General features: G+C 50.1%; 10 protein-coding genes and 1 long non-coding RNA gene across 23 annotated transcripts; 8 read left to right on the plus strand and 3 right to left on the minus strand.

Annotated features, from left to right (window-relative positions):
* Positions 1 to 2,488: 2,488 nt before the first annotated feature.
* CDK3 (cyclin dependent kinase 3) lies at positions 2,489 to 6,647 on the minus strand. Its single transcript, XM_072351625.1, has 7 exons — positions 6,404 to 6,647; positions 5,757 to 5,834; positions 5,279 to 5,399; positions 4,589 to 4,759; positions 4,143 to 4,244; positions 3,123 to 3,326; positions 2,489 to 2,614 (listed from the first exon to the last, which is right to left on the minus strand). The coding sequence occupies exons 1-7, from the start codon at positions 6,529 to 6,531 to the stop codon at positions 2,489 to 2,491; spliced, it is 930 nt and encodes a 309-aa protein (XP_072207726.1). The 5' UTR covers positions 6,532 to 6,647.
* LOC140259891 (uncharacterized) lies at positions 5,194 to 8,551 on the plus strand. Of its 2 annotated transcripts, none has more exons than XR_011905471.1 (3): positions 5,194 to 5,406; positions 5,671 to 5,730; positions 8,425 to 8,551. It is a non-coding gene; the product is annotated as an uncharacterized lncRNA (long non-coding RNA). The 2 variants fall into 2 exon arrangements; XR_011905472.1 differs by lacking the exon at positions 8,425 to 8,551 and adding an exon at positions 6,292 to 6,532.
* Positions 7,930 to 11,388, minus strand: TEN1 (TEN1 subunit of CST complex). Its single transcript, XM_072351626.1, has 4 exons — positions 11,352 to 11,388; positions 10,327 to 10,433; positions 10,063 to 10,220; positions 7,930 to 8,776 (listed from the first exon to the last, which is right to left on the minus strand). Exons 2-4 carry the CDS (start codon positions 10,410 to 10,412, stop codon positions 8,640 to 8,642), a joined length of 381 nt encoding a protein of 126 aa, XP_072207727.1. The 5' UTR covers positions 10,413 to 10,433; positions 11,352 to 11,388; the 3' UTR covers positions 7,930 to 8,639.
* A 22-nt stretch (positions 11,389 to 11,410) lies between these two features.
* On the plus strand, positions 11,411 to 29,068 carry ACOX1 (acyl-CoA oxidase 1). 2 transcript variants are annotated; one of them, XM_072351629.1, is made up of 14 exons: positions 11,411 to 11,615; positions 12,892 to 13,051; positions 16,778 to 16,938; positions 21,710 to 21,817; positions 22,299 to 22,418; positions 22,944 to 23,059; positions 23,267 to 23,436; positions 23,719 to 23,881; positions 24,597 to 24,787; positions 25,006 to 25,185; positions 25,774 to 25,879; positions 25,966 to 26,109; positions 26,524 to 26,730; positions 27,681 to 29,068. In XM_072351629.1, exons 1-14 carry the CDS (start codon positions 11,504 to 11,506, stop codon positions 27,729 to 27,731), a joined length of 1,989 nt encoding a protein of 662 aa, XP_072207730.1. In that variant the 5' UTR covers positions 11,411 to 11,503; the 3' UTR covers positions 27,732 to 29,068. The 2 variants fall into 2 exon arrangements, with proteins under 2 accessions (XP_072207730.1, XP_072207728.1); XM_072351627.1 differs by lacking the exon at positions 16,778 to 16,938 and adding an exon at positions 19,839 to 19,999 and having other exon boundaries at positions 27,681 to 29,067.
* A 421-nt stretch (positions 29,069 to 29,489) lies between these two features.
* FBF1 (Fas binding factor 1) lies at positions 29,490 to 41,865 on the plus strand. Of its 5 annotated transcripts, none has more exons than XM_072352313.1 (31): positions 29,490 to 29,519; positions 29,969 to 30,082; positions 30,220 to 30,247; positions 30,641 to 30,682; positions 30,980 to 31,061; positions 31,239 to 31,299; positions 31,550 to 31,600; positions 32,009 to 32,144; positions 32,453 to 32,533; positions 32,742 to 32,861; positions 33,668 to 33,821; positions 34,025 to 34,161; positions 34,584 to 34,686; positions 34,785 to 35,144; positions 35,793 to 35,870; positions 36,091 to 36,185; positions 36,385 to 36,443; positions 36,547 to 36,591; positions 36,680 to 36,814; positions 37,015 to 37,115; positions 37,561 to 37,767; positions 38,189 to 38,296; positions 38,434 to 38,573; positions 38,916 to 39,034; positions 39,153 to 39,275; positions 39,678 to 39,863; positions 40,444 to 40,620; positions 40,810 to 40,947; positions 41,046 to 41,178; positions 41,514 to 41,620; positions 41,693 to 41,865. In XM_072352313.1, exons 2-31 carry the CDS (start codon positions 30,080 to 30,082, stop codon positions 41,774 to 41,776), a joined length of 3,393 nt encoding a protein of 1,130 aa, XP_072208414.1. In that variant the 5' UTR covers positions 29,490 to 29,519; positions 29,969 to 30,079; the 3' UTR covers positions 41,777 to 41,865. The 5 variants fall into 5 exon arrangements, with proteins under 5 accessions (XP_072208414.1, XP_072208416.1, XP_072208413.1 ...); XM_072352315.1 differs by having other exon boundaries at positions 34,788 to 35,144; positions 41,693 to 41,864; XM_072352312.1 differs by lacking the exon at positions 29,490 to 29,519 and adding an exon at positions 29,520 to 29,553.
* Positions 41,866 to 42,168: 303 nt separating this feature from the next.
* On the plus strand, positions 42,169 to 46,111 carry MRPL38 (mitochondrial ribosomal protein L38). Of its 2 annotated transcripts, none has more exons than XM_072352320.1 (9): positions 42,169 to 42,309; positions 42,475 to 42,654; positions 43,023 to 43,151; positions 43,229 to 43,437; positions 43,750 to 43,822; positions 44,035 to 44,080; positions 44,421 to 44,579; positions 44,959 to 45,095; positions 45,449 to 46,111. In XM_072352320.1, the coding sequence occupies exons 1-9, from the start codon at positions 42,243 to 42,245 to the stop codon at positions 45,583 to 45,585; spliced, it is 1,137 nt and encodes a 378-aa protein (XP_072208421.1). In that variant the 5' UTR covers positions 42,169 to 42,242; the 3' UTR covers positions 45,586 to 46,111. The 2 variants fall into 2 exon arrangements, with proteins under 2 accessions (XP_072208421.1, XP_072208422.1); XM_072352321.1 differs by having other exon boundaries at positions 42,260 to 42,392.
* Positions 46,112 to 47,264: 1,153 nt separating this feature from the next.
* On the plus strand, positions 47,265 to 50,534 carry TRIM65 (tripartite motif containing 65). The gene is made up of 6 exons (XM_072352319.1): positions 47,265 to 47,774; positions 48,001 to 48,096; positions 48,169 to 48,402; positions 48,520 to 48,700; positions 48,926 to 49,009; positions 49,647 to 50,534. The coding sequence occupies exons 1-6, from the start codon at positions 47,337 to 47,339 to the stop codon at positions 50,207 to 50,209; spliced, it is 1,596 nt and encodes a 531-aa protein (XP_072208420.1). The 5' UTR covers positions 47,265 to 47,336; the 3' UTR covers positions 50,210 to 50,534.
* Positions 50,535 to 51,062: 528 nt separating this feature from the next.
* TRIM47 (tripartite motif containing 47) lies at positions 51,063 to 58,948 on the plus strand. Its single transcript, XM_072352318.1, has 6 exons — positions 51,063 to 51,933; positions 53,388 to 53,483; positions 53,598 to 53,828; positions 54,316 to 54,511; positions 55,004 to 55,078; positions 55,929 to 58,948. The coding sequence occupies exons 1-6, from the start codon at positions 51,115 to 51,117 to the stop codon at positions 56,552 to 56,554; spliced, it is 2,043 nt and encodes a 680-aa protein (XP_072208419.1). The 5' UTR covers positions 51,063 to 51,114; the 3' UTR covers positions 56,555 to 58,948.
* A 1,697-nt stretch (positions 58,949 to 60,645) lies between these two features.
* On the plus strand, positions 60,646 to 67,337 carry WBP2 (WW domain binding protein 2). Its single transcript, XM_072352091.1, has 8 exons — positions 60,646 to 60,782; positions 61,766 to 61,874; positions 62,412 to 62,547; positions 64,111 to 64,203; positions 64,533 to 64,649; positions 64,880 to 65,002; positions 65,488 to 65,564; positions 65,771 to 67,337. Exons 1-8 carry the CDS (start codon positions 60,724 to 60,726, stop codon positions 65,822 to 65,824), a joined length of 768 nt encoding a protein of 255 aa, XP_072208192.1. The 5' UTR covers positions 60,646 to 60,723; the 3' UTR covers positions 65,825 to 67,337.
* Positions 67,338 to 70,580: 3,243 nt separating this feature from the next.
* UNC13D (unc-13 homolog D) lies at positions 70,581 to 80,595 on the plus strand. The gene is made up of 32 exons (XM_072351865.1): positions 70,581 to 70,649; positions 71,425 to 71,457; positions 71,779 to 71,886; positions 72,100 to 72,159; positions 72,394 to 72,460; positions 72,542 to 72,719; positions 72,974 to 73,018; positions 73,191 to 73,259; positions 73,440 to 73,509; positions 73,632 to 73,736; positions 73,856 to 73,948; positions 74,104 to 74,207; positions 74,309 to 74,426; positions 74,932 to 75,056; positions 75,163 to 75,253; positions 75,357 to 75,413; positions 75,602 to 75,699; positions 75,905 to 75,956; positions 76,268 to 76,398; positions 76,755 to 76,875; positions 76,957 to 77,100; positions 77,250 to 77,348; positions 77,711 to 77,917; positions 78,025 to 78,093; positions 78,177 to 78,256; positions 78,365 to 78,470; positions 78,573 to 78,644; positions 78,745 to 78,828; positions 78,981 to 79,101; positions 79,274 to 79,397; positions 79,601 to 79,806; positions 79,888 to 80,595. The coding sequence occupies exons 1-32, from the start codon at positions 70,590 to 70,592 to the stop codon at positions 79,992 to 79,994; spliced, it is 3,204 nt and encodes a 1,067-aa protein (XP_072207966.1). The 5' UTR covers positions 70,581 to 70,589; the 3' UTR covers positions 79,995 to 80,595.
* Positions 80,596 to 81,336: 741 nt separating this feature from the next.
* On the minus strand, positions 81,337 to 120,583 carry UNK (unk zinc finger). 6 transcript variants are annotated; one of them, XM_072351992.1, is made up of 17 exons: positions 120,385 to 120,583; positions 106,126 to 106,335; positions 104,653 to 104,829; positions 104,113 to 104,243; positions 103,840 to 103,975; positions 102,191 to 102,308; positions 101,180 to 101,264; positions 99,491 to 99,633; positions 98,152 to 98,199; positions 97,160 to 97,360; positions 92,915 to 92,983; positions 92,083 to 92,257; positions 90,862 to 90,963; positions 89,220 to 89,408; positions 87,145 to 87,242; positions 86,537 to 86,794; positions 81,337 to 81,975 (listed from the first exon to the last, which is right to left on the minus strand). In XM_072351992.1, the coding sequence occupies exons 1-17, from the start codon at positions 120,480 to 120,482 to the stop codon at positions 81,808 to 81,810; spliced, it is 2,406 nt and encodes an 801-aa protein (XP_072208093.1). In that variant the 5' UTR covers positions 120,483 to 120,583; the 3' UTR covers positions 81,337 to 81,807. The 6 variants fall into 6 exon arrangements, with proteins under 6 accessions (XP_072208093.1, XP_072208088.1, XP_072208089.1 ...); XM_072351987.1 differs by having other exon boundaries at positions 87,145 to 87,326; XM_072351988.1 differs by having other exon boundaries at positions 81,337 to 86,157; positions 87,145 to 87,326.
* Positions 120,584 to 123,175: the final 2,592 nt, after the last annotated feature.

Consider the following 123,175-nt stretch of genomic DNA (forward strand, 5'->3'; position numbering starts at 1 on the left):
TGTGAAACTGCTTTCTACAGCCCTTGGCTGTGGGATCCACCCAGAAGTACCTGAAAATCTGCACTTGCTTTATTTTGTTTAAGCTGAGCTTTCCTTCTGTCACTGCCAGAGTTCTGTTGTCGCTGAAATAAGCAGGTCCCATCTCATGCGTGTCCCCATTGAGATCAGAGGCGAAATGTTCTTCCTTTACCCCATTATGGAGAGTCCTCTGACTTGTGGGATGAAAAAAAAGACTTCTTACTGATATGAGCTGCTCTCCCACCTCCAACAAGGGTCCTTTTAGCTGATGCTGCTGGGAAAATCCAATGCAGCCAAAGCAATCCATATCAGTAGACATATTCTTCACATTCTTCCCCCATCAGAGCAGCAGCATAGCCTGGATTTCCATATCACCTACCTGGGATTTGGTGTCTGGGCTCCAAGAAGAAACCCTGCTCCCTGCTATTCCCCTTGTTAATGAGATGCTGCACATTATGAAAGCAGTAGGATGGTCACATGGTGACTCTTTCCTGAAGTGCTGCTTTAAAAGTTTTAAGGAATGCTACGTAAGGAAGGGATTTGGAGGTCTGGTAATTAGGCAGTTGGTTAATCACACTGTATAATGTGCCCCATGACTGTATGACAGGGATAATGGGTATTTATCCAGGGCTGGGTGAAGATGTTGAGAGACAATTAGCTGGTGAGCGGTCTGCCTGGCTGAGCAGTCTCCCTTGGATCTGCCTCTTGTTCAATAGGCTTGGGTGGTAAATGCCTGAAATCCGATCTGTTGCTCCATTTTACCGTGCTAGATGAGCCATACTATTTTGATTTATGGTTCCGGACTCCATGAATGCCCTTGATATTTATTTCTTAGTGTAGATCCTGAAGAAACAACCCCACTCCTCTGCCAACAGTTTATTAGGTGCAATGCGATCATTTGTTTGCAGAGCAAACAATGGAGCATTGTCTGTACAAAGTGATTTGACTTTAAAACATGCATGCAAAGGCAAGGCACTTATTCCCACAGCAGAATTCAACCAGGTCTCTCCAAAGTGCCCCTGCAAGCTGCTTGTTACCATATGGAGGACATGAGATATACAGCAGCCCTGTTTTCCAGCCACATGGCTCTGTAGGCTGCCTCCCTTGCACAAGCAGCACAGCTCCTTCCAGGTAAGGCACTCCAGCTTGACTCCTACCAACAGCTTCAAAAGCAAAGCAGCCTTCCCCAAAACCTAATTTGTGCAAATTGCAGAGGCAAGCAAGCTACCCAGGTCCTGACGGCTTCTAGAGCTGCAGGGGGAATGCAGCCAGGTGGTGGGGCAAGGCCCAGAGGGAGGTGAGCAACAGGTCCCAGGGTGTTGTTGTTGGGGGGGGGGCTGCTATAGTAGGGATGACAAAGGTCTTTTTGATGTTGGGAATGAAGCAGAGCCACCTGCTGCCTCTCCTCATGCGGAGAGAAGGAACAAAATAAGGGGTAAAAGTGCTCGGTTGAGGCAGGGGGGTCATTCGCCCTTCATTCCACAGCAGAATTAAGAGCACATCTCTGCTCCTGCCAAGGACTTGGGCTGCAAAGAATAAAGGAAGAGTGCAGGAGATGATGAAGGAAGGTCTATGGTAAAAAAAAAAGGCCAGTCAGCTTGCCCTGTATCACTATCCCAATGGGCAGCGCCAAGTAATAAACACAGATGTTTCTGAACAAAGGACAAGCCTTTATTTTTTTCTATACTGAAAAACAAAACACCCAAACCCACACATGTCAAAACCACACTAAAAGTTAATGATAATTCTCCAAACACCTGAAGAGCAAAAACATTTCCAAGCCAGTAAAGCAAAGGAGCTGGCATTACATCTGGGCTGATGATGGAAAGCTGGTGTTTCAGATGTCAGTTTCCAGTATATGCAGAAGTGCTTTATTCTAGCTGGACCTTCTGGTTTCTCACAGGTAAGGCATAAATTAAGATACTTTACAGCACTCCTCAGCTTTCAAAACAGCAGAACGTCACCTCTGTTAAACAGCTCAACTTAAACAACATATCCAACACTGACAAATCTGGTTCTTGTTAACAGTGAATGGGTGAGCAGAGCAGTGCTGTCCTACCCAAAGCAGAGCTCCAGCACGCCCTGGTGTCAGGAACTGCACCATCAGACCTGCAGTGAGACCTGGGTGTGCTACACTGCTGGAGAGAGAGAGAAATCACCGTGTGAAAGTCACCTTAGCTTGCTGGCTAATGCAAGGACAAGCCTCTGAAGCGTGCTCTCTCTTTAACATGTCAGTGTTTTATGCTGACAGTAACCTCACCTTTGCATATGGCCTCTGCAAAACATCTCTATTGGATGTCACTTAAGCAAACCTTCCCCCAGCAACAGGCTGAGAGACTCTAAACGTAAGAACACAGACTTCTGGACTTCTCAGGAGAAATAAGGCCCTGGGATGGGGCTAGCCCCTGGCTAAGTGCACTGAAACAGATCTGCACTGCTCTCCAGAGGTGTATGGAGAGAGCTGCGCATCTCATCTGCAGTGTCTCTGCTGCACGTGTTGCTCTTCAGTGCCCTGGGGGCTCTTCTGAAAGAAGTATTGGTGACTGAGAGCTGCCTTGGCTGAGATGCGTTTGCTGGGGTCGTAGAGGAGCAATTGCTGCCAAGAGAAAACAAACATCAGGTTCAGGATTTTACAAGCCAGATGATCAATTGTACCTGGACGTGGCTGGGCCCAGATGGAGTTGTTGTTCCTGCCTTTTCTCTGGGTGTCAGGAGTAGCCCCAGCTGAAGTGCTCAGCAGCACCCCAGGGGAACTTACACTGACAGCCAGGATTAAGTACAGTGTATTAGGAAGGTTGCATAGATTGCAAGTGGTTTTTTTCCCAGTGATTCAATGAATACGTTTAATAAAGACACGACTGCATGTACTTGAAAATGTTATAAATTTTGTGCCACGAATATTGTGTAAGTGAATATAGTGTTTCTCAAACAAATACACCTGTTCAATGAGTTGATGCTTCTACAATGGAAAATATAAACGTTACATTACGTTAATATATTTCAAGGTGGATCAGCCCTGATTATTTCTCTCTTTTTTGGCCCAGTTTGGAAAGGACCTCATCCACAGACCATGTCCACAGGCCTTGTGCTGAACCCACACTCACCGCCAGTAGGTCTCTGCCATGTCGATCTAAGTTGGGAACAATTTCCTTCATCTCTTTCCTTGCCCACTGAGGAAAGTCCCCCTTGTAGTCAGGCAGCTGTGACACCCCAGGCCAGGTTGCTTCAGTGGGGGTGCCCAGGACACGAAAGATCCGGAAAAGCTGATCGATCTCAGAATCCCCTTGAAACAGAGCCTTCCTGGTCACCTGCAGCAACAAACAAACAAACTGTACAGTGATGTACAGTGACCATAATGCAAAGAGGGTACAAGAGAGGTGGTGATAAGTATCCAAAAGGTTATTTAAAGGAAAGACTCATTCAGTAGAGGACTTCAGTCTGCTGGAAAACGCTGAGGCAATCTCCATCAAGGAGCGATTCCAGCAGTAGCTGGAAAACTGAAGGGTGGATGTCGTCCCCTGCTCCTCCCATGGGCTGGTGCTCCCCTGAGGCTGTCCCACTTTCAGTCAGTCCTTTAGCCCTCTTTGTCTCAAGCTTCCTACCACCCTCTTTTATAGATCAGTTACTTGCTCAGGTTCTGCTTATCTGCAGCTCGAGGCTTTGGGAGCTAAGGATGGTGCTGTCTTGCTGCAGGGTTACTGAGCTCTTTGAAGTGGACTATAATCCCTAGGAGACCCAAACAGGGCAACGCTTCGGCATGTTTTTAAGTGCTACTTCTCTGCAACCTGCTGGGAGACATGTGCAAGAGTGTCTGCTCCTCCCAGGATCAAAATGCTGCTGCAGTAAGACTGAAGTATGACTCTGTCACATACTGACAATGCAGCCAGACTACAGAGCCTGCTTTGCCCTCTGGCAGACACCTTCCTGCTCGCAGATCTCTTTCTGACCGCAGAGCTAAGGATCGGCTAACCCTCAGGGTGGGGTTTCCGTAACACACACCCCAGGACTGGGTGGGAGCACAGATCAGTATCACAGATACTCTGCATCCTGCCCCTCCTTCTCCGCTTCTCATTGCAGCTGGGCCCTCCCCACCTGTTCAGAGACTGCATTAAAACCCCTACTACCATTTCGGCGAAGATGCAGCCGATACTCCACATATCCACAGCTGTCGAATAGTACTTGCATCCCAGGAGTATTTCAGGAGCTCGATACCACAAAGTCACCACCTGGTAAGGAACCAATAACAAGCTCTGTTTAGTTTTCCTGTGTGAAACTAGAGGCATGGGATCCTTTTTTCCTCTGTTGTAACAGTGACTGTGTTTAATTACTGACAGCACGTTTGGGATTAACAGATCATTTTTAATAGGGTGCTGGAATAAATATACCCTATGAAGAGAGTGAGGAACCAGTTTGCAGGCAGGTTGGGTTAGAAGGGGTCAACATGCTTTGTGGGGACACAAGATGCCCCTTTAGCTGCAGGTCAGCTATGAATACGTCACTTGTGATGCTGTCATGCATCCACTATAGTTTGTGTACCTCCCTCTCAGATGGCAGGGAGTCTTAGCAGTACCTCATGAGTGTATGTGCGCAGGGGAACTCCAAAAGCTCTTGCCAGCCCAAAATCAGCCAGCTTGATTGCTCCTGCTTCATTAATGAGCAAGTTCTGTGGCTTCAAGTCCCTGTGGATGACTCTGTGGGAGTGGCAGAAGCTCACACCCTGCAGCAGCTGGAAAAGGTAATTCTAAGGAAAGAGATTTTAGACAACACCACAGTGGAAACATGTTAAAAGTTTGATTACATGAACCAGCACATTTCATTTATAGACCTTAATGAGGAATTTGACTTTGCAACAATGCAACACCAGGCCTGCAGGTCACTACCTGGAGATCCACGCAGACTGCTCCTGCTGTATGGAGACAGAGACACTCCAGTCCAAGCAGGGGCAGTCACTTCCACCCATCCACTACTCTACAAGAGCAATTAGCAGTAAATCCCTCTACTGTCCTATCAGCAGTTTGTTTAGAATGAGATGGGCTGGAAAGCCTGGAAACAGCTGGGGGACAAATGCACTAAACAATGGCACCAGGGGGCTTTCGCAGCTGAGAAGTTTTAGATCAGAAAGGCTAAACGAGTGCAGCTGGGGATAAATCTCTCCCCAGTGCAGCCTGGCTAAGAGCAGCTCAGTGCTGGCTCTGACCAGCAGAAGGCAGCAAGGACTTGCTCTCTTGCAGGCCTATTAGGTCTCCTTCTAGCACTGTACCTTGACCAAGCTTAAAGGAAACTCTCCAGTTTGGGAAGAGTCTAGGTATTTCTTCAGGTCCTGATTGAGATACTCAAATACGAGATACAGCTTCTTCTGGCTGTGCACAACATCCAGGAGCCTGCAAGGTAAGTGTAAGCACACCCTTCAATGGCTTTGTGTGGGAATTCATGCTACACAGGGATGTTACAGCACCTGGGATGACCTACTCCAGACCTTTGCCAACACCCAAACACATTACATCCCTCCCTAATTGCTTCTGCTTTGGAAGTCTTCTAAGGTAGAGCAGAGGGACAGGTATAAAGGCATCCAGTATGGGGGGGCGGGCAACAGCATTTTTAATCAGCCTGATTTTGTTTGTTTTCATGTGTTTTTGCTTTTTTTACCAACAGTGAAAGACTGGAAGGCCTCTCTTTGGAGCTGACTATAGTGATGAGCAGGATGTGGAGCAGGTGAGGAGGGTTCACATGGCTCTTACCTGACTATGTTGGGATGCTTCAGCTCCTTCAGCAGTGAGATTTCTCGGATGGCAGTGCTGGGGACGCCCTCTGTTTCCCTGTGGCAGAGGTGGGCTGTAGAGCACCCCATCCCATAGCCAGACCATACAGCCTGGCATTATCCCATTTCCCTTTTTCCTATCACTGTACACCATTCTAGACCTAGGGGAGGGTCTCGCGCTTGGTACCACAGGCTTGGGTTGAACATGGGGGCATGGAGCCATGGGGAAGGGGTGGGGGGGACAGTACCACCTCTATGGGCATTAGTCTGCACCATCACCCCTCTGGACAGCCCAGAGGAGCAGGATTAGCCTTGTACACATTCAGTCCCTGTTCTGGAGGGGCTGAAGTCAGTGCAGGGCCTCACCAGGCCCCATTGCTGCACTCCTGAGGGAGAGCTGGCATCTCAAAATGGCAGCATCTCAAAATGGCGGCTTCCTCCCCTGCACTGAGCCACAGTGCCAAGGCTGGGTTCTAACCACTCCCATCAGCTACACTTCTCCCACCCCATGTCAGGCTTTTTAGAGCCTCTGAAGCCATTTTGGACGCTGTGCTCAGAGCCCTTCTCACACACACTGGACTGAGCTAGGCCATGGTGTCCCCATGGGGAGGATATGGCCCCACTCACGCGTCCAAGCGGATCTTCTTGAGGGCCACCAGCTGCCCCGTGCGCTTGTTGCGAGCCTTGTACACCACACCATAGGTGCCCTCCCCAATCTTCTCCACCTTCTGGAACACCTGCTGGAAGGCCTCCATGTTCTCGGCCTTGTGGCTGCTGACACGGGAGCAGGATGCACCCAAAGAGCAGCTTGGGGACTGTGGGAAAGGTTACGCCAGGCTGAGGGAAGCTCTTGGGTTTGTGCCCGGTGTGAAGGGGATGTGGTGTGTAATTTGTCTTGTGCAATCGTCCCTTGGACCTCCCCACTAAAGGCTGTGCTGCTTGGTCAGCCCTTTGGAAGATGTCCTTGGTGAGGGAATTAATAATTGACCTGCTAGCTGGCAGATTAAAGGGTTATTATACGTGGTGGCACAACAAAAGGTAGAGCTACAGAGACCTGTGGGGTGGGCACAGGACATGGCAGCCCACTGAATGTGTGGTTCCATGGCACTTCTGTATGATCTCAGCAGGACATCCCAGTTTTAGGACATCCCTGAGCCACCAGCTCAAACTGTTCTACAGTATATCCTGATGTTGATGGTACAGAAGAATCGAAGTAGGTGGCAGAGCTGGGACTCTGATAATACAGATTTGTGTGTCCAAGGCAAGATCCTGTATTGGGTTGGGAAGGTTGAGTTTGTGTTTGGATCTCCATTTGGAAGCACTGCCAAATTTGCTCTCCCTTCCCCCCCCCCCCCTTTATTCCCCCTTCCTTAGTACTTGCAGGAATGTGATAACTTGGATACTCTCAATTATCTGGTAAACATGGCCATTTAAGCCCAGGGGGAAAGGCAGGAAAATAAACAGATGAGGTATAAATACAAACACATCATGACATGCTAACTGTTGACTTTTATACAACCAGGGCAAAATCTTGTCTCTTGAGATAATGGTTTTGGACTTGGTCTGAACAGCCTGTGTGTGCAGAGATAGGGCTTTCAGAGCTTGGCAACTGTGTGAACAAAACACAGATCTCAACTATGATCCAAGATTATCACAAATACTGTCATTACTGAGCAACCTCAGGATCGTGAATCAAGTATTTGGTGATATCTATTGCCATTTTGCTCTGTTTCTGTTCACTCTATGGCTTCAGCCCACATTTTCTGAACATTGCAGCAGAGAATTCAAGCAAAAAACCAGAAAAGGTTGCAGTGGCTGAGTTACAGAGAACCACAGAGAAATCTCACCACAGGGCCCTCTATTTGTTGCACTAAAATTAGATTCTCATCTCACGTTAGCCATTTTGTCATTTTATGGACAGTTTAATCCTGCTGGGCCTGGCACCATATTCTTAAGCCAGGGTGGTTCTGATGTAATTTCATCTCTTCTTGCAACTTTATCAAAGTCAAGCACTTCCTTACACACCCACTCCTTAGGAGGAGAAGGAAAAGTGTAGTTTGCTATGTCTTTTTACATCATCCATAGGGCCTAATGCATGTGCCTTACCAAGGAAGGTTTTTAATCAATAAAAGACGAACCACGTTCTCTTTTTGTCTTTATTTAAGAAAATATCAATCAAAATGCTTCTAAAAATAATGATTTAAGGTCTCCTAAACTTAGATGTGTCAAGGAAGAAAGTCGAGTGGCGGTTCTCAGGGCAGTGCAAACATTCAATGCCATGCATCTTGGATGCAGGCTCTTGAACCCTCTAAGAGGCAGTTCTAGTGAAGGAGAGGCTCCTTGCTCTTGTTGTTCCTTTGTTGTTCAGTTCAAACCTGAGTGTTTTTCCAGGAATGCTGCTGTGTGGCAGCTGAGTCACCACAACCCAATACGTGCACTTGTGGACCCACAGCTACGCAGGGTTAACAAACTTTGCACCGCTGCCCTTTACCTCCCATTTGCTGTGCGTTGGCAGCATATGCGGATGTGTGCAGTTGTTTAACTACAGGTTCAGAGACTTTGCCTTCTACTGACCTCTCCAAGCCCTGCATTACAAAAGGACTGCTGTAACCCATGCACTCTCTTTCCTTATCCTCTCTCTTAAACAGCAAACTTCCTTCCCAGAGTCTGTTCACAACTGGCAGCTCCACACTGGTTCAGTCTTCATGTACTTCCCCATTCAGTGACTTCTCTCTCCGCCATGGCAAAAAGCAGCAATGTTTCAAACCCACCTTCTAAATACACTTCCCAAATGTTTGCTACAGATGGAAGCAGCCAGACGGCTGTGGTGGGGACCAGCACAGGGCTATGGTCAGAGCTGCTGTCAGGATGTGCCAGATTCCATCTGCTGCTGCCTCTCCTGGAAGTACTTCCTCTGCTCCTGGATGGCCCGTTCCAGCAAAGGCACGTTCATCCCTTCCACACAGGTCAATATTCGGGCTTTTATCACAGGACTCTCACCTGGAAATACAGAGGAAGCTTCTGTAGGAAGAGAAAGAGAAGTAGAAGCACGAAGAAAGCTCCTTTCTGGCAGCGTACACTTCCAGGTGGCTAAATAACCATAGCCTGAGACCTTGCAGGAGACTGCTCTGGCTGCATGCCTCCACAAGCAGCAGGTTAATTCATGACATGCTTCCTTCCCTCTGCTTTGTCAGCTGCCAAATGCCAACGGTTAGCACTGAGTTCCCTTTGCCAAGGTGAAAGCAGGGCCCAGGATACCTCAATGCCAGTGCTACACAGCATCCATCCACCTCATGGCTGCACTGGGCAGATTCAACTTTTCATATCTGAAAAGCATCAGGGCTGGGTTTAAGCCAACCTCTGCAGGCAAGGAGGGGGGACAACAAAGCTGGGCATAGAAGAGGCTCAACGCTGTCTGTAAGCAGCAGTTCATTGGGGCCAAGCCTTGTGGACACAGCCAGCCTCTCAGCCTCCTGCCCTTCCACACCTACAGAACGGGGTCAACTTGCTCCTAGGCAGTGACAACCAAAATAACATGCCTTTCTAAAGGAGCTTTGCAGCAGAGGCTTAGTAGGTGACTCACAAGATGCCACATGCAGTCTGGCTTTCCACCTATCACTGAGGGTTGAAAGGGCACAAATGTGAGTGTTCATTATCAGGTGTGGCCAGGACAACATTTGGGATTTGCTTCACAGCCCAACAAATTCCAGGCAAAGCTGCACTGTGCAACTGAAGTAACACTCAGGGCACCCTGGGGAAGGCCAGCAGGAAGACAACAGGGTGCCCTGCATGACAAAGCCTGCCCATTTCCCTCATGCCCCATCTCTGAGGGCAGGGTGTAATTAAAGCCATTCAAAGATGGCAAAGACCAACCCAGCCAGCTCCTAACAAGGTGTTGCTGCAGTCAGCCGCACTCAGAGCAAAGGCAGTTGACCCTTGGTTTCATAAGCTGTGCTGCTCAGGCACTTCTGGCTTCTGAAGAAATCTGTGCCAGAGCACTAGGTTCCCATCAAGATAAAGGCATTGGTTCCTCAAGCAGAGGGCACTCAAACAGCATTGTGCATTTTCTAGCACTTTGATAAGAGCTGTAGCCATGGTATGGAGATGGATGCTGGAGCAGGAGTAGCAAAATTGCTTCCAAGGCTCCAAAGGTTTATTAGGCTCTCAGCACCAAGTGCCTGAACCCACTGGACAGAAATGGTGACTGTGCAGCAGCATTTCTGGTTAAAGCCAACCTTCCTTTACTCAGTAACTTGTGTAACCAGCCAAACGGAGACTGTATTTACCTTCCCTGTGTTCAGCCTCTCCCAGGACAACGTAGAGTGATCCCAGCTGGGCTTCAAATGGTTCCACCAGCGTGGTGTCGATGTGGACGTGGTGCTGGGCTGAGCCATGCTGAGTGCTGAGAATGGCTTCGGATCGGGCCAGGTCATAGCAGCTTAGCCTGGGAGTGATGGATTTGGGAGGTGCACAACTGAGATTGCAAACAAAGCCAGGGGGTCAGCTGGGGAGCAACCCGGCCTGCAACAAGCCCATGATATCCTCCTCACCTGCCAAATGTCCTCAATGCTTCCCCTTCTGGCATGGAGCTGTTGATCTCCCATGGGAAGTAGTACACCCCAGCGCTTGGCAGCATCTCACGCAACCACCACTGGCTCTGCAAAAGCAGATGAGCTCCTGCCACACAGTTCTTGAACCAGAACCAGGTAACAGCATCCCCAAACTCCTCCTGTGCCCAGGTCCCCCATGCAGAAGGCTGGAGGAGCTCACTAGGTTCCCTGCTGAGCTCTGTGTGCGCACATCGAGCCCTGAGCATCCTCCACTGCAAGCAGAGTGGGCTGGCAAGGGGATGCAAAGCAGCTTCAGCACAGCGTTAGTTCTGCCCAGACAAAGCTGCAGCCAGGCAGGTGGCTGTGTCCTGCAGTGGTTCCTTTTGGCATTGAGTTCTCTCCTGTTTTCTTTCTAGGGTCCCTGGGTTCAGCATGCCATGCATCTATTTAATGCAGTGCTTAATGCATGCACAACATCAAGTGCAGCATACTGCAAGTACAGCTAGTGCACTACCTCATGCACTATTTAATGCCTGCCCAGGTCCACATACAATATGCCACACAGAGATTTAACCAATTATTAAGCAGAGTATTTATGCCTACTTGCACATGCAGTGTGTAATGTGCACACTCAGTGTGCTACTTAATGCACCACTCTGCTGCACAACTGCATGCATAGCTTAATGCACTCCTAGCATGTATGTTGCATGCACATTTAGAGCACGAAGCAATGCACGCCCAGCCCGTTATAGCATGCAGTACATCTATCCAAAGCATGATTTAATGCACGCCCAGCCCCAGATGCAACACGCTGTTTGCACACCGAACACGTACGCATCGCACACCCAGCTGCAGCTGCACACGTTGTACGCAACCGGACGCGCTCCCAGCTGCAGCACGATTTAGAGCAGCGTGCAATGCACGCCTAGCTGCACACTGCATGCACGATGTGATGCATGCAATGCATGCAATGCATGCAATGCAGCCCGCAATGCAACCCCACGCGCCCTGCACCGCACACTTACCGCGCGGCCGCTCCCGCCCCGCCCGGGAGGGGGGCGTGGTCACGTCGCGGGCGGTGACGTCAGGGGGCGGGGCGACGCTCGGGGTCGGCGGGCGGTGGCGGCGGAGCCGGGTTAGAGGTCGGGGCCGGACGAGGCCGAGCGGAGCTGCCGTGATGATGAACGCGGATCTGCGGAGGGAACGGGCCGCCGCCACTTTCCAGCCTGAGCTGCTCACGCACATCCTGGATGGAGGCGCCGAGCGCACCCGGCGCCGAAAGGAGATCGGTGAGGGGCGACCCGAGTGCGGGAAAGGGGGTCCGGCCCGGCTCTGAGAGGAGAGGGGTGCGGAGTGCGGCTGTGGAGAGGGGGAGAGTCAGAGAGGAGGAGGAATCGAGAGGGGCTCGCAGGGAAGGGCTCGGGCTGCCGGCAGGGATTGGCAGGCCCAGCGTGTCCCTGGGGGAGGGTTCACCGTCAGGAGTGGGGGGGAGCGGTGCTGCTGCCTGGAGAACCTGCTCGGATTATTGGGGTCAGCCTGGGACAGGACCTGGTTCACCCTCAGTTCCCCTTCGGACGGGGTGTGAGCTGGCTTCTCACGGGCTGCGTTGGGCCTTCTTGTCCTATTGAACGCTGTTCATAGCATCACTGAATGGCCTGGGTTGAAAAGGCCCACAGTGCTCACCCAGTCCCAACCCCTGCCGTGTGCAGGGTTGCCAACCGCCAACCCAGGCTGCCCAGAGCCACATCCATCCTGGCCTTGAATGCCTGCAGGGATGGGGCATCCACAGCCTCCTTGGGCAACCTGTTCCAGTGTGTCACCACCCTCTGGGTGAAAAACTTCCTCCTGATATCCAACCTAAACCTCCCCTGTCTCAGTTTAAAACCGTTCCCCCTTGTCCTGTCATTATCAGTTCATGTAAGCAGCCGTTCCCCCTCCTGTTTATATGCTCCCTTCAAGTACTGGAAGGCCGCAATGAGGTCACCCCAGAGCTGTTACCCAACAGCACGGTGTAACCCGCTGCTCTCCCCTCATTCTCATGGTGTATGGCACTCATGAAATGTCCCCGTTTCCTTCTCTGCCTCTGCCAGGGTGGGACTGTCACAGGCTGTGGTTGCACAATTTCTGTGCCAAAGGGGATGGCAAAAATCTGTAGCCTCTGGGTAGCTCCATTCCCAGTCAGCACAGGGGGAACAGGAGCAGTGCCTTCCTTCAAAGAGCCCGTGGTGATCAGATGTGTGTGAGGCAATCTGATCCTGCAGTGACAGGGCTGTGGGAGGGTGGCCTGCTGGTCTTACATCAGTGAATGAATCTCCCGTTGCATTCAGAATGTGCCCAGTTTAAAATGTAGCTTATGGGAGCACCGTACTCTTAAGTGTCCTGCTGCCCCAAATGCTCTGAGAGCTTTGTGACTTCTTTCCAATTTCATTACCTTTTAACAGAGGCTTTTAAGTATTTCATTATCTGCAGCCTGAGGTACAACAAGTGAAAAGCTGAACCATTCCATGTGCAGTTTATTGAGGACTGTGATAACTGAGTTTGTTTTCCTCATCTGTCCATCCCCAGAGGCCTTAGTGATTAATGACCCTGACTTCCAGCACGAGGATTTGAACTTCCTCTCCCGCAGCCAACGCTATGAGCAAGCCATCAGGAAGAGCTCTCTGATGGTGATGAAGTTAAGAGAATATGGAATTGCAGACCCGGAAGAAATCTACTGGTTTAAAAGGTACTTAGCTGTAGAATGTGCTTTGTGTCCTTGATGATGGTATAATCCCATACCATTAGGGCTGCACTTTAGTTTTCTATATAGAAAAAAAGACCTACATTAAAGCCTGTTGAATTCTGACTTCTATTGATACCAAATGAATACGTGTTGATTAGAATGTTGCCTTTTCCTAGATGTTTGGCTAGAAATACATCACTAAAAATTGCACTCCTTTTACTACTGTCATAGTGCAGAAGGTCAAAATTAGGGCTTGCAGCCTGAATTGCCAAAAGGCATAAAGAATACACTGAAATATTTCAACTTTGAATGGATTTGGTGGGGCTGGAGCTTCTGAGGGAATCTCTTAAAGCTATTTACTTCACTTTGCACTTAGACCTAATAAAGCTGCATTACAGACATACTTGAAAATATTCCAGGACAGCTTGTATGTTCTTGTGCCTTTTCTGTCCTGTCTCTCTTTAAGCTCCTGGTGCTGTAGTGGCTCCCTTTGACCCAGAGGCTATTTATTGTATCTGACTTTTGTTTATCTGATAGCATTAGCCTTGGGTAAAGTTGATAAAAAGAAAACTACCTTTACATCTGAGTTTCATTGCTTCCAGCTTGCAGGGAACTTGGTTCTGACTCTGACGTGGTTCTGCCCTTAACTCTATTAAGCTTTTTCTGTTATAATCAAATGAACTGCTTAACAGAGAGATTGCACAGCTCTACAACTCCGCACGTGAGACCGTGGCTGTATCCCCTGACACATTTCATAGCCAGTGTACGTTAAGTAACATACCTGTAGGATCTCAAGCCCTTTTGACTGGCTTTGTAGAAAAGCTGTCACTGGCCTCAGGATGTGAATACTGGGACTGGTTAATTGAGAGCACCTTTCCTGCTGTGGTTTTAGTTTCAAAACATTTAATCTGCACTGACCTCAGTTATGAAAGGTTTGGCTGGAGAACCTTGTAAGCTTTCCTTTGAAAACTGGTGTTAGCTGAAAATGATAGCAAGGAACTTCAGTGATTGTATTCCATTACAGATGGTGAAAGTTAATGATTCATTTTCTCGTAGACAGGAGTTTTCCTTTGGGAGGCAATAGGGAAGTTATTGGATTATTTTTATGGGGAAATTTTAGGTAATTACGTCCAGCATACCAGCTGATAATCTCTGTGAAGCATACAGGGTAAATACTGTCTTTTCTAAAAGATGTGTAGCATTAGCACGTAGCTGACAGCATTTTGCATTCAGCTTTGAAGCAGCCAAATAATAGATTTCAGTGAGTTTCTTAAAAGCTGACGTGGAGAAATGGTTTGGATTTATTTAAACAGGAAAACAGAGTGGTTCTGGTGTTGCAACATGCCTTCAGTGAAGTTTATGAAACAGATTGAAGCCCTCGATTCAGTTATCAAGTTGAATTTATTGTGATGGCCAATTAGATTCCTCCATATGGAAGTTTAGGGTGTTTTGCAGTAATCTCTCTTGCCTTGTGATCATCCCCAAAGGTGGCAGGGACAGATTTACTTGTACAGGCAGTGACTGTTAGTGAGCATTTTGGGGAATTCAGGATTAGATGAGGTTTCTTTTATGGTGTAACAGCAGCAAAATGTAAGTAACTGTAGTAGTTAACTGTAGCCCAGTTAATGTGGGTCAGACAGGCCTACTCCTGCTCCTCGCCCACTGTGAAGGTCTTTTCAAGCTCTTCCTCGAGAGTTACCTGAAGAGCTACAAAAGCCAGAAAACTTTGCTTGCAGGTGTTGCTCTGAAGCAAATGATCCTATTCTGTACCCCCGTTCTGCACTCTGAAAATGTCTGGAATTGTTAATTTTGCTTTGGAGTCACAGGAAAACAGACTTGGCTTGTACTGTACTCTGTCTGTCTGTAGGTAGATACTCCACTCCATCAGACTAATCTGTCAAATCTGAGTGCCTTTTACTGTGTGGGTGGCATTTGTTGCTGTGGAATTTGGCAAGACCTACATTGCCAAAGTAGGGTGTTACTACACATCCTCTTGTGAGTGGGTTTGGAACTGCAGTCTGCTTATTGACTCAGTGATGTAGCAAATCTGACTTCAGACCAGTGAGGAGACCTTTGCTCACCGATCACATTGCTTGTGCTAGGTGTAGCTATCCATATTCAGTATTGATGTAGCAAAGTAATTGAGTAGTTGCGCAGTTCAGCCCTTAGAGAACAAGCTTTATAGGCAGTGGTGAGTGCTAAGTGGGAATGTAGAAACCAAGGGAGGAAGCAGTAAAAAAATCCAAACAAAAAGAGAATCTGTCTGTCTTCCTTTTGCAGCCAGTACTCTTCAATTTATCCTGTGCCTTGCAGAAAACAGGATTCTCTCTTGTCATTTTGTCCATTAAAAGGCACATGAAGCAAATCCTAGCAGTTCACTCTGGACTAGCAAAGTGAGAAGTTTCTGCTGTAAATTAGATAGCTTTGAGTTCTTGCAGCTTTGCTAATATAAGAAGCTGTTAAAGTTCTAAAGGTTTGGTCAAAGAAATACCATGACTTCCCAACATCAGGATGTTATGAGGTATCAGCTTGCAAAACACCTTTCTTTTTCTTCAGTCTGAGTAGGTGTTAGGTAAGCACAAGGCATCTGGCAATTGTGATTAAGTGTACTGATAAGCAATGGAAGTTGCTGCTGTCAATTCTAAGAAGATTTTTCTGGAGCGTTGCCTTCAAAGAAGCTGTGTCTGACCTGATTTTCATGACCACAAAGCACATGCTGCACCTTTGCACAAGTTCTGTCAATGGTTTCTGAAAACATGCAAAGAACTCCTTCCCAGGTTACTCTAAAACAGTGTATTTCAAAGTCAGCACATTTTCTCCCTCTTGTCCTTTTGGGCCTAAAGAATGGACAGTTGGTAAGCGTGTTGTAGGCAGTGAGGAACAGTGCTGCTGTTGTTATACAGGTCCTGCAACAGAAGAAAAACTCACTGAGGAAGCAACAACAGCGCTGAGAATTATTCTTTCTGCTTGTTCTTGCAGCATCTGTAAGCCCTTGATCAACGTGGTAATCTCTGCTTTGTAAACAGATGCTCCTGCTGTAGACATCAATGTTTTCTGGTAGGAAAAGTGTCTGCAATGATCCTAAGGATGCTGTACCTGCATTCACACCACCTGAAAGTGCAGTCAGTACATTAATAGCCAGTGACAGATTATGTGATGACACTGAAGCGTATCTAGAATGTCTGATTTCCCTTACATTCCTTCCAGCATTAGCTTGTAGCAGTAATTTTAATTGAAGGGGTGAGGTCAGGCACTCACAGCTGATAGAAGCAGATACAGATAATAGAGAGCTCTTCAGAAAAGCACTTGGTTACCTAGGAAGCTTTCTTCCTTTTCACTACGTGGTGCTTCTGTGTGTTGAAATACAAACAGTGGCCTAGTTCTAGACCACTGACAGTTGTGGGGTTGATTACCACCAAATCTGAGGGGGTGGGAGAGAAAATTTGGTTTTCCTGCCCTGAATTTTAAGTTCCCAGTGCTTCTTTGAAGAGTAAAACTGTTAGTTACACAGCAACAGCAGGAATCACAGGGTGAATGAAATGCCTGAGATAAACATTTGTTTCCCATTAGCGCTGCTTCCAATGCCTTCATGTTTGGAGGCTGGTTGTGGAATAAGGAGAAGTGGAAATAGCAAACGTAACCTGTCTGATGCTGCAGCTGGAGAAAAGCCATTCAGGATGGCGTTCTTGGTGAGACTGAGATCCAGATCCCTCTATTTCTCTCCTGTAGAACATGCTTGGGCAATTTCATTGAACCTCTCGGTCTGCACTTCAGCATGTTTCATAAAACCATAGAGACCCAAACGACTGATGCTCAGAAGAAGAAATGGCTGCCTCTGGTCCGTGGAGTCAAGATAATTGGCACCTACGCCCAAACCGAATTGGGACATGGTTAGTTCCTTCAGGGATCAGTGGGTAACCTCTTTTTGGTAACTCCGGTTTGTAAATTTATGATGCTCCCTAGGTAAATCTGAAAGGGGAAAGGTGAAGTCGTTCGGTTAACCATTGTTTTCTGCCTGACAGCAGGACGGCTGTTTCATTTCTCATCGTAACAATCACAGGATTCGTTTTGGTCTTTTCCAGAAAGCACCTCTTAGCTGATCACTTACTTCATAGCTGTTTGCCTTTGCTTTAATGTGAGGAGGTTGTACAAAGTCCTGGGAGACTGCATTTTAGTTGAACTAGTTGGAACATATCAGTCAGCAGTACCGTGGGGTTTTTTGCCCAAGTTCAAGGCATGTACGTTGCAGAGCTCTTCATGCATGCTCAGCCTGCATGAACAAGTCAGACACAGACCTTCAGGTGCAGTGTAACGTGATGAGGATTGCATTTGGTGTCTTTAAAAGTAAGGTATGCTTTGCCCCACGCACTCTTCCAGATGCTACTCTGTTGCAGCTGCATAGTTTCATGGAAAGATTTGGTTCCAAAGAAGAGTAACATCTTATTCCTACTATTGAGCAAAACTGCCTTCACTTCTTCAAATGGAAGAACGCTTAATGGATAAGAACATGTTTTAGGCCAGAACGTGGAATTATGGACATGAAATGGCAACAAGAATAGTTTCACAAACCAGTATTGGTTCCTATGCTGGCATCTGAACCTGGAAAGCACGATATATACAAGTCTGGACAACTGCTGGAGCCAGATGATCTGTTTGTTGGGTTGCAGCCATTCATGCCAATGGAAATCTTCATAGAAGATGCAATGGAGAAAACCCTTAACTCTGTTCTGCTCCAGAGAGGGAGTACAAAACTGAACTCAGCACAGGAAGCTGAGTCAAAAGGATGACAAAAAAAAAAGCCCACTAATTTTATTTGCTTTTTCACACAACCTGCTTTGATTCAGACACACGTCTATGCTGAAGTGATTGGGTTTACTTGCTGTTTCACATTAGATCATTGCACTCTCTTGCCTGGTGATGGTTCGATTTGCTTGCAGTTCTCGTGTTTGGTGGTGAAATGTCTCTTTTGACACTTAATTGAACTAACCTGGTGACAGTATGGTGAAGTGAACACTTTCCATACTGAATAATGAAAATACATTATGTTTGGCATTCTTGCTGTGAATGCTGGAGATCTATTTTCATCAGCAAAGCTTCTGCAGTAATTGTCACTAAGCTCTACTTGATTTAAACTTGATGTTTAGGAACTGGTGGTGGGGAGACAAGCCTCTGGGTTACTGAATCAAATCCCAGCCTGGATGGGTAGTTTGAACCTAGCGTGTGCCTTCTTGGTAGCCTGCGTTGGTTTTAACTTATTTCATAGTGAATAATTAATTTAAACAAAGTAAAACAGGAACACAAAGCACAGAGCTGAAAGGGAAACAACAGAGTAATCCAAGTACCGTATTGTGTTTACCTGCCTTATATCGATCATTAGTAAATAAGGATGGTTTTTTTTCAGTCTTTGAGTGTCAGCTGTGTACCTCCCACCAGCACTGCGCTCACTTAAAATCTGATATTGCAGATTAAAACAGCCATTAGTCCTCAGTTGAGCTTGATCACCCATTCGGTCAAAAAGGGTATGAAATGTTGCTACTGAGCTTATTAGGTTGGATATTGTCAGATACCTACAGTTGTTAAAAAGCTCTGTGGACATAACAACTTCATGTTCATGTGTGTTTGGAGATGGCACGAGTACACAGGTACTGATCCTGAATCTACAGCCCAGCTGTTCTAATGGTTTGCATTCTCTAGCATGCAGTATTGTCAGCCTTGCGCATCAGGGACTAATGCTATTTAGTTTATTTCCTTTATATTTATAAGTTAGAAAGTAACTTTGAAAACAGTTGAATTTTGGGAGACTTCTCATGAATGAATGTAAATGAAATAATCTCCAGACAAATGGTTTGTTGTGGATTGGAGGAGACAAGAAGGAAGAGAGCTCCAAGTACTCAAAGCAAATAATGCTTAAAAGATTCTATGAAGCTCTTGCTATTTTTTTTTTTATATCCAAAGGCCTAATGGACCATGTAACCAATGGACCATGTAAGTGATGGCTGATGGAACTTGGAGGAAGAGTAGTTCTAGTAAGCCATGTTTACATGGGAAGATGTTGAACTGTTGATTTCCAAGTTGAAAAACATTGGCTTTCTTGCCAAATTATGTTCACAACTTTGACTTGCACGTGCAGAGCACTGTTTTTTTAAGAAAGCTGTTAAAAACTGTGAGAATTGAGGAGAGATCATAGCTGGGATTTTAGGAGGTTAACACAGCATGTACTGTGTGTATCTAATCTCTACTAAAAGGAGTTGGTACAGACTTTTAAGACTTCTTTTTGTCCCAGTAAAATCCTGGCTAATTGAACCAGCTGAAGTGGGACTTTGAACACTTTGTGCCCTCAAACCATGAAAAAACTGGACTTTTCAGACAGATTTACTGCATCCAATCCGACCACATCTTCAGCATCTGATGTTCTGACTCAGCCCAGTTTTTAACTGAGTGTGCTCTGCTTTCCAAGCCATGCTGAGGATCTGGTCTTCCTTTATTGATTTGGATTAGTAGCTTTCTCAATTGTACCGAGCGTGAAATTATGTGCATACTACAAATGCATTTTATATAAGATTAGAAAGAAATGAATTGCATCATGCTTACCTCAAAGTAAGCATGTCTTGTATCACTCAGATGTGAGGAAAGGACAGTGCTCTGGCTTTCTAAAATACACTTGCTGAATTCTGATTTTACACTGTTTTTTTCTTTTTGTCTTTTCCTCAATCTCCACCACCAATCTTCTCGCTTGCTTCCCTCCCATAACACTGCCTTCACACTCCCATCCCATGGCACCTTTTCACAGCTTTGTTCATCGTGGACGGCCTGAGCCTCTGGATCTTCATCTGGGCATGTTCCTCCCCACCCTTCTCACCCAGGCAACCCCAGAGCAGCAGGATCGCTTCTTCATGCCTGCCTGGAACCTGGAGATCATTGGCACTTATGCCCAGACTGAGATGGGCCATGGTACAGTACATTCAATACATGCTATTTTTAAGAATGGCTTTGTGTACAAAGCATTCCCCTGACTGGGAAGAATTGTGTGTGTTTATCCCATGGTCTGTACACGTGTGGTTGTGGCTATGAGAAGTGGACGGCTTGTGAACTTTCTAGTGGTCCATAATAGCACACACTGCTTGACCTTTTATCCCCTGTGATGGGAGAGATTGTAGTTGTAAGTAAAAGCATACAGAGTGCTCCTCTTGTGCCATTCAAACCAATAGAGACGATTTGTTAGAGCACCTTGTGCTATGGTGTGACAGTGGTGATGTCAGTTTGATGACATCTGTGCATTTCTAGGCTTACCATTCTTTCCAGTGTGATTTCTGCATTGCCCTAATTAACAGTCAGTGTGAAGAACAAAGGAACAAAGCTTTCAGACACTGAACAAGATGCCAAAAGAGTAAGAGCTGTTTGCCACCTTGGGACTGACCTTGGATCAGAGAATATGTGGATGACTTGGTTCCAATGCTGATGTTTTGTGGGGTCCCCATTTTTTTTTAGCTCATTCTCATGTGTTGTTTTTTTTTTTAATTGGACCACAGAATCTTTTTATGTATCCATATTAAATAGGTTTGTTCTTTATTGCTATTTGTTTCCTTTCAAGCTTTGAAATGGACTGTGACAACTCCAGCAGTATTGTGATTGCAGTACTGTTAATACAGGTTTTAAAGGGAGAACGTAATCCCTTGGGGAACCTTTAATTTTGACACCTGAAAGTTGCAGATAGGAATTACCCATGAAAAATGAGCAGGGTTCACCTTTGTGCTGAAGGGCAGTGTAGAGGTGAAGCACAAGACAGCTGCAAATCTATGGAGAATCTCTTGCATCTAGCAAGGTTTGGAGACTCTTTACCAGCAGAGGAAGTGTTAAGCTGCCCATGGAAGTCTACCATTGAGCTCTGTGCTTTGGAAACACGCAGATGCATCAAGGTGATGTCCTTTTTCTTCTTGAAATTCTGGTGTCAAGTCGCTGGCTCTGTTGTGCTTTGTCAGTCCAGACTGTCATGAGTTTTGTTCAGTTTAAAATGTAGTCACAGTGATTTTCCATTGATGCAGAGACTGCTGTTTCTGAGGCAGGATTGTGGAGTAAAGGGTTGAAGGCAGAAGACAGTCAGTCTGTACAAGGAGTTGTGGAGTTATTTTGCAGTCTCTTTATCTAATTGCATCAGTAGCAAATGCATGTCGTTACTTGTCTTGGAGCTATGAATGATCTCATTTGGGACATATTGCTCCATCAGGTGAGGAGGATGTAGGCCTGAGATGATGGGTGCTACTTATTTCATCTTGTGGCTGAGAAGTGTATTTGTTCATTTTGCACTTAATCAGCCTGCAGTTTTAGTGAAAGCCAGGTGTAGTAGTGATGTGATGTGGACCTTGTTAATGACAACGGGCTTCAGATATGTAATAGGAAGAAGGTGTCAGATTGGAGGTGCTTGGAAACCAATCTCAGACCAATGAAACAATAATATGTTTTCAGAGAATTGGCTTCAGATCCCAGAATATGGTCTGAATCTCATTTATTCTTCAATTACTTCATATTTAATCCTTCAGAATGCCTAAATGCAAAGCTAAAATTTGTCCATTGCTACTGGAGTTCAACTTTCCATTGTTTGGTTCAGTCCTTATTTGTTTTCTGACCCGACTTTCTGCCAAAATAACGTTTGCTTGTTTTCAGGAACTCACCTTCGGGGTCTAGAAACTACAGCTACTTATGACCCAGCTACCCAGGAATTCATTCTCAACAGCCCCACTGTGACCTCCATTAAGTGGTGGCCAGGTGGACGTAAGTGTTTCTGTGTAAATCTTAAGGATATGTGGAGAACGTAGGGAGGTGATGACATATGTAGTATATCTACAGAATGGTGGTTGAAGCTTGGTCCAAGGAGTTGCCCTTTGCACTGGTAACAGACTTACCAGAGCTTACATAAACTTGTGATGATCTCTGTGCTCTGGATTATTGCTCTGAATCAGTCACTCTGTGTAGATTTGGTATATTTTTCTCCTCAGTATTAAATCTGTATTGAAGCATCTGAGGTAGTCTATGGTTAGAACTTCCTTGGCTTTACTGCCAGGTGTGCTGTGGTCTTGGTGTTGTATAGCCTAAAGAATAATAATTTGCAGCTTCCATTGGCATAGGCAACCTTGTTCATCTAGCTGTAGAATCTGGATGTTAATCAGTGTTATTAATCTAATCTTATGTGAAAAATGTTAATTTTGCTTCCTGCTTTAAAGGAAATAAAACTTTTTTATTCCCACTCCTGTAGTTGGAAAGACTTCAAACCACGCCATTGTTCTGGCTCAGCTCTACACTCAAGGCCAATGCAAGGGACTGCATGCCTTCATTGTTCCTATACGGCAGCTGGGCACCCACGAACCTTTGCCAGGTAAAAAATTACCTTAAGGATTTAGTGCTCATGGAATAACTTCATTCCTGTTTCTCTTTGGCTACGTACAGCTGTATGTGTGTTGTTAATGAACACAGCTTATTTCACTAGCTGGTTTTATCGAGTGGTAGATTGTAGGCCACAGGACTTGAAACATCAGGAGTTTTACTTGCATTGGAGCTGCCATTAACTTCCATGTCATGTTTAGTGTGAGGGTTAGTCTGGGATTTGATTCTGTCCCCATGTTTGCTAGGTAGGCATTCTGTCAGGCAGCACGTGCTTCTACTTCCTGGAAAGGGAAAAATATTAGTTGGAATTGAGATGGATTATCTTTAGTGATAACAACCCCCAGTCACTATATAGTAGGAATGCCCTTTGTTTTAATGCTCTTTTTTTTCCATAGAAGAAGAGATAAAAGTCCTATTTAGCTATTAATCCTTACAGCATCAGGGCTGTCTTGAAGGTGTCTTAAACCTCCCATGTAGCGTTCCTCTTTTGTAATGCAAATGGCTTTGTCTGTGGCAGGTATTACAGTGGGTGACATTGGGCCCAAGTTTGGTTATGATGAAATGGATAATGGCTACTTGAAAATGGACAACTTCAGAATTCCTCGGGAAAACATGCTGATGAAATATGCTCAGGTAAAGCAGTGAGTTTCAGCAGATGCCATGAAGTGATACTTGAAATGCTGTTGTGGAGTTGTACAGTGCCTTAAAGCACTGCATGTTCTTAACATTTTGTTTAGGTGGGTTGCATGTAAAGTACTATTAGAGCTTAGAGCTTGAGATAAGAATGTGTAAAAGGGAGGAAGCTTTAAAAATCAACAGGCTGTATTTGTTTTTTGGTAGGTTGAACCAGATGGCACCTATGTGAAACCAGTCAGTGATAAGCTGACCTATGGGACCATGGTGTTCATCCGCTCTCTGATTGTAGGAGATTCAGCTCGCTCCCTGTCCCGGGCTTGTACCATTGCCATACGCTATAGTGCAGTGAGGCACCAGTCTGAGCTAAAGCCTGGGTAAGTGCAGTGAAATAAAAGAGCAGTTTGAATGCTGACAGACAATTCCTGAATGCTGGAGGAAAAAGGGACTGACGTTGACATTGTTTGCTTTGGCATCTGGTAGTTTTCAAAAGGTTTGCCTTACGTGGTGAGTAATCTGTACTTGACTGCTCTACCAGAGACTTTTGTTGCACGGTCTGGGATACTCTGATGTGAGATGGATGCAGCTTTTTCTGTTGAAGTGGAGTTGAGTAGGATTTACACTGGCATGCTTGCTAACTTATTGATGTTTTGCTCCAGGGCACCAGAACCCCAGATTTTGGATTATCAGACCCAACAATACAAACTGTTTCCGCTTCTGGCAACAGCGTATGCTTTTCACTTTGTGGGAGCCTACATAAAAGACACGTATCATCGTATTAGTGGAGACATCCATGAAGGAGATCTGAGTGAGCTGCCAGAGGTACTGCATTCCTTGGAAATCAGGGGGGTTCTGATTTTATGTGAGAATTACTTACAACACGGAGGAAAGGCATCAAGCCTTTCTGGTACTCACTCTTGAGATGTCTTGTACTTTGGATCCAGTGAACACAGGCCTAGTATGTGCATGTGAATTGCATTGTCTTGTTTGCACCATCCATTTAGCAGTGCTTCACAAAAAAAAAACCAACAGAATGATGCAAAGAAAGCAAATGTGTATATTTATGTGTATATAATGTAAATATATAAATACCATACATAAAAATTCACTTTCCAGGAGTGACAGCTTGTCACTTGAAAGTGAAGTTGAGACCAGGCTTGGGTCTGTGCTGTAGCTTGATTGTTCTTCCAAACGAGCAGAGTAGAACTGGTGTATTATCAAAGGTATTGAGGGATTAGTGTTGTAAAATGTTCAGTTTTCAGTTAGGGATTCTGCTTGAGACACTGGTGTGACAAAAGGCAATGGAAAACAGTTTTCTGTCTCTGTGCGTGATGTAGAATGGATGGGCTGCTCAAAAGTCTTTACTTGTGTGTAGGCTTTCATATAAATAGTTCAGCTCAGGAAAGAAACAAAACAAGACCTTACATATAAAACAAGGTGGTGTTTTTCTTTCTTTTTCTGCAGTGCTTAGTAGGAACGTGTGCAAGCTAAGAATGGAACATTAAAGTAACTAACTTGCTTTCCTTTTGTCCATCAGCTCCATGCACTGACAGCAGGGTTGAAGGCATTCACTTCCTGGACTGCCAATGCTGGTATTGAGGAATGTCGAATGGCATGTGGTGGGCATGGCTACTCTCGTTGCAGTGGCATTCCTGACATCTATGTCACGTTCACCCCATCCTGCACCTACGAAGGAGAAAACACAGTCATGATGCTGCAGACAGCCAGGTATGGTAGCTTTCATGCCGTGACTTTCTGGCCTTGGCATTAGGATATTTGCAGCTGAAGTGGCGAACAAAAAGAACACTCTGTATTACTATGGAACAGGACTCTATTTTTGACTAATGCAGGTACCTGCAACTGTTCTCTGCTAGTCTGACCCCAGGTAAAATGATTTCTCTCTATTCAGTCAACTGAGAGTTGCTATTTGTTGTCTTTATTTTCAGATTCCTTGTCAAAAGTTACAACCAGGTTAGTTCTGGTCAGCGTGTTACTGGCATGGTCTCCTACCTTAATGATCTCTCCAGGCAACGCGTTCAGCCACAACACGTAGCTGCTAGGACTGAAACTGTGCGCATTAATGATCCAGTCAGCTTGGTAGAGGCCTACAAAGCACGTGCAGCCCGGTGAGTTCATGCTTGTTAGACTGAGCAAGGCCGTAATAAATTTGGGTGTGTTGGCAGATGGTGGTATTGTGCTGCCTTGTTAATGTGGGATTCTCAAGGTACGATTTGTAAGGCTTTGCTTTGTGTGTCACTTTACTAGGCTGGGACAGAGTGAAGTGCTCAGAGGTTACAGGAGGCTAAATGCAGCCTGGTTACTCTGAAATATCTTTCTCATTTAAATATAAAGTATATTCAAGCATACAAATAGTAGCGTTGTTTAAACTGCTCAGTGATCTATCTGGAGAGAAACAATCCTGATGCTAGAGCCAGCTGTGAAGGAAGAGTGAGAGCAGAATAGATTACCTACACGTGAGTAGGTATTTGAATGCCAGCATTTTGTGGTGAAGTGTCTTTTATCCCTACACAGCTGTGCTCTGACTGCACTGATGATAGGTGTTTTAGAACTACTGCTTGCTCTAGGCCGTGTATTCTGGTTTCAAGCACAACTTCTGAGTTCTTATGTGTTAGATTAAATCTGCATGGATTTGGTGTATGTAATCTTGTTAAAGTGGTGTTATTGTATAACCCCTTTTTGTCTTCCTGGAATAGGCTTGTGGAAGCTGCAGCAAAGAATCTGCAAGCTGAACTGAACCACAGGAAGAGCAAAGAGGACGCCTGGAACAAAACTTCTGTTGACCTTGTGCGAGCATCTGAGGTGTGTGATGTGCTTGATTAATAGGGCTGTGACAGGACTGCTCATCCCTTCATGAACCTAACTCACCTTCCTCTCGTCTCTTGTAGGCACACTGTCACTACGTAATAGTGAAGCTTTTCACAGCAAAGCTGTCTGAAGTCAGTAATGCAGATGTCTGTGCTGTCCTGACTGAGCTGTGCCTCTTGTATGCGCTGTATGGCATCAGTAAGAATGCAGGGGACTTTTTGCAGGTGAGTGTCTTTCTCCAGTACTTTAAGTCTCTAGAGCCAGAGTTCTTGTTCACAAAGATGCTTTAAATGCAGAGATGCACAAATGTGTAGGCCTAAGGTCTTGACTGTTCATTTCAATAAGGTCAGTAGCAATGCAGTTCTGATAGAAGGCTCTTATTAGGTTTCCCTTGTTTTCCACCAGAAGTAGAGTTGGATGATAAACGATAGCTGTGTCAGGCAACTTCCCATGCTTGTACCCTGTGACAAATTGCCACTTGGATCAGTGAGCACTTGGGCGAGGGGAAATCTTGCATCTTAAGAATCACTGGATCTTTGGGTGGGGGAAAGCTAACTTAGGTCCTGAGGGGGGAAGGTTCCTGTGACTTGCATACCGATGTGATAATCTGGTTGGTTGGTCTGTTTGCTTTTTCCAAGGCGTGTATTTTGACAGATGCCCAAGTCACTCAGGTGAACCAGCGTGTGAAGGAGCTCCTGGCTGTAATTCGCCCCAATGCAGTAGCACTGGTAGACTCCTTCGACTTCCATGATGTTCATCTTGGATCTGTGCTCGGCCGGTATGATGGCAACGTGTATGAGAACATGTTTGAATGGGCAAAGAAATCTCCACTGAACAAAACAGAGGTAAGGAAACCTTATTGATTCTTAAGTCACGAGTGTCCGGAGAAATAACTCAATTTAGTGTTATTAATTTTGATCTAGTTATTCATCTCAAGGTGGGGAGGTGCTGAAATCACTAGTGGTAGTGGACAAAAAGTAGTTACCTGCTTCAGGTCCTCTGCTTTCAGCATGCTTTGTTGTGGCTGCACTCCCACGTGTGCCTCTCATGCAGTCCCATAGGACAGTTTTGAGTTCCTCAGGTGTGTGTGGGAATCACACTCTGCCTAAATGGATAATGTAGTTGAATTTAAGGACAGTTGTCCTTTGCTCTCAGTTCTGTTTAGTGACAGTAACTGTGGAAGGCTGCCTCTTCTCTGGTAAATCTTCCAGTGCCTTGAGGCAGCAGCAGTGGTTGTAGAAGGAAATTTGCACCCTTGTAGTGCTTTGAAGATGTCAGGTGCTAAGGCTATAGCCACAGCTGAGCTAATAAAAGAAACTAAACTGGTAAAGAGCCAGCATCCCTTTGCAACAGCCAAAACAGAACTGTAAATCCTGTCATAGTGGTCTTTACTGACTCTGTTTGGCTTGGACAGGCTGCCTTCTAACAGAGGCTGCAATTATAGTTAAATCCCACCAGAGCCTGCTCAGTTTTCTTGACAGACTTAGGATCTTCCTTATGGTTTGCTTAGGAGATATCTGCCAATTTTCTTGTGATTAGAAATGCTAAAGAGTTGTCTGTGTGGATAGAAAATAGCTTGCATTCCTTCTTTCAAACAAGGCAGTGGAGAAACACTTGTTTGGAGCTTATATTCTCATCAATTGCCATTCAGGCACCCAAAGGGCTCCGGTGGCTGTTCTGAAGTCCTCAAAGCGCCTCTGATTCAGGATTAGCTTTTCACATCTTGAATCAGAGCCTTTCAAAGCGTGGTCCTGATCCTGCCGTGACCCCTCTCTCTCTTTTGCCTTCTTTACAGGTTCACGAGTCCTTCCACAAACACCTGAAGCCGATGCAGTCCAAGCTGTGAAGCCCACCGTTTAAAATGCACACTTTTCTTGCCCTGAAAACTGGATGTTTGCATCCTTTCTTCAGGCACCTGAATCAAACCTTTCAAATCCTGGTAGCTGTAGGACAGTGAATCATTATAGCCTTTCTTTCCACTTTTATAAACGGAGGAAGTGTTTGGGGAGAGTGCCTAGGGATCGATGCCTGTTTTTAAAGTGCAATTATCATGGTACAATTAACCTTTTAAACTCTTGGGAAAGCTTTATGAAGTCATGAAGAGTCGCTTTTGTGAAGCCGATGGGTAGAGCAGTTACTGTCAACTGGAAGAGCAGCAGGATTTTACTACTGGGTAGTTAATGGCCCTCAGGCAATAGCTCAGAACCAGCAGTTGTTTTTCCCTACCCCTAAAAGCATCCACGTCCTGGTGCTTTTTTCCCCCCCAAGGTTAACACCAACTCTCCTTGTTTTCACAATGGTTTCTGCTACCTAAAGCCTCCTACATAGTTTTGTGCACAGGAATTCTGCCCGTAGCATTACTTCCCTAATGGAGCTGGGAGGTAATAGACGTTCTTGTCAGTTCTGCTTCAGTCTTCCTTCCAGAAAACACCTTTGTTTTCCAGCACATCCTCCTTCCACTGCCCTGCAGATGTTCCAGCACTGTCACCTTATGCTTTGGTAGCAGGAAGTAGAAGGAGAGGGACAGCGATGCTGCTCTGAGGACAAAACAAGCAGTAGTAACCAGCTAGGAGCTGATGATAGATTTCCTGCCCTTTGCACTGTTAATATTGTCATAACACCATCTCAAAGCACTTTACCAATGTTAATTATGCTGATTGATGATGGGGGGGGGAAACCATGTGTGGTGGTAGGAACTGCCAGTTTGAGATGGAACAAGGAAGAACAAGGAAGTCAGTATTGGGAGGGCAGAAACTGGTTGACCAGAGTTTCTTTGGGTCTTCAGATTGTCCTGGGATGTTCTGCTTTTTCAAGGCGTTCCTCAAGATAACATCAATCCCAGCTGCTGTGTCCAGAGCTTTTCCCCTTCTTGTGCATTTCCAAGATGCTGTCTGTGATTTGCTTTATTTTTTAAACACGAAATGGAAATATCCCAGACCTGCACGGCACTGTTTGAATTAACGGAGTGTTTCGCTCTCCTGATGCCCAATGGGATCGAGATCACCGCTGTTCAGTGCTGTTCTGGTTACCAAATGGGTTTTGCCTTCTGCTTATCGAGCAGGTTGGGTTGGGGTGGGGGGGGATGATGGAGGGGCAGGGAAAGGTTGGAAATGTGTTAATGAGAACAGTGCTGGCTAACGCTGTACAGCTAGAATAAATGATGACAACAAGGTGTTCTCGGACAGCAAGTCTTTTTCTTTTGACTTTCACACATTGCAGTCGGTGGATCATCTTTCATAAAGCAATGAAGTTGGATGAGGTGCTCCAAAGACTTTCTGCTGTTTTCTGCTGATCAGGAGTAGGGCTGCAAAGAGCAGCTGCAGCAGCAGGAGCGCTACTAAGTGAGCTCATCCTTCAAGGTTTGGGAGCCCAACCTTTACGTCCTTCAAAGCCTGAATGCTGCGGCTGCTGCCATCGGGTGCTGCGCTGCTATGGAACAAAGCACAACAGCAGCAGCCCTGCAGGGCTCCGTGTGTTCTGTGGCTGTTGGCTGGGCGCTGCCAGTGGAGCTGCCGGGAGCTGCAGTCGGGTCCTGGCAGGGAGGACTACACTTCCCAGCGGGCTGCGAGGGAGCAGGAACGGAACGGGAAGGGTGGGCTTTCCTGGGCTGGGGGAGGGGGAAGAGCCGGGGCCGGTGGGTGTCCGGGGTGATGCGGGCGGCCGTTACGGTGCTGAGGGGTGGGATGCGGTGGGCGGGAGGTTGGGATGTGGGAGAGGAGCAACGTGGGCACAGCCGGGGAAGCCGGGGGTTTCCCTTCGTGCTGCTCGCACAGAGGGTGGCTGCTTTGCTTTCTGCTTGGGCCGAGTGGGACAGGCTGTGCCTCTTGTTTGGGATCCCCCGGAGCTGCGGATCCGGAGCATGGGGGGTTATTGTACAGAGCAGCTAGTGGGGCATTAACCACACAAACGGCTGCAGGAGCTCAGCACCATCTGGAGTTTGTTTTTATTGCTTTTAAACTCCGATTGAGGCTTTTCGGAGTGGCTCAGAGCAGCGCGGAGACAAGCCTGCAAAGCTGCACGGGGAGATCCTTTTAACAGAGGTACGACGTTAAGGCAGCTCCGTGCATCTCCCTATCCCTGCAGGTAGGAGGTTGGTGTGGATGTAAGCAATGCTGTCAGACCCCCTGAGAGGTGAAGGTGCAGCTCAGGTGAACCTATAAACAAACCTGCCCTGAGCAAAGGAGGCTTCCTGCAATGGTGAGTGTGATACAACACAGTGCAGGCCTGAGGAGCCCCATTGCATGGCTCAGGCACATCGTTAGTGCTCAGTGTGTGTGGGGAAAGCCCGGGGTGGATGTTCATTTTGTAACAAGGAAATTTGCCTTTCTTCTTAGGCTGCAAAATCCAAGACAAGTCTGAGAGGTGCGTTCAACTACCTGCTTTCCTTCCACCACCCACAGGTGCTTTGGTTTGTTAGGACTATAGCAGTGCTTATGGGGTTGCCCAAGGGCCTTGAGGTACTGTGGGGTGAGAGCTGACAGGTTAAGGGCTGCTTGTGGCCAGTGACCGAGTGGAAAGAAGAAATATCTTGTCTGGCTAAAGGAAGTTAAACTGTACATCCATCAAACACCAAATCAAGTGCTGGTCCCAGCAGTTCTCTCTAGGCTGGCAAAGGAGGGCTGTGTGCTGATGATGAATGAGACCAAACCTTTCTTCTGGGGGATTTCAAAACAGCGAGCCCTACTGAAATAGGCTTTTTTACATCGGCTTTGGTGATCTCAGCTGCCTCAGCTCCTCTCATATGTCTTGTTCTAGGCTCCATCGATGACGTGCTGGGTGACCTGCTGGGATACGATGGTAAGGAAGGGCAGCATCCTCACACTGTTACTGGGAGCAGGAGGAGCTGGTGTAAGAACCATTGCTCTCCAGGAGGGCTCCAGCTGTGAGAGGGGATGAAGCAGGGAGCAGAGCTGGGAACATGGATTCTGAGTGCATTGAACAGGGCCGGACATTGACTTGGGGAGGCAGAACCAAGTTCATCTCCAGTTAAAACCTTTTTGGCCCAGAAGGAGACAACAGATTCCCCCTTGGCATTCCTAGGTCAGGAAATACACCTGTGTCTATCATCCTAATTTACCTCTGCCTTGTTTCCAGATGAAGGCCCTGCTAAATCTTCCCAACCAGCTGGTGTCAGCAGTGGGAGAGCCCGGGGCAGCAGCTTGCAGGCCAGCAAGAAGTGAGTTCCATTGGCGTGCAGCCTCTCTATGCCCCCCGTGTCCTTCTGACATTTTATAACAGCTCCTTGCTTAAATACAGCCATCCCAGCACTGATGTCTTAATTGCTATTATTCATTTTAGCCTCGTTTTCCCCAGCTCATGTGTGGTGCTGCTAAACCCAAGGCTTGTGTTACAGGTCATTGCTGGAGGACGATTTCTTTAGCAAGCTCCCTGCAGAGGATGTGGAAGCTGCAGAGGTGAGCCCAGTGTTTCAAGAGAGAAAGCTGGGGTGTCCTGAGGGCTGGGGCTGAGTGGGGCCAAGTTCAGCCCTGGCATCACTCCATCCAGGACTGCAGTGAGCTCTGAGTGCTGGAGCAGTTTACTCAGGGCTGTAGTAGATGCAGATGGCCAACATTTAGATCCGGGTTTGGAACTCCAGGCGACTACTTCTGGGATGAGGAGCTCGCAAAGGTTGTCTGTCTGATCTCTCCTCTCTTTGGCACGCAGGAATCTAGTAGCTCTGATGCAGACCCACAAGCTGTGCTGCAAACCTTGAAGGTAAGTTCACAAGTGCTCACAGTCACAGCCTCGTATATCACAGCCTCCAGCCCCAGCCTTCCTGCCCATCTCACCAAGACATGCCCCTCGCTGTTATCCGGCAAGGGATCTGACTGGGGAAACAGAGAGAACAACACATCATCTCCACGGGAGCAGAGCTCTGCAAACACATCCCTGCAGGCATTCAAGGCCAGGCTGGATGTGGCTCTGGGCAGCCTGGGCTGCTGGTTGGCGACCCTGCACACAGCAGGGGGTTGAAACCAGATGATCCTCGTGGTCCTTTTCAACCCAGGCCATGCTATGATTCTATGACATGAAACAGCCCTTTTTGATGGGCAGTGCTGTACCAAGGGAACAGCAGCACTGGGGCATCCGTCACTCACTGCTCCTCATCCTGTTGCTTTCCAGGAAATGGATGACATGGAAGCTGATCTTCTGGGAATGTCAAAACCCAGTTCTGGGCTGGGAAAGGCAGCCACAGGGAAATGTAACACCTCAGAAGGAACAGCGAAATCTTCAGGGAAGGTGCCAGCTCCTGAGAAAGGTAAAAAGGAAATCCTCTATTCACAGCTGGATGGTGAACAAGCACGGGGTATTTGTACACCTGATTCCTTTTCCTGGTCACTTCTGTATGGAAGGAAAGCCAGAGGGGTTACAATAAAACGGCTCCCAGTATGTCCTGCTCTTCTCAAGGCACTTCTCCCCTTTCCTGCTTGCGAGGCGGCTCCTCCATGGAGATTCCCACTCCATAGAGGTGCTTCATGGGGAACAAGAAAAGCATCCTTCAGCTGTAGCAGGACTGGGGCACCTCTGTCTGCTGTTCCCTAAGTGAGCTGTGGCTTCTGTTTCTAGGAGCATCTGCTCCTGAGATGGATAAGAAACCGCTCTCGTCCCCACCTGCTTCCCGACAGTACAAGAAGTTTCACTTTGAAGGTGGGTTCTCCCTGCTCATCCACATGTAGATGCCTGGCAGCAGCTGAGGGCTGTCTTTGCTCTTTGCACAGAGTTTGCCTCTTAGCTGAGGGCTATGGGGTACTTGGCTTAGCGCAGAGTTGTTCTAAATGATGTTGGGTTTATTGGTTTTCAGTCATTGACATTATTATTATCATCCTTTGCTGCCCCTGTGGGGTAAAATTCCTAGATGTAAACGATCCTTTGGCTGGGCTTTTGTCTGACGAGGAGCAGGATGTTCCCAAGAAGCCACCTCCAAAAGGCAGGGAAAGAAGCACAGAGAAGAAAACAGATCTGGGCAAAGAGAAAGGTAAGCAGGGATGCTCAGTGCACCCCTTTCATACTGAACCATTTGGCAACTTGGATTAGTTGGTGTGGGTTCCAGATGGAGAAATTGCAAGCCAGCTGGTTCCATCTCATGTGAATCGTTGTGGTCATTTATAGAGCAGCTTCGTCATGGGGTTAATGGTAACACAGCTCACTGAGTGCCTGATATTTCCAGTGTGCCACAGGTTACAGCACTGACCCTTACTGGGAGCGGAAGCTCAGCTCTTACCTTTGACCTCATCCAGCCTGTTTCATGCCTTGCCAGATGACAGCAAGTTTACAGGCTGGGGGTTGGGGTGGCTGAAAGCGCCATCAATCAGCTCAGGCTAAAGCTCAGTCAGGGCACCTCCAGGTTGAACCCAGCTCTATAGGGGCTGGGTTTATGCACTGAACCTCTTCCTGCAGTAGGAACGTTAAAGGACTGTGTAGTCCCTTCATCCCACTAAATCTGCTCTGCTGCAGAGACAGGCACAGCAGCCGATGGGTTAAGGCAAGGCCTGAGGGTGCAGTGGGGAATATTTTACAGGGGGCAGGAACTACCTGATATGAAATGTGTATAAAAAGCCCAAAATCTGGTGTTAAACAGCCAGAAACACCATGTTACCAATCTCAGCAGTGTCCTATCAGTCACTCTGTCACTTGCTGTGGGGTTTGGTTGCTGAGATGTGCTATTTCAAAGTGACTTTGAGAAGAAAGGACACTCGGGGCTGTTCTGATCTTCATTGCTGGGATGCAAATTAAACAACAAAGCCCTGATCAAATCTTCTGCTGCTGTGCTCCTATCCACAGAGCTGCTCCCACCCCAGGCAGCCCTACACACTGCAGCCCCAGCCCGGCGAAAGGAGGAGCTGACATTTGATGATGATGATGATGACCTGATGGATGTGCTGGGATTTGGTGATGGCCAAAAAGGAGACCAGAAGCAGGGAAAGAAGGTGGAAGAGTAAGGCATTCCTGGGCAAGGAAAGAGGGATGGGAGTAAAGCAGTAAAGATTGTCTGTGTATAAGGTTATGTCCCCACACTGGGGGTTGCTTGGATCCCAGAGCAGCCTCACTTGCAGAGAAGAGACAGAACACACTGACAGGGCAATGTGTCTGGGAATGGCTCTGCCTCTTGGAGAAACCCATCTCCTGCTCTGTCCCCAGCAGAGAGGAGGTGCGTCCGGCCCGCTCCAAGCTGGATGAGTTACTGGGACGAGGTTCTGCAGCCAAAATCCTGGAACGACCGGTTGCAGGAGAGCACAGAGAGTTCAAACTGGATAAGAAGTACCAAAAACAGCCAGGTGAGTGCAGCCAGGGATGCTGGGAAGGTCTGCAGAGATGATGCTGTTGGCTCATGAGAGCGAGATGGATATCTAAAGGCTCTTACAGGGGAAATACCCTTTTTGCAATGGTGAGCAGGGTTGCTAATGAGCTCCCCAGCAGCCCCACGGGGAAGGCAGCCAAAGCAAGATGTTATACTGTGGCTTGGGGGTAAGCTGGGAGCGTTTGCACAACTCAGTTGCCTTGGAATACGGGCTGGTTTCCAGCAGAGATGCTTTTCCCAGCCGCAATGAGGAGTCACGTTGCTCACAGGTTTCCGATGGAGGTGTTTCCAGCTGTGATTTCCCAGTGGGAATTGCAGGGGAGGAGGAGGAGGAGGAGGGCTGGTGTGTTAGCCAGGCTGCTGCTCTGGGTGCTGACTCAAAGCTGCTTGTCTGAACAGAGAAGGAAGAGGGTTGGGACGAGGAGGATTTTGTCTTTGGAGCTTACCAGCCCACGGTGGCCACCACGCCTGAGAGCCGCCCCTCCAGGAGGCAGTCTGTAAGGTACCGTGCTGTGACCGTGGCTCCATGCACTGACCACATTGGCAGAGGTCACTCTAGTCACCCTCGCAGGCAGCCATTGCAACTCCCTCTCCTTGCAGCAGGTTTTCAGCTGAGAACAGCGGTGAACCAAAACCAGACCCACCCTCCAAACCTCCTCCTGCAGCCAGCCAGAGCCCTGCACGGGGCAGCAGGGCTGGGGGGGACTGGCTGGGCCTGAAAGATGAGGATTTTTTGGATTCGGAGCCTCCATCTCCAGCTAAAACCAGCCCCGTGCTGAGCTCCCAGCAGCTCCTGGCTACAGGAGAAGCAACGTCCAAACCCAACCAACTGGAAGAGGATAACTGGCTGAGTGCTGCCTTGTCTCGCAAGAAGGCCCAAGCTCAGGCAAAGGCTCAGCAGGGAAGTGCTTTGCCCCCGGAGACCCCAGGCAAAGGGCTGGATCCCTGCCCTCCTGTCAGGTAGGGGCATGACTGATGGTCCCTGTTTGCTCTGCATGTAGCAGCTCCAGGGTGGCCTCTCAGAAAGCCTCGGCTCAGCTTTTAGGAATCCATTTTAAGCACCATCTTTCTCATCTCAGATTGGGGTACCGGTGCAACAGGACTTTCTCCTACTGATCCAGCCCACGGTCCCTCACATCTCTAGGCCTTTTTCCAGTTGTGTCCAAGATTTCACACATTACCCTGGATAATCAAAGCTGTCCTGAATCAGTACATCCCCCGGGGCTCTCCCTTTTTCATGCCCAAACGTCCCCTTCCTTTTCCTTCCTCTTAATTTCAGGCAAACCTCCTCCAGTTTGTGTTTGCATGGACACAGACTCAGACTTGTGCCTTTCAAGTGGGACTGTGAGGCAATGTGCTGACAAACAAATGTGTTTTGGACAGGGATGCATTAATTGCAGCTGATGCTGCCCAGGAGAAGTGATGGATGCAGTGAGGTGGGATACAGATGGTAAAGCTTTGGGATTCCTTTGCAGCCAGAAGGCTGAATCCTGCCACAGCTCGGAGGCTCAGGGGTTCAGAGGCTTTCACCCATGTGGTATTGAGGGAAAGGATCTTGTCTTTCATTGTCCCCTTGGCTTTACCACATGTGATGCTCTTTGCTTGCAGCCAGCCAGCCACCTCCACGGGAGCAGCACCACAGGCAGCTGCCCTGCAGGACAAGGCAGCGAGTGCAGACAGCTCTGGGTAAGGCTTCCTTCTCATTTCAGACGTCCTCTGTGGGAGAGCCAGTAGCCAACGCTGGTCAGTTTGGTGTGGGACTCTGTAACAGAGGCAAGGCAGCTCTGTAGGAGCACCTTTAAACTTAAGATGTGCCAGGCAGGGTGATGTCCTTGCATCTCACCGTGAGCTGTGATACTGCTGCGTGTCAGCATGCTTTGCCTCATGTGTGTCTCTGCCCACACAGGCAGGCAGTCCCCTGGCTCAGCACTGTGCCACAAGCTTCAGCTCACCCAGCAGAGCCTGCAAAGAGGGATCCCCTGAGAGATGCCGGCCACGTCGGTGCGTTTCACATGATGGGTCGGTCTGGGGAGCAGCATGGCCCACATTGGGCAGCCTGGCTGTCTCTGTGTTCCCATGGTCAGCTGCTGGAGCAGAGCAGGAGCCTTTCTGCTCTGTCTGGGAGACCTGGACCTTCATCCTTCTGGAAGGGGATGATTCCCACTGCTATGTCTGAATGACACATTCGTTGAACTTTCAGGCCCTGCAGCACCATCCCCAGCAGAGCAAGAGATGCAAAGCCCTGCCCGACTTGCTCAGGTATGTCTGCTGGGACCATGCCTAGAGGTGCAGGACCAGAGGGATCATTGGGCCCTGCCCAGTGTCAAGCTTTACCTCCCTGAGAGCATCCATGTCTCTGCAGGTTGCCATGCCCAGCGCACCCCTCCAGACTGCCTCACAGCTGCAGGTGAAGCCCCTGATGTCGCTCAGAAGCTGCTGGCCGTGCCACAAAGACACTGATGCCAACTAAATCTTCATCCTTTCATCTCCCGCAGGCTGAATCCCCACCTCTGGGCTCCGTGCATGAGAGGAGGCCAGGAGCTCCCACAGCCCAGCCCTATGAGGATCCAACAGGCTGTCGGGCAGCACTGCTCAGTGCCCAGACCCGTGTGGCAGAGCTGGAGAGCCAAGTAAGCCCCATTTCTGCCTGCTGGATGGGGAACCATAAGTTACTCAGTGGGAGGAGAGGAACCAAATCTTCTCCACATAGCATCAGGGTAACAGGGGAGAGGAGAAGCCTCCCAGTCTAGGAATGCCTGCTGCCACCAGGTGCTGCTATGGGAGTTCTGTCCTGAGGGCAGCACAGAGACGTGCTTTGCATGCCCAATAGGTCCGCATGCTGGAGCTGGAGCGGACGCAGCACAAGTTGTTGCTGGAGAGCCTTCAGCAGAGGCACCAGGAGGACCTGGATCTTCTCGAGAGCGCACACAGGTACAGGGCTCTCACCCACCCTCCTTCTGTGTCACATTCTTGCCTGCAGCCCTTTTCTCCCTCCATTGGTGGGACTGCAAGAAAGCTTTCCAAATCCATCCCCAGGGTGGGTAGGCACAAAGCCATGTTGATGCTGACCTGCTGGGAATTCATGGGTGAGCCAACATGGGAATCTACTCTCACCAGCACTGTCCCACTGTTGATAGGAGAGGGACCAGTCCCGATGCTGGCATGTCCTCAGCTAGAACACCTTACTGGGCAGCAGTGGGACAGTTCAGGGCTCAGTCTGCAGAAGGTGCCTCGTGCCTCAGTTTCCCCATGCACACCGTAACGCTGATCTCCTTGCTAGGTCCCCATGTGCACTTTGGATGGAGAGTGCCAGGTAATGCCACGAAAGCAGCACTTATTCTTTGCCCTCACACCTTTGGGGGCTGTTTCTGATCAGGAGCCGAGTGAAGGTGGTGGAAGAGACTTACGGGCAGCGGGAGGAGAGGCTGCGGAGGGAGAAGGAGCAGCTGGAGGTTCAGCTGCTGTCACAGAGGCAGGATGCAGAGCGGGCACGGGCAGATCTGGTGGCACAGCATAAGCAGCGAGTGGCCACACTGGAGCAGCAGAGTGCCCAGGAGCTGGAGCGGCTGCGAGAGCTGCAGAGGTGAGCACAGCATAATGCATGTGGTGCTGGTCTTGTCTCCTCCATCTTGGGAAAGGAACCAGGAAATGTTTTGGGGAGATAGAAAAGGGAAAGATCAGGCTCCAGAAGCACTGGGTTGTGGTGGATTTTGGAGTGAGATTGGCTTTGCAGGTCGGCAGAGCAAGATCTGGCTGTAGACATCATTTCACAGTGAACGCACTGTATTTTGAAAGAAGAGCCAAATGTTTTATTGTCCCCCCATATATCTTTTATTCAGGTCCCCATGTCACTGTTATCTACATAGCCATAGCCAACGAGAAATGACAGCTTTTGGCAAAGAAACCCATCACCCTCAAATGTAGCCCATCCCAGATGTGAACGCTGTCAATGGGACGCCATCCCAAACCATCCCCTGTTGGGTTCCTTCCTCTGTGTCCTGCAGGTTGTCTGTTCAGGAGATGCTCAAAGACCACGAAGAGCAGCTCCAGAGGCTGAAGAGACTGAAAGACCAGGAGATCGATGCAGTGACCAGCGCCACTTCACACACCAGGTACTGATGGACAGTGGTACCAGCCCACTGTGTTCCCTGTCCTGCAGGAACCAGCCACAGATGCCCCTCTCTACCTCTCTATGGTGATACGAAGCACGTCCCACAGAGGTGACCCATCCCCTCGCTCTTCTCCGCAGGTCTCTGAATGGTGTCATTGAGCAGATGGAAAGGTTCTCCAGTGATCTGCACAACCTCTCACACAAGGTGGAGGCTGCACACCACACCACCTCGCAGGAGCTGGCCATGGGAGCCCGGCAGCGGGATGAGCAGCTCAAAGGTACGTCTGCCCTTCACCTGCTGACAGGGCAGCCCTGCAACCAGACAATAAGGAGATCCAGCCAAAGGCCAGGAGCCCAGGCTGACAAAGATCTGTCTACTGTGGTCGTTGGATTCCTCAGCGTTATAAATCAATGTCCTGGCGACATGCAGAAGATGATGAGCACAAAATCACACTGTTTGTTTGGGGTTTTACTTCTTGTTAATGTCATGAATATAGAGGGAGCTTCCAACCCCAGCATGATGAAGGATGTTGGAGAAGGTGGTGGTGGTGCACTCAGGGTGGTGTGGGTTGAGTGTGCAGAACCCTGGGGTTCACAGCCCTGCTGCTGCCTCTCCGCAGTGCTCCAGGACAGGCTGTCACAGCAGCAGAGGGACATGGAAGAGGAGAGGAACCGACTCCAGGAGGTGATTGCCAAAATGGAGGCCAGGCTAAGTGAGCAGACTCGGCTGCTGGAGCAGGTGGGTGCACAGTCTGTCCTCAGCCCTCTGGGTATGAGGAAGGTAATGTCTCCCCATTGGAGATCCCTGATTTGGAGCTTGTGAATGCTATTTGTTTCTCCTCTGTGTCCTGGGCCAGGAGCGGTGGAGGGCGACGGCAGAGCAATCCAAAGTGGAGTCTCTGCAGCGCTCCCTGGAGGAGCAGCGACGAGTCATGACCCAGCAGCTCTCCATGGAGCGGGCAGAACTGGAGAGGGCAAAGGTGAGATGGGACAGACATCTCCAGCTGCTCTTCATATCTCATGAGTCTGTCTAGGGCTACACTGCAACGTATGGTAGGTGACAAGCTGAATTCTGGGCTACAGCGTCCCTCATCTCCCCTCTGTCCTCTGCCTGCTCAATCCCATGCCTTGTTGTGCAGTGAGTCATGGTCACACCAACTATCTGGCACCAGAGTGCAAGAGGCTGGTGTGTGCATGCATGAGGGAGTCTGTTCCCAAGAAGCATGGAGCCACAGCTCTCTACGCAGGATTCACACTAGGCAACCGACTTGGCCAGTCTTATAGATGTCTGGTGGGGTTTAGTGGCAGAGATGGGTTAAAGGAGAAAATCCCATGGCTGGAATACTTAACGCTGTCTATCTCCCTTTTGTGTTGTTCTCCAGAGTGCTTTGCTGGAGGAGCAGAAGTCAGTGATGCAGAAGTGCTCGGAGGAACGCCGTAAGCTGGCTGTTGAGTGGGCTGAATTTCACACCCAGCAGCAGCTTAGCAAGGAACGGATGGAGCGCGACATAGACCGAGCCCTGCAGTTGGACTCCCAAAGGGAGGGCACCATCATGAGCCTGGCCAAGGTATGGCAGCAGAACCCCTTCCTGTAGCATCCAGCACTGCCTGGCAGGCAGCAGGAATCCCCATCCTACCTGCAGGAACATGGGGAGAAGTTCAAAGCTGGCTTTGGGTGTTTAGGATGGAGTCATTGCACTGTGTCTGGTGATGGGAAATGGATTCTTCCCAGGGCAGCTCCTGCTGGCTGGTTTTAGGTGCTGACTTGGATTGACATCAGTCACATCTGTCCTCTCCCCTTTGCCCATGAGGAGTTTGAGCAGCACAGCCTCCTCTGTTAAAAGCATCCAAAGTCAGGTGAAAGGAAACACCCGTGATATGTTAAATAAAGCCTCAACATGACACGAGGATTTATCTTGAGTCAGTTCTGCTCCCTCCTGGGGCAGTTCAGAAGGGATGTGGCACAGACAGTGCAGCAAGAGCAATGCTGTTAAGGTCTCACAGAGTGTGTGTGCCTGTACAATGTGCACAAACCTGGTGCACAGCAGGAGTTCAGTGGGGCAGATGACCCCCATCACTTGGGAAGGCAGGAGATAAGAGTCCAGGACAGGGTTGGTAACACATCCATTGCACCCATGTCCATCCTAGGAGCAAGCAGAGCTGAAGATACGGAGCCGAGAGCTGAAGGTCAAAGAGGAGCAACTGGTGAGGGACAGAGAGCTGCTGGATGAGGCCCGGCATGAGCTGAGGCTGGAGAAGGAGAAGGTGAAAGGGGCTGCACTGCGTATCCGGCAGCAGGAGGAGGAGATCAAGAACATGAGCAAGGTAGGTGGAGCATCTGTGCTGCAGTTCACAGCTGCACACAGACTGGAAGCAAAGCTGGGGTGTCACATCCCTCCTGAGGCCATGCATCCTGGTCCTGTCCTGGAGGGGAGACGAGGGGATGCACAAAGGCATTCTGTCCCAGGGCAGTGAGGGTCCCTGTCCCCCTTCTCCCCATCCTCTGCCTTGCAGCTCTCAGCACAGAAGTATGAGGAAGGGGAGCGAGCCCTGCAGGATGCGTGTAGGATAGAGTCTGAGCACCAGGCCAGGCTGCAGGTCATGCAGCAACACCTGGAGCAGCTCAAGCAGCAAGAACAGCACCTGCAACAGGTAATGTCCCCTCAGCTTCCCTTCTTAGCCTGGGGCCACCATGCCAAGGATCTGAACCTTTGCTGATCACCTCTCCCTTTCTCCTCGGGTTGGGGCAGGAGAGGTTGAGTGTGGCTCAGCAGAGGAGACAGCTTGAACAACTGCACAAGAAGCTGCCCAACAACCCCGCACTGCTGCTGAGCACAGACCAGAACCTGAGTGCTTCCACCAAGGGCCTCTCCAGCACGCTGAGTAAGGCCTTCTGCACACTGCTGGTGGGAAGGGGCATGCTGGGGAACTGCTGCACTTTCAATTCACTTCTCAGAGGTACTGGGATATTACTGGGGCCTGTTTTAGCTATTTATATACAGTATAAACATCAGATCTGAGTTGGTGTTGGCTGCTCCATGCTCTGTTCTGTTGAGCTCTGTGAGCCAGTGCAATGCCAAGAAGGGGAGTAGAGGGAGAGATATAGGGTGGGCTAAAGGGAAGCTGGGGAGGACCCCACTCAGAAAGCAAAGCAGGGATGCTCTTTTTCCCCCATCTGCCTTCCTCTAATCAGACTGCACATTGTGCTCTCACTGTAGGTTTTCCACCTCCCATCAAGACATTGCCTGGGCACAGGAGTGTGGGCACAACTGCCTCCATGGAGCTCTATGCCAAACTGCTGGTGTTGAAACACCGGGCGCAGCAGGTGAGTGGGGCTGGGACGGGCTTTGAGCTGGGAGCAGGGCAGGGTGCAGCTCCCAGCATCCTCTCTTCTCAGGACCGCAGTTTCCTGGAGGACGAGCAGCTCTTCCTGGAGACCCTGAAGAAGGCGTCCTACAACACGTCGCCCCTGTCAGTGTGAGGAGCCATCTCCATCCTCGCCTTGTGTGTGCACTGAGTGCTGGGCTGTGAGACTGGGGGAAACAAGTAAAAAATGATGTTTGTTTAAAGAAGCTGGCCTTCTTTTCTTGAAGAACTCTCGAGTGTTCGCAGTGTGAAGTCCTTCCCCTTGGCTCTGAAGTGCGTCAGGTCTCCATTGCTCAGAGGCACTGCTGATGTCTTCTTTATTGGCTTTATTTTTGGCAACGAGGTCACTTAAGTAATCTAAATGGGGAAAGAGGGATGGAAATGTCATTGGGGACGAGGAGAGCTTGGCCCTATGGGGACGAGGGGGCAGCCCCACCGGCATGGCGACGGGGCCTTTCTAGGCAGGCGCCGCTCCGGACGGCCCTGTTGCTATGGCAGCGGGGGCCTTTCAAGCCAGGCCCTGAGCTGCGCAGCTCCGTTGCTGTGGCAACGGGGGCCTTCAGCTCGGGGTGGCGCGCATCATGGCGGCGCCCTTGCTGAGCGCGGCGCTGCGCGGCGCCTGGAGCGGGCGGGCCTTCGGTACCGCGGGTGAGATGGGCCGGGGCTGGGCACGGGATCCCCGCGGGAGCTTCGGGTCGGGGCAGCTCTCGGGAAGGACCGATGCGAGGCAGGTCCGGGAGGCGGTGGAGCCTGCGGCCTTTCTGCTCCTCGTAGCTCATTCCGTCCCATAACGAAAGCTCTCTGCGTCTCCAGCTGCGCTCCGCAAACGGGCGGCCCCGCTGGGCCCGATGCCGAACGAGGACATCGATGTGAGCGATTTGGAAGCGCTGGAGAAATACCGCAGTTTTACTCGGTACTTCAGACTGGCCGAGAAGGAGAGCAGGAAGCCGCGCTGGTGGAAGACATACCGGCAGTACAGCGACACACAGCCAGGTACTGCGGGACGGGACGGGCCTCTGAGGTCGGAGCTGCTGGCTGACGTGGGGGTGGCTTCACTTCATCCTGCTGTTGGCTGGGTGCTCCCCATTGACACCCATCCACGGCCTCAAGCACCTCCAGGCATGGAGCGCACACAGCTCTGGGCAGTAACACGGCCAGACCTGCTTGCCAGCTGGTAGACTTGTAGAGCTGAGGATGCAGCTTGGGGAGGAGGGAGCAGAAGTGTGGAGGTGGTGGAATGGAGAAGCTGATGGCTGGAGGCCTGCTTCTCTTTCCCACACTCTAAACCTATTGCAGCTGATGTTTTGGGTGGGGGGAGCTTTCAGACTTGACATGTGTGATGTTATTACCCCTCACTAAAGAGCCGAAGATCGACATTGGGCTGCCGCGTGATAAGGTGCTGCGGGCGGGAGAACTCAAGGAAAGAAAAAGAATCCTGAAGCAGAACCACCAGAACGCCGAGATGGAGAGAGCAGCACGGCTCCGGACTGGTGTGTGCCCCCACCGGCCCCCATCACAGCCATTCCCTCCCCCCAGCAGCTCCTGCAGTGTCTCTCTGTCTCCACAGCACTGATCCCTCTCGATGAGGTCAGGGCAGAATGGGAGAAGACCAGCGGCCCTTTCCACAAGCAGCGCCTGGCAGAGCACTATGGGATATTTCGTGACTTGTTCCAGGGAGCCACCTTCACCCCCTGGGTTAGCTTGAGGGTGGGATACAACCAGGAAGATGAGGATGTGGTGCCAGTCTACTACGGGAACATGGTGACTCCATCAGAGGTGTGTGAGGGGCGTCGGGAGCTTCCCGTGGGAAGGCTCTGCCTTTTTGTCAGACTCATCTGGTTGGTGTTGTCTGCTCTGGGAGCTTCCTCTTACAGAAGTATTTCCTCTGTGGAGAAAGAGGGATGTTTCTTGGATGCGATAAGGACAGAAGTTTGCAACAGGAGCGTTGCCTGTTTTCAGGCTCTTATCCCTTTTGGGGTTCTCTGGATTGGAACTGTTACTGTGTCATGCCCATGACAGTCACGTTCTATGCATTACAGTTATACTCAATGGAAGATGTTCATGTGGTTTCTGTTGTCTTTTATTTAGGCTTCCAATCCCCCTGAAGTGTCATATGAGGCAGACAAAGGCTCTCTCTGGACTTTGTTGCTCACAAATCCAGGTGAGTTCCTAGAAGCATCTTTAACTACGTCGTTTCATTCTGCTTTTTCTTTTGGCTGCATCAGATGATCACATCATCATGCATCACATGATACTTGCTAAGCAGGGACTGTCCCTTAAGCCCCACCCTTGGAATAGGTTCTGGTCATTCTCATTTGGTGGTAAACATCAAGTTGTCACTAAGGCCTGTTTCTCCTTTGTGTGCATTTACAGATGGACATTTAAGAGAGACTGATTCAGAGTACCTCCACTGGCTGGTGTGAGTATTGCACCTTATTGCTACGGGGTTCAGGTTGGGAGTAAGCTTTTGTTAAGACAGTTCCATGGCTTTCCCTGCTTTTCTTGCCATTGGCTTCTTCCCCCCCTTGGTTTTAGTCCTGTTGAAGATACAGTAGCTCCAAATGCTGCTGCTTGGTATTCGAATCACTGAGTTTGGTTGTTCTTCCAGTGAAATCAACTTCTATTTGTTGGCATGTCAAACAACACATAAAGTCAAATCCAAGTATAGTTCAGAGTGAGCCACAGTTCTGTATGGAACTATTGGTCATAATGGAAGGAAATGAATGGCTATCCAGTGAAATAAATTAATTTGTGTCCAGGACAAACATCCCAGGCAATGACATCAAGTCGGGTAAGGAGACGTGCCATTACTTGCCCCCCTTCCCTGCCATGGGAACTGGCTACCATCGCTTTATCTTCCTGCTCTTCAAGCAAGACCGCCCCATAGATTTCAGTGAGGATGTCCGGCCGATGCCATGGTAAGTCAGGCTTTCTCTAGGCAGTTTCATGCTTCCTTTGGCTTAGCAGCTGTTGCTTGCTATTGGAACAAGCCCAGTACTGCTGTAGCAGAGTAATTCTTTCCAGTTTGTGTGGGTGTTCTGGGTTGCTTTGAGTTTGTGTGTTGCCTGAAGCCACGACCCCAGCCTTGCACTGTTGAGTCCTGTTACTGTGAAGCAGGATGTTAGGAGACTGATTTGCCCTGCCTAAATAAAAGCTATGTGCACAGCTGGAGAAGCTGGGAGATGTCCTTTTGGCGACTGCCTTTTGCACTTCTGTGCTATGGGATGACATGGGGAAGCTGTTGCTTAGCCAGGTGCTGTGTTCACCTCAGTTCTTGTGCTCGTGTCTTGTTTCCAGCTACAGCCTCAAGATGCGAACCTTTAGCACGTTTGACTTCTACAGGAAGCACGAGGATGACATGACCCCAGCAGGGCTGGCGTTCTTCCAGTGCCAGTGGGACAGCTCTGTTACTTGGATCTTCCACCAGCTGCTCAGTAAGACCCGCACTGTGGGCCCACTTGCGGGTTGGGATGTGTCCCTGTGTGTCGCACACAGCCTCAGTGTGTGAGCTGTGGCTGTAAGCTATTGCTTGGTCCTGGCTGTCATAGAGGCACTTGTTTAAGATCTCTTACAGCATAAACCTGGTGCTTACTGAGCTGTCTTCCACCAGACTGACAGCAATCTGAGGAAACAACCTCCAAAAAGCCATTTTGAATAAGCTTTTTAAAATAACATCAAGAAGAGTTTCACCAGAGTGTGCTTAGCAGCTCTGCTCTTGCTCACGTGGGGGGAGGATGGAGTTTAGATCTGAGCAGTCTTGTTAACGTTCTCCATTGTCTCTTTGCAGATATGAGAGAGCCCGTGTTTGAATTCGTGCGGCCACCCGTTTACCATCCTCCACAGTTAAAATTCCCACGTGACCAGCCTCTGAGATACCTGGACAGATACCGAGACAGCGAGGAGCCCACCTATGGCATTTATTAGGGCCCTGGTGTTTTCCTTTTGCTCTGGTGTCCGCTGCAGTGCAGGTCCAGCAGATGGAGCTGCCGGCTTCCCTGCCTTCACCCAGCTGGGCAGTCGGGAGCGTTCAGCGCCTCTAGAGGGAGAGAGAACAAAACCTCAGCCTCTTGGCTCTGAGTTCCACTTTGCTGGCTCGGCTGGAAGGCATGCAGCTGAGGGCAACAGGCATTCGGTGTTGGCAGCTGTGTGGGGAAAAAGGCTGTTTCAAAGCACGTTCATGGATGAAAACTAATCCACATCCAGGCTGAAATCCCGCTACTGGTTCTGTAGCAGAGCTGATGAGTAGCAGCAGCGGGACAGAGTCCACCAGAGATGCCCTGCCTTGCTTCTCTGGAAGGGAGACTGTTCTCCTTTCACCTGCCCATGAAACACACAATCCGGGCCAGCCCACATCTCCTTTCCCTTTCTGTGCTGCAGTTCATGGCTATGCCAACTTTCATTTCTGTGATCAGATTAATGAATCAGATTAAATACTCTGAGTGATGTTGGTGATGCTGGCCTGTCTTTATTGGGAAGGGCTTGGCGTACCAGCCAGACAGTACAGAGCTGGGGGAGTTCTGTGGAGAAGCACAGCTCTTCTGGTCTGGATCTTCTTCCCTTCTTGGGCTTTGTAAGGAGGGAGGAGCACAACTACACAGGTGATGAAGGCGTACAAGGTCAGTATTTGTGAGGCTGGGTTCTCCTAATGGCTGCTGAAGAACATTAACATTGATCTTCCCCTCGCTCCCTGCACAGCCTGTGCCTGATGTGGATGGATGGACCACAGACAGAGCTGGCAGGGCTGGAGCAGACACTGGCACTGCTGCAGCCCACACTTTCTGCTCTTCTTTGCAGCAATCTCAGTGCAATCCCTCACTTTCGTGTTCTAAATAACTCCCCAGACGCATCCTAAGACCCTCCAGCCAGCAAAAGAGCTTGCATGGAAGTGCCCACCTGCTGCCATTGCTCAGCACCATTATCTGCAGGGTGCTCTGCTGCTGTCCTGAGGAGTGAGCACAAAGCTACAGCATGCAAGGAGGTTTGCAGAGCTGTTACAGCTTAACTCCAGTAATGTGTGTGCAGCAATAAGGGGCCTGCAAGGGCAAGCAGATAAGGAGTGCACTGAGAGGTTGGGAGCTTTAACCTCAGCAAGTGAGCGATGTGAAGACAAGCAGAGGGGGCTTGGTGCAGGGCAGTGCAGTCCTTTTAGGCTGCAGGCTCCAGCTGCTGAGTGAGGGCTGATTGCCTTGATGCCTGCGTTGTGTTTCAGTGCTCAGCCCTGCTGATGTGCACTGAAAATTGGAAGTGCCCACCTTGCTCTGCAAGCAGCCATGCCTGAGCACATGAGAGCAGCATGAGCTGCATAAAAAGGGCAGATGTGAGGTTGGACCGGCTGTGTCACAGCCCTCATCGCTGCAGAGAGGGAGGGAAAAGCAGCTGCTCTGAGCACACAACAATTAACAAGTGAAAGAGTGAAATCGAATGGCACAGAACAGCGTATCCATGGATACAATGGCAGCCTTGCTCTGAGCCCTGTTAGCCTCTTGCATCGTGCTGTCAGTGCAGCACTTCCTGCACCCTGCTGTGCTGTGTCTGGGCTGCAGCTGCACCCACTGGGTGTCGCTTTAAGGGCACTGCTGGCCCAGAGCCTTGATCCGCCCCTGTGCTCAGCGTCACACATCTCTTCCTGCTCCACAGGCCGCTTCCAACCCTCCTGCTCCTTTCCCCAGCCCAGCATGGCCTCTCCCACCTCAGAGAAGCTGGAGGACAAACTGCAGTGCTCCATCTGCCTGGAGCTCTTCATGGTGCCCGTCACCTTACCCTGCGGGCACAACTTCTGCGAGCGCTGCATCGACAACCACAGGAACAAACAGGAGCATGTTGCCAACGGGACCAAGCAGGGCTACACGTGCCCTACGTGCCGCTACAGCTGCGAGCAGCACCTGGAGCTGAAGAAGAACGTGACGCTGAGCGACGTGGTGGAGCTGGCACGGACGGGCAGGGTGCAGGCAGGGGGCTGCGAGGTGCCCCACGTTGGGCTGTGCTCACTGCACGGCCGCCCGCTGGAGCTGTACTGTGAGGACGAGCAGCGCTGCATCTGCTGTGTGTGCAGCGTGCGGCGGTGCCAGCAGCACAGCACGGCTCTGTTTGAAGACGTGCGCTCCAGGAAGCAGGTGGGGAAGAGGAGGGGGGAGTTGTGTGCTGAGCTGTGTGGCTGTCAGGCATGGAGGGCACCCCAAAAGGCAGTACAGGGGGAGCCCCGTTGTGTCACGTTTGTGATCCCTTTGGTTTAGAGGAAAGGGTTGTAAAGGCACGAAGCAGCAAAGGGATGCAGCCTCTCTGCTCCCGACCTGGTCCTTGGGGTCATGGGGCTGCAGTATGGGCTGCCTCCCTCCGCAGGCTCTGCTGGAAAGGTCCCTGGAAGAAGCCCAGAGAGAAGCAGAGAGGATGGAGCAGGCGCTGCGGGAGCTGGAGGAGCGGGCACAGAGCATCGAGGTGAGGCCACAGCCACCCCAGGGCTGGGCTGGGTGGGAGCACTCCACACCTCACAGCCTTCCCTCCATGCAGGACTCTTCCCAGAGGCTCCAAGCTGTGATCTTACGCAAATTTAAACACCTGGAGGAAGCGCTGGCCAAGTTCCGGGAGCAGATGGTGGCCAAGGTGAAGCAGGAGGAGTCAGTGGTTATGGGACACATAGAAAAGGACCGGAATGCATTGAAGGATCATCTGGAGGCTCTTGGGCAGCACCAGAACCAGGCACAGAACCTGCTGGACTGCACTGACCACCAGGCCTTCCTCAAGGTACCATCGGTCCACCCCAAATCCCACCCGTAAGGATGGAGAATGGGCATTTTGGGGCTGCCTATGCAGGTTTGGGGGCTGCCACGTCTCCCCTGATATCTGTGTGTCCATCTGCAGGGGTTCCTGCAGCTCCTGACCCCGCAGAGCATGGAGGTGCCACCGCTGGTGGAGTTCAATGTGGCTGTTGTGATGGAACCCATGAATGAGATCCTCACTGCTACCTCCAAGCTGCTGCTGGAGGAGCTGCCTGCCTCGCTGAGCCCCAGTGCCCCTGAAGCACCTGACCCCATTGCCCCAGGTGAGCTTCAGGCTGCCCTAAAGGTCTCCACGTCACCCTGGCCATTGAGACTGTGCTGGGACACATGGGATGGGGGCAGATATTTGGGTACAGGAGGGACTGGGTGGCTCCTGCATGTCCCCTCCTTGCTGCTGGCTCCCAAATGTGCACCCAGTGGGTTCTTTCCTCCTCTGCCCTCAGCAGCTGGGTGACATCAGCCTCCATGTCTGTCCTTGTCACCCACAGGCCCGGTGCAGCCCGAGGAGACAGCAATGAAGGTGGTGTCCACCCCTGTCCCCAAGTGCCAGCTGCGTGCCGAGCTGCTGAAGGGTGAGGAGCAGGAGGGGGGGATGCTGCAGGGCTGGGGCAGCGCTGTGGGGTTGGGGAGAGGCTCTTTAATAGGGGGCAGCAGCAGCAGGGATGGCCTCCCCACAGTGCCCGCTATGGGGTCAGCCCCTGCAGATCTCACCCCATTTCCACCCTTCCTGATGCCCCACATTTGGATGCAGCACTTTCCCAGTGCCAGCACCCGGAGGGATGCGCAGGGCTGATCCAGAGCCCACCCCTCACTCAGCCCTCGGTGCCCCTTCTCATTCTTTAGGGACCGTTTCCTAAATGCTTCCTTTCCCATCTCCTCCCTGCTGGAAAAACACACCAAATACTTGTAATATTTAGGGTGCTTTGGTCAGGTCGCTTTTCCCAGCAAGGCAATCAGGACCTATAAGGGTTTCTTCCACTGAGTCGTATGAGCTGTTCTCAGTGTTATTAATAGAAAAACCAACAACATTTATTAGCAGCAGACAGGAGCCCAGAATAGCCAGTGGGACCAGGTCAGTAAATCCCACAACCCCATATTTCCTCCTCAAACCCATCTGTTTTGGGGCCAAGCGTGCTGCTGCCGGGGGGCTGCCGTGAACCTGTGGCTTCGGGTTGGGCTGAAGCATCCCCTTCTCATTGCTGTCCCCAGATCACCGAAACCTCACCTTCGATCCCGACACGGCCAACAAGTACCTGGAGCTGTCGTGGGCTCAGCGCAGAGCCAAGCACGGCCCCAGCGCCGCTGTTGGTTGGCAGGAGCGCAGCCGTCGCTTCGAGCCCTGGCAGGTGCAGTGTGTGCAGAGCTACGGGCAGGGCCGCCATTACTGGGAGGTGACCATCTCCAGCCATTCCGTCGTGCTGGGGGTGACCTACGCTGGGCTCTCCCGGCACAAAGTGAAGGGCTACAATTTCAACATTGGGCTGGATGGCGGCTCGTGGGGGCTGCAGGTGAGGGAGGACAGCTACCTCGCCCGGCACAAGGGGCAGGAGGAGAAAATCCAGCTGCGGCCCTACACCCAGCTGGGGGTCTGCCTGGATTATGAGTGCGGGCTGCTCTCCTTCTACGGCCTCGGGGAGGAGGTGCAGCTCATCCATTCCTTCCACACCGTCTTCATGGAGCCATTGTTCCCCGTCTTCTGGCTGTGCGAGGGCCGCACTGTCACGTTGTGCCACAGGGACTGCGGGGGCTCTGATGGAGAGCTGGAGCTGTGACACGTTGGGTAGGGAATCGGACACGCAGGTAATGGTGATGCTCTTGCAGCAGGGATGAAGACCCCAGTCGCTGTCCATGGGGACTTTATGGGGCTGCGCTCCCATGCAGATGGGATGAGGAGATGGGATTCCCTTTTTCCTTTTGCCCTGGAGAAAAATGAGGCTTGAAGAGCCCAGGGGAAGGTGTGGGGGCTGCAGGCAGGTCCTGTGCTCCCAGCCATCCCCTCACACTGCTTTGGAGGTGGCAGAGCTGCCTTTTGGGGTGCCACGTTTCTCACTGGAAGAAGCTGTTTTCCCCAATAAAGTTCTGATTTCCTGCTGGTGTGACCCCAGTGCCGGTGGGGCTGAGCTGGGTGCCCCTGTTCCTGCATCCCTGCACGTCCAGCAGCAGAAATAGCCAGGGCTCTGTTTACAGCAGCACAGAGAAAAGGGAAACGTGGTTTCCGATGTCTCTGCCCCAAGGTTGATCTGACCCAGAATAAAACCCTCGAAGCTTTGAAGCTTCTCATCCCCGGGGATGCTGGTGAGGAGTAAGTGGGTGAAACCGGCCACTGGGCTCAAAGGTGCAGGAGTTGTGCAGGGGAGAGAATCAGTTCCGCTTGTTCCCTTTGGGGAAAAGAAGGCTTAGAAGGAGAAAGCTCGTTTTTGGTGGGTGCGTCCCAAGGATGGACGGGGTGGATGGACGGGGCGCTTTTGGTCCACGAGCACGGTGACACAGACACGGGGCACCACACTCGCAAGGGGTGAGCGCAGCCCCATCCTCACGGCTCCCGGCTCCCAGCAGGGACGGCAGACGGCCCCGACCCTTCCCACCCCGAGGCGGCAGAGGGCGGAGCGGGCGGGCGGAGCGCGGTGTCCGACCGCCCCATAGCGCCGGTGGGGCCGCTGGGTCGGGGCGCGCAGGGATGGAGGGTGCGCCCGGGAGAGCCCCGGTGCCTTCCGCCGCCACCGCCGCGGCTCTGCGCTTGGCGTTGGCCGTGCCGGGTTTGCCCGACGGTCCTTTCGGTTGCCCCATCTGCTTGGATCTGCTGAAGGACCCGGTGACGGTGCCGTGCGGCCATAACTTCTGCCAGGGCTGCCTGGGGAAGCTCCGCGGGAGGACGGGCCCCCCCGACGGGGCGGCGGGCGGGGCGGCACGCTGCCCGCTCTGCCAGGAGCCCTTCCCGGCGGCTCTGAGGCTCAGCAAGAACCGCGCCCTGTGCGAGGTGCTGCCGCTGCTGGGGGCCGCCGGGGCCGGGACGTCCCCCGACGGAGCGCGGACCCCCCCGGCCATCCCATCCCCGCAGTCCGGGCCCGGATCCCCCCCCGGTAGCGCCGGGTTCAGCGGAACGGGACCCACCGGAGCCGGGTCCTCGCCCACCCAGATGGCGCCGGGGGCCGAAGAGGAGCCGGAGGGAGAAGCGGAGTTGGAAGAGGGGGCTGCGGCGGTGCTGTGCGATGTGTGCCCCGAAGGGGGTCGGGCGGCGGCCGCCCGCTCGTGCCTGGTGTGCCTGGCGTCCTTCTGCGGCGCCCACCTGGAGCCCCACCGGCGCTCCCCCGCGTTCCGCTCGCACCGCCTCGTAGCCCCGTTACGGCGCTTGGAAGAAGGGCTGTGCCCGCGGCACCTGCAGCCCCTCGACGGCTTCTGCCGGGCCGAGCAGACCTGCGTGTGCGACCGATGCCGCAGCCACGAGCACCGCGGCCACGACGTGGTGCCCCTCGAGAAGGAGCGGGAGCTCAAGGAGGTGCGTGGGGGGGCAAAGGGTGGGCGGCAGAGAAGGGTCGAGGGGTTAATTGTGGTGCTGAGCGGGAGCCCTGATGCTGCGGAGGAGCTCAGCCCGGCACAGGGGTGGCACGGTGCCCCGTGCGTGCGGTAGGGAAGGAGAATAGGGAGGACGGACCAGCCTTGCAGTCCCAATGGGTTTGGGGCTGGGGGTGAGAGCACCTGGGGCCTCCCCACACCCTGATGCTGCACCGTGGTGCAGGGTGCTGTGTTATGGGGGGGAGTGCTACATGCAGCTCCCCATGTGGGGTCTCATCCCGGCACGTGGATGAATGGGATGCCCTGGATGGGGTGGGCAACCCATCCCATCCTCACACGGGACCTCAGCAGGTGGGCTGCTTGCATGGGGCGCTGCAGCAGTGGGACCCCACACCCCATTGCTGGGGCACTACAGTCAGTCCTGCCCTGTCTGTGGGTTTAGGGCTGCAGCCATCAAGGGACCCCCACCCACCCCCAGCCACCCCCACAGGGTGCCTGCCTTCCCCGTCTGGTTCCCACAGCTCCATCAAGGCAGTTTTTCTCCTCTCCCTGGCTGGCTGCCCGCCCGCCTCTCCCGCTCCATGAGCCCTTTGTGTTGCTCCTTTTGGCAGCGGGGATTTTTTCCGTCACTCCCATTCCCAGATGTGGCTGAGTCACCTCCCAAGTTCGCACCCACGAAACCTCCCTGTGGTTCCGAGTGTGGGGAGATGGAGCTGCCAGGTTGGGCATCCCTGTCTCAGTGTGGGGCCATCGGGGACCACAGCAGTGACCCCCTTCCCTGGGTGCCATGCAGACACCCAGCAGCAGCCCCGGGTTGGCTGCTTCTCCTTCGTGGGCTCTTGGGGCTATGGGGAAACCCTTCTATTAGTCATAGGACCCTTGAAATAGAAAGCTATTTCCTCAACAGGCACTGCTGAGCGTCACTGCTGTCTGCGGGGTGGGAAGGAAGGACTGGGGAAGCTCCTCTCCCACCTCCCCATGCTGAGCACTGGAGGAAGTCAGCCCAGTAACACACGTGATGCACCCAAAAGGCTCCCAAGGGGCCTGTCCCCATGGTGGGCAGCAGGCTGGGGCTAACAATAGCCATCAGGAAGCGCTGTGCTTCCTTTGCAGCACCTCATGCTCCTGAGCAGTTTTGCTTTGCTCTTACAAGAAATGTCCCAGGAATGCAGTGCTGAGTTCCTGCACTGGTCCCTGTTAGCTTTTTCCAGCTGTGAGCATCGTGCTGAGCATGCAGAGGAAGGGATGTTTGCAGCTTGGGTTGGTGGATATAGAGGGTTGCACAGGGAGGAAATAGGGAAAGTTACTGGTCATTCCTCCATACCCAATAACAAAACTGTGGGTGGGGGGAGGAGGGGGCTGCAGCTGGGCTGGGTTTATCGTTGTACTCTGCTTCCTATGGATATGGAGCTCAGTGCTCGTCCTTTGTGTCTGCAGGCCCAGCAAGCCAAACTCCTCAGCAGTGTGGACAACGAGCTGGAAGAGCTGGCTGTCACCATCGCACAGAGCAGGAAGATGGTGGAGCTCATTAAGGTGCCTTAAGGGATGGCCCTGCTCCATTAATGGGGCACTGCTGGGAGCTGGGAGGGTCCTGGGTGCCCCCTCCCTTGCTTCCAGTGATGCCGACCCCTCTGTCCTCGCACTCAGGGTGTTGCCAGCAAGGAGAAGGATCGGGTGGAGAAGCTCTTTGCAGAAGCCTCCGAGCTGCTGGCCACCTTTCAAAAGGAGGTGGCTGCTTACATTGAGGACAGCGAGCGCTCCATGCTGGGGGAGGCCGAGGCTGACCTCCGCTGGAAGGAGGAGAGGCGAACCAAGCTGGCCCAGGGCAAGCAGAACCTGGAGAACGTCCCCAGCACCGACACCATCTACTTCCTTCAGGTGCGTGGTGGGCACGGAGGTGGGGAGGAGGAGCAGGTGCTATCTGCTGGGTTCGGTCCCCAGTCACACAGAGCTGGGGGATGTGAGGCTGTGGGGTCTCCCACCTGTTTGCAGCAGCCTCTGCTTGCTGCTGGGCTGGGCTGCTGTATCTTTGTCCTCCATCACCTACACCTTCACTGCAGCCAGGACTGCAGCCCAGGCTCGGTGCATAGGCTCGGGGATGGGGTGCCCTGCTGCCCCTCGCGGTATTCCTCGATGTTTTGCAGAGGAGATGCTGCTGTTCAGATGGGCATGGCCTGGGTTTGAAAGAGAGCGAGGAGAAGGAGCCAGGGACACGTGGCCGCCCTCCTCCCTTCTGCAAGGCTGCTCTGGGGCCAAGTCCTGCAGGCTGCCAGTTCCCAAATCCTCCGGGGCTGGGTGGGGTTGCGGAACAAGAGGCAGCTTCGGCTTGTTTGAAACCTCCTGAAACTCTGTGTTTTTGGCTCAGGAGTTTCAAGCCTTAAAAATAGCCATGGAAGACAACCTCTCTTCAGCTCCGAGCTTCCAGAACGAGCTCAACTTCACCAAGTGCTCCCAAGCCGTCTGCGCTGTCAAGGATGCTCTGTCAGCTGCCCGCAAAAGCCAGTGGGACTGTTTGCAAGGGAAAGGAGTGGATGGGATGAGCTTCCCGAAGGCAGAGGAAGGTCTGTGCCCACCTGGCCCCATGCCCACGTGGGGAGCCCAAGGGTGCATCCTCCTGTTGGGGTTGGGAAGATGCCTGCGGGCTCTGTGGCTCCTGGAAGCGCTGGCCCATCTCCCAGGCATTGGTTGCACAACCACTGTCTGGGCGAACGCCTCCTCCTTGAGGTTTTATGAAGTTTTCCACGGAGACCAAAGGCTTGAGAGGCAACAAACAGCCTGAGAGCTGGGCACGGCCCTGTGGGAGGGGGCAAGTGGCCAAAGAGCTGTGAAAGGGGACTGTTCCTTCCCAGGGCAGGCAGCTCCCTTCACTGGGCAGGCTGTGGAGGGCTGGGATGCTCATTTCTTCTCTCTCACTTCGGCTGAGCTCCCTCCTGTCCCTCATTTTACTGGATGCTAATGGGGGGGGCTGCAGGGGGTGATGCTTCAGGAGCGCCCCGGTTGATGGCAGCAGTTTTGCTGGGACAAACCTTTCTGTCTCTGTTTCTTTTTCTCAGCAATGTCCAAGTCTTCATTTCCAGACAAGTCAAACAATCCCGCCTGCCTGGAGAACCGCGATTACTTCCTGAAATGTAAGTGATGGGGTTTTGCTTTGACAGTTGTTGCTATGGTCCATCCTCCATCCCACAGGCCCTGTCCCCACTGCTGTGTGCCAGAGGAAATATTGCTCAGCTAACGAGGAAGTCTCCTCGCTTTCCTGACAACGGCCATAATCTATTTAGGTGATATTTTTTTTCCCCAGCCTGTGGTTCTGCCAGAGCAGCTGCCACGGGGCTGTGAGCACACCGTATAATTCCTGCTGCCTTCCAGAATTGGATCCTGTGTTAAATTAGATCAGGGTTGGTGCATCTGCTTTGGGCCGGACACTGGTCAGCATCAACTGCGGGATGCAGAGGGGGAACCTGGGGGGCTGTGCAGGGAGCGCTGCGGTGGTAAGGAAGGAGAGGAGAAGAAGGTCTAAAATGAGGCAGGAGATGAGAGAGAGGCTCTCTGGGGCTGGCGAGGAAGGGAGGCAAAGCTCTCCTGTCTTCTTGGGCTCTCTGGTTTTGTACAGCCAGCTTTCACATGGTATGTTCCTACATGCTGGGCTGTGGCGCTGTGCAGAGCTGTGGTGCCCCATCCCTGCAGGTGCCCAAGGCTGTGGATGGGCCCTGGGCAGCCCGAGCTGGGGGGCACCCAGCCCACTGCAAGGGGTGGAACTGGACGAACCAGATGGCCTTTAGGGCCCCTCCAACCTGAGCCATTCTGTGATTCTGCAGCTCTGTGATTTAAAGAGGACAGGGTGATGGCTTAAGGATGCTGCAGGAACAGAGCCGACGGCAGCCAGAAAAACAGCATGGCAATTGCTGAGTGCTGGAGCAGGGTGGGCTGGGGGGCATTCCCTCTCTCCTCACCCTCCTGTCTTCTCCCCTCCTCACGCAGTTGCCTTCATCATTGACCTGGACAGCGATACGGCCGACAAGTTCATCCAGCTCTTCGGCACCAAGGGAGCCAAGCGGGTGCTCTGCCCCATCCCTTACCCGGAGAGCCCGACCCGTTTCATCAACTGCGAGCAAGTGCTGGGTGTGAACCTCATGAACCGGGGCAACTACTACTGGGAGGTGGAGCTCATCGACGGCTGGGTCAGCATCGGCGTCATCGCCGAGGTCTTCAATCCACAGGACTCCTACGACCACAGCCGCCTGGGCCGCAACACGTGGTCCTGCTGCCTGCAGTGGAACGGGCAGAACTACGCCGCCTGGTTCGGTGGCTTAGAGTCTGTCATCCAGCAGCCATTTTTCCACACGATCGGGGTCTTCTTGGAGTATTCAGAGAAGGCTTTGACCTTCTATGGAGTCAAGGACTCCAAGATGACGTGCCTGAAGCAGCTCAAGGCCGGCTCCTTTGGGAAGGCCCAATCGGACCCTTTCCAGCACAAGATCAACCAGCAGTTTGCAGCTCTGTTCTCCTTCAAGCTGAAACCGGCCTTCTTCCTGGAGAGCGTGGATGCCCACCTGCAGATCGGGCCGCTGAAGAAGGATTGTGTTTCAGTGCTGAAGCGCAGGTAAGTGCCCATGGAGGAGGCCCAGAGGAGCCATTCCTGCAGCGCACATCGTGGCTTCCCTGCGTACATCGGGGCAGCCCCACTTGGCAAAGCACCTTCCAGAACTGCAGCATGGAATCATCTGGGTTGGAAGAGACCTTCAAGACCACCAAGTGTCATCCTGACTGACTGCCAACTGGAGTCCCACTGCCGACCCACGTCACAACACCGACCCACATCCAAAAGCCTCTCGATGCCCATCAGAGCCATAAACAAGAAGTGAGGATCTCTGCATCCCTCGTGTTTGGCACGCTGTGGAAAAGCCGTGGTCCTTTCTAGGTGTGCTGGAGCCCTGGGCTGTTCTACACCGCGTCCAAACATCGCTGCTGGGAGAAGGAAGGGACTTGCTGGGAAACTCCCAGTTCTTCAAGCACCCAGGGCACATCTGAGCTGTAAATGCACCCCATAGCTGAGAGGAGCCTTTCAAACAACCAAGAGCTGCTATGAGTACAACCCCGGGTAAGCGGTGTTACTTAGGCACATTGATAAAAGCCATTACTTAAACCCTTTAAGACACCAGGAGCAAGTAACAATTAACAACAACTGCTCTCAAGCCAGCGTCCCATCTGGGAAAGGTGGAGGCTTTAGGCACAGTGCCCATTCATGTGTCCTAAAGGAGCTTTGCCAGCACTGCCCCAATGATGCTGCAAAGGCAGCACAGTGCGGCTCCTGTCTCAGCCCTCCCTGCCTTCCTCTGGGTTTATTTTTCCTGGGCTTAGTTTGCTACCTACCTCCTGAAGCTCACTTTACAGAATCGTAATGCTGGGTAATAAAAAGAGAAAGAATAAATGGGGCCGGATTCTTTGCTGGCATGAATGAGTCAGTGGTGACGCACCAACGGTCAGCGGGGCTGGAAAAATGGCCCGTTGAGCTAAATATACAAAATATATATGTATGTATTCCCCAGGAGGGTAAGCTGGAAGTCACAGTGATATATTCAAAGGGAGCCAAGGGGGGAAAAAAGAGTGAATGTGAAAAACAGGCAGGCGTAAAGCCAGGAGGTTTAGAGTTATAGCCACGTTTACATAAACACCACGGCTCCAATAGCTCCTGTTGCTGGTGGGTGGGTGTTCTTTGCCCACAGAGGTGCCGGTCCCCAGCAAACAGCCACTGCTTTCAGCCCTTAAATGGGGCTGAAGGATCTGAGTGCAGCAATCCAACCGCAAGGCAGGAGTGTTAGTTAGCACACATCCACTGCCATGTGCCCGAAGCCATTCCTGCTCCTCCTGAAGCACTGGGAAAGGGGAGCGGGACTTGAGTGCTGCATCTCTGGATGGACTCACCGTGGCCAGCAGGAATGCTGCCCGGATGGGAATTCACTCCCTGTATCCTGAGCTCCTACCTCGGAAATGCTTTGCTTCACTCATCCAGCCTCCTGCAAAATGCCCTCCAGTAGCGGTGACGCAGTGCATGCATCAGGGCTGCTTGGTTAGCAGCCGAGGGCTCGGTGTCAGCAGTGCCTTGCTGGATCAGAAGGCTGGAGACGTGCAGCAGCGATGTGCTGGGAGGATGAGGAAGGTAACCCTGATCTGCAGTGCACGTCTGCAGGAAGAGATCTGGCACAGGGGCTGCGTCTGAGCCCCAAATGTCCTTTATTCAGGCGTAGGCCCTACCTTTTGCTGCGAGGAGTTTTGCCAGAGTAAATAGAGCGGATCTGGTCCTTTGCCCCGTTTTGTTTGGCCGTGGGTGGATGGATGGATGGCTCCTGGGGGGAACTGTGGGCTCCAGCCACGATCCCTCCCTTCCCTGCATTGCCCAAACCAAGGCCGAGAGATTCCTCTCCTTGAAACTTCCAGCTGCTTCATTGGGGTCTGGTGCTTTTCCACCCCTGCAGCCGCCCACAGCGAGGGCATTGCTCCTGCCCCATAGCTGGGTGCTGGTGTGCAGCTCACTGAGGGGTTCGGAGGGCTCCTGTAAGGCTCCCTCCCTGCTGCTTCACATCCAGGCTGGAAGTGCTAGAAATCCTGGTGTTTTGGGGCACAAAGCACATTCTGATCGATGCAAGATGCCTCTCCCAGGTGTTAGATCAGAGTCTGCTCTGTGTTACCAATAATTTGGGGTGTAAACTGGAACGAATAGGAGACGTGCATTATACCAGCCCTGGATCTCTGATGTATTTTTTTGCTGTGAGCACCATGCAAGTTCAGAATGGCAGCACTTTGCAATTGAAACAGCCTTTCCCTGCTCCTTCGAGTTGTGTTTTTCGCTGTCACACAGTGCTCCTCTCTTTAATTAGATGTTTAAAATACGCGGTTACTGTAGAACCTCTTACAATGTGTGGAGACACCATCACAGAATAAAACGATGGTGATAGAGGCTCTGATCCACCATTAAACATTACCACTGCAGTTGGCCTGTTATCTCTCCTCTCCTTGTTTTCTTTCCGTGTCCTGTGCATCCGGCAGGGAATAACAGAGGTTTTCTTTTCCAAGTGTGTCTGCAGGGTTTGTGCCAAGCACCCATTTATTTCCCTATTGCTCGACTACAAAAGGAACGGAAGAATCCTGGAATCCAACAACAATATTGACAGCGCTGGGAGGTTCCAAGCAACGAATTGTTTCACTTCTTTCTGTCTCACTTCGACTTCTGTCCTTGGCTTGGAAATAACAAAGTTTGAAGAGATGAGATGTTTTTTTCCTCTGTGATTTAATCTGTATACATAAAGCGGGGAGTTCTGGAGCTTCCCATGCACGCCAGCACTTCCTGACACGAAGGCTGAGTTTCTTAATACCAAACATCAGGCAGAGCTGTGAGAAGAGCATTATTGGGGGCACTGTTAGCTCAGGGAGCATTGGGGGAAGCTGTGTGGATGTGTGCTACTGACTTTAATAGGAACTGGGGCTGTTGGTTATGAGCATTTCTTAAAAGGGAAACTTGCAGCTTATTCAAAAAGCGGATAGGAAAGGCACAAAGCCGTGCTGTGCTTGCCAAGAACTGAGTTTATTTCAGTCTGGTTTCCATTATGGAGCTTTCTGTTTCCCTGCTGCCCCTGGGGATTTGCAGGCACTGGTGGGGGTTGGAGAAGGGGCTGGGCTGCAAACCCTGCAGTGAAAAGCTGCAATCCATAGGAAAAGGTGTAATTTAGCCTCATAGCACCTCTTAATCCATATTCACACATGATGCTGCTGGTTGATACGAGGAGCCCTTCCAAGCATGTAATTCTACAGCGGTTTGAATGCAGTTATGTTTGATGCAGATTGTTTTAGGAGTCAGCTCCAGCTGGAGTCAATGGGTTATACCCAAACTGCAGCTGTGCCAACACTGCAGGTATTTTCCTGTCCCCAGATCTCCTCTCGCCCACAGAGGCAGCTTTCTTTGTCTATGGGGTGACCTTTTGGTCCCTCCAGTTTAACCCTCAGTGTGTTAATTGTAGGAACCCACAGTGCACACCCGATATTGGGCTCAGGTGTCTGGGACACAAAAACAGGCACTGAAACAGCCTGGAAAATGGGGGAGAAGCTTTGCTGTTAAAGGGGTAGAGCCTCAGTTAGTGCACAGTGCCACCAGATGAATGACACCTTCATTGTGAGCAATGTGCCAAGTGCAGGCAAAGATAAAGTCCTGGAAGGGGAAAAATAAAGGGAACTGGAATGCAATGAGGTTAGTGGGAGCCCTTGTGCCTGGTGCTAAAATAGGAAGCTGGGAGGAGAGCTGCCAAGTCCCGCAGGCTGCGAATAACTGAGCTGGTTTCATTATATATGGTCAGAGGCCGCAGAGTTGGGTGATGGATGGGATGGGAAAGGGGTTGTCCCAAAAAGGAGCCCGGCTCGTTGTGTTGTGTGTAATAAAGTCCGTGTGAGCTCAGCAGCTGTAGCTCGGCGAATTAATACCCGCATCCATTGCAGGGGGTGGCACTGCGCCTCGGGGACGGCAGACAAGGCTGAGGGAAGCAGTGAGACGCGATTTGGGGCAGAAAACAGCCCTCAAGTTGCTTCCTACCCCGCCTAACACCCCCCAAAAAAACAATATGGCTGCTGAGCGGGAGGACTACAACTCCCAGCATGCCCCGGGATCACAACCCCCTCGGGACTACAAGTCCCAGCGTGCACCGCGCTCAGCGGCCCGCCCCGTCGGCCTCTTCTTGGCGCAGGCGCAGAGCGAGCTTGGCTCTGTGAGGGGGCGGCGGCGGCGGCCATGGCGCTGAACAGGAACCACTCGGAGGGCGGCGGCGTCATCGTTAACAACAGCGAGAGGTGAGGCGGTGGGGGCCGTGCTCCTCTTCTCTCTCCTTCTCCGAGCCCCTTTCGGTCGAAGATGGCGAGGAGCGGCCTTTTCCTGCTTCCCTTTAGCGGGTCATGTGGTGCAGAGGGGCTCTCAGCCCCCCCCCCCCCCCCCCGCCATGTTGGGGGTTAACCCTTGGTATGCCGGCAGGGTTGGCTCGTTGCCGTCCTCATAGGCCCTGTTTTGTGGCCCTGTTTTGTGGCCCTGCTTGTCTCCTCCTCGCTCCCAGGTGCGGTCAGAGCAAGCAGAGCCTATGTGCCCTGCTGTAGCTTTGCTGCAGGGCCAGGTGCTTCCTGGCAGAAGGGAGAGGCAAATGAACGAGTGGGGATGGTAATGGGTATAAATGTGCTGTGCCCACCCACAGTTAGGGACTGGTTTACCTGGCGTGGATGTCGTCATATTCAGACTATACTGCCTGCGTCCGTACGGATGTATTTTATTGGTCTTAATCAGGCTGGTCTCTAATTGAGGCTTAAGGAGTCAGTGTGGGGTTATAGAAGTCAAGTGACGAGAGGAGTGATCCAAATCACATTCTAGTGACTGAGATGCATTCTGGTGACCTTTGGTAGTCTCATTGCATAACCCAGGCTGAGGGGTTCCTGCTACAGCAGCCCTTCCTCTCTTGTGTTGCTCGTGATGAACCAATTTAGGGAAATGATCCAGCAAAAATTCAACGTAATGTAAGAAATACATTGAGAACTTGTTGGGTTTAATTGACTGGATTCACCACCTGGCTGTGCAAACAGCTGTAGCTGTATCAGCACAATGAAGAAGGAACACAAGGCTGAGAACAAGCAGTCAGTACTAGTGAAGTTGCTGCAGGCAGCAAGATAAAGAAGTGCAAGGCAGAGTGAGCATGTCACTGGCCTGAGGTTAAGCCAGTTCTGGTAAGTCAGTAAACTGCATGCTGGACTTCTGCCCCAAGCTGTAACACTGTGCCTTTTCTTGTTTGCAGTGTTCTGATGACCTATGATCACGTAGAAATGACCTTCAGTGATACTGAACCGATGCCCGAGGCATTCAAAGGGACCAAGAAAGGGAGTGTTTTCTTGACTCCCTACCGAGTAAGTAGTAGAAGGCATTAGAAGGAGGTCAGAGTTCTTCATGGCTCTGCACTTCTACACGTCTGCTCTACAGTGCATGAAGGTCTGGATAATGTACCCTTCCTCCCCTTGTGGGGAGCACTATGTCTTCATTGCATGTTCTGCCTATCTGTCAAAAGATAATCAATCTGATTAGTTCTTACCTAGGCAGCTGTTTTAGTCCACCAGGCATCTTCAGGATTGGAAATGAGCGGTGGTCTGGCAATGCAGAATGGAACAGTTCAGCTACTAAATCACAGCTGTGTGGAGCTGTGAGTTCTCTAGGAACTGGGAGGAGTGTTATCTGAGCGAGTGTGTAATCCTTATGGAAGGCTTTATTGCCTTGAGGCATCATTTTACCCTTGTGACAGTTCTGAGAAGCCTGGGGCTTGCAGAAATTACAGAGATCTTTGGGTGTGGGAGGCAGTTTCAGTCCACCAGAAGTCTCTACAGATAATAAACCGGGGCAATGTTTCCTGTTCATTCTAAATGCCCTTTGTAATGTTGTTTCCTTTTCAGGTTATCTTTATATCGAAGGGAAAGGATGCTCTGCAGTCTTTTGGGATGGCCTTTTATTTGATGAAAGATTGTGAGATTAAGCAGCCTGTCTTTGGAGCAAATTATATCAAGGGTACAGTAAAAGCGGAGGCAGGAGGTACGTATGGCACTGATACAAAGCTGAGCTAAGATGCAGAACTTCTATAGTTCCTAGTAAAGTAATTATTCAGTGTAATCTGAAGTGGATACTGGATGCATAGGTTCTTTCAGTATTGCTAAAATGTGTTTTTCTCTTTGAAACCAGCGGCTAAAAATATTCCCCGTCTGTTCTGTACAGTTACAGTGAATAGATTAGCTGTGTAACTGATCTCATTCCTGCCCTCTGTATGAAATTCAGAGTTCAGCCAGCCAAGTGATCTCACTGAGTAAACATCAGAGCAGGGAGCAGGCTGTGGCAGCAGCACTGAGGGCGTCGCTTGGCCTTGGTCAGTTGAGCCTCTCTCTTAATTCTGCATCCAGATCCTTCTGTGCCAAACACTCGTGGTCTGTTCTGGATCTGTATGGATTTCGAGGTGTGAATCTCCAACATCCGTTTCTTGTGCTGTTTAGGAAAAGCACTGCTGTATTGTTTGGAAGATAATGGATTACCTTGAGCTTAGGGAATCTTTGAGGGCAGCTTTATAATATGTTCAATGAGAAGGTTGTGGTAGACTTTTTTTCCCAAGAAAGAAATACTTTTATCACTGTCCTATGCTTCTACTTCTTACCAAGGTACTTATTTCATCCAGAGCCTGATTTATTCCCTTAGCTGTGGCACTGCAACACAGTGCAGTGCTCACAGGGCTTCAGCCTATTACCCTGAAATCAGCCTTGTAGCTTTTGTATGGGAGCAAAACAGGACCATCCAGTGTGAGAGGAGAGCTGAGCAGTAAGGACAAACACTGAACTGTGTGAAAGGCAAACTGCTTTAACAACATCTCTGCGAGTTCCCCCCAGAGGCTGGCTTAGTTAATGAGGATGTTGCTGCAGCAGCCAGAGGAGTCTGGCTTAACTCAAAAGGCTCTTTTATCTCCATGTCCCTGTTTCAGTACTGACACAGCTACTGCTTTGATGCATTGTTGGCACTCTGGGCTGTGCGTGGTTTTCTTTTTTAGCCTGTAATAAGAGATGTGGCTAATTTATTTATTTATTTATTTTTAATTGTTATTATCCTGACTTGAAATATTTTCTATGAACTCTAATGGATTTATCTGGTACTTGTTTTTTTCATTAAGCTCTTTGCTTCACTGGGCTCTCAGACTCCCAAACTAATTTGCAGCGGACAGTTAGGTGTAGTTGCAAAACCCTTGTAGCAAATGGGATTAACAGAATCCCTGTCTTCTGCACTAATCATGTACAAAGCTAGAGTAAATCCAGCACTCCTGATAGCTTGAGCTATTGGCAGCCTGTGTGACAGCAGGCACAACTTGAGCAAGCTTTTGAATGTCTCCCTTACTGCTGGTCCTATTATTCAGGTATCTCTGGATCAGAAAATGTTGTCCAATGTGGAATTTTCTGATACAAAAGGTAATTCTGCTGCTTTTTCTGCAGGTTTTTCTTGGATATTTGGGATAAGCTCTTTAAAAAAGTATGGACAGGGCCTCTGTAGGTGAAGCACAGAAGCTAAATGGCATCAAAATGGCTTCTCTTCCATTGTGAATTCTGTTTTCTCTCCCTGCAGGCGGCTGGGAAGGATCTGCCACCTTCAAGATGACCTTTACAGCTGGGGGTGCTATCGAGTTTGGGCAGCGTATGCTGCAGGTGGCATCCCAAGGTAGGGGAGCTTAATGCTCTCTGCTCTTTGCTTTTGTGGTTTCAGGAGGCCTTGCCTTAATTTTACAGCAAGGGCAGTTTTAAGCTGGGACGGGTTGGATTCCGGTCTACGTGAATTTCAGGCTGTATCTGGAACTTACTTGCCTTAAAACAACACGTTTTTCACGTCCAGCAAGCTGTGGGTTTGTTAGCTTTGGACCTTGCTTGGTTTTTTCTGTCTTGCTTTCTTTGGTTTTCAGATAAGGCCTCTTTAAGTTTGTTGTAGGTCTTGGCTTCTGTTTTCTGCAAGCTTGGTGTTTTGCTGAAGTGAACTTATCTTTCCTTCTCCAGCCTCCAGAGGTGAAGTTCCCAACGGAGCTTATGGCTACTCCTATATGCCGAATGGATCCTATGCTTATGCACCACCTGTGGCCAATGGAGGCTATCCGTACCCACCGCCTCCTCCTGGTAAGTCTGGGGATTGCAGATAAGGATAATTTTATCTAACAGGAGTTACAACAGCTAAAGAGGGAAAGAAATCAACATTTTACATTGTCTTTGACATTGGATCTGATGCCTTGTGAAGCTTTTTCTCTTGAGCTTAAGGGTATTTGCCTTTAGCTTGCTTTGGCTGCGTGTTTGGACTCCACCCAGAGTGCTTTAAGTCCTTGATATTGTGTTATCTCCTTTCCTGACAGAGTTTTACCCTGCTCCCCCTGTGGGAGGTGCAGACATGGGTTACATGCATCTGCCTCCCCCGCCGTACCCTGGGCCCTTGGAGCCGCCCTCCGGTGGTCCAGATCTGCCTTCCACTCCTGCAGGTAAGAAGCATCTTCGGATGAATCAGCTCACAACTGCTTCGTAGTGCCGGCAGCAGAAGTTGGCAGACGTTCTCTTGTTGCTTCTTGACAACAGCTGTGCAAAAATCGATGTGAAATGATTATGAGATCAAGAATGTTAAGCACATGAGTGTTATTGCTCACAAAAGTCAGAATTTTGTTCCCTTGTTGAGTTTTCATATCTGTAATGTCCTGGGGAATATGAGGTCAACTTTGAAGCCGCATTTAAGTTAAAACTGTTTGGGAAGGAGGGCTTAGGGAGCTCCTCTAACCTCCAGCTCAGTCTGAAGGCCGGCCTGGTGCTCTCAAGTACAAACACCATCTGCAGCTGCATTGTTTGCATTGTAGCTTGAGCACTGATAAGATAGTGCTTGCTTTGTAACAGCGAATGGCCAAGAGGATGTGGAATTGCAACTGTAAAAATTCCCTGTGTGCCACCAAATTTGTCTGTTCTCTTTCTGTGACAGCTGAAGCAAAGGCTGCTGAAGCTGCTGCCAGTGCTTATTACAACCCAGTAAACCCACACAACGTCTACATGCCCACGGTAAGTGCTGGAAGCGAGTTTGCACAGGGATTTCTTACTTGGGAGAGAATGAGAATCATGTACAAGTTACAAAGCTTTACAGCTGCCGTGATGTGTTGGCAGTTCTACTCAGTGACACAGCAAAGTGTGTCTGAATTGATTTGCTCTGTGTTCTGTTTGGTTTTCCTTAGCCACACGTTGATGTGCTTTTACTGTCTTTACTTCAGGACCAGCCACCCCCTCCTCCGTACTACCCACCAGAGGACAAGAAAAACCAATAAGCTACCAGAGAACTTCTCCACAACTCGTTGCTTTCTTACTTCCCACTTTGGCTGAATCCCGGGGCATGGTCCATAGCACTGAGGAGTAGAGCCTTACCTCAAGGCACGTAGCTTTCCTGGACTGTAGTGGTAGATACGAGCAGAGCAAGGGGAGAGATCTCAGCAGCCTGGCTCACCTCAAAGAGCTCTGAAGGTTTGCAGCCCTACCACGGTTTTCCCTTCTCCCCGTGCACACCAACACTAGAACTGGAGGTTCTCTTTCTGATAGTTTCTTTTATGTCTGTTTCTTCTGATACTTCAGTCGTACCTCTTTAGAGTAATGATAATTAACAAGCTCATAACATGGAAACAAGGCGCTTGGGGCATCTTGTCTTTACTTTGGGGTATCTAGACACAGAGGTGTCTCTAGATAGCCCTCGAAACCTGTAGCATCACACCCAACTATTCCCTCTGCTACTAAAAAAGGGCTGCAGTGGGAACCTTTGGAATCTCAGAGGAAATGGATGTCTGTCGCATTATGCAGATGTCTGATAAACTCTCTTAAGACAAGTCGTTCCTGTCATAACAGATCTGATAGCCCTCCCTGTGTTTCTGCTGTGCGCTCTGATGATGCTGACAAGCTTCCTTTTTCTGCACAGAGCTGCCCTTTGCAGGGCTGATCAGCAGCATCTGACTGGTTGCAGATCACGTGGGGACACTCATCCTCACTTATCTCTTTTTTCCATTACAATACGTGGGCTTGAGATCACGAAGCCCTGAATGTTGCCCTTATAGTCACTGATGCACTTCTTTCCCCCCCCCCCCCTGTAACACAAGTTACACTTTGGCCAGTGAAGTATCTTACTGCTGTGATTTAACTGGTGAATTAATAGTTCGTGGGAAGAAAATAGTCGCTTCTGCCCTGGAAACACTTGAGAGAATGTATGAAAAGGTGAAGTAAGTCGTTAGGTGTAACTGAGCTGTGCAGCTGGGTGTTGTTGGATGCTGGTAGTGTTCCTGGATCAGCTGGGAGTTTACTTTGCACTGAAGGTTCAGGCATTTTCCTTCCGTATCATTGATCTCATTTGCAAAGGCTGTCGTGCTCAGAACCCCTGCAGCACTGATCAGTGACTTTGCCTTGTACAAAGCTTTGCACCAATCCGATCTTATTGACTTCTGACAGTGTTTGTGGGGGGAGAGGATCCGTCCCAGCAAGTGTGGAGAAAGATGATGTGCTAGGGAACTGCTGAGACCTGCTGCATGCAGCCTGCTTGGACACAAACAGGGACCAGCTCTTGTTTGCTTTCTGTCTGACTTTCGGTGACGAATCAAATGGCTGCTCCGTGCACTGACTTTTCTAGAATTGCTACTGCGGTGATGTAAAGAAATGGGTATTTTAAATATGCATCTCTCTATATATACATATATATTTATTTGGAAAATGTTTGATTAATATATGGATGTGGAATGACTTCCAAATGCACTTTTGTTTTGCCAAGACTGTGAAGTAAAGCGAAATCAGCTCGAATCTTAACGCTGTGTGTGTCTGTGTGTGCGAAGGGGTGTTTCTCTCGACTGAGGCTTACTTAGGAAATGAAAATAAGGTATTAAATGGCCACAAATGCTCATGAAACGGGAAGGCAGCTGCTCAGCGTTGTACCCAGTTGTGTTTATTTCCAGGCCGGTTGTCATGTAGAAGCTCCTTGTAATCTATGGCTGGAGAAAGTAGCCAAGGGACACCTTCCAAGTGCTGCTCTCAGCGCTGTTTGTCCTCCCATGTAACTACATTAATGAATTCTTATGCTGGCCCTTCAACTTGGCCTTGATTTCTGTAGCAAGAAGCGGGTGGAGAAGGGAAACATGAAGACAGAAAATGTTCCAGCCCGATGTCAGCACAACAGCCCCCGCTCTGTGAATTAAAACCCTTCACTGCTGCTTTCCTTGTATCTCAGTGTGTACAAACCCATCCTAGTGATGGGACTTCAGCTCTTGGTGCCGGCTTCCCTGCTCTGAATGGGGCTGTGACACCATCCCCCCTGCACTGGGGTGTGTTGAAACGAGGTATTTCCAAAGCTCTTGGAGATGTTATGCAAAGAGCAGATATTGCAGGAGCTGCTCCTATGGCAGGACCTGAAAGTCCAGTTGAAATGCTTTGGGCTGGGGGAGCTGTTGATCCCGAGGGCTTGTGCCTACCTGCTCAGGAACGCCTGCAGCCTAAGGAAGAGACCCAGCCCTCCTCGCAGCGCCGTCCTGCTGAGTGATAAACTGCAAGTGATACACGTTGGTGTTTTTCTTTCTTTTCCCTCATTCTTTGTTGTGTGTTGCTTTGAAAGGCCGGGCCACGCGAGGTGAGGACGTTAATTTTAGACAAGGGTTTTCTCCACAGTCATGCTCGCCATTACTCACCCGTCTGCAAACCCTGGGTGAGTCAGCTGGAAATGCTGCTCTCCCTATTGCAGCACATAGAGTGCTCAGGGCTGGCCGTGCTCTCATGGTCGCTGCTGCATCCTCCTGGCTGCCCTGGGACAGCAGGACCCTGGAGCAAAAGGTATTGGTCTGCATTGTGCTGCTGAAGCTGGGCTGTGAGCCTGGCTCTGCCAATGCTGCTTATCTACGTGTTGGCTTTGCCTGGTTTCATCCCAGGGTGGGCAGCATCTGGGGGTCTGGGGCAGCAGAAAGATGCAAGGGGGGGGGGGTGAGGGATGGGGTGGGCCCACAGTGCCCTCATTGTGAAAGCTCCCACCCCATCCCTGCTCCCCTCGCTGCCCATTTACAGCGTGACTTGCCAAACCATCACAGGGTTTGCGCAGTCATCGGAGCCGGGCTTTAAAAGGAGAAGTGAAGGAAGGGACGTGTTGAAATCAATTGTTGGACCATTCGGCCTGTTTCCGCTCAGAGCTTCAGATAAGGACAGCCGGCGGCTCCGGGATTATCAGGTGGAGAGGTAGGAAGATGAGCAGCGCTTTGTGCTGCGGCTCCCTTGGTGCCAGGTTCTCATTTAGGGACAAGATGAATCTTAAAGGCTGCGGTGCCGCTTGTTGTCCATCCACCTGTTAGCTCTGCTACCCCAGAGCAGCAGCTATAACCCCTATTATCAACTATGGACTCAATCCGTGCCAGGGCGGCCTACAGCCTTATAGAGCCCTATAGCCTATAGAGAAAGGGCTTTTCCTTTAGGGTGTTATTTTTAAAGGGGATGGAGGGCTTTGCTCTGTATTGTGCATATCTATGGTGTGTGTCCCTGGTGGTGCTCGTGGGGGGTGGGCTGGTGTGCAGGGGGAGCCGGTTTGGGAAGCACTGATTGCTGTCAATGTCCTTTGGTAGCAGGGGGGGGCACAAGGTCCTGCAGCCAGCCTGCAGGTGGGGGGCATTCGGCTCCATGGGGCTATCCCTGCTAAGCAGAAAGCTGTGCTGAAGCTGCTGCTGGGGGGGATGGCGTTGCTCTGCCCTTGTTGACTTTCTACTGCTGAGAAGCAGCAAAGATATGGGCAGCTCGGGGGTGCTGTGCCTGCTGTGCCTGCAGTGCCTGCTGTGCCTGCAGTGCCTGCAGTGCCTGCTGTGCCTGCAGTGCCTGCTGTGCCTGCAGTGCCTGCAGTGCCTGCTGTGCCTGCAGTGCCTGCTGTGCCTGCAGTGCCTGCTGTGCCTGCTGTGCCTGCAGTGCCTGCTGTGCCTGCTGTGCCTGCTGTGCCTGCTGTGCCTGCTGTGCCTGCTGTGCCTGCTGCGCCTTTATCTCTGCGGTTCCTCTTTGCTGTGACAGATTTTGCAACCAAAACCAAAGGCAGAGACGAAGGCGTTTGCTCCCCAGCAGCACCGTGTGTCGTGGTGCCATCCCTGCTTTGTTCTGTCGGTAACATCATGCCATGCTGTGATGTCCCACATCAGTATCTCTGTCTGTAGGGCTGGGCTGGGCCGCCTCCTCTGCGTGTCCCATCTGCTGCCTGCCCAAGGCTGAAGGGAGCATGAATCCAGGATTCCTATGGGCTGTGAGCCCAGGAGAGCACTGAGCAGCACAAAGTGCAGCACAAAGTGCAGCACACAGCCCAGAGCAGGGAGCAGAGGGGATGTGATGCTGAGCTCAGCCCAGTCAGGTTCTGATAGGGATCGAAGGGGAGGGCTGTGCTGGTGCGAACACACGCTGCCATCAGATAAAAGCGTTTACAGGAACGAAGGCTGTCAGCAGCCCCGGGTTCTCATTCATTTCCTGCTCTTTTGCTCAGTGAGCTGCACTGCTCGGCAGCACAGATGGCTGCTGCCCCCTCCGGCCAGGAAAACCCCGTGGCTGTCCCCATCCATGCATGCAATGACTGCACCAGTTCTCAGCCCAACCTTGTTCGGGGTATCCGCGTGCCATGGGGTGTCTGTGTGCCGCAGTGTTTCTCACTCCACAGCTTTGGGGCCGTGCTGCAGATCCCATCGTTGCAGACGACTTCTCTCTATGGGGCTCTCCTCCCATGCTCATGGGGTACTCCAGCACAGAGCAGCACAGAGCAGCCCAGACCCTCCTCACCACCGCTGTGCGCCCTCCTCACCTCCAACCACTTTTACCTTCCTATGACCTCTTTTGCCTGCTCTCTCCCAACCCCTCACTCACAACTGATGCCCGACTTTGGATGTCACTCCCTCCCTTCACCCCACTCCTACCCCCCCGTTGTGCTGCAGCTCCTCTTATACGCTTCCGTTTCTGCTCGAGTGGCCGCGGTGCGATAAGGGCTGCGGTTTCCTCTGAGCGTGTGAGTGAGGGGAAGGCAGAGCAGCGCTGGGGGGGCCTCAGCCCAGCAGCCCCAGGATGGCAGCTGCTGGAGGAGCGTCTTTGGGGACCCTCCCCAGGGAGGGGGAGAACCCTGAGGTAGGTGCTGTGGGATGGGGATGGCATTTCGGATGCAGGAGCGCAGCGTGGGGCTGTGTGTGTGGTGAGCTCAGGTGGAGAAATGGGGTGAGTGTGCAGTCAGAGCGGGCTGGTGCCAAGGGAGAAGTGGGACTGAGTCCCCCCGATGGCAGCAGTGTCCCTGCTCACAGCTCAGCACCCCCTTATCCACACCACGTTCTGCACTGCAGCCCTGCCCTAACAGGAACAGCTTCAGTGTTAACCTGCAGCGGTGGCAGAGCAGAACCCAGCACAGATGGTCAGGGGATTACAGCAGCCCTGGATTTGCCATAAGCAAACAATGACGATCCAGTGGGTGGTTTTGTTTCCCACTAGGAGGATCCTGAGGTCATTCCGGGTCTTGGGTTGGGCTCATCCATCCATCCCCCCCCTAAACACCCCAGCCCTATCTGAGCTGGGTCAGTGCTCAGCACAAGAAAGGACCAAATGAGTTTCAAACATTTCCAATATATGAATTTTGGGGTTTTCTTGTTTGTTTTTGAGTCACCCCGCTGCGCTCCCAATGCTCTCAAGTGCTGGGAGCCATCCCAAATGGAAACAGCCCCATCATGGTCCCCATCCCCAGGTGAGGACAGGCAGAGGGGAACGATGGTTTTCATTCCGTTGCCTTAAGTGCCATCAGGGCATCATCAGGGTTTAGTGGCACCTTTGGGATAAGCCCACCCTGTCCCCACTGCCCACCATCACGGTGCCCCCAGACCTGATGGGAACCCCTTCCTTCCTCTTGTTTCCCCAGATGGATCTCTCCCACCGCTTCTCCAAGCAAGAGGTACGAGCTTGTTGGGTTCCTGTGGTGCCGTCACTGGGACCATCAGGGTGTGGGGGCAGCACCTTTGGGTGCAGGAGGAGCCCCCTGCAGTCAGCATCCCTTGGGTGCAATGGAGGGGAGGGCAAACACAGACAAGGGAGGACGCTGCGATGGCAGTGATGTGATGGCAGTGATGTGATGGCAGTGATGCGATGGCAGTGATGCGATGGCAGTGATGCGATGGCAGTGATGCGATGGCAGTGATGTGATGGCAGTGGTGTGATGGCAGTGATGCGATGGCAGTGATGTGACGGCAGTGATGTGACAGCACTGTCCCCACAGCTGGCCCTGCTCTACCAGGAGGTGCTTTACACCATCCGGCACCGTCTGGGCAAACCCCGGCCCCAACACGTTGCTGACAGCCGAGAGCTCTGTGCCTACGTGCAGAAGGTGGGTGCTTCCCCCACAGGACCCTCGGAAGGCAATACATAAAGACCCCCCCCCAGGGCTGGGGATGGCCGCAGGGTGGTCGGAAGGTTCTCCCCAATGAGCTTTCCCAGCTTTCCTGCTGCTCCTCACCCCTCCAGCTGGAAAAGTCCCTGGCTGCCCTCCAGCCACCATCAGCAGGGCCACATCTGTTAGCAGCCCTAATGTTTGTAACAGGCTTTCGGCATGGATGCGGAGGAGCACAGGGCCATCCTGCAGCAGGTCCAGGAGCTGGAGGTACGGAGCGGGGCAGGTTCTGTGCTGGGGTGCTGCTGGGTTTGGGGGTTTGGGTTTGGGATGCCCCAGGTCCGTGTGGGGGCTGAGCCTGTTTGTGACAGGGGGCACTGAACTGTCTCTTAGGGTGAGTGACACCCCGTTGAGCACAAAGCAGCATCACGTCCTGGTGTGCATCCAGCAGCAGACATTGTGGCTGCTTTTCCCCTCTGTTAAGCAATCTTTTCTCTCTGCCAGAACCCGATCTTTTGTCTGAAAGCCACTGTGAAAGAAGCCAAGGGGATTTTGGGTAAAGACGTCAGCGGTAAGTGGAGCCGGGTGGGTGGCTTTGCAGAATGGGGACAGCTGCTGCTCCCAGTGGGGATGGCACTGCTGGCTCTTGCAGGGTTCAGTGACCCGTACTGCCTGCTGGGCATCGAATCCAAGAGCCAGGAACTGGCCCACCCCGACAGCAAGAGGAGGCTGAAGGCTGTGGTCAAGGACCTCATCCCTGAAGACCAGATCCATCGCACACAAATCATCAGCCAGACCCTCAACCCCGTGTGGGACGAGACGTTTATCCTGTAATCTGCCTCCCATTGCTACTAAGGGATCTCGGGGCTCCCAGGCTGTGTGTGTGTGTGGGGGGGGGGGGGGGTCTCCATTTCCACATCTCTGTCTCTCCATCTCTGCTTCCACCTCATCTCATCTGCATCTCTATCTCCACCTCCATCTATCATCATTCCACCTCTATCTCCACTTCCACCCACACCTCCCAAAGGTCACTGTCCTGCCATGTGCTGCTGCCGCAGTGACAGCTGCCAACCATTCCTTCCAGGGAGTTTGAGGACATAGAAACAGCCAGCTTCCACCTGGACATGTGGTGAGTGCAGCTGGAGCAGAGTTCTGCCTCCCAGCGTGGGGTTGGGAGGAACAGTGGGGTGACCCTTGGATCTGCGCTCATTGCAAAGCCCAGAAATCCCCTTGGACTCCGTTTCCCCTCTCAGTGTTCTCCAATCACATGAACTCCTTTCCTCTGCTGCTTGTGCTCACAGGGACTCGGACACGGTGGAGTCGGTGCGGCACAAGCTGGGTGAGCTGACGGATCTCCATGGCCTCAAACGGTGCGTGCTGCCATGCGGGGCTGGGATCAGTGTGTCTGCTCCCTGGGTTCACTGAACACCCTTGGAGGAGAGGAGGGAGGGCAGCAGATCTCTGCTATCTCCGTATTGCCTTGCTTTGCCTTCATCGCGGCCATTTGGTGACCACGTGGATCCCTTCACCCTCTTGCTCCTGTCGTTCAGGATCTTTAAGGATGCTCGGAAGGACAAAGGGCAGGATGACTTCCTTGGGAACGTGGTCCTCCGCCTGAAGGTGAGCCCTGGATGTGAATGAAACCTGGAGGAGGTGACCAGGACCCCCATCCTTATGGCAGCCCAGATCCCTACAGCGATTCTGTGAGAGCAGCTCCCTGCCCCTCATCTCTGCACACACAGGACCTGCACTGCTGGGATGACCGGTGGTACCAACTGGAGCCGCGCACAGAGACGTACCCCAACCGGGGCCAGTGCCACCTGCAGTTCCTGCTGACCCACAAGAAGGTGGGAGTGAGTTCAGCCATGGTTCTCCAACCCCACCCTTTTTGTGTCCCTGTGTCCCCAGCTGCTCGCGCAGGGGCTGGTTATTGCACACATGCTTTGCATGCATTGTCTCATTCCAGAGGGCCAGCACCTGCAGCAGGACGCAGCCCAGCTACACCGTGCACCGCCACCTCCTGCAGCAGCTGGTGTCCCATGAGATCCTGCAGCACCAGGTGCCGTGGGGAGAGAGGAGCAGCAGGGATGGGATGGGGGATGATGCCCTTGGAGGCTGCCACGTTGGCAAGCTGCACCATGATGGGGTCAGGAGATGCCTGGCTATGAGTGGGGCCTACTGCAGAGCTCCTGACCCAGCTGTGCATCCTGGCAGGCCGGCAGCACTGCCTGGGACGGGGAGCTGAGCCCACATGCCAGCACTGTGCTGTACCTGCATGCCACACAAAAGGATCTCTCTGACTTCCACCAGGTCATGGCGTGAGTATCCCTTCTCCATTTCCCCATCCTGGCTGTAGTAGCATTGGGGAGCCCCGTGCCATCTCCTCAGGGCTCACCTCAGCCTCTCCCCTAATCCCCAGGCAGTGGCTGGCGTACAGCAAGCTGTACCAGAGCCTGGAGTTCAACAGCAGCTGCCTGCTGCACCAGATCACCAGCATCGAGTACCAGTGGGTGCAGGAACGCCTGCGGCCGGAGCAGGTGGGACGTGGGGAGGTGTGACCCTCACATCTCCTGTTGGCTCCTGGCTGCATTTCCCTCTCTGTTCTATAGGGAGGGCAGGAGCTTGTAGGGTATGGGGCTGCCCAGAGAGCTCAGGGATGGGCTGCAGGGTATTACTAGTAGGGAAACCAGTTATGGGACCGGGACAGAACAGGGAACCCCTTTACTTGTGGGAATTTGTTCCGTATCACAGAGAAGCTGCTGCTGTCCACCTGTCCCTCAATCCCAAGCGCAGTGACAATGAAATCTGACCCAATTCCTGCTGCCTCCCCATGGCCTGTTTTCCCAGGGCATCCGAGCCCCCTGCTGTGATTTGGGACCTTTCATGCATAGCAATGAGCTTTCAGCACAAAGCTCAGCTCAACCCCTCCGGGGAGCAGTTCCTGGTGGCATCAGGAGAGGAGCGAGAGCCTTGGGGCTCTCTTCTATGCAGCACCATGGTCCCAGCACCACCCACAACAGTGTGTTCCCTTCCTTCCCCCAGAAAGCAGAGCTGGCAGAGTCCTTCCAGTCCTTGCTGACCTATGGGCTGTCCCTCATCCGGAGGTACCGCATCATCTTCCCTCTCTCTGTCGCGAGGTCCACGGAGAGGCTGCAGTCCCTGCTCAGGTGAGTCTGGTTGTTGGGAGGTCCGTTTGTGTAGGGTCTCCTGAGCAAATGGTGCTGCCTTGGAGGGGTCGGTGATGGGTTTTGCCGATGGTTTCTCCCTTTGCAGGGTGCTGGTCCAGATGTGTAAGATGAAAGCTTTCAGAGAGCTGTGCACGCTCAGCCCTGACCTCCCCAGCATGGTCTCTGAGGCACTCAAGGTAGTGGGACCTCCCGTCCACCCCCTACACCTACCTGGCTTCCTGCAAAGCCCCCCCGATCCTCCAGCTTCAATGCTGTCACGCTGTGGCTCCTCTCTTGCAGTCAGGCACGACAGAGTGGTTCCATATGAAGAAGCAGCACCTCCAGCCTATGGTGAAGGTCAGTTCCCACTTCTGCTGCTCCATAGCAATGCTTCCCAGCCCTACAAGCACAGTGCTGCTCGTGTGGATCTAACGATAGCTTGCTACCCCACAAGGACAGATCATAGAAATGAGTCCATTCCAAATGGAGCTCAGGTCACCTCGATATCGCTGAACATCCCAAACAAGCTGTTCCTTCTTTTTCAGAGCATGGAGGAAAACGGCAAAGCCTTGGCCAAACTCCTTTTGGAGGTGATAGGAGATCTCCAGCAATGCCAGAAAATATGGAATAAATTCTTTATCAGGTGGGGTGTGGAGCTCAACCCCTCCTCAACCAACCCTCCACAGGACCAAGAGCAATGATGCTCTTCGATGCTTCATTCCCTGGTCCTTGGGTCCCACCTGCAAAAGGAGTGGTCCCAGCTCTGCCCTGCATATTCCCTAATGGCATAGGACGGGCTGGGTTTGCTGGGTTGGGGTTGGCTCCTGATTCTGTTTCTCTCTTTGTAGCACCTTGAAGCTGAATCTCTTCTCCATCGCCTACCTGGAGCTGGAGAGCCTGGTGAGTGATCCCGTGGCTGCTCTGCACTCCTGGGGCTGAGGTCTAAAGTCTGGCTGAGGTATTTAACCAGCCTTTGGGCTTGGAATCTCATTGTAAGCCAGGGAACTCCCACCTTTCCCTGCACGACCCTGGAGTCACCATCATTATTTATCTATTTGCCAGACCCAAAGCATCTCCTGGGATGCCACATGAAAGGGAGTGCCATGAGCTGAGCTTCACCCCATGGCTTCAAGGCAGCCCATGGCCTCCCCAGCTGGACGCCCCCAACTCCATTCCCCATGAGCTGCCCTTCTCCCCTTTGTCACTGCCAGGTTGCGAAGCATGTCCAGGAGCAGCTGCGTGAGGTCGATGCTGGCATGTCCAAGCCCACGGCTGAGAGCCTTTTCCAGCTCTACCTGAACCTGCAGGAGCTCTACAGGATGAAGGACTTCCTCCCAAAGAGGTACCAACCTGGCAGGGATGTGGTGCTGGGATGGGGCAATGAGCAACCAGATTGGAGGAACACCAAAGCCGTCCCTCTCACCCCACCCCTAATTACACCCAAGAGCAGGGCTGGTGTTGGGGTGGGCAGCACCAGAAGGGTTTCAAGCTTGGACTCGATGGTCCTTATGGGGTCCTTAGTTGGACTTAATGACCCACCTGGGTCCCTTCCGACTACACTCTTTTCTCAGCTGGTTTTGATGGATCTGCAAGGGGAGTTTTCTCCTTGTTCTGTTGCTTGTGTGTATGAGATGATGGAGGGTTGGAAGCCCCGTGCCATCTCCATGCACTGGCAGAAGCTGCTTTCCCCATCTGCAGGGACGGCCCTTTGGCTCTGGGCGATTTCCACCAGTGGTTCAAGGAAGCTGTGCCTCAGTGGCTGCAGAAAGCCTACAGCATCGCACTGGAGAGAGCAGAGAGGGCTGTGAAGATGGACCAGGTAACCCAGGAGGAGAACGTCCCCCTCCCCAGCATTTGGGCTCTCAGCAGCTCCCTCACGTTTTGCTCTGTGCCCTCCCAGCTGACGCCCTTCGGGGAGCACAACAAGCACAGCACGTCCACTGTTGACCTGTCCACCTGCTATGCCCAGATCGTGAAGACCTGGCAGCAACTCAACTGGCCGGACCCTGAGGAAGCCTTCATGATCATGGTGAAGCTGGTGGAGGTTTGTGCTCTTGGGACTGGCAAACAAACAACAAGCAGAGGGAGTTTCCTCTTGCTTGGGGTCCCAATGAATGGGGTCAGTGTCCCATCCCAACGTGGTGGTCTCCGTGCTGCCCCATTGGTATCGTTTGTTCCTTCTCGACCCTGCAGGATATGTGCAGAATCGCCCTGATGTACTGCCGGCTCATCAAGCAGAGGGCTGAGGATCTGTCACTGTGTGAACAGAATGAGGGGGAAGCAGCCAACAGGGTTGGTCATGGGGCTGGACACTGGGCTTAGGGGGAGCCAAGGGTTGGCTGTTGTGTCTGAGCAGATCAGCAGCCAGTATTTGGGTCTGGATCTCATAGGGATCAGCTGGCCCTGGTGGCTGCCAGGGTGGGAAAGCAGGAGGGAAACCGTGTGGGTTTGGGGTTGGGGAAAGGGGTGGGATGGGAATGATGGGGGGGGTGAGGATGGGATTGATGATAGAGATTGGAGATGAGGATGAGGGTGGGATGGGAATGATGAGGGTGGAATTAGGGCAGGGATGAGAGTGGGAATGATGATGGATGAGGATGGAGGGTTGGGGTTGGAGCCAGAGGGATAACTTGAGTACCGACCTTCCTCCCCAGCTCTGCATCGTGGTGAACAACATCAAGCAGCTGCGGCTGCTCATCCTGAAGCTGCCATTGCAGCTGGACTGGGCCCAGCTGGAGCGGCGCACGGGGGCCGTCATTGACCGGCAGCAGATCCAGCACACGCTGCACCATCAGCTCGACAGCGCCGTCTCCTGTTTGGACCACGAGGTCCAGGACGTGGTGCAAACCTTGGCCACCAAGGTGACCGCCTGCCGCCAGCTGCACTGCATCCGGCCCGGAGCGAGGAAGGTTAACCCGCGGGGATGGAAATAAGCCTCACCGTCTCTTTGTGTTTCTCCTCCTGGCAGCTGGAAGCGGGCATTGCCAGGCACATCCAAGAGCTGTCAGCCTCCAACAACGCTCAGGAGCCTGAGGATGTAAGCGCCAATTCCCCCCTGCTGTGCCCTGCTGAATGCAGCTCCTCCCGTGCCCACCCCAACGCTCCTCTCCTCCTCTGCAGTCCATCATCCCTCTCATGAAGTTCCTGGAGTCGGAGCTGCAGTACCTCAATCAGCACCTGGTCCAGGAGAACTTCAAGAGGTGACCAAGGACCCCGCGGGGCTCAGAAGCCTTGATTTGGGATGAGCTTGGTTACCTGTGTGTGCTCTGTATGTGCCCCAGCTCACCGCCCCCTCCCTCACTCCGCAGCCTCCTTGCTCTGCTCTGGCATCACACCTTGGCTGTGCTGACAGCGGCTGCGGGGCCGCAGGTGCCATCATTGCAGCACTGCAGGAAGCTGCACTGTGCCCTGAAGGTACCTGGGAGGGTGGGGGTGTCCCCTGGGTGGGGGGGGGGGGGGGGGGGGGGGGTCTCTGGGTGGGCACCTGGTTGCCACTAACAGCATCCTCCTCCCCAGAGCCTGGAGCTGTGCTTCCACGCCCAGGGCTGCGGGCTGCCCCTGGAGACCCTCCGCAGCTCTGCCTTCCTGGTACGGTGCTGGGGGGGCGGGATGTCCTTTGAGTGTTCTATGGGGAAGGGGTGTCTCCAAGGCTGCAGACCCTGATAGTCACCCGTCGTCCTCCCCGCAGTCACTGGAGCGCCGCCTGGCCCTCTGCTCCTCCAGCAGCCGCAAGCTCATCCAGAAGTACTTCAGCAACAGGATCCAGGAGCAGGTGGGAGTCAGGATGGGACCCCCAGCCCTTCCCAGCACTGCCTGCCCACGGCCTCCCCCGGTCCTTACCCTGTCAGCAATGGCTTTACCCCAGCGCTGGGTCTGTGGCACCCGGAGGATGCCCCCATAACAGCCCTGTGCTGTGCTGTGCAGCTGGACATCAGCTCAGAGAAGTACGGGGCAGTGACCATCAAAGCACTCTATCGCCCTTCGGAGCAGAAGCTGCGCGTGGAGGTGCTCAACGCCGCCAACCTCATCCCATTGGACTCCAATGGTAAGAGCAGGGGCTGCAGCCCAGGGGCTGCTGAGGGAAGAAGGGGATTATTTCCCTCTATGGAGTCACCCTGGACCAGGCGGGGATGTCCCAGCCCCATTGCATGGCTGGGGGCTCTGGATGATGCCCAGGACCACCCATAAGCAGGGGGCTGACGGCTGCAACCCGCCAGGCTCCAGTGACCCCTTCGTGCAGCTCACCCTGGAGCCCAGGCATGAGTTCCCAGAGGTGGTGGCCCGCAGCACCCAGTGCAAGAGGAACGAACTGCACCCCCTCTTCGACGAAGCCTTCGAGTTGTACGTAGGGCAGCCCCCACCTCCCCATCCCCACCCCACACAAGTGGGTCCCATGGTGGGCTCTCACCTCCTGCCCCCTCTCCGTGGGCTGATGCTCGGGGATAGAGGCTGAAACACAGCAGGGGGAATCGGGGTGTCCTATGGGCTTCCCACCCCACAGCTCCAACACGGGATGAGATGTCCCCGTCTGTCCCACCCCACAGCCTCATCCCCTCTGAGAAGTGCCGCCAGGACGGGGCCTGCCTGCTGCTCACTGTCTTTGACTACGACACGCTGGGTGCCAACGACCTGGAGGGAGAAGCTTTCTTCCCCCTGTGCCACGTGCGCGGCCTGGATGCTGACGAGGACCAGGCTGACATGGGCTGGGTGCCCCAAACGCGCCTCCCACTCACCCACCCCAAACCCGGTGGTATGGGGAGATCCCACCCCCACAACCAGCCCCACACCGTGTGTCCCCCCACCCCACATCGCTCCCTTTTTCTCCCCCCAGGAGACGAGATCCTGCAGCTGCTGGAGTGCAGGAAGGGGGACAAGGAGGCCCAGGCCTTCGTCAAGCTGCGCAAGCAACGAGCCAAGCAGTCCAAGGAGACAGCATGAGGGGCAGAGCGCCCTAAATGGGGGGGTCCAGAGTGGGATCCTATGGGGACAGCAGGCCCTGCCCCCAGCAGTGCCCCCCGTGGGGCTCAGGAGGGTCTTGGGGTGGTTGGGGGTTTCCCTGCAGACTAACACTACGTTGCCTGGCCCTGTTCCCAGCCCCAGTGCTCTGCATGGGCAGCAGTATCAGTGTGGGGCTGGACCAACCTGCCCCCTTGGTTGTCTCTTTTTTCCCCCTTTATTTTAAACTAAAAGCATGGCAGCAGGTGTGCTTTAGTCTTTGTGGCAGGTGGGAGAAAGGCCGTGCAGGTTAATAAAGCAGCACCTGCCCCATTGTCTGCTGGGGCTGTAAGGAGTGAGGGTTTCCCCTTGCAGAGGTGACAGTCTATCACACAGCACTCAGCCTTGCAGAGCTCCCCACCACCCAGCAGTGCTCAGAGCATCACCCCATACCTGTGCCAAGCAGCTGCACTCTTCTGGTTCCAGAACACCCCTGGGATGTCCAGGTGTGAGAGCTGCAGTGCCCAGCAGGCAGCTCCCTGTTAACTGTGTACTGTGCTTGGCTTTTTTTAGCTGCAATTAAACTAATTACAAACCCAGAGCTCCTCTGCCCAGCTCAGGGTGGGGGGGGGTCCCTGTTTGCAGGGGAATTAAAAGCATCACCTTCCTGGCTGCCTCCTCTGCAGGGAATTGAGGTCAAGCTGTCTATGGGGGCGGAAACAAAGCTCCTTTGGTGCTGATGTGCCATGGCCGGGTTTGACCGAATGAAAGCAGCCATTTGCTTGCTGCAGTCACTTGGTTCTTGTCCCCATGTTGGGCGTGCAGCTCTGCAGAGCAGCACAGTGCAGCAGTGGGATGTGAAGAAGGGTCTCTGCTTGCGGAGGGGATGCTGTTCCATGCTGGCACTTCTGCTGTCTCATGGCTAAACAGCCTAAATGGGTCTATATGGCTGACCGTTGTGCCTGAAGAACAAGAAGCAGTGAATGCAGCCTTAAATAAAAGCTCATCCTTGGAAACTCAGAGAGGGCAATGTTGCATCCAAAGCCATACACAGCAACACTGCGGTCACAGGGGCTCTGCTGAGCTCACCTCACTCAGCCTGGGCAAGGATGTGCCATTCCCAAAGGGTCCCCACCACCCAACCCCATCAGACCCCCCCCCTTTATCCTAAAGGGCAGCCCCAGAATGAGGGGCACAATGCAGGAGGGATGAAAGCAGCCTTGATGGAGGGGAGCAGCGTGCTGTGATGGCACAGAGCCCCCCTACCCCATCCAGCACACACACACACACACACACACTCACACACACACACTCACACTCACCTTTATTCTTTGCTTTTCTTTTTCTTAGCAAAAAAATAAAAATTTATTGTCCTCTAAAAAAAAAAAAACAACCAAAACAAACCAAAACAAACCAAAACAACACCACAACATCCATCCTGCCCTTGGAAACTGTGACACAGCTTGAGTTCTTTCCAGCCCCACATGCAAGGTTCATTCTGCCAAGAAAAAGAGAGTCTAAAACCAGATTATTTCCGACAGCCAAAAATAAAACACATATTTACAGCGTACGAGAGAGAACGACAGTTGAAATCACAGCTCTATACATGGAATCAACAACACGTTTACACACCATTAGATCACCATTCTGCCAACTTCTACACGGACTCGGGGCGTTCCTTGCCCTGCTCCAACCTTCCTAAGGGTGGTGAGGAGGAGCCTGGCCACGAATCGCCACCAGAAATACTGCAGTGTGTTATTATTATTAGCATTATTATTATCTTGTTTTCTTGTTTTTTTAAACGTATATTGTACTTTTAAACATTGGAAGCTATGGAGTGGGGAAGCCCCGGAAATCTCTCCACTGCAATGAGTGGTTGCAGGAATACTTCACTTGGAAAGAAACACTGCGCCATACGTGGGTCGCAGCGAGGCTGCTGTTGGCCATTGCTCCAAGGTGGACTGGAACTCTGGTCATGTTCTTCCTTCTCAGATGGGGGGAAAAGGAGACAAAGAGAGAGAGAGAGAGAGAGAGAGGAGATTTGGAGGCTACGGAGCAGCAATGGGTTACTGAATCCGTTTGGCATTAAAGGTTGCCTCACATGGCTCGGAGCACAGAGAGCACAAACCTTTGGGGGCTGCTCAAGGAGAGCTCTGTGCTCCCACCGAGGCTGTGTCACATTGCTGCCCACCTGGGGCTGAGCTGAGGGGCCCTAAACTGCAGCTCATCACACCTCTCAGCTCCCCTCTGCAGCCACAGCTTTGTTTTCTTGGTCTCTCTCTACCCAGGAGATCGTTGTCTCAAGCCATCTGCTTCTATATTGTTTTGCTATAATGAAGTAAAAGCTTATTGACCTTTAAGATACTGTGCTTTCACAATACAAGCCAGGCTCCCTTTCCCCTCCCCTCTTCCAGCTCTCAGCTGAGAAGCATCACTTCTCAGCTTCCCAAAGAGGGGAGAATAAGTCCATCTCCAATAGGGAGCCTGTGTGCACGGGCAGCACCAGCTGGGGAGGGCAGCTCGCACTGAGCCAGCCCTGCTGCCCTTGGTTCTGCTGGGTTGCTGCACGGCTGGGAACAGGGAGCTCCTGCCTCAGCCAGAAGCTCGACAGTACGTGAGAGGGGTTGTACACATCATAGCACCAGGTTGCTTTGTACAAAGAAGTCTTTACACACCGCGTGGAAGATGGCTGCAGAGCTCTCTGAAGCCATAACGCGGTGCTGTGAGGATGGGTCACAGCCAGGGGCACAACGCTGCCTTCCCTCTGCCCTGCCCTAGGCAGCAAATGCTGCCCTGTTCACAAATCACACAGAGCCGACCTCCTCTTTGCCACCAGCTGCCTAAGAAAAATCATTCACATTTCAGATACTTCTTTGTTTTGAAAGCAGCAAACAAACTCACAGAGACCTCCATTGAAGAAGTGTTTCTTGAAGCACCGGAGGAAAGAGAGAAGAGCCGACGTGATGCACAAAGAGAGGGCTGAGCTGGGGCCAGGGCAGGGCATGGGGACAGCCCAGGGCTGCGGGTGGCAAAGAGAAGGTAAAACACCACCCATAAGCTTTGATTTCTTTGGTCCTTCGAGATCGGTTTTAAAAGAGAGGAATTGTTTTAGCTTCTGAAAAGGGGGTAAAGAAACCAAAACCCAATAAAGCTAAACAAGAAAAAGCCATGCTTACTGCGGTCTGGAATGTTCCTTGTGCCCCCTCTGTGGATCCTCCATGGGAACCGGGGGGGGGCAAGCATCACCTCCCCATAGATCCTATGGGCACACAGCAGGGCAAGGTGCAGCTGAAGGGGACAGCGTGAAGAGCAAAGCAGGCTGCTGGGCTCTGCCTCTTGGGACTGTTAGAGACCTGAATCAGGGGTTCATTTCCTACTGTTTAATTTAGAGTTAAAACAAAACACCTCTTTTAATATATACCTTCATTGGGGCTTTTTCCTTCCCCCCCATCCCACTCCTGTGCTTCACCCCCCCCCCCCCCCTTCCTTTTTGCTCTAAATCAAAAGAGAAACGTTCACATCTTTTAATAATAGCTCCTTCCTTAAGAGCAGAGTGAGGCAGACATGCTGCCCCATGGCCCAGGCATTCAGAGGAGGCTGTATGACCAAACAGCCACAGTGTCCACCCAACAGCGTCTCTCCAATGAAAAGAAAGAAAAAGAAATGTAAAAACCTGATGCTAATTGCAATAAAATACACGTGGAGGTGGGGGGGGGAAGGAAAAAAAAACAACCCCAAACCAACATGTTAATGGGAAAAACAAAACAAAAGAACTACACAGAGCTGTACTTAAGAGATCATCCTGGAATGCATCTTAACCCTTGCCGTACAAGGGAAAGGTGGAATTACAGAAGCGAACCTAATTAGGTCTTTGTGTTAGAACAGGAGGCTTCGCTGAGAGGCTCTGGAAATGATTTGGGTGTTCCTACAACAACAGGGGGGGCTGTGCTGGAGGTTCCAGTGCTTTCCCAGGGCTGGGAGGGGGCAGCGCAGGCAGCATCCCTGCACAAAGCAACAGTACTGAGAGAACAGAGCGGCCTTCTGGTTGAGATCCCAGCAGGTTACTGCAATCCACCCGAGGGGAAAACCCAATGGATGTGCTGGGGAAGGATGTCATGGGAAAGCTCAGCTGCTGGCAGGTCTAAGCTGGAGGCATTTCTTTTCCTTAGAAAGAAGCACACCGGACAGCGTGGCTCGTGTTGGATTAGTCTGTGGGATTTTCCTCCTTTGCCTTTCTGAAATGAGCTAAGAGAATAAATTCGAATACAAAGAGGATCCTAATGGGGAGAAAGTCCCTGAGCTCTTTTTGCAGGTGGTGTCTGGGAACAACAGCCCAAAACAAACTCAGCAGGTCAGAAACACCAGTAAGGTCTACACTCCTGCTCAGGAATGGAGGCTGAGATGGGAAGAAGGAGAGTGAGAGGGTTGCAGAGCCCTGCAACCACATTCCTCTGATGGAGATGCTTCCTTCTGCTCTGACCTGGCTGGTTCAGCAGCCCAGCCTGCACACAGCAACCTGCACACTGCTACCAATCACAGCACCAGAGAGGCTGATGAGGTCTGAACCTTAAAATGAGAACCTGAAATTGAAGTCCTCTTCCTTTCTAGCTCCCTCCTCTCTGTAACATAACTAACATGGGAAACACTGCCGCAAGGCACCACGAGACCAACCAGCTTTAGAACTTCCTCATCAACAACGCTTTCATGTACACATACAAAGAGCGGCTGTGTTTATAAGTGGTAACACACACTGTGTTTTGTGCCACAGTGATGAGCAGGAAGAAGCACCCCCACCTAAGGAACAGCAGAAAGCAAGGAATGCACGTTCCCCTCCAGCTCCAGCCTCAACTGATCTATCAGCAGTTTGTTCCACGCGGGGCTTTCTCTGTCACCACAGGCTGGCACCATCCCTGGCATGAGGGCTTCTGGACTCAGCAGCCCACAGTTCAGCCCTGAGCTGCTGAAACAGGGAATGCCAACTCTGTCCATAAGTAAAAACAACCAAGAGTCCTTAGACTGCATCTGGAATTGCTTCACGTGATCCAGCAGTGACTACAAAAGAGGTCCCTGTGGCTAAATGAAAACCAATCTGGTCTGAAACGGTACCAATTCTTCAGGCAGCCACCAAAGAAAGGGGTGTCTGCAGAGAACCAACCTGTGCATCCATTTCCCTTTCACAAAGGGCTTCAGCTGACACAAGGATGATGACTCAAAGGCTGCTCAAACCTGCAAGGTTAGCTGTATTAGCAACGATTATTGGTCACTGAATCTGGGGGGCCTGGCTTGCTTTAGGTACAATATATATATAATTTTTTTCCCCCCCTTTTCTTCTTTTCATATAAATATACAAAGAGTGTAAAAAAAAAACTTTAAAAAGTGAACTTTGCTGTTTTTAAACGACAGACAAAGTTTCTGCACATTCAGAGATCAGCAACGTGAGGCTCACCAGGCAGGGACCCAGCAGAGCTTCCATCGGGGAGGACAGCTTTAACCAAGCTGGCTCAGTGAAAGAGCAGGGAGATTGAAGACGTGAAACAAGTCATTTCAATTCACCTCGATCCTCCCCATGATCTCAACTCTTCCTCTGGAAAGCACGTGGAAGCCCCCTCTTGCCCACCCTAAATCCTTCTGGAAATAGTCAAAAATTTGTTATCACCTAAATAGAAAAAGAGGAGAAACGCAGACTCTTTGCAAATGGCCCTTTGATCTGTATTAAAAACAGCTCTCAAAGTTCCTCAAGAGTTATAGAATTAGTGGGGCACGGGGTGAGGGGCAGTTTAGATACGGGATGTAAAATATTAAAAAGTGCTCTGCAACTAATTTCTGTTTTATGTGGGTATGTGCGTGCGTGTGCATATATACACACATACACAAACACGCACATACGCACACATATATACATATATATATCTACACATACATATATATATGTACACATACATATATATGTACGTACGTATAAAGTTAAAAAGTTCTCTATGATATGATTAGAACGAGTGTCCTCAGAAGGTCACGACTGGAGGGCATGGGGCCTGTTGGGATGGCAGATGGGGCACTCGCCCCCCTCGGCGCACGTCTCACACAGCACTGCGTGTTGGCATGGTAACACCACCCGGTTCTCTTCCTGACACTTAAGGCATTTCACTGACTGCATCTGAAATACTGCCTGCAAGAGATGGGGACAGGGCAAAACGTAAGCAAGGGATGGAGAAAAAACAAAGAGTCCCGTTGCTGCACGGTTTGGGGAACTGCAAGGGGATGGGCTTGCAGCTGGCCGTCCATTTGCCTTCTGATACACAGGCAAAGCAGCACAGCACGATGCCCTCCTATAGGACCACTAAGATCAGAGCAGTTTTGATCGACTGGAAGCTCTGTTCCTTAGGCACAGAGAAGAGGTGGCTATTTTCCTAGATCTCACATTGGCTGCATCCACAAACTGCTTTGACAGGCTGCGCATTTCTGGCAGAGGTACAGAGAAGAAGGGCAGCTGCTATCAGCGGGAGCAGAGGCAGCAAAGCCATCCCCTGCAGAGCCCTGGCACTCACCTTATCGACTTTCTCCAGGTTTGCCCGCAGCTGCTTCTGGAGGGTGTAAAGTGAAGAGAGTGAGAGGGTTTCCAGGTCAGAGAAGGAGCGCAGAAACTGAGGGTCCTGGCCTTTGTGGATCCTCTCCAGCTCCTCCTGTAGTTTCTTCACTTGTAGCTCCAAGGCTTCCCTCTGCTCCCGAGCCAGTTCACATTCCATGTTAGCTGTGTTGGCGCGATCATTTGCTTCCTCTGCCTCCTTTTTCCAAGCATCACAAGCCTGCAGATTCCAACCAACGTGGTAAAAGAAGCTGTTTAAATACTTGATCAGCCTCCAAGAAAGAATCTTAGGCAAAAATAACCATTTCCACTCATTCCTTGCCAGGAGCGTATTCTGATCAACCTGCCCAATTCCCAAATCCTGAAACCCCACAGTGCTTTGCTTCCCATTCTGGGTACCCGTCTGGTTGGGCTGCAGTCCTACAGATTTGGCCCACAGAGGTAATGGGATGAAAACTGGCACAGCAAGAAGTTCTCATAGATCTAAGTGAGCTGCCAGGCCTGAGAGACCTTCAAACACTTCAGTGATCCCAAGATACCCTCTCACCCCTCCAGAAGTTGCCCCCATACCTGTTTGGCTTGTTTCCAAGACTCTTCCCACTGCTTTATTGTGCCGTTGGCTTCATCCAGTTCTTGCCGTAGCCGTGCCAGCTCCGCAGCACCTGGACCTGACAGAAATGCAGGTGAGGTACTGGGCGAAAAACTCCCCGAAGCAAAGTGTTCCCATATGCTGCTGTTCATCCCATTTAAACCTGTTTCACAGGGAAATAGAGAGGGTTATGTCACAGGTGCTGGCAATTCCCCCATTTCCTCCCTACCCCTGTGAAATCCAGGATTCAAAAACGTGTACAGAGGAAAGAGAAGATCGTGCTAAGATTTATTTCATCCCTAGGACCCAAAAGTCCGTCACAGTGGGAATTCATAGGGGAAGTATACAGACCCCTGCAGAGTCTTAGCACACAATTAGTGACTGTCACTGGCTTAAGTGACAAAGCAACAGAGAAACAGCTGAACCAAAGCTGACTGTTATTGCACAGACTCTGAAATTTGTAGCTTTAATAACCAAAATATGTTTATGTAAAATAAGCATCCATGGGGAGGACTGGCAGGAAAAGCTCCCACACAGGTAGAGCTGGATGACCTCCTCTGATGCCACGTGCACCCATTTGATGTAGGAGTCCTTTTCACTACTGGGTGCAGGCACCACCAAACTGAGTTGCAGTGGAGACTGTGATCTTACAGATCAAACTGACTTTGTTTGCAAGCAAGCCTCTCCCTGAAGGCTAACACAACACTACTTACTTCCCAGTCAGTGCCAGCCAACAGCAGAGTTCTCATGCAGCAAAGCAGTGAGGGCTCTTCACTGGCTCAAGCCACTTATCATTGATCCATTTCAGCTGCTCAGCTGAGAGCAAGTTTTAACAGAAGCCCAACTCACACTTCACTTTTAAAGCCCCTAAATTGGAGTCTAGCACTAAGCAGGCTTCTGGCAAGCCACAGATTCTGCCGCAATGCTGACCAAGCTCACCTCATAGCTTCTTTTTACTCCCTTTCCACCTGATGCTCTCACTGGTCATTTGAAATAGCAAGTCCCTTTGATCACGAATGCCTTCTCTGCACATAGACCATCTAACACAATGGGAACCAGCCCAGGACTAGCTCTTTTCAACTAAACTGCAATACAAATAAGTAATAACTACACGCCAGTAAATCATATGGAAAACCACTTAGTTAATAGCAGAGATGCCCTCTGAGGTCTCTTTTCATATTACTGCAATTGTAGAAGCTGTTACAGCCAAACAAGTAGGAATCACAAGGCATGGAAGCATGGCTTTGGCCTCTGCAAACAAGTGATGCAGTTACACAGACAAACGCATGCAGCAGTAGATTTACAAAAGCATTTACTCGTTTTATTATGTAAAGCTGAATATTAGAGATTAGAGCATATATCACATTGGAATCAACATTTACTTCTACTATAAAGAATGAGTATTTAGTATTACAAACACAGAAATCAGCAGAGCAAGTGTCACGTAGCCTTGAGGCCATCAGTTGTTTCTCAAGGTAACCCAGCACCTGCTTAACAAAATGCCTTTGGGCCTTCAGTTCCCAGTTCTACCCAACAGGTCTGAAGCTCCAAAGTAATTTCCCCTCCCTTCACACACGAATCAGATCCTCGAGAGAGGGGAAAAAAGGAGCAAAGCAGACACAGCTGGAAAACTGACTTTGGTCCATACTGCACCAAATACAGAAAACAATTCAATGAACCAAGTTGGCTTAGAAGCCAACCTAACCTACAAAGCAGACCCAAGAGCAAACTTGCAATCCCCACCTTGACTCAGCAAAGCTGAGAACTCAACCCTAGTGAAGTCTCAGCAGAATGCTGCTGGTAGGAAAGGTCAGAGCTCTTTTTCTTGATCTTTTTCTCAGTTTAGAAGTATGGGGAACAGAGAGAATCGTTCCCTTGTTCTCAAGATATTAACCAGCTCTTGGTAAAGCAGCTTCTGGTACTGCTGCTGTTCTCATGGGAAGAAGAGATAAGTGGCAGCAGTGAAATAATACATTAAAATTAAAGCTAACTTAAAAGAAAATACTTACATGGTACAGACAGGCATGTACATGGGACACACACACTGTGCATTTACCTAATGATCCATGAGAGGCTGATGTCCCCAGGAACGTGTTTTCTGATTGGCTTAAGTGCCCCTGGGGCTGATGGAGGAAATGCGATGAGAGGCTGACCGGTGGAGAAGGAGAGGCAGAGTGAAAGGAGGCAGAGCTTCCAAGGGACCCGGGGATATTTACAGGAGCAGAACTTTGCAGCAAACTCCCACCTGGACAAAGAACACACAGAGAGGATGGCTATGTATGAACATGAAGTATGGGCCAGAGCGCAGCGCAGGAGATCAGAGCAGAAGGCGTTAGCTTCCCTCTCTCCTAAGACCCTCAGGACTCCCTCCGCCTCTCACTGTGTTTGATTTCCCCTCTGAGCCTTTAGGAGGAGCACTGAAACTGCTGTTCCATGAGCCACATAGGTTAAGACCCTGTAGAATTCAGTGGACTGCTCTGTCATCGGCCAATGCAACAAAAGGTTTCCTGAACCAACTTCAGCCCCTATCAGTCTAGAGAAGATGCATCTGGTATCTGCTAAAATACTTGGTAATGAAAAAATCCCTTTTAAAGCATGTTCCTCTGCCTTTCATACTTCTGAACAACCTGCAGTGAGAAGACTGAACTGCTGAGCCAGCTCACGACCTGATCTTTTGAAACTCAGTGACCAGCTTTAGGTCTATTTGAATGTTCAGATCTCTCCGTAACTAAAAATAAACAAACAAAAACCGAAGCTCCAAAGACAGAACACTTCCCTTACACAAGAGGTCAGTCTGCCTGCCACACACACACTGAGGAAGACCTCAGCCCTGCTGCCCATTCTTTCCTGATCTTCCTTCTCGGAAGACCACCAGATAACACCCAGCCCTGACAGAGGAAAAGCAGTGCGGAGGATCTCAAAGCCACTGCAGTTGGTAGCAGCAGAAGTAGGGCTACCAGCAGACATGCACTCTGACCAGACTCCCATCTTTGAAAGGGAAGTGGAAGTGATATTCTTTAGGGTTCCTTCCACACCTCAGTACAACTCCAGGTAGCATAGCTCCCCTGGAAGCCTTCAGGAAAGGAACGTTAGCTCCAAATCAAAACCTATCCTCAAGAACCAGGGCAACCAGAAACTACACCACTTCTGAAAAGCTACGAGATTTCATTTTCCCCAGGATGGAGACGGATAGAAGAGGCCCCTGCCTACCTCCACACGTTAAAGATGAGACAGACATTACAGGAATCAAACCAGCAGATCACGATGACACTCTGAGACAGATGGATAGCATTACCAGGTCAGTGAGTTTCCTGTTACTGCTAAGGAGAATTTTCTGCTTACGATGCAAATCGTTATACTTTGGACTGGTTTTAAAGGTATCAGATACCTTCTACAGTCTACTTACATGCTTTATAAAAAAACAAAACAAAAAAAAATTTCAAGCAAGCCCCATTCAGTCTTAAGAAACATCCCCAAGACACCTGGGCCTAATGGCAAGAACTCAGCCCTGCTAGTCAACAAGGGCAAGCTTTCACTTCAAAGATGCTCAGCAGTTGCCAGAGTTTGTTATCATAGTTGTTTTTTTAAATCAACATTATTTGGGACTGGTTTTAGAGCTTCATTGGGCTGGCTCCACTGAGGTGACTGGGCAACACTGCTTGGCAGAAGATAAAGAAAGCTCTGTTGCTTTCATGTACCTATCATGATGCCACTCGTGTGGGGCACTGTGCTGCTGTCAAATGTCTTCTCCAGGGCAGCCACTCCGAATTCATTCAGGTCCAGGTCATCCAAGGCAGACTCTGCCAGACACAGAGGTACCAATTATGTTATAAAGGACCAACAACTTCAAGAGATAGGATGGCCCAAAGAGCCTACATGCAGAGGAGCCTTTGCTCTCTATTTGTCATCTGCACAGCCCTACTATCCATCCTGTGCAACAGTTTGGCAGAAGTGTCATGGGCAGCTTTTCAGCTCAGGTTTTTTCTGCCTGATCCGATTTCTCTTTGTCTCAAAGCATTCCTAATTGTTATATATAAAAAAAGAAAAAAATACAAATATTTGATGAAATAACAGAAGTTCCCATAAGTCTTCCCCAAACAGCTCTTTCAAGTCTGCCCTTAATATGCAATAGCACTACCTAATGAACGTCTGGGTCTGGCTTCTGCTTTGTCCCTACTTTGTTGAAGAGCTGCTTGGAAAGGAAAACCAGCAGAAGGGAACACTTCAAAATCATCTCTGAGGTTCAAAGATGAGGGAAAAAACCATAAAGAAAGGTTATGAATGCCTGCAAGTATTAAATCTACCTGAACGTATCTCTTCACTAACCTCGATCAAAATAACTTCATCCCACTCATGCCCACTCCTTTCTATTGTTATTTATAACAAATTAATGAGATCACCTCAGAAATGTTAGATTTAATAAAAAAATAGGTGGCCAAAAAAAGTGTACCTACCTAAAAGGAAACGATTCCCCACTCTTAACTCTCCCGTTCTCCTTTTCCTTACAGCCTCTGTCCCACATTCTGTAAAGGGCAAGTCCTTGCAATCTACCTGCTGGTGGCCCTTGCTATAAATCTGCAGTTGTATTGTTGTAGCTGGGAGAAAATGCCCTGGTGATTTCCTGCCTGTTCCAAACCCTTTTCATCACTTTGACAACCCCTAAAACTAAGGCCCTTTACACCATCTGACATTTCACATAAGTAGCAGAGGACTTCTGTTTGTCCTCTGGGTCAATTTCACCTATAATGACCTGTGGAAAACACATGATGTCCTGGTCACAGAAAAAGCCTACAGCCTCAGGAATCTGCCAACACTGACACAAACTGGAGTTCGCTGGAGCACTCGTGCTATCCCAGTTCTCATACCTGGTGATCCACGTCTGAGGAAGCCCTACTAACAAGTGAAAATGGCAAAGTTACCTATGACAGACTCAACGGTGTCACTGGTTGGGTAGAAAGGAAGGGCATTGGCATTCATGCCTGGTATGCTGCTGGTGCCAGCGGGGCTTGGTGGTGTTGCAGCCAGACTGGAGGTGATACTGGAGGAGATGCTGGATGTCAGCGGGCTCCCCACTGGGAGAATACCCAGTATGTCCTAAAAAAGAGAGTTTTAAAATGGAAAGATGCACAAAATAAGACTTCTATATAGAAAAATCCCTTCAAAAACACGCAGACATGAGCCAAAGATCAGCAGCAAACCTGTTTCTGCCTTCTTCCAACCTGACAGATGGCTGGTGCTACTACTGGGCTGGGGGTGGGGGAGGAGATTAACAGCTTTTCTTTAATTTCTGCTGACTTTTTTTTCCCCACCAGTATTATAAACATCCTTCAGGCTGCCCCAGAATTAACTCTTGTGACCCACACGTTGCATGCAATCATAGGGACGGGGTCACACAATCTCTCACTCAGACTTAGTTCAGTACATGACTTAGAACCCGATATTAAATTCTCTTTGCCAAATCCTTGAACTTAGATGACTCTGGAGATCCATTCCAGCTCTATATTCTGTAGCCTGGAGACGCTCTCTGGCACTACTGTCCAAGCCCATGAATTCTTCCTGAATCCACAAAGGCCTAGCCAGTCACAAACAATTCATCCACCAAATCACCCCATCTTCATAAAATAATCCCTCAAGCCAAGCATCCCTCATGGTGTCTGGAGTGACATTTACTCCCTGCAGAGTTGTCTGGATCCACAGAGACCTGCTGTCTTTGTTTGTGGCAGTGTGAGCGCTAAGCTAGCAGTACAGTACCTGTTTGGGCTGTAACAATGGTTGCTCCTGGCTCCTGTGTTCCAGTGAATGGGACTTCATTTTTGCTTGCTACGGTAAATAAACAAAACAGAAGATAAGCGGGGGGGATTAGCAGCAAAATTAAGAATGGCTGAGCACTGGCTTGCTTTGGAGAGGCCATGGGAAGCACAGTCCCCGTCTCCTTCATGCTCTGCTTTGGGCACTGGAGAATTAGGGGAGGAGGAGTATGCAGCAACCTGAGAACACCCTTAACCCATCTGGCTTTCTATACACCAAGATATCATGCTTGGAGTTACACAAAGACTTGCCACAATGACATCTGGCTACAGTGCCTCTATAGTCCTGTGCTGGCACTAAAGACATCATAAGAACCAAGACCAAATATGGCTTATCTTGCTTTGCTATAAATAACTCAGCACCCCAAGCAGTGTCTAAAATAAATAAATAAAAATAGAGGCAGAACCAGTGGGAGGCAAACTGTACTTTTAAATTATGTAAATATTTTGCAGCTTTGGGAAAATAAAGTCTGCGGATTATGGCTTCCCTCAATCGCTCTTAGCTCTCAGCTGGCCTCGCACAGTTTCTAGAAGAACAGATGTAATATTAAAGAGAACAATTTTATGGGGAAGAATCTGGATCGTCTCCTCAAATTCTTTTCATCATCCACACCAAAATAAAAGTGATAACAGGCCAACTCTAAAAGCAAAAGCATCCCTCTCCCATTGCTTGAAACAGAGGCCTCAAAGCTATAAAACATAACTGAGGTCAATGCTGGCTGGAATTGCAGAACTGCCAACATGTATTTAGATTTCCACCATCCAGTCTAAAAATTCAGCTTCAGGATGTTGCAGCACGACGCCCTTAACGGGCTTCAACCCTCTTGCCTCAAGACATCAGCAGTGCTGAGCTACACCAGGCAGAGCTGGGAAGGATGTGGTCTCAGGAGCCTGTTGGCATGTAATGGTCTGCAGCCTGTGCTCTGCTCCTCCTATGCTGCTATGTGTGCAATAGCAAAGCACAGGGAGATCAGTGACACCCTCTGTGCACAGAAAGGGGACAAAGCGACTGCTCAGAGTCAGGTCTACTTGGTTGCCAGCCCCCTTTATGTGAATCAGATGTGATCAAGGAACATCTGCTCAATCATTTGCATCACTCTCTCTGTAGGACAAAATGAACAACAGCAGCAAGAGATGCCATGCTGGCCTGAAGCAATACACCTAGATTTCTTGGCTTAAACAGTGAAAAAAGAAAGACAACTGGATGCTGGAGAGGTATGACATTACCAGGCAGGTGAAAGAGTAGCAGCAGCAGGATCCATCCCCTGTTTTCCCTGATTAAATCATTTTCTCTGTTGAACTCTCTGCCTTTGGGCAGGTTTGGGGGGGAAAGGAGGTCAAGGCATGGCAAATAGGCAGCCAAGATCCTTCTGCAGCAGGTCCCTTCTCTCACACTTCTCTAAGCCACATACAGCGTGCTTAAACACAGCCAAGCTGCTACCACACCAACCGCAGGCTTGGCTTCCTTTGTGTGCAATGGCTGCGTCGCATTACTGCATCTGTGTGCGCCTGATAACACGTCTGCTAGATTAGCCAGCACATCCCTGCCCTGTTTGACACTCATCTGAACACAAGATGTGCTATCAACAGACGTCAGCAGCTGAAGTGAAGGCACACACAGCTGTGCCCCCTCGCTGCGAGCTTTTCCTGCCAGCGTGGCTGGCTTCAGTGCTGCCCAGCCTTACTGGAAGCTTTGTGGGTTTTTTTTCCCCTCCTTTAAAAGAAAGAAATGAATACATTTGTCAGCCAACCCCACTTCTCACCACCTCACATCCAGGTAACATCAGTGTAAAATGGACTAAAGCAATTGTCACTGCAATGCCAGTCCTCCTTTAGCTCCAGAAGGGCACACACCGACACAGCAATGCAAAGGGCAGGCTGAAACTCTCCAGCTCATGCTGTGGCCTTCAGGAAAGCAAACAGAGGCCATAAATTATGAATGAAATTGAATCTTGTATGACCAGCACTGAACAAAGCTACTGGACTTCCCAAACACCTCCTGGTTGTGGCATTCAGCTCCTTCCAGTGCTGCATTTTCCAGCTTTAAGAATCTGGAACAGTATTTTTAGCCCTCGCTGTTGGCTCAGCCCTACCACAAACTACGTGGAACCTGCAGACACATTTTTCATTCTAATAAAGATAGGAATTATTTGTACTAATTCTACAAAGGAAAAGAATTACAATCTTACTGCAGTGACGAGCCTGAATGCCTCCTAACTTTGTTCACTCATATTTGAAAACTTAAGTGCCTAATTACCAGAGTAATTTACAGCATACGTGAGAATCTCTGGTGCCCACTGCAGCCAAAGGGAATTATACTGGAGATTAAAAAAGTAAGTAATGATACATTAACACTAAATTTAATCAGGATGCTTATGAGACACCTAATTTCATCTTCAGAAGCTTAACATAAGGCAACTGTGATTACTTCCATCTTTTTGTTTAATGACTGGAATAAATAGTTGCTAACACGAGGTTTTTTTTCTTACTTAATGAAAACCACATGTGTAAGAAACTACCTGGATACAGTATCTTTGTAGCACAGCCTGGACCTCAGACATAAATGCTCATCATCTGGCTCCTTTTAAAAGCTCTATTCAAGCTCCATCTCCTTTCTCCTTGGCTTAGGCTTGCTGCCCATTTTCTCCAAAGCAGGGCCTCCCTGGCACCCTGCCTCTGCTGGCAGGAAACAGGGATTCTCTCAGCCCTTCAGCTTTGGGTTCACTCCTCCTTTGCAGCAGAGGCAACAGAGAAAGAGCACATGTTTTCTCCTTTTGTTTCTAAACAACTGCTACAAGCTGTTGTGCCTGCAAGCAGTGCCAGGATCACAGCACGGTTTGCGCTTTACCCCCAAAGATATGTTGCATCAATCTGCAATTTCCTAAGTCACATGTGCTTTAAATGAAAACAATGGGAGCATTTACAAGAAAGCCTACGTGCACAGAGCTTCATCCGTATGTGTCACTAAATCATTTTAATTAGACTAAACAGTGTTTGAGACTGGACCTGCTGCAAAGTTTGATCATATTTTCCCAAAGTTGTAAAAATAAATAAGAGAAAACCCACTGAGCCTGCTTCCAAATTCAACTGCTTTCTGCAAGATCCTATTTGGACAGAGTATTTCCACTGCTTTCTCACAGCAGTGCAATACTAGCAGGGCAAAAAGCTTATTAAGGCTTCTTAAGACTACAGGGAAGAGTTTATATGTAGCCAGGTTGAAGGCAGCATTTATTGTTATCTCTGTTTTCAAACAACATGTATATACATTTTTGTCTTAAAAAACCCAACAAAACTAAAACTTATCAGACATTTCTGCATGCACCTCCTCACAAAGGTAGCTAACATCCCCTCAATCGAGTTACTGTTTTATTACATTTACAAACCCAGTTAGGAATCAAAACCAAGCCCTGGGTTGGACACAGCTGACTTGGGATGGATGGCGCAGAGAAACTATTTAACCATAACTTCAAGAAAGGAAATTCACAGGAAGAAGTTGACTGCGAAGAAGCTAACGTGGCAGAAGAGATGGAAGAGACCGAGGCAGAGGGAGCAGTTGTATAAGGTGTGACTTGGAGAAGGAAGCAGCGAGGCAAGACTGGGGTATTCAAAAGGGTACAATGTGGTGTCATTAGGGATGTGGATTAGGTAAGGCTTCTTCAAATGAGAAGAAACCAAGAGGGAGAGTCAAGGATCAGAATGATACAGTCAGAGAAACAAAAGACATTTTTAGCACACTGCAGAAATGAATGCTGAAAGCAGAAGATAAACCAAGCCATGGAGATCAAGAGTCCAGAATGAAATCAGAGAAGGATGAATTTCCATGAAACAACGTAGTAAAAGAAACAGTAACTCTTAACAAGGACCTAAATATGAAAAAAGAAAGAGCAAGAAGTGCTATGTGGGAAGATACCTGGGGTCAACAAAGGACAGAACTGTCAGGGATTATGAAAACAACAAGCAGCTCAGCTTCTGCAAACTGAGCACGTGACGGCAGCTGGGCAGACAGGAACAGATGTGGGATGGGAGAGACTCAAACTGATGCTGAAAGCATAGACCTGAGAATTGCTACTTAGCATAATGCTGTCTCCTTTTTGTTCCTTGAAAAATGAAAACACGTTCAAGCTAGACTGGGCAATTTCTCCACTTTCTTCATCCCCCCCAACTCTTCCAGCCCCTGTTTCCTACTAACCTGGCATTTGAAACTCTTCAAATACTCGGCCCCCACCTGATCTTCTCGCTCAAACCCCGGTGCTTTCTTGTAGCTGCCGGCTGCCGTTACTGAATCTGGAGGAAAACCAATGCTCTCCAGGCTGTGGGGCTTTCCAATCGCACCAGGAGGAGAACCACATATATTAGATGGGCTTCCGAGACTGCTGTTCCTACAAAGAATCTAAGAGAAGGAACAAGTGTCAGGAAAGTGCAGCCAGCTGGTGGCACCAACTTGAAGAAGAAAGGCATCACAGGAAGAGCTCATTCAGTTCTGTGTGCATCAGTTCTACTGACAGTCAGCACAAGTATAAAAGCTCCCAGAAAACAGAAATTAAAAACCAAGAAAAAGCTCCAGTAGATACAGAATTCATACAGTCCCACAATAATACGGTGTGATGTGGAACCTATTTGTACTCTGAGAAGTAGCATATAAAACCTGGAAGGGCACTATGGCAGTCAGAACAACCAAATGTATTTGAGCTGTGTGCAATACTCTATTCTTTTTTGCTTTTCAGTTGCAAATCTGAAAGTTTTAATGCAGGCACAATCCAAGTATCGACAGCTGCACTAAAAAAAAAAAAGAAAAATAAAACAAAAAACACACGGATTTCCAGCATTTCTATTCGTTGGACTGTAACCAGGGATCACAACCACATGCATAAAGGGCTAGTTTTGCACTGCAGATGAAGCCACAGACAGCAGCAAAGGAGATTAAGATGAGATTTAGAGAAAGCTCCTCCCTGGCTCAGTGCAGATATCCCATTTCCCTGGGATAGGAAGTTACTCGCCTGCACTGACAAGCATAACTGTGCTTCAAGCAACTTGTAGACAACTACCGCTATCGGAGATTCAAACATGACACAGTTGGGGCCGACATTAGAAAGAGGGAATATCCTGCAATGCTTTGGTTTTATCTTTTATACAGACATTCTGCTGTCTGTGCTTCCCTACAGTCGCAAAGTTTCTACTCACTGTGGTGGAGGTGGGGCTAGTTGGCAGAGTTCCTGATTTATTCCACACCTACAGTACAAATACAAAACAGAACAGGCCGCGTGAGGCTGGCTGCCAGAGGGACCTTTTGCTTTGATTAATTCATCATGTAAAAATGATCACCAAAGTCATAATTGTTTGCAAGATACACGCAGACGCCCCATGTCTCAGAAATACACGTGTTGCCTTGTGGCTTGTATCTAGGAATTAGTAAAGAGACTGTTTAAAAGACTGAAGAGCTTGAGGATAGAAAAAGACCTAAACGTGGAAGAGATCAACAATTCTCTTGGACTTTCAGAGCATTTAGACGATTCATTTGAAGGATGGAGGGGTTTTGTTTTTCACTTCTTCCTAGTGGTATTTACGCAGAGAACACAGCACGCCTTGCCTTTCCAAGATCTATGCACAATTCTATTTGCAATCAAATTCAACAGCACTACAAACTGCTGGCTGGCTTTGGTGCTGGTAAAAATCAAGTTATCCGTTTTTCTTCTCAAATAAAGAGAATTGGACTAAACAGAGGTCCTAAATGAGTTCACCTCATTCTGGCCAGCTTGGAATGGGTTAAATTCTTGCCATTTAACTTTCTTGAAACCTTGACCAAGTATTTATTTGATAAGGTGAGTAATCTTTTCAACAGCAATGCAAACAGGAAGGACTTAATAGGAAAAAAAAAGTCCTCAGCAAAAATGAAGTGCTCTGGCATTCCATGCATTTGTCTTTCTTCGTGTGCTTCCACTTTCCACCCAGCATTTGAAGATCTCATTCTTCTATGTATAAGCAGAATACAGTCAATGCTCTGGAGCATTATTTAAACACATTGCAGAGTTTAACCATCTCCAAAAGGAGGAGAGGGAGAGAATCCAGGATATCCTATGTCACAAAACAATGTGCACAGGCTAAGCCTTTGTGTTTACATATGTAAACAAACCCAACTGTAGCTATGCGCTTTAGATTATATTGGCTCACAGCCTTTAAGGAGTATTTGGAAACTGAGCCCAGTGTGTACCTCCAGACAGGAAGGCGTTGGACTTCATGTACAGTTGCATTCCACCTTCCTGAAAGTATATCAACAAGCTTTGCACAGGAAGGAAGGCTTAGAAATTTTATAGGTGAACTGACAACACTAAACTACTGAACTGCACGTTCCAAGAAGGGATCTCTCTTAGACAGCATGGTGCTTAGATCTAAAAGAAAAGATGTCACAGCCTCTGTGTCTTTGGATACCTAAGACTGCTCTTCTTAGGTGAATGGAATACATTCATCTCAGAGAAATCCAGATTTATAAAGCACAGACAAGGCCCCTCACAGGGCTACCTACATTGCTAAGGTCTGGAGCATGTGGACTGGAAGGGCTGACTGGAACAGAATCACCGGCTGCTGACGGCATGTACATCACTGGGCCTGCCTGCGTGGGGCTGGACACAGCTGAGGATTGCTGCAGCTCCTCATTGAGTGGAGGCTCTGCAAGGAAAAAAAGCAAATGGAACATTCCTCAAATTGGCCCAATTAGACCAGACCACAAGACATTTAGAAACAACAATACTTCGTTCTGATAGAAGAAATATTCCACAAACATCTATTTAGAAGTAGCACAGAAGCAAAGAGAATCCTTATCTGACAAATTGCTACTTTTTAAGCTAGGATTCCTTACATTACTACTTTCAGCACTTGTACATTATATGTTGAACTGCTCCAAAATTATCATCTTTGCATGAATTGCATGTTATTCACTCAGCTGTCTCGAACTAAGCAAGGCTTCTTTCTGTGCTAGGCACAAAGCTGATGGATACATCATAATTAGCTGAGAGAGAGAAGTTTCCATCTGCTCTCAGTACAAACTATTACCAGAAGTAACATACACAGAAAGGAATACAGCTGTCAATAGCACAAAAAGAAAGTGGCATTGACTTCTAGTATTTACATCTAATACAGCTCAGCATCTTTACACCATCTACACAACTGACACCACACCTATACTGCAATGACTTTAAAGTACTGGCTTCTATATTTCTCATTAGCAATCAGCAAAACTCAAGCTGAGAGTATACGCAGTAAATGGACTCCTGTTATTTCAGGTGAATTCGGCCCTCAGTGCTCACCTTAATAAGAAAGGACTAAAAAAAGGTGCAGTTCTATAAGATAGCACAAGAAACAGCCAGGATGCAGTGAGCTAGCTGGTCAAAGAACGTTACTCTGGCTTGAAAGGAACATAGTATTGAGTGCAGTTATCTGGTTATAAGTATGGCATCTCCTAAACAGAAATACTATGTAATACACAAGGGAGTTTGTTAAACACTGTTATGTTATTAAGATTTAATTCTCTCTTAAGCTTGCTGAGTAGTAGCACTATTGTGTCTTGGGCCATTATAGCCCACAGCCCTAGCTATAATTACTGCTTGTCTACAAGGCCTCCTATAAAAAGAGCTCTCTAGACTGTAGGGAATTTACTCTCACCATTCTTTGAGGAAGGCAGCAATTACTAATTCTGCCATTAACAAAGGATAATCAAACAACAAAGATCTGCTCAAGGCCACAAACCGAGTCGGTATCAGAGCCAATCTACTGAGTTATAAGTAACCTGTTCTAATTACCGTATATTTAACGGTGAGACTGGAGTGCAGAAACTGAGTAGGAGTCATAGGAGTTAACTGTTAGCTATGAGCAGAACTGCCACAAAGGAAGCCATCACCAGTTTACCAATGATTAAATTTACTGGCACAGGCTGCCCAGGGAAGTGGCAGAGTCACCAAGAAAAGGGCAGATGTGGCAGTGAGTGATGTGGTCAGTGGGGATGGTGGGTTAGGGTTGATGGCTGGACTAGGTGATCTCAGTAGTCTTTTCCAACCTTAATGACTCTATGAATTGTCCACGTTAATACTTAATGCTTTTGAAAATCCTTCATGAAAGTTCTAGCTTTAAGGCCCTATATTTTACACTATCTATTCTGGACAGAAGCTCTCCATAGTTCAAAAATATCCATGAAAGATGAGAGAAGCAGCCCACGTACGTTCTACGTGTGCAAAGGCACAGAAGGGTCCTCGGGGACAGCTGCCAGACTGCTGCATGTCATTGCACTTGGTGGATTTGTAGATCTAAGGTTGGGGGAAAAAAAAAACAAAAACAACCAGACATGAACAGGAAAAACAGTGACTGGCAGCCCAGGTACAAAAGTACTACGAAGAGACTCAACAGCAATATAGAAACACAGATAAAAAGGCAGCGAGGCCAACAGATTTCAGGGCGACCACTTCAATGCTTTGCCTCGAAGAAAGAAAAACCCACTATGGTTATGGAAACACCAAAATATGCCCATTACAGTTAAGCTCACGCAAAGAACACCCCATCACAGTCAGTTCACCCAAAGATCACCACTTGCCATCAACTCTCAGTCTCATTTGCAGCTCCAATGCAGTGGTATAAGGTAGGAAACAGCTGACAGATAACAGCACAGAAAGCTACGGCCACATTTGCAAGGAAGACAAACCATTGACAATGACTGTAGGAAATGGATTGTTCCCCTCCCCAGGTTTGACAGGCAGTGGCAATGGTTACTTTGCTGATACAGGACCAACAGAGCTTTTCAACACTGTAACATGAAGCAGACCAGGACAAGGTCTCAATTACACATTCTGTAAGGATACCGGAGTGCTCTGAGCATGCTCACTCTGAGAGTGTGGTTGCTTTCAGTATCAGTTTGTGGGTATTTACTGCTTAGTGCAACCATCACCAATGAAGATTAAAATCCACACCGTCCTTTCAATCTCCCACCCAGGAGTCCGCTCTCACACCTGCATTTCCACCCACTTTTCTTACCCCATCCCATCCAATCTACCGAATGAAAAGGCACCTCTGTCAAGCAGATGAATTTGAGCTTCCAACATGCAGTTCCTCTGAATCCCAGGACCACACTGCAAGCAGCCCACACACTCTCCCAGCTGGCACATTTATGCATCTCATCAGCCTGAAATACGTTTGCTTTTCCGTTCAGCTACTCAGTGGTCTGAGGAGGTTACTGTACCTCTGGATGGAACTGCTGTTCTGTGCGAGTGTGGCAGTATTGGCACGAGTCTCCATTTTCACACTTACTAGGATCTCCCCACTCATCTCCATGTTTCACACTGGGACACGGTGAAGATCTGTGTAAACAAGGTAGTGATAGACTGTATTAGATACACTAACATGTTTTGAGCTTTGCTTCCTCAATTGGCAAACAGGCTGAGCTGCCCACCCCCCCCACCAGCTGCACAATCTGTTTGGCTTATTGCTGCTTCCCTGCCCCCACAGTGCTGCTCTTGCACTGTCTTCCCTCTCTTCCTATTTTTCAATGAAAGAAGCATGGCTTAGTTCTCACCTGAACCGGAATGCAACCGGAACCAATGCAACTTAGCAAAATTAGCAGCTGATGTGATTAGTGTCAGAGATGCTTGGTCTGGTTTCTCTTTCAGAACTGTACATTCATAGAAAGCTAGTAAGTTAATTGGCTAATCCTAAAACAAGTAATACCCTTACAGTGCTATGTTTCCAGGGTTATAGTGTGGCCATGTGGAAAAGGGGCTGAGTCAGGTCACTGGGGAAAAGGCAAGCCCATTTTCTTTCTCCTGGCTTGGAACTGTTCTGTTTCCCAGGTCTGAATTCTGGCTGTGACCTACTTCCTCTGCTCTTTATGCTCTTACTCATTCCCTCAAACAACAGCAGAGGGAAGCAGATAGCAGCAGCAGATGCTTGCATAGAAGAGGCAGTCACATCAGCTGGGGGTGGGGAAAGCAACACAGAAGTAAGCAGTGATCAGGAAGGGAGAAGCTTTCTCCTCTCCCCTTCCCAAAGGGACCAGACAGGGGCAGAAAGCACATGGCGGCTGCTTGAAAACTGGCTTAGGATTCCAATTTCTTTTCAATGTGTTTGGATTAATGTTCCTTTGATATATATATATATATATTTAATTACTGTTTTTAAATATAGGGCTTCTGTAAGGATTCAAAAATTTCTGTGAATGCTGGGGGTAGAGAAGGGAAGTGAGAACTTTCATGCATTTTCTCTCCTTACTTTCTGGTCTGCTCTTACGTTTATCAAAAAGGAACTAAGGAAAAACCCCACTGAAACCTCAACATAAGCTTTGTTGTGTCAGAGGAAACACAGACCTATAACTTGGATGAAACTTGTACAGGGAGACACAACATGCTGAAAAATCCAGTGACAGCTGAGTGATGAGAACAGCCCGGTGCCTCAAAAGCAGTTTTTAGCATCTGGTTAGGAATGCATGTCCAGCTACAGCACTGGTCACGCTGTGCCTCATGATCCCCATCACTAGGCACATACAACAAGCAGCTCAACGATTCTGTGTTTCTTTTTTGCACTGCTTATTTTAAAATAAGAGTTTATATGGGAAGGGGTAGACTAACACAGATACTATCTACTACAAAACCAGAGTTGTAACATGATTTAGCAACAGTTATTTATTAGAGACAATGCTTCATCTTTAAAGCAGAAGTACTTCTTTTGTTACCCTTTCTCCTAAACTGAAGTAACAGTCTCCCCTAACTGCCAGGAAACACCTTGGAGACACACTAAAATACCATCTAGCAGAGAAACTCCCAGATCCTTCCCCTTACAGATTCCTTCTATACCTCAGTACTCAGCTGAGAAACTAAAGACCCAGGACCAGGGTACCTGTATTTGTGTTTTCTTGGGCTCCTTCTTCTGTCTTTGCTATTGTGATAGTACGGACAGGCATAACCCTGGCGACAGAGGCGAGGAGGCTTCTTACATTGCTCTGTCTTATAATTTCCCAGTACATACGTTGTATCTGCAAGAAATACAACCAGTTAGTCAGAGATTACCACGATCTATATTTAATACACAAAAGCTTTGAAAGGAGCATGTAATCCACAAAAAAAACCCACCCAGACCTTTCCAGCCCCACAGAGCTTAAGTGACACTCACCTTGCCACCTTGGTTCCTCACTGAGTATTTTCTCTATCATAGCATGGCTAGCAGCAACTGCAGATTGACCCTCTATGCCACCTTCTGATGTAGTCTGACCATTCTGCAAAGCCTCCATGGCCTGAAGCTCCCTTGGTGTTAAGTGAACAACAGACAGATTGAGTAGATGAAGAGACAGATCAGCATATAGTAAAAACTGTGGTATCAATACAGCAACAAATCCTTAAGTGGGTACATTGAATTCATACTTTTTATTTTGGGCAGAATAATCTTTGTCAAACAGCAGTTGCAATACATGTTCCTCATTCCCAAGCAATTCCAGATGCACCGTTCTTGATGCACCCACAAGTCTCCAACTGCTTAAGTGTGCTCCCTCCCCCCATTTTGAGGATCCTCCCTTGAGAATTTATAGATCTGCCTTACTAGGAATGGATGCATCATCCTCACCCCAACACTAAGTAGCTGGAGAAGCAGCATGGTCCTTCAGTCATCCGGGCACAGCAATCACCCTTTTCATTCAGAGCCCTAAGCTCTACTAACCTGATGTCATACACTGGAGAGCGTAGATCATGGGGCCCATGAGCAAAAGCGCAGTGGACTCCGTTCTTGGTGCAGTTTCCCTTGGAGTCTGTCTCATGGATGCAGATTCCAGTTTTGTAATAGCGTAAGTGATACCTCCTCTCCGTGTCTCCAGTAGTTCTATGCAAGAAGGGACACCTGAGGTACAGAAGAAAGGGAAGAAAAGCCAAACTTTAGCCACACTGCTAGTGAACTCAACGTTACTGGAAGACATGGTGATGATAAAGAATGCTGTAAGTTGACATGCTTTTGCCAACTCTTATACTGTGCCTTTCAACATTACACAGAACCCTTAAATCTGCCACTGCATAGTATGTAACGGCTTCCCTCCCAAGTAGACAATTGGATTATTAAGCCAGCAGCAGCTTGTTATTCTAGCCTAATAACTGCCAGGGATCTGGAAAGAGCAAGGACACTGTCATGATATACCAGCCATAACTGAAGGGACATCACACGGCACATACCATTTCCTCAGCAGCCCATCTAGACTTCATGCTGTTACTGCTTCCTGCTGATGCACTCCTACAGGGCTGCAACAGTCTATCTATAGCCAGATGCACCCTTTGTGCAGAGCACAGGACAAGGAAGGAAAATCACAACGCTACCACTTTAATTGATGTTTTGTTTCCCCCTCTGAGGCAAAGAAAGTACCATTTACACTGAGAAATACAAACAGAATGTGATGGAATAGGCAAAATTCGTATTTGCAGCATTAAGCTAACACTAAGCCAGCAAAGAGTTTCAAGATAGCATCAGTTTTCATTTGTTGAGTTTGAGCCAGGTATGAAGCAGTGACCTAGAAGCCAAAACCCCCCAAATGTTGTATTTCCAGTCCCTTCCAGCTCTCTTGTAACAAGGAAGAAAGCACTGGAAGAGGCCTCAGGCTGGGGATTTATTCCATTTTGCTGCAGCCACAAGAACTTTACTTAATTGGGCACAAAAATATTGTTTTCCCAATAAAGAGCTTTTTTTTCCTGTGTGTTTGTATTGGCACAAAGAAAGCGAACTGAAATTCCATCTTTCTATAGCATCTCTATATAAAACACTCTCTATATTTGACCACAGTTTGACTACACTATTTATCTTTCATATCTGTCACGTGGGTGAGGTTGCATTACTGGGTTAACCCTTTAATTGCTGGAAACGGCCACATACACAGCAGAAACTCCTGCATCTTGCTCCACTTCAGCTTACCGCTGTCACAACAAAGGATGACCCAACAAAACAAACCCTTCACTCTCAGCATCATCACTGCAGCAGGCCGGGCACACACGGATCGCTATGACAGTTTTTACATCTGTTCTCATGTTAGGTATGTTACAAAGCTGCTTTGCTGCTGACTTGCCTCATTCTCTACAGGACCTGGCTGGAATCATCACCTGGACTGATCCCAGAAGCCCAATGCCAGCAGAGCAGGGTGCAGTTTTCACTTACTCGTCTCCTTCTGGGCAGATTCCTGTGGTCTCGTCATACTTGGTACAGTAAATGTCAGGGCTGTAGTTAAACGTCCCATCCCGACGGCGGATAGATCTGCGACGACGCTGGTTGACAAAGTGCCAATGGAAGCAAGTGTAGGGCCGGTGCTGGGTGCACTTGTGCTGCACAAAGAGAGGGCACTGCTCCGTGCGGAACTCCTTCAGGTAACTGCAGACAGGAAAGCAAAAGCAGGATTTCAGGACAGGGCTGCAGGTTGGAGGCAACACTCAGTTCCCCTCAGAGTCAATGCCAGGCCAGCAGCACCAAGCCCTGAGATGCACCCAGCATGCCTTCATCCAGTGCTGGAGGCTGCTGGGTGCCTGTAAGGGGCACAGCGGTGCCCAGCTCGGTCAGCCCAAACATCAGTGCTAAAGGCAGCTGAAATCACTTCCCACGGTGTCTTTCAGGATCATTGCAAAGAGGCATTTCACTAACTTTAGGAACAGCATGTGAGAAAATACAACTCCTAAACCCCTTTCCAACCACTCCCAGCTCTGGAGACCCGTTGGGGTAACAAGGGTTTGCTTTGCTTAGAGATGTATACCCAGATAGGAAAAAAACCCCACAAACCACACTTCCAAGCTTAAAGCTTCAAGTTACTACAAGAAAAGGATGTAAATAAATACAGAGATAAGAAACTTTTTTCCTCCCTTTTCCACCTGGTTTATCTTATTTCCTCCTTCAGGCACAGGGTCAACCACAAGGATAACATCAATCCATCTCTCTGTTGCAGTCTTGTGACTTCAGGACTCGCTCCTGAGGAGGGGGATAACACCTTACCCTCCTGGATGCTTCTGTTGCTTTACTTCCATATGTCACTCTCAGGGAATACGTGCCTCCTTTCATCCCGCGAACTAAAGAAGTCACAAGCTTTTATTTGCGACACTAATAACAGCCTTTAAACCCAGATTGCAGAGGATTACAAAATGCTTTAGATCAACACGATGATCTGACTGCGATCTGTGCGGAGGTGCTTACAAAATCCACAGGGCCTGAAACGTATGAGCTGTACTTGTAGGGAATGCACAGACAGCTGGGGGACCCAAATCCCACCAGGTGAAGCTCCAAGAGCAACACAGGGGGCACACAGCAGTCACCTTCTGGGCTCTTATCATTGGAGGTCTGTTAGAAGTACCGAGTAAGGCAATCTGTAGGGTAGAAGAAGCGCTGGGGTTCTGCTGGAAGCAACGGGGTGGTGTAAGAGCAGATAAGGATTGGTTCGGAGCAATGTGTGTACTCTGAGACAACACAACGGAGCTCAGGAATTTGTGAAGTATTCATCGCCACATGATACCATCTCTCATGGCTCTAAATAAACGGAAATACGCCTGAAGATGTATTTACAGATGACAGCATGCTAGACTCATTCAGAAAGCAACATCCGTAAATAAAGCATCCTTTCCTCCTTACCCCTGGTTGACAAGAAAGCCTCAGGAAAATGCACACATCCAACAAAAGTGATTTTATTGGTTGGCTGTGAGGAGAGAATATCAGTGGCAAGAGCGCTCCTACAGTGGGATTTGTCAGCATTCCTTCCTCTCGACCTCCAAACACGTGGGCTATGCTTTGCCCTCCACCCACAAAGGTTCAGGGCTGCTGCACAGGGACTAAGGCTCAGTACCAGAAAACACAGAGCCAGCACACAGACACAGATCCACACGGGGTAGGTTAAGGGCTGACAACACTGCTTGGCTCCTTTTCACTTACAAAAAGCCAGCTCTGTTCAAGTGGAGGTCCTCACTATGAGGAGTTCATAGAACATCCCAAGTTGGAAGGGACCCACATGGATCGTTGAGTCCAACTCCTGGCTGTCTGTTCTCTGGAAACCAAGGGGATATGTCAGACCCAAACAACCCAGGTACAAAGTCCAACACTTCAGTCCTCTAGCGACAGACAGGCTTTGATGCAATACTGCTAAAAAAACAAAACGCAAAAGGAAGAAGCAGAAAAGCCTTAAAAGAAACACTAAAACTGCATGATCAGCCAAGCTGAAACAGCTTCCCTTTAGCGGGTGAGGTTAAAAACGCACACATTGATGAGGGATTTGGGTCTCTGGAGCATCAATTGTTGCTGAAGAGCATTTGAAAATTAATTGCATTTCATGACTGGCTAAACTCCCCGGAGAAACATTTATTATAATGTAAATGAGAGATAATTACATAAGTAAATGGCTCACCTGAGAAGTGTTTAACACCTAACTTGCTTCATCAGAAATTCATTCTTTAATGTTGTCTATTAAATAAACCATCTCTCACTCTTAATTTCAAAGCAAGGCCTGCCAACAGGTGCTGCCAAACCCCCACCAGCCACCACGGAGCCCACCAGAGGAAAACCAGCACTGCCACATTAACTCAGACATTTCAAGCCTTTCAATCACTGCTTCAGCTTTTTCTTTTCTCAGCCCACTATAACGTTTCAAATTACTCTCCTCCACAATGGCCTGAATGGTAAACTGCCTCACAGCCCTGTGTTTTCTTGATTGATGAAGTGAGTTTGGGCTCCTTTGGGAGAACACAGGCCACTCAACCCAGCCACTTTGTATTAAAATATATGAAAGACGTTTAACCCACGTGCTTTGGGAACAGAGAAAGGATACACAGCCTGCACGACCGACGGCTCACAGAGCAGAATGCTATTAATATTTCAGTGATCTCTATGCAAAGGCTCCAAACAGAAACACACAGATCCTCCTGTTGCACGTGGCCCTTGCAGGTATTTTCCCAATAAAGCTGAGAAAAGGAATTTCTGAACAACCCTTCAAACACGCATTGAAGCAGCACGTATTTCACAGCACGTCAGCCCCACAAAGCGCCTTTGCAGGAAGGGGAACTCTAGCAACTGTAGCTTGCATTTCTTAACCTCCCTCTAAAGCTCTCACAAAGATACAGGAGGGGCAGACATTCTTACCCTTATTTCACACAGGAGCTACTCCTCTATTTATCTTAAAAAGACCCAAGATTCATCAGTACTCTGCACGGCACTTGGGGAACACTTCCACTTGTATGTGTATGGATGGAGCATTTCCAAGCTCCGGTTTTGAAGTGATGAGCACACAGCATGATCTTCTGATATCACGTTATGTCAACAGCAACACCCACGTTCCTGGAGGAACCCTTATCATTTCTGATTCCTACTCGACAAATGCAATTCTAAACAAATAAGCCACAGCTGGCCAGAAAAACACACAGCAAAGTCACCGGGCTGAAATGAGCACGCAGGTAACAGGATGGACACCACTGGGAATGAAGACTTCTTTCACTAGGAAGACAAGAGAAGAGGTTATTAAACTAACTTTGTGAACTCCCGGAGGCTAAAGGAGGGGCAAAGTATTAGGGAGGATAAAAGATCATTCCACTTCCTCTGGGGGTGGGAAGTGGGAAAGAGCCGTAATTACTCTCTGTAATTTATGCTGTGGGGGAACCACCAACTGCTCACAACTGCCAGCACAGCTCTGCTCCCCGGGCAGCACAGCAAGTGCTCGTGTCTGCAGCCAGCACTGCAAGCAGCTTCCCTCTGCCATGAACCGAGCTGCTCTGGGAGCTGCAGGGACAAAGAAGAGCAAGAGGAAGCTGAAAAATAAATGCATACACTTCCAAACATCACTAAACAACATTAAAACTAATAAGAGGAAAGCATGAAGGAACTCTAAGCAGCTTCATTTTCAAACTCAGTATCTGCAGCCTTGCCCTGCTTGCAGTCGCTGCTCACTCAGTGCTGCAGCTTTGCTGCTTGCTGTGCCTGCAACCCAGTGTGCCCAGGCAGCTCAGCACAGAACTACCTGCATCCAGGGCTGCAAACCTTCTGCCAAACTTCCTGAAGTTATGCATGCATTGGTGTGACCTCAATCCAGGAAATGCATTGGTAATACCCGAAGGGAGCTGAGCTCTCTATTCTTTGTTAAAAGCCTTACCCAGAGCTCCCTGAAATCACTGGAAGACACGCAGCAATGCAGAAATCTCTGCTTTATAGCAAAGGGATTAGAAAGGCTGGGGAGAAAACATGGAAAAGAATGAAGAAAAAAAAAAGACTCTTCCAAATCCCTGTTCTTCCCATAATACTAACACTGTCCTACTTGAAATCTTCCAATGCTAGGTCCTCACCTTTGCAGCCCTCCTGCCAAAATCCATCTGAAGATCCAACACGGCACTGAGGCTATTCAATTGGATCTAAACCCTCTGCAGCAGGATGACACCAGAGGCAGCCATTAGATAATTGTTTGGCTAATCCAGACTAAGACAGTGCCTGTAAAAGTAGGATAATAGCAAGATAGAGCTCTGGTATCATCTAGGTTTGGTGTGTTCATAGGTGCATGTTTACATCCATGACACAGCACTAACACACCCTTAACAGCAACTGGTTCCAGCGCTGTTTATCTTGGTGTAAGCCCAGATCTAGGGACTGCTTTCTAAGAGCACAGCAGTTTGGAGCTGGAAGCAGTGCCTCGTGTCCATGAGGCTCCATCCCTGCAGCTCCAGTGAGAAACCAGCCCAGGACACAGCACAGGACACACTCAGAAATCAGCCCAGGTCTGACTGCTTCTGAGAAGTCCAGCCTGGCGTGCATGCTTCCACTTTATTGCTGACATGGGAATCATTAGCTGAGTTAGATACAATGGATGCACTTGGTCTTTCCAAAAAAAGCCCTACAGAGTTAAATCTAGCCAAGAAGTCTGCAAATAGAGCTCTAGGGTTTTTTTGTTTTGTTTTGTTTTTAAACAAACATTAAACTTCCTGATAAGATTTCAGAGATGAGGAAGAAAATGCTCGCATGCCATTAGCCCTCATTTCAGTCCCTCCTCTCTGCTTCTCCAAACTGAAGATCCTAACAGCAAAAATAAATACAATTTTACAGGCATCAAAGTACATGGGAACACCGTGGACTCTTTGCTGGCACTTCTACACCAGTCACATCCTGCTCTTCCCAACAGGATTACACAAGGCAGTGACACAGACCTCAAGGCAAAGCCTCAGATGGTCCCAGTTCACTGCAGATGCAGACAGCCAGCCTTTCCAGATACTGCTGCCTGAATGACTGTGGTCGCTGCTCTTCACTGGAAGCTCCCATTGGCACCCAAGTGCTCAGACAGCAGGCTGCAGGGGGTTTCCTTAATTCAGCATAGGAAAGGGAGTAAAAGAAATACGCGACCAGTTTTGCTTCAAAAGTTTAAATGAGCCGTTTGTGCTAACGCTGATAAAATTATCTGAAGTGAACCCAACACGCTTACCCAACTGACCGTCTGCAAGGCAGGCAGCATTGCAAAACTCAGGAGAGAATAACTAACAGCAGATGTAGATGTTTCTAATTCAATAAGCCTTATCTATTGAAAATATTTTCCCAATTGCTGTTTTGAAGCTCCAAGAGCCAACCCGACACAAGAGGGAAAGGAAAAGAGCTGTCCCTGTTTAATCAGCTCTCTAAATTCATTTCACCCTCATAAAATTTTATTACAAAAGATGATATCTAACACACTTTAAGTAAGAAACCCACGACTCAATTATTTTCCTTTACTGAACTGTGGTATTCCAATTGAAATGAGCCAGTGGTGCATGACAGAATCTACTTACTCCAACAGCATAGTCAATAAGAACCCTACTAACGCACCTTTTGTTTAACATATCCTTATTGATAGAGGAAAAATGATACGCAGCTCGGACTTTTGGAGCTTTCGCTCTTAGGGCAAAGAAGTTATTCCTGGACAAGAACAGCCGCTGTGCAACAGCCATTCGACTTCATTGCACTCACAACTCCCTGTAGCACCTTTACACACCTCCTGGCAGACCAGCAGGGCGACTCAAGGCTCTGCCTTTATGGAATTCCTCTGCATGCTGAGGAGGTCAGCAAGCTGCCAGCCCTGGGCTTCTGCTCCCAGCCTCCACGGGGTCCCAGCGCCTTACTAACAGATGTAACCTATTGCTGAAACAGATTAGAAAACATTTAAACCTCAAAGAAAAATAGACGGAGTTCTTTCTAAAAACTAAAGGCTGACTGCGAATGTGGGGAAGGAAAAAAAAGGATGAGGACAAAGTTTCAGTAAGCTCCCATCTGTCAAGAAGACAGACTTCACATGCCCCAGTGTTTTCTTTATCACCTAAATAAATTGAACCATCAACTGGAAAAAGGTCACACAGCAGACAGCACTGTGTGACTTGAAAGCTGTTAGATTTCCCCTTCTCCATTAGAGCTCGACAATAATGTCAGTCTAAGGGCAAATAAAGAAAGTGAAAGTTGGAGAGACTTATTACAGATGCATGAAGTCGGGCTCGTTTTGTTGCAGAGGTGTTTGGTTTTTTTTGATTTAGAGTTCATATATAACTCACTGTGCACCTTCATGACCACGAAGACGACTGTGTGTACATCCATAGCTCACACCGGGTGTGTTGGCCCCCCCAGTTTTGCTGCAGGAACAGTTCGGCAGCACTCAAGCTTTTATCTTCCTAGACACCTGATTGATCTGGCAAGTTAAGCTGAACTCTGAGCTTAATCATCATAGAACCACAGAATGGCCTGGGTTGAAAAGGACCACAATTCCCATCCAGTCCCAACTCCCTGCCGTGTGCAGGGTTGCCAACCAGCAGCCCAGGCTGCCCAGAGCCACATCCAGCCTGGCCTTGAATGCCTGCAGGGATGGGGCATCCACAGCCTCCTTGGGCAACCTGTTCCAGTGCATCACCACCCTCAGGGAGAAAAACTTCCTCCTAAAATAAATGTTAAAGAATAGCACGTGTCACAGAAGGTAAAGCACAAACTGCTAGATTACAGACAACTAAAGATAGAAAAGCAACAAAAACGTACAGCAGTCATATTGAAGTATGACGTGATTGCTATTGCAATTGGATTTCAAAGCATACTACGGAGTGGAAAACAGCGCAAGTAATTCACTTAAACTGCAAGGAAAGAACGATACAGCACCATCACATTATAGATGAGAACGTTAATTGACTGCTAAAAATAACCACGTCCGTTCTAAAAATAAAACACTGGCAACTGTCAGAAATGTGCAAGAAATTCTACAACGAGGAGAAAAACATCCAACTGTTGGTTCTTGTCTATACATAGAAAACAACAGAAAACAACGAGACCCTGCAGCATGGTGCCAAGGCATCGCAGGAAGGCAGCCTTGTGCCAGTTTCAGGCAAAACACGGTTCAGTTTCCAGAATCACAGCCAAAAACGGCTTCATTTTGAGAGAACTACTAGGTTGCAGTGAGGGTAGCTCACCAACGCTCTGACTTGATGATGAAAGCGAGCTGAGGCTTTCGGTTCTGAGTTAACTCGATAAAAATCAGCACTCATTGATCACGTCCCGTTTGCCAGCAGCCAAGATGCAAGCTTCACTGGGTTACAATCGCATCGCAGCCTGCGAGGCTGAGGGATAGAGATGCTTGTTCTGTTTCCCTGGAGCCGTGTACCCCTCAGGCATGGCTACACAGAGTTGTGTCATTCAAACCAGATGAGTTAAATTATTTGAGTCTCTTTTGGCCTCTGCTCTCTTAAAAAAGAATTGGAAACCTGTTGTTCCAGCAGACCATGAAAGCCTCGTGTCCAATCCGTAACAATAAACCTCATTTCAACCCAAGTGTCTCTTTACACAAGAGCTTTCACCTTATTAACTAAAACAATCCAAGGAAGGAGCATTCAAACATCAAATCACAGCGCGTTTCAGACACATCCCCTTCAAAACCATTCACAGAATGGCCTGGGTTGAAAAGGCCCACAGTGCTCATCCAGTTCCAACCCCCCTGCTGTGTGCAGGGTCACCAACCAGCAGACCAGGCTGCCCAGAGCCACATCCAGCCTGGCCATTCAGCAGGATCCAGAGCTCAACATGAAGTTGACGTTTACATGTCATGTTATTTGATCTCCAAATCAGCTGGCTGTGAACGAACATCATTTGACAAGAGCTCAGCATTAACTAAGCGTTCAGATAGCTCATGCAATGTTTTGAGAACACATCCAATCCCCCCCAGTTTAAACGTCGTATTCCCAACTTGACACTGTCAGTTTATGGAAACAACACAGCTGTGCCTGAAGGAAGCTTCTGTTTTCAAGCACAGCTCGCCCCTAACTCAAACAACCCTCCCTGCTCTGTGGAATGGCTTCTGTTCTGCACTCTATTTACCTGTAGACCATTCCTTCCAAACAGCACCTGCTTAGGTGCTGAAGATCATAAGGATTAGACTCAATGATCCTCATGGGTCACTTCCAGCCTGGGATACCGTATGATGCTAAATGCTTTTCAACTAAACGTGGCTTAAGTGCAGCTGTTTCAGCAAAGAAACCTCAGGCGTATTGAAGACGAACAGATATATGCTGTTAAAGGTCTACACCTGCTTTAATTCCCACTCAAACACATCTCAAAGACAAGCAAGTATTTTACTGCTAATTACCCAGCAAACACATCCACCCATGGGCTATATCCCAAACATGGAGAACGCCCACTGAGACGCAGAGTTCATATGGAGTTAATATTCACCAAGTCTGCTGGAATAGACTAAAAAGAGCAAAGATCTGAACAGTATGTGGACATTCGACGCTGTAAAAATTAAAATAACAGCTTCCAGTCAAGTGCTTTCATGTGGTACATCTCTCACCATTCATTCAATCACTAACAAAGCCCAGCCAGAGTTTGCAACTGCAGAAACACTTGCGGAGGCTGGGAACAGGGCTGGGCTCCTCCAAAAGCGCTGTTACTTGCTCTGTGATCTTCCTGAATCAAAACATCCCGCATGCAAGAATCTGCAAAGGCAGAATGCGAAAGAAAGCTTCGTTTCCACACAAGCCGTTGCACAAGTTGGGCTTTCAGTGGCAGCTTTTCATGAGCCTTTTTCAGGCTATCCCTCATCATCTCACCTCATGAGAAATAAACATGGTAGCCTTCCCTCTCCTGGATACGCCAAAAGCCTTTGTGGTTTAACGAGCAGCTCAACTGCAGCCCCATCCTCACAACAGCTTTCAGAAGATGCATCGGCTGTTTGAAGATCCGAACCATAGACAAAAAACCAAAGCTCCATGAGGAATGATGGCCTAATCCCAGAGCAGCCCGCATCTGAACACAAAATGGGATCTGCTTCTCTCCAGATGAAGTGCCAACCAGATGTGCAGCAAAGCTCTCCGGAAAGCTTTATGTTTGTGAACAGACACATTCTGGTTTGAGTTTGAAACAAAACACGGTGTTATCCAGCAGGCACAGACCCGCATCCCAAAGCACAAAGGTAACAGCCAGCTCTTCTTGTTGGCCACTTTTAAAGAATCGATGCCATCCCATTGATTTCCCTCCCCGTTCAGCACATCGTACTTCAGTCACGCCTGCTGCAGCCCAGCAGACTCTTCCCACACTGCACAAGAGCTGCACGTAGATGCAGGTCCAAAAGAGCATTGCTGCCAGCCTGCACTCACACCAGGTACATCAGCAGCACCGAGATGCACAGCAGCCCAGCAGGGAAGAACAGCCAAACCCCAGGCTACGCCACAGCTCTGCAGTGTGACTAATCCATATCCCAACTAATCTGTTCGCACTCGAGATATTTTAAACGTGCAAACTCTTTTTGTTGCAGCAGAGCTGCACGGTTGCCCCGAGGCATCTGCTGCTTTTATTCCTGTTATGATGGTAACATTAAAGCGCTATTAATAAAAGCTCCCGGTTGATTGAAACGAAGAGGAGAAAAGCTGCCTCTCAGCACATTGGGTGTGCGCTCACTGCTTCTTTATTAACTGTGGTGACATGTGGAAGATGGAGATTAACAAGCAAAACAATATCGACTTCAATTCAGACTTTTGCAGATACTCATCAGGTGTTGATTCAAGAAACTATTTTCCTTTCAGTACGCGTTTCTTAATCTAAAATGAAATTCTAGGCATGCAATGATAAAAAGAGACTCAAATAATTACTTAACTGTAATCAACGGTGCAACTGCTCCTAATAAAATAGCTATCTCTGCAAAGATCCATTTGCAGTGCTGACCAACAGACAGTGAGCTGACAACAAAGTCAGTGTAAGCTCCCCTTCTGCTGGTGTCCTAATGGTTATATTCAATATAACATCTCTGGCTCTTAGTAAGATACTGGGCAAAGCCTCTGCCAGGTGGCTGCATGTTCCTATAGCACCTCAGAGGAAATCAGAAGCCTCATTCTGGTGGGTCTAAAGGAACTAAAACGCTGCAGACAGACAGCTCTCCTTAGAATAAAGCCACGTGCAAGCATTAACATAAGGCACGACTCCCAGCCAATGCTGATCACCAAAACTACCCCATTATTAAGTGCAGTAAGCCCCAGTCCTGCGTCAAGACAATGCAGAAATACCCCCCAGCAGCCACACGTGCATTAAATAGCAACACACAGCACAGCTGCACTGAAAGCCGCCAGCTTGCAGAACCCCAAAATGCAGACTGCTCCAGTGCAGGCACTCAATAGCAAGCACATACTGTGAATGCAGCCCTTCCTGTTAACGCTCCAGCACTTTATATTTCCAACTTCCTGTTGCTATTTGCACTTCCTAATAACAGTTTGTGGTGGACTCGTGCTCAGGGAACTCCACAGACTTCATAAGCAGCAGCCTGTGCTCACCATCAGGGATGCACCAATGCTCACAGGTAGCAGTGCAGCAGGCCAATAGGGAATCCCTGGCTTAGAAGCACTGCCTCACTCCGTGCTTTCCTATCTCCTAATGCTGTTAGGTCCAGAAGCCCACAGGCATCTAAAAACAATCTCCTAAGGCTTAACCTCTGCACTATGTTGCAAACACCACCCAGCCCAGGCACATCAAAGCATCATTTAGCAGCACACATCTTATAGTGCAACAAGTGCTAAGGGTCCTAGAAGAGCAAACCAGATACAGAAAAGCACCGACTGACAATGCGCTCACTTCACACCTGGGTTTTGGTTTTATTTCCACTGGCAGCCAAGTCTGCACAGCTGAGATCAGCCACACTGTGCTGCCCTGATAGCAATAAAACACTGTCCGCTGATAGGAAGATAAGACTTGCTCTCTGCTACTACAAATGCTTTGAGATGCGTTGTTTTTGAATAGGAATTTAAACGTAAGATTTTGAGATAGGTACGGCTCTGCTTGTGAGCTCTTTGCTGGAATCAAATCCATCTGTGGTCTTGTTGCTCTTATTTCTTCTTCATTTTGCATTCCTGTCACTGTTGTAATCTTGAGTTCCTGCTTAGGGCTGAGAACCACCAGACAAGGCGCTACTCAAACACGCAGATACAGGAACACCTCGGATACAAAGTTAATTTGAGTTACAACCACAGCATGCCATCCACCTCATGTCCGTCACGACTTCAAGCCCAAGTGCGCTGCTCCCTTTGCCTCCATGAGGCTGGTATAAAAAGATTGCAAGATAAAGGCCGGGTGAGTGCAGCCCAGCAGCCTCTACCATCAGGACACAACCAGCAGCATGGATGCACTCCTAGGCCCAGACCTTGCATGAAGGCACAGCCTGCAGGGATACAGGAGCTCCATGTCTGTTCACAGGACAGCAGCTTGTATTTAAGACCTGCGTGCTCTAGAGAATTATCATGAGTAGGGATGACCTGCATTATGCCCAGCATATCTATCCAGGAGTTTATTTCAATGCTGCATCTGAATATGTGTGTTTTTAACAGACCAGAATGAATGTGTTTCTGTTTGGCTTTGTTCTAACTGAATGGGTTAATTTGTCATCACCTGAACATCTCCCTTCCCGCACAGTTATTAAGCTGTCTGACTTTCAGGTGAATGCACAGCAAACAAAGCACTGCTCGGCTTGCACTTATCTAAATTCCGTGTGATCAATAAACACCCGAGCACCGCATACAGCCTTTATAATTCACAATTAATGAGTTCGCTCTGACTGAAAACCAATGACAGCAGTGACAGCCAAATGGACAGAGTGTGCCAAAACCAAGCGATACGGCAGCGCCCAGCACCTACAGCACTAAGTGACTGATTGCTCGCTTTCAGTTTCTTTGAACTCGGCCTCTATTCACATTTGTAGATAACACATTAAAGACGGAGATGCGCGCAGCAACAACCATGCCAGCCAGAGCTGAGAACGGCAGTCAATAATCAGCTGAGGTTTGATGGTACATCCCCAAAGCAAACCCGCCTTCCCAGGACACACAACCTGCTGAGCTGCACAGCACACCTCCCACAGACCAAAGCAACATGAATAGTCAGCCATGCTCTGCACCCATAGAGCCATGGGACCACAAGGAACAGCCCCACGCAGACCTGAGATCCAATAACCCCAGTGAGTGCAACAGCAGCTGCTGAGCTGCTCACTTGAATTCCACAAACAGAACAGCAGATCCTCAGGTGTGAAATGCAGCATTCATAATTCAACAGGGGAGCGTGGAATCAGAGCATCTCCAGGAGCATCCCTGCAACAGCCAGCAAGGACGTAATCAAAGGGGGTTTTGAGGTTCCTCTTCCGCAAGCAAACAGCACCAAAGGGAGCAGGATATCATCAGTATATATATATAGAGAGGTAGTGATCCTACCCTGACCAGATTTATTTTGTTGTACACCTAGACTAAGCAGAAAGGCTGCTGGACAACAGAAACACTGCAGTATGAACTAGGCAGGAGTCTCACACAAATACCAAGAGCTTCGAAATTGACACTCATACAGAAAATGGAACGCAGATACAACACAAGCTTCCCAAGATAGAGACCCAGTCTGCCTGTCCCCAGGGAACGGCAGAGCATGCAGATAATTAGGCTTCCTCGAGTTTACAACTCGTAACCTTCGTGTCACTTGATGGAAACAAAGTACATTTAAAGAGGTGGGGAATAAAAAGAGGGGGGTGGAATATTTACATTTTGACAACATAGAACTTCTTCACATCAGCCACCACCAATAAGTTCCCACGTGTTATCAGGAGGAGTTTTCAGCACGCTGTGACCTACTGTACCATTCCCAAAGCACGGCCCCAGACCCATCTATCTCTCACGTACGGTTACAGCGTTCTTCCAACTGTTTTCACTGAACTATTTTTAACATCCATCCGCAAATAAGTGCTTTTCCCCTCCGGAAATAAAGCTAATTACACCATCACCTTTGTTCCACAGCGCTCTGTTTTCCTCCTCTGTCCTTTTCAGCTGCTCGGTCCCAAATCTGCCTCCTTCTCTTCCCATATCCTAAACTTTCTTCCACTCATTCTTTCCTGATCTTTGATATCTTCTCTTTTATGACCACGCTTAGCCTTTGATATCTTCTCTTCTATAGCCACGCTTAGCCACACTGCCACCTCTATTTCGCTCTACCTGATGTCCCATGCAGCCTTTCCACCTCATTTTGGGCTTTAACCCTTTACTTTGACCACCGCTTCCCTGCCTCCTTCACTCCTATGGGGCTGTCAAACTTTAACCAGCAACACCACCAGAAATAAAGCTACCTTTTTGCCTTCACTCTATGGCAGACCTGATATCGTGTCCGGCCCGAGGCTGGGTGTGCAGCTGACAGCCCCGCAGGAGACATGCAGATCTGCACCAACATGGAGCACCAAACAGCCCTCATCCTTCTGCACAGAGGTACCAACACACACAAGGGGAAGGGGAGATGCGAGCTGTTCTTCCCTACGGGTGTGCAGCACAAGGAGGACAGCTCACTCAGTTTACAAACACTCTCCAACTTTATTCTTCCAAGGGAACAACACCTGAGCTCCCCCCACCCCTTGTACCCTCCTCGTAACCCCACAGTTCTCAATGGGGTCAGCACAGCCCTCAGCCCCACAGCTACTCCCAGCTCTCAATGCCCATAGAACAGCCCAGCACGGCCCAGTCTCACCGCACACCCCCCCAGCAAACCGCACGCCCCCGGCCTGCCTCCCAGCGCCCCATCCAAACACACCCTACAGGGCCGAGCCCCTCGCTGTCTGTCAGCCCCCACACGGTGAGCTGGGCCGCATCCCACCGAGGCCCGCCACCGCCTGAGGGAAAGCGGCCCCCCCCGCCGCCCCTCCGTGCCCCGGTGCATGCCGGGCGTGGCGGCAGCGGGCGGGAGAGAAGGGGGCCGCGCTCCCCCCGCCCCTCGCCCCGCTCCCGGCCCCCCTTCCCCTTCCCCTTTCCCTTTCCCTTCCCTTCCCCTTTCCTTTTCTCTCCCCCCCCTCCCGGGCCGGTCGCAGCCGCTGCGGCGCGAGGCGTTGCGCGGGGCTCGGCGCGTGCCGCACGCTGACGTCAGGCGCGTGTTGGCGCGCGGGCGGCGGCGGCGGGGGAAGCGGTGGTTACGTACGTGTAGTGCTGCGGCTTCTCGGGCTGCGCCTGCAGCGCGCTGGCGGCGTTCGCCGGCCCGGCCGCGGCGGAGCCGCTCGCCACCGGGCCCTTGGACATGCCTCCCGCCCGCCGCCGCCGCTCCCGCCGAGGAGACCTTTATTATTCACTCTGCGCGGTCCGCACGGAGGGCGCCGCGCGCAGGCGCCGCCGCCGCCATTGCCGCCCCGGTGCGCGGGGTGGGGTGGGACTTGTAGTCCGGCCGCGCGCGCGCTCTCCGCCAACCCGAGACGCGGCCTGCAGCGACTTCCGGGAAGTCGAAACTACAACTCCCAGAAGCGCCCCGCGGCGGCGGGGGAAGCCGTTTCCGGTCGCGAGGGGGACGACGGGAGTTGCAGTTCGGGGTGGAGCGCGACGGCGCCCCCCGGCGGTGGGGGGGGGGGACCCAGGGCTGCGGCCTACCGCGGGATCCGGGCCTGTAACGGGAACCTGGGCTGAGAAAGAGGAAGGTGAGGAGAAAGAGAGAGCGGAGCGAGACCAAGAGGAGGAAGGTGAGGAGGAGGATCGGGGAGCAGCCAGCGGCCTACCTACCTCAGGGCAGGTGACAGCAAAGCCTCAGGGCCTCCAGCTCACCTCAGGCCTACGCGCCTCGGCCCGGCCGTGCTGACACGGAGCCTCCCGGACAACGGCGCCTCAGCCCACAGGAAGCCACTCCGCCGGGACTTTGATCCCTTGCAGCACACGGGGACAGCTTCGCTCACACTGCTCTGGTTGCACGACAAGGAGCGTTGCAGTGGCAAACAGCTTCGTCGTGTGGTGCTTTGGTCTAAACCCTTGGCAGGGGTCGGGTGGTTGTTAATGATAAACCCTCAGGCCCGCTCCGTGCCATTGAGGCAAACTGCTCTTTGAGTTGCTTTGCTCGCTGTGGTGCAGCACTGACTGCGGGGTGTTGGCAGCTCATTCCCTGCAGCTGCAGGACTCAGCTCTATCTGCCACCAACACCATCTTCATGTATCGCCCCTCCCCGGGAGGTTGGAGCACTGTAATTACACCGCTTCTGCTCATGTCGGGTGCATATATAAAGCATATAGATGGAATATGCTTCACTTAATACCTATGTGTACGTATCTTCGTGTCCAGTGCATAAATACCGACAGCAACGAAGCTGCAGGTAAAAAAGACCTTCAACAAAACAGCTGCTAATACTGAAGCACGGGGATGTGGGAAGCACCGACTCCAGGCATTGTGTGCTGCTGTTTACTTGACAAGCCAGTTCAGACAGCGCTTCCTCTTCAGCTCTCAGTTGGGAACGCACAGCACTCTGCCAGGTGACAGCGCTCAGAGCATGCAGCTATGTGTGCCCTGGGTGCACTTCTATCTGCACGCACATCGTCGCTAACACAAAGTGTTCATTTGCTACATCTCCCTTTTCCTCACCCTCTGTTTAACCTACCAGGATGTGCAGCTTTTCTCCAGTCTTAACTCCAAGAGAACAAAGCTCTGAAGTGTCTAAAATTAGAAGCGTAAGCAATCGTTGCTACAGAGGAAATATCAGAGGAGCAATGCCTCTCGATTCCTGGTACCAAACACCATGCTCTGTTCCCCTCACGTTAGCAATAGCACAGCGTGCTTCTTAAAACATCCCATTTAAAATATAGGAAGCTATCAGAACAGTTTTATATATTTCTCTTTTTCCCCAAGCACGAACAACTCAGACTAAAGTGCAGCTTATTTATCCTTTATTTCAGACCTCAATTTTCCAAGCCACGTCAGATGCAAATGGTTGTTTACGCACCTCCTGGGCCACCCTATTGCTGTGCTGCTTTATGTCTCTGAGAAGTAATTCATGTTTTGCTTCGCGAGGACCAAATAAAACCAACCTGGGCGGCCAAAGAGATGCACGTGAGGCAGTGTCCTCCCAGCAGCTGCACATGACAATCTTGTTGCCCCACGTTGGAACGCATTGCTCGGCTTTGCCAGGAAAGGGAGAAGCAAAGAACATTCGCTCCTATGTGCGGAGCTGCCACAGATCTGTTCTGCCTCTTGCACCAGGCATTGGCCTGAGGGATGCAGGCATCTGGGGAGGATGCAAAACCTGATGCAAAGTCTGCCTGATTGCATCTGTGTGCAGATACCGTCGGGAGCGGCCGTTTGTATTCACTCCATATTCTGTGTGCTACAACTGTGGGGCATTTGGGACCTGTTCTTCCTGACCGTGGGGGCAGGACCTGCCTCCACCCCCAGCAGCTGCTGCAAATATAACACACAGCAAAGCATAACTCGAGCCAGCAACCTCCCTCCAAATACATCTCACTTAACTGCTATTATCTTCCTAGATGCAACCAACAGGCATTAAGGATTCTGGTTTCCTACTTCCCAAAACTTTGTAATTAGCTTTGGAGTTAGAAGACAACCCACAGAGTGAGTGGGAGTGTGGTTTAAGGGAGGTGAACAGCAGCACAGAGGGGCCCAGCTGCAGCATCTGCATACTGCCATGCTGTCCCCCAGGACACGCACATCCCAGGGTGCCGTTCCTGCTGGCAGGGAGCATTGGTGCCTTTTGGAGGGCAATACATCGGTAAGACTGCCCCGATTCAGAATCAAACCCTGTGGCAAGCGTTCCTATCCCACAGCACAGCTGTTCCCATTCATAAAGACAGAGGACGGATGCTGCACGCACCGCTATGGGGCCGGGGCTCTATGGCGTCGAACCAGGCAGTCCCATAGCGAGCCTGCACCACAAGCCCCTCCACCTCTCTTCTCAGACACCAGCCAAGCCTGCCCAAAGCCTTTTCCCCTGCGCCTGCGTGTCC

This window comes from Excalfactoria chinensis, chromosome 17, assembly GCF_039878825.1.
Source record: "Excalfactoria chinensis isolate bCotChi1 chromosome 17, bCotChi1.hap2, whole genome shotgun sequence".
Classification (NCBI taxonomy): Eukaryota; Metazoa; Chordata; class Aves; order Galliformes; family Phasianidae; genus Excalfactoria; species Excalfactoria chinensis.

Bases quoted from the DNA above. Each gene is read 5' to 3' on its own strand.
- WBP2 (XM_072352091.1), top strand. From the start codon at position 60,724: ATGGCGCTGAACAGGAACCACTCGGAGGGCGGCGGCGTCATCGTTAAC. The intron at 64,204-64,532 runs GTAGGGGAGCTT...TTCCTTCTCCAG, and splicing joins GCTGCAGGTGGCATCCCAAG to CCTCCAGAGGTGAAGTTCCC. The intron at 65,565-65,770 runs GTAAGTGCTGGA...TCTTTACTTCAG, and splicing joins ACAACGTCTACATGCCCACG to GACCAGCCACCCCCTCCTCC.
- CDK3 (XM_072351625.1), bottom strand. From the start codon at position 6,531: ATGGAGGCCTTCCAGCAGGTGTTCCAGAAGGTGGAGAAGATTGGGGAG. The intron at 5,835-6,403 runs GTGAGTGGGGCC...CCTCTGCCACAG, and splicing joins AAGAAGATCCGCTTGGACGC to GGAAACAGAGGGCGTCCCCA. The intron at 2,615-3,122 runs GTGAGTGTGGGT...TTCTCTTGGCAG, and splicing joins ATGGCAGAGACCTACTGGCG to CAATTGCTCCTCTACGACCC.
- TRIM47 (XM_072352318.1), top strand. From the start codon at position 51,115: ATGGAGGGTGCGCCCGGGAGAGCCCCGGTGCCTTCCGCCGCCACCGCC. The intron at 53,829-54,315 runs GTGCGTGGTGGG...TTTTTGGCTCAG, and splicing joins ACACCATCTACTTCCTTCAG to GAGTTTCAAGCCTTAAAAAT. The intron at 55,079-55,928 runs GTAAGTGATGGG...CTCCTCACGCAG, and splicing joins CCGCGATTACTTCCTGAAAT to TTGCCTTCATCATTGACCTG.
- UNC13D (XM_072351865.1), top strand. From the start codon at position 70,590: ATGGCAGCTGCTGGAGGAGCGTCTTTGGGGACCCTCCCCAGGGAGGGG. The intron at 78,257-78,364 runs GTGACCAAGGAC...CTCACTCCGCAG, and splicing joins GTCCAGGAGAACTTCAAGAG to CCTCCTTGCTCTGCTCTGGC. The intron at 79,398-79,600 runs GTACGTAGGGCA...CCCACCCCACAG, and splicing joins TTCGACGAAGCCTTCGAGTT to CCTCATCCCCTCTGAGAAGT.
- ACOX1 (XM_072351629.1), top strand. From the start codon at position 11,504: ATGATGAACGCGGATCTGCGGAGGGAACGGGCCGCCGCCACTTTCCAG. The intron at 23,437-23,718 runs GTAAGTGCAGTG...GTTTTGCTCCAG, and splicing joins CAGTCTGAGCTAAAGCCTGG to GGCACCAGAACCCCAGATTT. The intron at 26,731-27,680 runs GTAAGGAAACCT...CCTTCTTTACAG, and splicing joins CTCCACTGAACAAAACAGAG to GTTCACGAGTCCTTCCACAA.
- UNK (XM_072351987.1), bottom strand. From the start codon at position 120,482: ATGTCCAAGGGCCCGGTGGCGAGCGGCTCCGCCGCGGCCGGGCCGGCG. The intron at 98,200-99,490 runs GTAGGTAGCCCT...TTTGTACTGTAG, and splicing joins ATGCTCCAGACCTTAGCAAT to GTGTGGAATAAATCAGGAAC. The intron at 89,409-90,861 runs GTACATGAAAGC...TTCTTTGTCCAG, and splicing joins CACGAGTGGCATCATGATAG to GTGGGAGTTTGCTGCAAAGT.
- TRIM65 (XM_072352319.1), top strand. From the start codon at position 47,337: ATGGCCTCTCCCACCTCAGAGAAGCTGGAGGACAAACTGCAGTGCTCC. The intron at 47,775-48,000 runs GTGGGGAAGAGG...CTCCCTCCGCAG, and splicing joins ACGTGCGCTCCAGGAAGCAG to GCTCTGCTGGAAAGGTCCCT. The intron at 48,097-48,168 runs GTGAGGCCACAG...CCCTCCATGCAG, and splicing joins AGCGGGCACAGAGCATCGAG to GACTCTTCCCAGAGGCTCCA.
- TEN1 (XM_072351626.1), bottom strand. From the start codon at position 10,412: ATGCTGCCAAGCGCTGGGGTGTACTACTTCCCATGGGAGATCAACAGC. The intron at 10,221-10,326 runs GTGAGGAGGATA...CATCACTCCCAG, and splicing joins GCATTGAGGACATTTGGCAG to GCTAAGCTGCTATGACCTGG. The intron at 8,777-10,062 runs GTAAATACAGTC...CTGTATTTCCAG, and splicing joins AGAGGCTGAACACAGGGAAG to GTGAGAGTCCTGTGATAAAA.
- MRPL38 (XM_072352320.1), top strand. From the start codon at position 42,243: ATGGCGGCGCCCTTGCTGAGCGCGGCGCTGCGCGGCGCCTGGAGCGGG. The intron at 43,823-44,034 runs GTGAGTTCCTAG...GTGCATTTACAG, and splicing joins TTTGTTGCTCACAAATCCAG to ATGGACATTTAAGAGAGACT. The intron at 44,580-44,958 runs GTAAGTCAGGCT...TCTTGTTTCCAG, and splicing joins GATGTCCGGCCGATGCCATG to CTACAGCCTCAAGATGCGAA.
- FBF1 (XM_072352313.1), top strand. The intron at 34,162-34,583 runs GTGAGTGCAGCC...TTGTCTGAACAG, and splicing joins GAAGTACCAAAAACAGCCAG to AGAAGGAAGAGGGTTGGGAC. The intron at 41,621-41,692 runs GTGAGTGGGGCT...CTCTCTTCTCAG, and splicing joins TGAAACACCGGGCGCAGCAG to GACCGCAGTTTCCTGGAGGA.